The following is a 144179-nucleotide window of genomic DNA, read 5'->3' as shown; positions in this document are numbered from 1 at the left end:
ATCTGCAGTGAAAACTGAATTTAGAGATTGAAACCCACAATAATTGAGGGGCCTGAGAAACATATTGAGTTTTCCAACAGGCGTCCTCTAGCAAAGAATAAAAACAAGCCTACAGGGTGCCAGGTAATCAATCAGTAAATGAGCTGCATAACAGAAGAGACAGTAACACTTCTCAAAGGAAGATAACAGAAGTCCAGAACCTATACAATGCACCACCAACAACGTGCAGTACATAATTTTAAACATTACTAGACATGGAAAAAACAGCAAAGTGACCCATAGGTAAGGGGAAAACTCCAGTCCCAAAATTACTGAGATGATGTTTTTAGAAAATAAAGGTTTTTTAAGCAACTGCTTAAATATGTTCAAAAAATTAAGCTGATAGGGACATCACAAGTTAAAAAGTAAGGACTCCGCTGAGAAATGTAAACTATAAAGAAGAGATAATGGAAATTTTAAAACTAAATGGAAATTTTAGAACTTAAAAATTACAATGACAAAAAAAATCGCCGTAGGTCAGAAAGGAGAGGGAAACAGTCACTGATGAACTTGAACATAGGAAGGCAAATCTATAGCAATTATCCAAGCTAATGAATAAAGAGAAAATATTTTGAAGAAAAATAAGCAGATCCTTAGAGACCCGTAGGACAGCAGAAAACGGCCTAAATATGTGTAATTAGAGGCCCTGAAGAAGAAGAAGGTGAAAAATGAGGCAAAATAGACTTCCTAAAGAAATGACAAAAAGGCAAGTTACTAGTTGAGAGACGTTTCTATAGTACATATATGACAATAGGCTTATATTCAAAATACAGTTCAAAATTTTTATAACTTGATAATAATGATACAATCTAATTATCTTTGATGAGCAGAAGAACTTGAACAGGCACTTCACCAAAGATACCTGTGTGGTGATGAGCACAAGAAGAGATGTAAACATCATTAGTTATCAGGAAATTGCAAATTAAAGCTATGGTCAGATACCACTACATATCCATTGGAAAGATACTACCACACACCCTTTCAAAAGGCTGACAATACCAAGTATTGAGGAAGACTGAGAATAGTATCTTCTCGCTATTGAGAATGGAAAATGGTGCAATCACCTTGGAAAAACAGCTTGACAGTTTCTTTTAAAGTTAAACATACTTATCACATCAACCAGCTATACCACCCCTAAGTATTTACCAAAATGAAATAACCTACTTGCACCCAAAGAGTGCCCATAGCAATTTTATTCATAATAGCCCCAAACTGAGACAATTCACATACCCACTAATAGGCTAACAAACTGTGTGATGAATACAATTAAATACTACTCAGCAATAAAAAATATGCATTACTAATAAATACAACCTTGTGAATGAGTCTCAAAAACATCATGCTGAGTGAAAGGAACTCAATACAAATATGTATTGATATGTGTACTGTCTGATTCCATTTGTATGAATACTAGAGAGGTAAAACTTATCTATACTGACAAAAATGAAATCAATGGTTGCCTGGAACAATAGCTGAAAGAAGAGACTGATTGCAGAGGTTGTGTATGAGGGATCTGTGAGAAAATGAGCTATATCTCGATGATGATGATATGAGTGTATACATTTACTTAACTATACACTTAAAATATATGCATTTTATTGTATGGAAATTATACCCCACAAAGTTGACTTTTAAAATAATACTTACATAACTCTTTAAATTAGAAGGCTTGTTTTCATCATTATCCTATAATGAGTCATTCAGCAATAAATTTTGTAAGGAACAAGTTCTTTTTGAATCATTCACAAGCACCCCAAATGAATATGTAACCATTCATTTTTGTTATATATGCATGGCTGGAGTAACTTAAGCTTGTTAAACTAATAATAATAAAACTCCTGCCCATCACCTCTGATTCTAAGCTGCAAAAGAAACTGTAACTTCAGTTCTCAAATTTCTAAGCATCCTCAGTAACTATTTGTTGACCAGTTCCAAAAATGAATGTCTGGATTTATTTTATAAACAAGTTCTCCTACCATCTAATATCTTGGCTGCTGCAGAGTTTAGGAGAATGCTCCTAGAAAACACCAGTCTTGCAGAAAACATAGAGAGAGTCTGCACAGTGAACCAAGGCTACTAATGGTCAGAGAGACTATCCTAATCACCCTCCTCAAGCAGCCTCTTATAGGACCCTCTTATAGACTTTTTTGCTCAAGGACCCTCTTATAGACTATTTTGAAAACATAGGCAACAGGCAAGATGGACTTTCTTTTCCTTAAAATTTTCCTACCGGCAGTGGGAAATTGATGGACAAAAGGGCACTGCTAAGCCTGTGCAGTGACCATGTGTGTTAAAACGATGCTTCAACTTATGGGAACGCCTCCTTACTGATTTGGAGCCTTGATAAAAATAGCAGGATGCTCACTTCAGCAGTACATACACAAAAACTGGAACCATACAGAAAAGATTTTCACGGCCCTTGCACAAGGATGACACAAATTCATGTAGTGTTCTATGTATTTACATGTGGAATATAAAAAAAAAAACTCATATAAAAAGAGAACAGATATGTGGTTACCAGAAGCAAGAAGTGGGAGGTAGGAGAATTGGGTGAATGCGGTCAAAGTTACAAACTTTCAGCTAAAATATAAATAAGTAGCAAGGATATAATGTACAACATGATGGCTGTAGTTCACAGTACTGTATACTTGAAAGTTGCTAAGAGCATACATCCCAAAAGTTCTTATCTCAAGGGAAACCAAAAACTTTATAACCATATGAGGTGATGGATGATAAATAAACCTACTGTGACAGTCATTTCGCAACTTGCATATGTCTAGTCATTATTCTGTACACTTTAAACTTATATAGTTCTGTATGCCAATTATACCCCCAATAAAACTGAAACAACAAAAAAAAGGAAGAACAGCAGGAAATGTGTAAAAGTTCACTACAAGCTCACAGTTCCACAGGTCAACAGTCTGGGTGGGCTTGGCTGTATTTTCTGTAAGGAGCTTCACAAGGACAAAATAGTCAACTGGGATGAGTTCTTATCTGAAGGCTCTGAGGAAGAATCTGCTTCCAAGCTAAAGGTTGTTGGCAAAATCCATGTCCTTGGGCATGTGAACTGAGATCCCGTTTTCTTTCTGGATTTCTAGAAACTACCTGAATTTCTTAGCTTGTGGGCACCTTCCTCTGTCTTCAAAGTCAATAACTGTGGGTTGAACCCTTCTTAGACTTAGACTCTCTCTGACTCCCTCTTCGGTGACCAGCCAAAGAAAACTCTATGCTTTTAAAGTGTTCAGGTGCACCTGAACAGTCTCCCTAGTTTAAGGTTAACCTTAATTACAACTGAAAAGTTACTCTTGCCGTCTGACATAATATACTCACAGGAGTAACACCGGGGGTCGAGGTCATGGGCATCTAGAATTCTGTCTGCCGTACTGACACTCCATTTGTCCAGCATTGCTTATCTTCACTGTATCCCTAATGATAGCATTCACTCAAACATTTTCAAGATGTTTTTAAAAACAAATGCTGCTAGTCAGTGATTCAGAATCCACTTTCCAGGTTACAATTATTAAGACTGGGATAACATTAAAAATATCAGATTTAAGGTTATAGGAACTCAGTTTAAATTCCAGAGTTCAGACATGAGAGAAGTCAGTATGACCTGGGGAAAGTTTCATAAAGGAAGTGGCAGTCAAGCAGAGCTTTCAAGGATCCACAGAATTTGGGTAGGCAAGAGCATGACTACGGACAGGAATAAACAAAGCCTCTGATAAGCAGCAAGGAGACCCACCTGACAGCTTTTGGAGAATAACAGAAGATAAGGTTAAACGGTTGAGGGAAGTTAAAGTAAGATGGCTTTGTGAACCAGGACAAGAGTTTGTACTTGATTTAGTGAGCAACACTGAGCCTTTGAAAATTTTTTAAGTTTCTGTAAGAGTATGCTAAATGGTTGGAAATTTGGGGATTGGTGAGAAAAATGAGATCAGAGAAAGAGATGATTACAAAGCTATCAGGGACAAAAATTGCTGATCTATTAGAGATACACACTGACTTTCTATGACGAGTATAGTAGGCTTTAACATACTCCAGAAAAAAATAAGGGGGAAGAATGGCAAAATATTTACAATTGATGAAGCTTTATGCCAGATATGAGTGTTCAATATAATATTCTCTCTACTTTTGAGTATATTTGAATTTTTCATAGTAAAAATTTTTTTAAGTCTATTGTAGTAATCTGGGAAAACCTAAACATGGGTGGTGGCAGGAAAGATAGAAAAAAATTGACTAATTCAATGTATATTTGACCTTGATAACAGATTTGATATAATAATTGCGGGAAGAAACAAAACTGACTCATTCTATAGCTTTGGAAATAGAATAATGGCATAATAGAGAACCTGTTAACTGCCTATAAATTCCTGAGCTTTTAACAATGTACTTCACTGGCCTGTATGATTGGAGTATGTATGGAAATGAATAAACAATGTAAGTTAAATTTTTGTCTATAGATCTCTTTCTCTGTCTTCTGCACCACATGAAAAAACTGGACATATTTTCACCAAATTTAGAGGGCCTGTTTGGAAAAATCTACCTCTCTAATGTAGCCCTATTTGCTCTATAAAAAAAATCATTTTGTGAGAACCTAGATGAGTCTCATTCATTTATTTTTATTCTTAAAGTAATATAGTATACTATTTTTCAACTCTCTACAAGTTGAGTCCAGAAATTTACCTTTTTAAAAAGTTTTCCAGGAGTCTGGAAAGATTTGCATAGAACCCAAAAGGTTCAAATGCTTGCTTGTTTTCCCAAGTGATATATTTAAAATTTTCTTCAGATAGACATAAGAAGTTACACCAGACAAAATTGCTGTCCTTAAGATTAATAATTCTCACTTCCATACATGTAAGAGCCTTTTAAAAAGGATAATTTTTGGATAATTTTAAAGTAACTCTGGAAGGAACACTTCTTGGGAATAGTGGAGGAGAGACAGACTTTTTAAAAAATGAATGACAATGATATCCAACATAAAAAACATTTGGAGCCAACCCGAAAAGACGGATCTCAGTGGGCAGGCTCCCACTGAGATAATGGCCTAAACTGAAGAAACATAAGTGCAGAGAGAGGAGCAGTTGACTTTCAGGGCAGTGAGGTACCTGAGGCCTTCAGGAGAGCCAGTCAAGAGGGATTCCACACTTTCTTGCATGTACTTAAAACTAAAATCCTGCCTGAGAAGAGATACTGGCTGCACACACAGAGAGAAGGCCACGTGAATTAAGATACCATGAATTAAGAAAATAAACAGCAATTTCAAACTTAAGCCCCAAATCAATTAAGCTAAGGAATCTAGTAGTATTTCACAATCTGAAATTTGTCCCTATTGTCAAGCCCAAAGATACTAAGCTGTTCCAACAAGAAATGCATGCTGGATCTAATTACCAAGTCCATAGAACTACTGAAATCATTATTCAGATTAAGCGGCAGAATACTTTTCACTTTAAAAAAATTATATTTAGGCCTAAAAAAGTACATTTTAGTGGAACTTGGCAAAATAGGTGGACATTTATTTTCTGAAACCATGCCTTTCCTTGAGTTGAGTCTTCACTTTCAAGTCTGCAGTTTCCAATGAGTGCCTACTCTGGTATTATCATTATGAGGTCAGTTGGTCTAAAATACAGGCATTTAATTTGTGATCATGTTGCTTCTCACATGGGCAACTCTAGGTAGTGTTATCCAAGGTGGAGAGTAGCAGGTTTATTCATACATGTGCCAGAGGGTAGAATGACTGATTGTCAGAGATTTGTTGTAAGTTTCAAACAATGAAAGTTCTTTAAATCATTACAATAATTTTTAGAATTTTATCTCAATAATTATCTTATGGTTTCTATTAAAGTTTATTAATGGTTAATGAGGTTCCTGGTCAATGCCAGGCATTATAGGTAATAAATAAAATGGAGATGATGTATCATCCATTAAATCAATAATTATGTGGAAGAGATCCTCGTAGATTCTGAAGACAAACTACAGGATTGCTCAAAAAGAGGTATTCATCTTAATCACTTTGAGAGAAATAATAGTAACAGAAAAGAATATACAGCTTCTTTCAATAGGTTAAATGTAGTGCTCCACCCCCCAAAAAATATAAACATCATAAACCTCAGAACCTATGACTATGATCTCAACTGGAAAAAGTCTCAGCACATGTAATTAAAGAATCTCAAAATGAGGTCATCTTGGATTATCTATCTGGGCCTTAAATCCAATGACAAGTGTCCTTATAAGAGACACCCAGTGGAGAACACAGGGAGGGGAGAAGTCCATGTGAAGACAGAGGCAGGGATTGGAGTTATACTGACACACGCCAAGGAACATACGGGGCTGCCAGAACTGAAAGAGGTGAAGAAGGACTCTTCCTGTAGCCTTTGGAAAGAGCATGGTTCTGAGAAACCTTGATTTCAGATGCCTGGCCTCCAGAATTGTAAGAGAATCAATTTCTCTGTTCTGGTGGCTTAAGTCACCAAGTTGGTAATTTGTTACACAGTCCTAGGAAACTAATATACCTAAGAATTAAAAGCTAGATGACCTTAGAAAAGTGTTTTCTGAGAGCAAAAAAAAAAAAAACCAGTTTAGCTGACTCCCGATCTCTCCTTCAAAGCTAGTTTCTATAGCACAGGATCCAACATGTCTGGCACATAGCAAGCATTCATCAGTCTGCCACCTCATCCCCATAGGCATTTCAGCAACCCATTCTGTTACCACCATAGAGCCGCCGCCCAGTCACAGCTACTCTCCAAAATCTGCAGTTCCTAAGTAATTTAGACTAAACTGCGCACTAGAATCATCTTCACTTGTACCTGCTGGAAGCCTTAAAAGCCCTGGAGATTCTGTTCAAGGGTGTCTGGAGTGGGGCTAAGGTATTTGCATGATTAACAAGCTTCATAAAAGATGCCGATGTCTTTGGTGGCAAAGACTGAAAGCTTGACAACCTAAATGCCCATCGACAGAGAAATGGATAAAGAAAATGCAGTACATATATACAATGGAATACTGTGTGTGTACTCAGTCATGTCTGACTCTTTGCAAACCCATGGACTGTAACTTGCCAGGATTCTCTGGAATTTTCCAGGCAAGAATACTGGAGCGAGTTGCCATTTCCTTCTCCAGGGGATCTCACTGATGCAGGGATCAAACCCACGTTTCTTGCATATCCTGCATTGGCACACACAATGGATTATCACTCATCCATTAAAAAGAATGAAATAATGCCATTTGCAGCAACTTGGACGGACCTAGAGATAGTCATACTGAGTGAAGTAAGTCAGAGGAGAAATATTGTATGCATCCCTTACTTATGGAATCTAAAAAGAAATGATACAAATGAAATTACTTACAAAACAGAGACTCACAGAAAACAAACTTATGGTTGCTAGGGGGAAGGATGCGGGTACAGGATAGGGAGTTTGGGATGGACATGTAAATACTGCTATATTTTAAATGGATAACCAACAAGGACTTACTACAAAGCACAGGGAATTCTGCTCAGTGTTATGTGGCAGCCTGGATGGGAGGGGAGTTTGAGGGAGAGTGGATACATATATACATATACTGCTCAGTCCTTTTGCTGTTCCCCTGAAACTATCACAACGTTGTTTGTTAACCAGCTATACCCCAATACAAAACTAAAAGTTTAAAAACAAAAAGACTGAAACCCTGAACCTAGGGTACTGAGCAGCTGGACTAGCTGTCTGGTACGCTTATCCCCAAATCTTCTTGGGCTTATAGACAAGGAGAATAGTGTGATGGAGGGACCAGGGGACAAGGGACTGGAGGACAAAGGACACATATAAGAAAGCTAGGCACACCTTGAGAACGATCTCCGCTTAGTCCACCTGGAAATGTGTCATCCATGCGATGTTTCTGAGTCTACACAGACACCAAAAGTGGAATGAGGGGACTGAGAAGATAAAGCTAAACCAGACTTGGTGCACAGCTGAAGAAAAACATCTTTCAGAATTAAATCATAAATTCCATATGAAACAATGTCTATACACTGAGGTATAAAATATAGAGAAAATGTAAACTAAAAAGGAAGCCATGAAATTAAATTCGATTTAAGTATTAACTGAATGTGTCCGATGTGTAAGATGTTGTGCTAGGTGTGGAGCCTCTGATAAGGAGTAAGATGGTCACTCCCCTCCTGTCAAGGACAAATCCTGGGCACCAGCAGAAAAACCAAAAACCCAGGCATCTGGTTGTAACTAATGTATAAAAACCTTGTACTTGGGCCATATCTCAGGGAGACCAACAAGAACTTAGTCACTGAAGTTGGTTTCACCCTGGAGTCATGTTCAATACAGAGCTGATGTTATCAGAAAATGAGTCAGTGGTACTGAGTTCAAGAAGTTGACATTTACTAAAGGTTAGAGGAATTTGAGAAAATTCTCCACTCCTGATTAAGTAAAAATATAGAAAGGATATTAAATGTGACTGATTTGATTAACAAATAGAGCTGGAAGATTTGGCCTTTGATACTTCAGGGAACTCCTTAGTGAAACACCAAACTAGAGTATTAGAATTAATTCTTTGCACAGGACTGCCTGATTTTTTTTTTTTTAAAGAGTGCCAGCTATGTCATTTTTCATTAACTTATTGATATCATTGTTATATTATATGGCTGAGTTAAGTTGGAACTGTGATAGTCATTAACTCATTAGTATTTTATGTTAGTACTTTATGTCTGGCTTGCAACACCAGTTCCTCCCAAAACCCATGATCCCAAGCAGGATTGACATACCTTCATTCACTCATTTAACCAGTGTAAGTTCCTACTCTATGCCAGGCACTTTGCGAGGCACTGAGGTTGCAGCAATGAGCCCGTAGTCTTGGCTTCCATGGGGGTCACTCTTTAAGGAACATTCCATCAAGAACCACCCTCTACACCCATACAGCCGATATTCGATAATCAACTACAGCACCCTCTCCTGCCAAAGCCCCTAGACTGCCTGGAGATCTTTCTCAATATGCTATTCATATTACCAGTTAGAGGTAGAACACAAGATGAAACTTATTGGCCATCCAAATAGCTTGGCTAGTCAAGCCACACTGAATCACTCACTTGTGGTTCCCCTAAACATGACTGCCTTGGTTCATGTAGTTTTGTTTCATTCTCCTCCCTTTTCACTTGCATGAACATTCAAATTCAGCTCTTCTGAAAATACAGCTCAAATGTTCTACCTTGAAGTCTCCCTAGTTCTCCCCATTCAGATATAAAGTTTTTCTTTGTAATCTTTATATTCCTTCCTCTTTTTGCTAATCAAGTACACGCCATGTCTCCTACATATGTATCTTAATTAAGAAATGTCTTTGAATACCTCTTATTATCTATCAGACAGCTTTGCACGCAGATACACAATCACATGCTTGCTAAGTGCTGTTTCAGATAATCAGTGTGTATATGCACATCATATTCTCAAAGGTTACTAGATCTAGAATGTATGTGCAGTGATTGACTGATATTGACAGTCACTGATGTGTTTGTTCTCACGTATCAAAATGACATGTTGGAAAAGGGAGGGATCCCATTTACTACTGTCCCCATGTTTACATCGCTCAGAATGATCCTGGTAATCTCCAAATCGTTTTTCCTATGTTCCCACAAAATAAAGTATTAAAAACAGTCATAAAGACATATTTTTTAGCACGTAAACGTCTAAATGATCAGTAGAATCTAGTAAACATCCATGATTTTTCAGAACCTAGTAAATCTCTACTAATGAACTTAACAAAGAGCTTTTTCATGTTACAGATCCTATAACAAGGAAACACCCTCTGAAAAAAAACCCAAATTAATATATATAGGCTAATTTAAAGGTTTTAGATTCGTGATTAACAGATCTTTTCAACCTTGAGAAATATATATAAGGTCGAGGAAAAGAAACTTCACATCCTTAAGAACAGTATTATTCAATTAATGTTTATTTAAAGCAATGCATGAGTTTTTCCATTGTGAATGGACAGATTCACATAACAGCCATACTTTTAGATACCAAATAACCGTAACTAACTTTTGTCCACAAGACATACTGGGTCAAACAATGTGATCGATCCAAAGGTTATCTATTTTTAAAAGATTTAAGTACTTAACTACAAAGATGATTAGTCAGTCAATTGCTTATGACACTTCTCATTTAAAAGAAAAGAAGATAGAGGTTTTTCATAAATCAAATTTATTACAAAGAATTGATGTGCAATCAAAGTCAAATATGTTCCTCAGAGTATGCAAGAGATAAGCAAAATAATATTAATATAATTAAAGTTACTAAAAAACATGTTTTTTCTGAATGGTAATATAGAACATCTTGGTGCATTATCATTATCTGACAACAGAAAACCAGTAAAACATGTTTCAATATTGACTTTCTGTTTCTCTTATAAAGTCAAAATAAAAATTCCAACAGAGCAGGAAATCAAAATTCTAGAAAGTGCGTCTTAAAGAGGTGTCCTCTTTAATAGTATGCAATTCCCTACAAATAATATATCTGATCTGAAAGCGTATTTACAAGTCAGAGCTCTGCCAGCCACTAAGGGAACAGCTCTCCATCTGTTTCATCTACAGAGGTGGTGCTTACACAGTTCCTTTGAAGGCATATAATTTTTAACAACAGTGAAAATCCACTTGTTCTTTTCTATTTTATTGATCTATACATTTCAAATGTGGTCATGTTAATGACCATATATGTAAAAATATTTTAAAAGACAAAAATAACAATTATATACAGTTTGCAAAGATCAAACTTTAACCATGGTACCTTTCATTCAGTCCAGTTACTACAGAGACTTTCCAGCACTGCTAACTATCAGCTACTGTATGTATCAGGCCAAATGAAGCCTCAAGGCTATGTCCAGATTTATTTTTTAACTTTCAAATGCTTTCATTTTTTCTTCAAATAACAGTTAATGATTCACCTCCTTTTAAACTGGCAATAGCTACATGAGCAGTACCTGATACCACAAATCAAAGCCAAAAAGCTACTGTTAATTGAAGTCGATTTTACCACTCAGATTAAATTCAGATGTCTAGATCCCAGATACCTGGGCATGAAATATTAAAATCTGCCAAGAGGAATTAGGTATTTTTCTCCTTTTCTTTTAACATAACCCACTATATAATAGTGAACTAAATATGTTTGTTTCATAGAAACAACTTACATTTGCCAATACAAAGCAAATGGTCTATGTACAGATACAATAGGACTGCCTAACTGACAGTGAGTATTGCCGACCAGGCTCCAAACCCATGGAGCTAATACGGTGGAGCTCTCTGCTGAATGGACTTTCCCTTCAGGATACGTCGGATCTGGAAAGGAAACCAACAGGATTTGTGAGGTTTCTTTTTTACAATCAAAGTACCACCTCTTCAGAGTTTCTTTCTTCTATACGTAATTCCTGCCTACTTATAAATAAGTGTGTGAAGAAATACACAACAGTATGTGTCAAGATTTTAAGGGGACTTGAAAAAAAAAAACTACAACTTCTTTTAAGGTTTACTACAGCTCTCCTATAGTGATCTTTGAGTACAAGAAAGTAAAGCATCTCCATGAAAAAAATTATCTGAAGCTGAACATCTCCAACTGTTTAACCAAGACCTATATTCCTTTCCTAATCTTGTTATTTGTGAGAACATGTAAAACAAGGCAGTAATCATGATTATACATATCTCACCTACCTTGATGTCAGCCTCAACTAAGAACCCAGTCTTTCTTATAGATATAAGTAAATTATAATGCCCTTCGAGTCAAGATAGCTATCAAGATATCCAAGAATGAAAGCATTGTGCATGACTGTATGGATCACAGGAAAGCCCCCAGGCTCACTGAGAGCTGGGTCATTGATTTTATATCCCAGCCTGACAAATTTTATCATGTCTCTCAGCCCACAGCAGATTAGAAGCAACAAGCTAAAAGAAAGAAGATTGGAGTCAGGGATGTAATTGATAGCTACCAAAAGGAGACACAGTGACTATAGTCTGACAATAAAAGCAAAGGAAAAGATCCTCCTTCCAAACAGAGAGAAACAAAAATACAAAAGCAGAAATAAGAATAATCTGAGAACACTTATTTAGCAAAGAGTTAAGCAACTCTCTGTGCTCGATACTCCCTGAGAACCTCACTCTATGAATGCACACCACAAACAGTGAAGCAGAAGAAATGACTCTGTCATTTACTATTTAACGATGGTTCCTGTGCCTGGAACCACTCTGAATCTCAGTCTTTCCAGTTTAACCTTCATCCTGAGAAGTTTTCCTAACTATTAAGTGGTATAATATACCTCTACAAGTTATCAAGAGATTTGTTTTCAGCTATCAAGAAATCTACAAATATGAGTTACTATAACATTGTGGCCACAATGAGGGCTGTAAATCAAAGAAAAGGCTAAACTGCATTCCATATATTTTATTTTGTGATTATTACAGTATATAATGACCTATAGCCACAATCACCTCATTTCCTCCAGGGAAAAAGTTTCATCAAAAATCGTTTAAGTTCTTAAAGAGTCAGCTCTTATTATCAGGAAAAGTTTAAACGTATCAAACTGTTCAATCTCCAAATGTAATATAGAATCATATGATAAGAAAAGCATAGTTCTATTAAAAGTGTAAACTATTTCTAGGTTCAAAGTTACATAAATAACTTTCCCCGCTTTTTACTTAGGATCAGTTAGCAGACAGAAATCATTGTTAACAGCTAACGTTTACTGAGCACTCAGGTGTCTGAAAGTATTCTGAACACTCTACAGATACTGACTCATCTAATACCCACACTATTTGAAGGTTCATCACTTACTCACAAAACTAGATTCTATTTCCTTAGTGTCTACAGGAACCTTGCTTCCTCCTCTTTCATCAACTGCCAAATGTCAAACCATTCTGACTTAGTTCAAACCTAAGTCTGTTATCTTGGAAGAAAAGGAAGGACTGCCTGACTTCTAACCATTTGGGGTCCACGGATACAGCCTTAAATGTCTTACTCCTCCTTTGGAAACACAACAATTGACTCCAAAGGGCAACAACGACAACTGCTGAGACACATATGCTGACAGAGGCCATCTGAGCTGACAGAGCCCACCTGAAGAGTGCCAGCTGGCCCACCGCTCTTACGCTTCAGGACAAGGCCTAAAAGTATGTCTTTCCCTTCCGTGGCCCTCACCTGCTCTCCCACAGGCCCATCAGGAACCAAATGCACTGGCTGTTCGTTCTCCAAGTTCCGAGTACTTGGGTCTGCTCCCTTCCTCATCAACAGGCGGACTGCATCCAACTGCGTCACCCGATATTGCAGGCTGGCAGCAACATGGAGGGCGGTGTTTCCATTGTACGCCTGAAGACCAAGAGAAAATGACACCCGTGAGGATAGGAGACTTTCACAAAAGCAGCTCAAAAGCTTGAAGAAGGTATAAAGAAGGTCATTCCAACTCTCGTGCAGTTCTCGAGTATTCCTAAAAGTACCTTTGCATTCACAAAAGACAGGCAACTGGGCAGTTCCAAAAAGAGGCGAATGAGTTCCAGGTTTGCTTCTTCTGCTGCCAGATGCAGGGCTGTGCGGCCACTTTTACGATCCTTGTCAAAGGCAAGAGGGAGAAGACAGTGAACATCTGAGACCACGGCCTAGACATACGCTGCTCATCCAGCCTCGCCTATGTCTGACTCACCCGTGGAGACTCACTTGAAGTGCCCCCTTCTTCACAAACCCTTCTTTCATCCCAAGCTCCATGAAATCTCATTTCTCCTTTGAAATTCCCTTTTCATTTGCCTGCATGCCTCTTATCACATCTACCCTTATACACCAGGTGGCCATAAAATGTAGAAATAGACTACACTGTTTTATTGAGGGCTGTAATATAGTACAAGAAACCATTTATTGTGTATCCGCCTGTGTTTCCAGACTTGGTGGCCATCCTGTAGACTGACAGTTAGCTATCTCTCTCACCATTTCTACTAGACTGTAAGCTCCCCAAGGACCAAAGGGGCTTATGATTTAGGCATCTTTCCCATAGAGCCCCTAACTCAGTGCCTGGCACACAGCATATATTCAGTAAAGAAACCTCAGATTTAAAGATAACAAAATATTCTCCAGTTTAAAAAAACAGAAGATTAAGTCCAGAATCTACAACAATGAAGAAACCCTTATGAAATGCAGTGCCTTTATTATCTGTGTATGACAACTGAAACCAAAATGAAAATATCAGTTTCAAGCATATTCTTTTCCTTTCAAATAAAGACTAATTCATTTCACAGCTGAATGATCTTCGGAATAATAAGCCATAGATTAAACACAAATCAAGAAAGCAAATGAGGTGATCTTTTAAAATCTAAGTTCCTTAACTATCCATACATTGCTACTCACTCCATTAATTTTTTAAAAGGGGGGGGCGATAAAATTAAAAGAGGAGAAAGTTTTAATCTCTACTGGGGAACAAGCTCTTCTGCTATAACCACTTCTCTCCCACATTCCATGTCTAAACTCTTCTGTGAATTTACCTTAGCTTCCACTGTTGCTCCCATTTGAATCAGACACTTAATTGTATCAACTAGACTTTTATTCTTCAGTAAAAGCTCCTGAACTTCAGGTGAATGGGGCTGTTGATTTCTCTGGAGTTCGTGCACCACAGCATTGTGGGCCAAGACTGCACAGTGTAGAGGGGTCAGGCCTAGAAAAAAGTATAAGAAAGCAGAAATCAAGCCTCCCATCAACTCTTTCAGTTGTTCTATAATTACAGACCTTGGGGGTAGCATCTATGTGACCTATGTATGGGCTCCACAAGAACCACTAAGGAAATCTGAGTATTTCCTCCACTGGGTCTTAGCACTAACTTTATCTACAGAATATTTTAGCTTTAATTAACTCCCTTTCTTCTTGGTATTGAACTTAATGCCCTTGGAACTAAAGGGCCCCTCTCTCTGAATGATTTTTCACCCAGTAACATGTCCACTGCTTACCATCATAGTTAGTTGCCTCCAGGTCCACAAACTGGTTGCTCCCTGCTGCTCCCTTCTGAATTGCCTGCAGGATTTGAAAGTAGACATTTACTCAGCACAAGACAAGCTCTGCCAAATACTTATCTACAAGTGTCCCAAGAAAGGAATAAATCAACTCAGAAGAGAGTATTGCAATAGGCAACCTGCACCCAACTGCTAATTTCTAAGCCCTATCCCTGTGGCCCTGTGGTAACAGGAGCCTGGCTTGCTGCCTCTTACCTGAAGCACCTGGGAGTGGCCCTTCTCTGCACACACATGCAGGGGCGTTCTTCCCCAGCAGTCAGTGGTGTTCACCTGGGCCCCGAGGGTCACTAGATCCTGCACGATGAGGTGCTGATTGGCAGCCACGGCCACCTGGAAGGCACTCTGTGGACATGCAGAGGAAAAAATATATATATTTTGGAAACTACAAAACTATCATAACAAGGAATATGAACCTAAACTAAGACTGAAGGGGGAAAAACCCACATAGAAAAAATGAATCCTATTAATAAGTTGTAAGATACTGTAATACAAGGAAACTATAATAAGCTTAGGGTGAGGCTTTATTACACCCCATTAGTCTTTGGTCAAATGACTACAAAGTTAACGTTAATAACTTCAAGGTTGGCAGTGACAGAGTCAACATCCCAAAGTTAATATTAACCAAACTCTTTTGGTCTGGAACTCTGAAATAATCTACACACGAATATGAGACCAGCTATCGTCTTGACCACACCTTTGCCATTTCCCTATGTCAAGATCCTCACCTGGGGTAGGGGAGGAAGGCTCAAGAAGTACCGAAGCCTCCTGTAAAGACTTCAGTACATTGAAAGCCATTTTCCTCCAATTAAAAAATTAATTAAAATAAAAAATCCTCACCTGTCCATTGTGCTCTTTAATATCTAGCATGTGAAGCGCATTCATCTTTCTTGCAAGGACATAGGAAAGTGCCCTTCTCCCTTGGGCAACAGCAATATGCAGGAACCTGGGGGAAAGAAAAGGCAAAAAGGTAAATTATTTCTGATTTCACTAAGTTCATCTCTTAAAAAAAAATTCTTCCTTAGCCCTTTTCTTGATATACTGGTATACTCAAATCAAACAGCTGCCGCTATTGTTGTTCAGTTGCTAAGTTGTGTCCGACTCTTTGTGACCCCATAGACAGCAGCTTGCCAGGCTTGTCTATCCTTCACTATCTCCTGAACCCCATAAACAGTATGAAAAATGAAACAGTACAGAGCATAATTTGTCTTTTCTGCTATGCTGACAATACCCATCTGTGTTACAAGATCAAGCAGGTTACCAGAAAGAAGTACACCAAGTACCATGTTGATTGCATTAAATCTAATGTTTTTAATGTTCATAAAAACCCAATGAGGGAGATAGTACCATTTTACATGCCCAGAAACTAAAGTACAGAGAGATTAAACAATTTGCCCAGGTTCACAAAGATGTGAGGACAGATCGGTAATCAATCCACAAATCAACTCATGGTTGATCACTACCAACCAACTATGATCTAACTGATTTTGCTCTACAGACATAATCTGTGCTAATCTTTCTAAACCAATTATTCAAAGAGGCCAAATACATTTTCATTAATTTGGAACAGGAATTTGTTCACCCAGAAAAAAACAGAACTCTTCTTTGAAATATGAGCTATCATTCTGCCTCCACTAGTCATCTAGATTAGTCAATCACTTAGTCAGATCTAAGTTGGCATACCCTGTGCCCACCGTGGCCAACAACCATGGCTTACCAAATTAGGTTAATGACATAAAAGGATATACGTACGTGTCACCATCTGCATCCTTTGAAAGAAACTGGTCTTGGGAGATATTTGCCAATTTGTTTTCTTCCTGCTCTACTTGCCACTGAAAAAATGATTTCCCTAACTGTGTGGTGTTCATTGGATTTCCGCCAAGGTTCGGGAAGGGCAGCGGCGTGCTTAAAGGGGTAGAGCCTGTATCTGGCCTTGCCAGGGCCTCACAGGCATCTGGTGGCATCAGGTTGAAGTTCTGTAGATGGGTGTCAATTTGCTGCTGAACGCTGGGAGCAGTCTGAGGGGGAACAGCAATATTCTCAGATTCCCGGGGATCACTTAAAAGGGATGCAAAACTCTGGTCTGGGCAGAACTGTGGTTCTCCACCAAACAAGTGTGGCTCATAGCTGGGGGACTGGGAAGTTCTGGAATAAGGGCTGTACTCCAGGGCTGGACTGTGGGTGTAGTGCTGTGGCGGCGGCTGCACGCTCTGATTCTGTGATGAATACTGGTACATGGAAGCCTGATCCATCATGTGTGGGGAGCTGCTGACTTGGAAGGGCTGGTATTTCTGAGGTGGAGAGAAGACCTGCCCTCTGTGGAGGTCCTGACACTGCTCATGGGGGGAGCCCTGAGGGGCCTCCCCAGGGCTCATCCAGCTAACTTGGACAGTGTTCAGAGAAACCGGGCTGCATTCATTCTTAATGTTGATAATGTTCTGAAGCAGATCGGCACAGCTGTCCTGTTTGGATTCATTGTGATGGACATCTTCCATGCTCTCCGTGGGTGTGGGTGTTTGAGGCGGTGTCTGGAAAGGAAGAAAAAGGAAGTTGCACATTGTCTTCCAAAATTATTCTAAAAATAATTTCCAAAGGGTATTCAGAGGAAAATAGTGAGATACATACCAAAAACTGGGTATGTAACAAAGCTGATCTTTTGCAAGCTGGTCCATCAGACAATGAATCAGAGCCTTTCCTTTTCCCACTATATGATACTGTATTCTTCAATTCTATACCCGAGAAAGGAAAATGGAATCTGTGATCATTTTACTTCACAAAATTTTGCGCCTAATCACAGTGCACTATTTTACCCTAGAGCTCCCATAATATTATAAATAGAGGTAACCCTTACCTGTGAATTGCTCTCTGTTCACACCTTGTGTCTATAAGGAAAAAAAGTTTCCAATTTAGTGTGTGATAAATGGTTTCCTGATTAACATTTATCAATAAACAGGTATCTCTACCCTTCTTTGTAGTTTGCCATGAACATATGATATACTATTCTAACAGTATTTATATTCTATGTTAATTTCCATCCTACCTTACAACTTCCCCCATCTGCATTTTCACCTAGTTCAACTTGGGTCAAGGTAAAATTAATAAGGCAACTTGAGTTTTTCCTTTCTAATCAAAATGTTCCATTTAACTGAACCACATTAATTTCCTTGCCCCCAACTTGCCTTCGTTTACTCATTCATTAAATTTCTCTTGCACACCTGCCAAGCGCCCAGCGCTGGGCCCAGCGACAGGAATCTAGCAGACAGCAGGACAAATATGCTTTCTGTCCTTTGTTCTCTGTGGTCTATGAAAGTAATAACCCTAACAGACTAACCTCCCTGCCACCCAACCCAAAACAAATAAGTTAGGTGCCACCTTAAAATCATCGACAGCTTGTCCGGAAGCCTTCTGTTTATGACTTCGGATGTGCAGTAGGAGTTCCTTCACCGAGTTCTTCACACGAACACCTTGAAAGGGTCCTCTCTGCTGCCTTACAACCCCCATATGGGGCTCAACTGTTCAAAAACAAAAAACAAAAACATATCCCAAGTGAGTGTCTTCAAACACATGAATATTAGTAACTTCAAAAGCACAGCTGTCTAACGTGATAAAGTTCCCAACTGGCAGACCACAAAGCCTCTTCAACTCACCCCGGCCGATGACCTTGCACGTCAGTCCCCAGCCCTACTTAAGGATTCTACCTTGCCTGATACCTTTCCCCACCAGGCACCCTAAGGAATTAAAGCTCATAAAAAGTCATTTCAGGGAGCCCCAGAAACAAGGGATAAACTCAAATTAGTTCTCTCTCAGCCCTAAATACAGCATGAGAGAGGACTGCAGATTTTGACATCCTGACTCTCATAAATCTGTAATTATTCTAGATTCTTTAAAAACCTGGGAGAGCAATGGCTAAATGATGAATTTTTAGCTTTCCAAACCAAAGCGTTTCTGTCCACACAGAAACTGTAAAGTCTTATCAATTCCACTCACCGAAGAAGGCACAAAACAATGTACCAAAGCCTAATAATTAATGATGTCTTAGTTTATTATTTCCCTCAGTTGAGCTATGCCGAGAAAGCTGCTTTAAATTCACTAAGCTTAAACACATTTCCACATACACACACAGGATTTCCCCTCACCGACTGTTTACGGAATTGCTCACATAGGCCTTCTAAGTAAAAAGGAAATAATCTCATTTCATATTTAAGCTTTAAAATACACTTTAAAACGTAGTACATGAGTACAGCATTCCACTCTGACCACTACCATGTCACAACCTCTTGGGATGAGTTGAATATAGAGTAAACACACACAGTCAGGAAATGAATAATTCAGCAATTCCATTGAGAGTAGGAAAAAATAAGATAGGACAAAAACCAAGGCATAATTTAAACATATATATATATGTACGTCTAATCAAACATATGAGAGAAACAACTCAATGATAGGGCAAATTAAACAGCTAGTTTTACATTTAAGTCATTTAGAAATATCTTGCCGGAATCTAACACAGCATTTCTCTGGAATGACAGCAGTTAATAATTCAACGTCACAAGGAGAAAAATTCAGTTTCAGAAATCCCCTATGGTAAACCAAAGAACTAGTAAAATAGTTTCAGCCAGATGAAGGCCAAATGAGGAGGGGGGGAAATGGTTTAGATAAACACACACAATTTTGGCATTTACTGCACACTCAAGATACAGAAAGCGTTTATAGAGTGGAACTGTTTGAATCACTGTTTTAAGTGAAAATGACAAATCACACTTTAAAAAGCAACCAAAACAGGAATGGCTAGCAGTGGGGAACACCTGGAAGAACGTTCTTTAAAATCATGCTGATTACATTTTCCAAAATGTGAGATTATCTAGACGTTCTTTGGTTTACCCACAGTGGCATCCTGTTTTCCCCCAAATTATGCAACTCCGTTCATTAAGAAAAGAAACTAACAATTCACAGCGGAAGACCGGAAACATTACGCCTTTCTCTGCCACATACAGCCCAACCACTCTAAAGCACAGAAAACAAAAACAAGACCGCAGAAATTCGGGGCAGACTTCGGAAAATCAAACTCAAGGTATACGTTGGTTTTCAGTCCAGCTTCATCTCACATCTTGATAATATCCGTTTCTTTTCTTTATAAAGTCCTTCTACGTAAAAATTTTCACAAATACGTACTTAGGAAGAAATAAATTATGACCTTCAACCTTGTACTCAAACCCTTATCGCCCGCTGCAGCCTTTCACTAAAACAGCCACGAGAAAAAGGTACACCTACATCGGCTCCAAAACCTCGCCATAGTGTGTGGATTATAGCTTAATAAAGGCGTTTTTTAAAAGAAGAAAACGAAGAGAAAGGCCAACGTGGTCCACTTATCCCCGCCCGCCCCCCCCCCCCCCCCCTCAATCAGAGCCGTGTGTTTCCAGCTAACAGGCCAGCCGATGGCACCCGGATTTCACAGACGGTCAAAGGGCATGGAGTGATACTAAACGCCCAGCACAGGGCAAGGCATCCAGTCGTGGCCTAATATGACGACCGGTGTGATTATGTACCGCCGCTAAGGCAGGCGCAGAATCCCCCTAAAATCTGGCCGAGGTACTTCACATCTGGGCAGCCCAGACCACCCCCCTCCCCGAGCGTGGGCCCACGGGAGTCCGGGGGCCCCGGGGTCGCCCCGCTGGGGCCGCTGGGTACCTTGCAGCCGCTCAGCACGGGCGCCGCCTCTCGGCCGGGACTCGACCGCCCCGCAGGAGGACACGGACGAGGCGGAGGAGAAGTCGGAGGAGTCAGAGCCGGGCGAGCCTGGCGCCGAGGGCCCAGACGCCGAGCAGCCCCCGTCGCAGGCGCCGGGGGCGGCGGCAGGCGGCGACGCGCCATAGAAGTAGGCCAGGTTGAGCGGGCTGGTCATGAGGCCGCAGTCGCCGGCCGCGTCCAGCAGCCCCTCTCCGCCGCGGCTATCGTCCAGCAGCTTGTCCACGATCATGCTCCCGGGCTCGGCGCTCGGGGACTCCAGACAGCTGTGCCCCCGGCTCGCTGCGCGCGGCTGCCTCCCGGTTGTGGCTATGGCACTAGCTCTGATGGGCTCAGGGTATCGGCGGGAGGACGGCGCGGGCACGGGCGCGGACCCGGAGTGCCCGACTATTTAACCGGAGTTCGAGACCAGGGGCGGAGAGAAGGGGCCACCGCCTCGCCGGCCTCCCCCGCGCCCTGCTGGGCCATTGGCGGCGTCGGGACCGCCTCCCGGCCCCTCCTCCGGATGCGCCCAGTTTCCAGTAAAATGTACAGGATGAAGCAATGTGTGCCCTCCGCCCTCGCCCCGCCCGCCCCGCCCCGCCCCGCCGGTTGTTTTCCTGCCTTTCACCTAGAAACCCAGTCGGAGGGCGGCCTCCCGGCTTTCGGCCCTCGTCCCTTGCCCTGGGACCCCCGCCCCGGCCGCCCGCCGAAAGATGCCCGAACCGGGTCTGCTTCGGCGCACCCCCAGCCCGGCCTCGGCGCCGGGGAAGAGGGCGCGCTGCGTGGGCATGACCCGCAAAGTGGGGCCAAGAGGCAGCAGGCGGCGGTGGGAACTGGTCGGCCCGGTTCCGCGGAGTAGGAAGTGCTGGAAGATCCGCGCCACGCAGCCCTCCCGCCGCCCAGCGCCCCACTCCTCGCCAACTCCAACCCCGGCGTCTCCGGGAGGTCCATACGGGCCAGTCTCTGCTCAAGTTAGTAAGCGTTTGCCAACATGCCTTTTGGCCGGGTCTCAAATCCCAAACTGAAAGAGATGTTGAAGCCATTTTTCGGTCCTCAAATTATAATCTGGGCAACATTTTTGGTGCCGACTGGGAATAAAAAGCATTGGCCTACACCCCTGAATCCTTCAATATTGAGACAAAGACGTCTTAGCAGAGTGATAAATATACATGCATGTATGTGTTTGTACGTTTATGTCTGTATTTAGGTTTATGCTGCGTAAGTGTTCCCTGTGTCGGATAAATACAGGAACTTTGCTCTTTGCTGGAGCAATGGAGCAAATGGAGTTAACACAGCTTTTTGTGTGCTGTGCGTAGTCACTCAGTCGTGGCTGACTCTTTGGGACTCTATGGACTGCAGCCCACCATGCTCCTCTGTCCTTGGGGATTCCCCAGGCAAGAATGCTGGAGTGGGTAGCCGTTCCCTTCTCTAGTGGCTCTTCCCAACCCAGCGATTGAACCCAAGTCTCCCGCATCACAGGTGGATTCTTTACCAACGGAGCCACCCAGGAAGCCCAAGAATACTGGAGTGGAGTGGGCAACCTATTCCTCCTCCAGGGGAATCTACCCAACCCAGGAACTGAACCCAGGTCTCCCGCATTGCAGGCAGATTCTGTACCGAATGAGCCACCAGGGAAGCCCAATTTATTTTTTAATTGAAGTCCCAATTACTTGCTAAAACCGTGGCTAGGCCTTAGTGGGAACAAAAGATGAATGATTGTGTCTGTCCTTTCAAGTACATTATAATCCTGAAAGAATGATAAGGTAAGTACACACTATATTAGAAGAAACCGATTATAATTAAATATCATGAGGGATACAAAGTTCAGTTCAGTGAGTATCCTAAAAAGCAAGACAATATCTAGTGAAGGGAAAAGTGAGGTCATCAGGAAAATCTTTGCAAAGAAGGTGACATCTGAGATAGACCCCAAGAAATGAGAGGTTTCAACTCACAGCATTTCTTGGAAGAGGAAACAACATGAGCAAAGAATTAAGAAAATAAATCAGATGAAAAAAAGAGTCCCTTCTAGGATAGTCAAGGGAAGATCATAACATTAAATGTAAAGGTAACTTGGTGCCTTTGGGTGGTGCCCCTCCAGTGACAGACTGGCACACCTGGTCTTTATTTAATAAACATTGAGTGAACGTGAAAGAATTTGGGGAGGGCAAAATTAATCCAGAAGCAGGTCAGAGGAGGTGAGACTCAGGGGCCCAGAGGCTATTAGAAACCACTGTAATGGCCCAAGAGAGAACCAGCCTTACCCAGGCGCAGAAGCAGTGAGAAAGAAGAAAAGTAGATGGAAAGAAAACAGAGCAAGGCAGCATTACTAGGGCAGAAGGCACAGGTTGGACCTGTTTGGAGATGGGCAGCAATGACGGGGTCCCCAGTCAGGCTATGGTTTGGGGCGAGAAGGGATGCCAGCTTCAGATCACAGGGAAAGTAGGATGTTAGGGTCCCAGGAGGAAGAAGTGAGTGAGGCAGGGGAAGAGGGAGACATTGAGCTTAAATTGTTGTTGAACTCAATTGTTGAATTGCTGTAAGACCTGGTGGGGGCTCCAAAGTAAACATTTCCTTGTTTCTCTCGGATGTTGCATTGTTCCAGGAACTTTTTTTCTTTAAATAATTAATTAGTATGCTTATTTTTAAGAACAAATAGACAATATGGACATTTTTTTAAATAATAATTCACAATTAAAACAATCATACAGTGTTGGAGTATGATGGTATTTAAATTAAACTCTGTAGCCAAATTGGTAAACTGTTCAGCCCAGGGTTATATTCTCAGTTTGCACAACTAGAATGAAACCAGTTTTGTCTATTCTCTTACTCATCTTTCATCAGTCACTGCTAATGAAGATGGCAGCCATCATTTAAATACACATCATTAGGTAAAGAACATAAATGTCAGTAAAACATTTTCTATTAAGTAGCAGGCTGATGGCACCATAAAAATGAAAATTTTTCAAGTTGTAAAATATAGTCAAAGTCATAATGGAGTACATTAATATTGTTTGGCATTCTCTCAGTATTCCTTTTTTTAATATAAATTTATTTATTTTAATTGGAGGCTAATTACAATATTGTATTGGTTTTGCCATACATCAACATGAATCCACCACGGGTGCACACGTGTTCCCCCTCCTGAACCCCTCTCCCTCCTCCCTCCCCGTACCATCCCTCTGGGTCATCCCAGTGCACCAGCCCCGAGAATCCTGTATCCTGCATCGAACCTAGACTGGCGATTCATTTCACATATGATAATATACATGTTTCAATGCTATTCTCCCAAATCATCCCACCTTTGCCTTCTCCCACAGAGTCCAAAAGACTGTTCTATACATCTGTGTCTCTTTTGCTGTCTCGCATACAGGGTCATCGTTACCATCTTTCTAAATTCCATATATATGCGTTAGTATACTGTGTTGGTGTTTTTCTTTCTGGCTTACTTCACTCAATATAATAGGCTCCAGTTTCATCCACCTCATTAGAACAGATTCAAATGTATTCTTTTTAATGGCTGAGAGGAACTTCTTGCTGCCTTTCTCTCCTGCCAATTTTGGGGTTTTGGTAAATTTTTTTTAAAAATCAAAAGGAAACAACTCCCTTGATGTAGCTGCAGAAAATACAAGGCTCCAGTAACTGCAGTTCCTCAAAGACCAAAATCACTTAAAAGATGTTCCAAATGAGATATTAGACTTTCTCAATAAAATGCTTCAGTTTTTTTTTCCTTCCAACTAAAATTTTATGCATGACAAAGGCCATAAATGCCATCCAAATAAATTCATGGCAATTTTTTTACAGAATTGTTTCTCCCCTTGAAATTATTTCCCATTTCACTTGGTATATAAAAATTCAAGCTTCAAAATCATGGCCTCTGGGGAAAAATAGATAAATATGGTCAGTAGACTAATGTTTCAAAATAAATGTTCAAAGTTTTCTATGAAATATCAAAGCAATCATACTGCTTAAAGAGACCACCATCCAGGTTCAATGCCTGGTTCAGGAGGATTCCACACGCTTCCATGCAACTAAGCCCCTGCACCACAACTGCTGAGGCCATGTGCTGCAACTACTGAAGCCCGCGCACCCTAGAGCCTGTGTTCCACAACAAGAGAAGCCCACGCAGGGCAACAAAGAGTAGCCCCCACTCACCACAACTAGAGAGAGCACAGACACAGCAACAAAGACCCAGTGCAGCCAAATCAATATTAATAATAAATAATAATTTTTTAAAAAGACCACAACCTCCAACACACAATCAAGAATGGTTATTTGTTAACATCACTACAAAAATTAACTTTAAATGCTTATTTAATGTTGAAATATAAACTCAAGTTTAGTCTATCAGGTTGAGTTATATGACACTGCCACTGTTCTGATCAAAGACAGTGGAGCATGCACTCTGAAGACGGCCATCCATGATACATACTAGGACTTTCTGGGAAAGTCCACTGAGGCCAAGAGCCAGCGCGCTAACTTGCTAGCTATGTGAGTAGGCCATTCTACAAGCAGATCCCCCAGCTCCATGTCTGGCCTTCAGATGACCACAGCACTGACCAACATCTTGAAGGCAGTCATATGAGTAACCTCAAGTCAGAAACCCCTCTTTCAAAGCCACTCCCAGATTCCTGACCACAGAAACAATATTTGAAAAATGAGCCCTTGAGAATTTGCCTAGTTTATACCACTCATCGTAGGTGGAGAAGAGATCAAAATCTTTATCTGTCTGAGTCTGGAGCCCAATCTTTTGCTTTAGAAAGGGAGATCAGAGGACATTTCCTCAAGGCTCAGGTGCACTGTCTACATCTGAAGATATAGAAAAAGATGAAAATGACAGATCAGAGAGTTCCCTTTCTCACACAAGGAGAAATCTATTCCAAAGCAATTGGAAGGACCTGTAAGTTAAAAACGATGGTGCTGTCTTTTCTTTGACTTTATAGATGTTAAGAATTTACCTTATTGTGTCTTATACGATAGAGCATTCTGCATAGTAATGTGGTGCCAGTTAAGTTGTACTACATTTTTAGACCAGACATTCAGGGTTTTAAAAAGAGGCACTGACTTTTTAAATGTGGATGTAATAAACTTTTGAAAAGCCAAAAATTATTTGGTGCAGCTCTTCAAACCTGAAGAGAAAAAACCAGTGAAGTATCTTACAGAGTAAGTAATTGTAACTGCACTGGCTGAATAAGTGAGAGAACAAGAAAGCCTGGTGGAGTTTAGCTTGCTGAGTGCCTTCTAGATGAGAAGTCAGCAAAAGAAACGATGGCACAGCCACTTTCCAATGTTATAGTAACATCAAATTAAAGATCTGCCTGTAGACTGATCCTTTTCTGCAGAACTGCATTTTTGTCTTAGAAATGGACAGATCTGCCAGCTGTCTGGACTTGCTATCTTGAATGTATTCATGGGGAATCAGCACCAGTTAATCATCAAAGATCTTTCATATGAACATGTGATGACAACAAACATGAGGTGCTGAGTCATTTGAAGTATATGATAATTCTTTAATTTCATCATTTATCCTGGAACATTTGTGTTGACATTTGGACTGATGGTACAAAAGCAATGGTGGGTAAAATTCATGGTGCCTTACAACAAAATGAACTAGTCATCATTGTATTCTTCACCACTACCCATTTGCAGAGAAAAAGAAAAAAAGGGGCAGCGGGGAGAAGCCAGTTTCACTTAAGGAGTCATAGATGAAACAGTAATAAATACTAACTTTATTAAACCTTGGGCGAGAAGAGGGAAAGTGTGTGCTCTGCTTCATTTCCCATTGTTTCTCCCATAAATGTATTTTGTACATCCAGCAGTTACTACTTTTTTAAAATTTTACTTTTAAACTTATCCTCTATTTTTCCTACCTTTAAATAATTCCCTTCCAAGTAAGTTTACATGTAATTATTTGAAATTTCACGTAGGAAAAACATTCAAATAGTGTTATAACTGTTTTATATGCTGGGAAAAGATAAAACTAGTCAAATTAGTTTGTTTTTGTTTTTGTTTTCAGAAGACTCCTTTCATATCAATGTTTATTCATGTAGCTCCACCAGCAAGCTATGATTATGTTGTAGCCCAGTCAGTTTAGAACAAATGCCCTGGGCTACACTGCACACTTGGCCTTGATCACATCTGTAGCAGCTGGTGCAGTAGGTTATAAATATCTTTTATGGCAACACAGAGTAGTAGTAGGTTCGATATACATGACAAACAGTATTACAGCTCAATATTTTATGCATTTTTAGCATTTAAAAATATTTTTGCTTTAGTGTGAGGAAGGTTAGGATGGGCAAGACAGTGATAAAAATAGCTATTGTTATGACATTAAGAAAGAAAAAAAAAAAAGACTAGGGCAGTATCCCTAAAAAAAGATAAGCCTCTTAAAGTGCTTAGCAGAAACAGTGTAGTGTTAAAATAGGACAATGATACTAAGGAGAAAATGAAAGAATGTATCAGGAGTAAACTGATAATGCATAGGGTAATTGGATTTTTATGAATTTTATGCTAGTCATTTACATCATGAATTGTATGTTAAATTTTAAAAGACCATGAAAAAAAAAAAAACTTGACCCTTGAAATACACGTATCCTTAATACTGTATGACAGTTGTCTGGAAAGGCATTTGGTCTGTTAGGTTGAATGAAACGATATGACATTGCCATTGATTCTAATCAAATACTGTTTGAGTTGAGAGCTAATTAGTCACTGTTTTACATGGAACACCAATTTTTCTTGACTGACAAACAGGTTATTGAGATTTGAGTATTTGTTAGATTTTTTCTTTATGAACAAAGCAAGACTGTCAAGAAACAACTGACAGTATTTTTTCCCAGTGATAAAATTCAAGCCTTCAAATGAAAATTAGAACTTGGGAAACTTCTAACAACCTGAGCTTGAGAACGTCCCAATATTTGAAGACATTTTTGATGAGGTCAATAGTGATATGTTATTAACAAATAAAATTTTTTCTGTATTACATAATGAAAGGTGGCAATGTTACAAAATTTGTGTAACTCAATACACTAATATTTACAAATGAACAATGGAAGTTGTCATTACAAAATCACACATGGGTAAAAGATCGATTCAAGGTGAAAGACCAATGGATATTAATTGTATCAGAGTACAAAAGGTTCATGATATGGTTTCAGATTCCACATTGCATTTATCCTTTAAGGAGTTACCACTTATTTTGGTATAATATTAAAAAAGAATATATACAATTACCTGAAATGACTATTAAAACATTTCTTCCTTTTCCAACTACATAGCTGTATGAGGACAAATTTCCTTTCTATAACTGCAGAAAGCAATGAAACTGTCTTCTGTAAAGTCAGACCTTAAGAGATTTACAAAAATGGAAAACAATACTGCTCTTCTGGGAATTCCCTGGTGGTCCAGTAGTTAAGAATCCACCTGCCAATTCGGGAGACATGGGTTCGATCCCTGGTCCAGGAAGATCCCACATGCCATGGGGCAACTAAGCCCCTGTGCCACCACTTGTGAGCTGGTGCTCTGGAGCCCACCAGCTACAGCCACTGAGCCCACGCACACTGCAGCCCATGCTCTGCAATGAGAAGCCACCATAATGAGAAGCCCGTGTACTGCAGTGAAGACCCAGTACAACCAAAAGTCAAATAAATAAATACTTTCTTAAAATACTATTTTTTCTAGTATAGAAATTATAGTTTTTAACATAAATTAGTAAGTAAAGGTTTTTGTTAGGATGTAGGCAATATATCATTCAAACTAATAGTTCCATATTGAACAAATAATTGTTGAATACCTGACTCTGGAACATTCCTCTCTTCTTCATCTCTATTTAAACTCGCCAAGACAGGACTTTGTCTCTCACCTGAGCCAAATGAGCCTTGTCCACCTAAAATCCATCCTCCAGACTGCCATCAGCATGCCATATAACACCCAAATCTAAAAACTTCTTTATTCCACTTAAGGATGCTTCAGATGGCTCCCAGTCATCTTTAGCATTGAGTTGAGTCTTCTTAGGATGGCAGCTGTCCAAGCCCTGCCTTGCTCACAAGTCTCCTCTTCCTCTTTACTTGCAGCATTGCCAAACTGAATATTTGTTGTTGTTGTTGTTGTTTAGTTGCAAAGTTGTGTCCAACTCTTGTGACCCCCATGGACTGTAACCCACCAGACTCCTCTGTCTGGGATTTCCTCATGGGATTTCCCAGGTAAGAATACTGGAGTGGGTTGCCATTTCCTACCCCAGGGGATCTTCTCAACCCAGGGATTGAACCTGCGTCTCCTGCATTGGCCACTCCAGTATACTTGCCTGGAGAATCCCATGGACAGAGGAGCTTGGCGGGCTACAGTCCATGGAGTCACAAAGCGTCAGACACAACTGAGTGTCTAATGCTCTTGCATTGGCAGGCAGATTCTTGACCACTGAGCCAACCTGGGAAGCCCCAAACTGAATACAGTCGCTCACAGATCTGGGACTTTGCTTCCTCTGTCCCTTCTGCACAAATGCTCTACTCTTCCTCACCTGGCCAACTCATACTCACCTTTGCCAACACTGAGATCAATATCCAACACCCCTGGAGCCTTCCTTGACCTTCCGTCCTTACCACCCTCACTCTCACTCCCACTCCCAGACTGGCATAAAGACCCCTATTCTGCATCCCCACACAGAGCTACATCACAGCTCTTAAGCTGTGCTGAAATCATCCATTTGGGTGAGTCTGTCCCTTCTGTTCCACTATAAATTCCTAGGACGTGTATCCCTTGTAAGCAGCCAACAGCCTGTTACATAGTACATTAATTGATTGGTAGAAACAAATGTAAGTGCTTCCAAAAATATCACAGACATCAAAATAGATGCTTTGGCCCCTTCATTCTCAGCACCTGGATTACTATAAAACTATTTCATGTATCTTCCAAATTTAAAAAACTCAGCTGTCTTAGCCCAGGATTCTTTGGTTCATATCAACTTTGTAAAGAATATAAAATATTTTTAGGAGTTTTCAAAACTGATATCATATTATCTAATATGGTGATTTTTTAATGATTTCTCTGAAAAATAGCAATGTATTATCTCTGTATCAATGTAAAACACTTGAACATCTCAAGAAACATCTAAATTTCTGGGTATTCAATAGATTAATGCAGAGGAATAAATTAGACCATATATTTTATATTTTCATTTATTCTTCAATATGATACTGCCTTCTAAGTGGGAGGTACTTTTCTAGGCACTGGGTGCGTCAAACAAAAAGTCCTGTCTTGATGGAGCTTATATCCAGAAACATGAACATTCTATCTGGTAATATCGTATACCCAGATACTATTACTGAGATACATATACTCAGTTCTACTGAGACTCATAATACTTCCCAATAGATCACTCATAGCATCTGACCTATCAGGCTATGGCCCAGAAAGCTAGAGTTATGGAGAGCTACAAGCTGCTTCCTCACAAATGATGTAACACTATTTTGTGTCTTTTGGCCTGGGAAGATGAAAAAATTGGCTCTGAAGATAATTTCCTGGATCCTGTTTGCAGCAAATTATTAACATCTGATAGCAAAGCATAGTACACCTTTATATTTCCTTTGAGGAAACTTCTCAAAGCAGGCAAATCTACCTGCCTAGTAACCTAATTATCATGAGGATGAATTAGTGAAACATTTGCACATCTTGGAACACTCCTCAGTGCTGACGGAATGAATCTGGAACACCTCTAAGTACCGTATGTGCAGTACACACAATTTTGCATATTATACTGATTGTGTCAAGGAAAAATTAATGCTGGAGTGTCCCTGGAGACATCTCTCTGGGGCTTTCTCTTACATAAAGTATATATAAAAGGTGCCGTGTTCCACTTTGTCTCATAAATATTTTCTGAGCACTTACGATGTCCATGATATAAAGTAACTCTACTGCTTTCCAGTGAGTACCCAAGGCCTGGTCTCTGATAGATGGGCAGAAGAGGCTACTTGTGCAAAGCCAGGCCACACAGCTAAACATCTCAGCCAATTTAGACACCTGTATCAGAGGCTGAATCACAGCAGTGCTACAATATCCTGAAATGCCTTCCAGTCCAGCAACACAGTGAAATTCCAGTATGTAAACTGGAAGATGAAACAAGTTTGTCTTCCCCTTTAACACTTCATTTCCAAAGAAATGAAATGTTTTCCACTGAATTTGAAGAGATATTCACATGCTATAAATGTGTGTATGATTCGTGCAAAATTATCTGCTGTGTACGATGGAGTAACACTCAGTATTGGTCTGAAGGGCTCACCTGATATACTATAATATCTAATAAGTAATTATCTAGACTCACATAATACAAGTGCACTCTCCTAAAATTCACCTGTAGAGTAAATTGTTCTCAGTTTATGAGGGTACTTCCTGGTTTCTGTTTATAGTAATGAAATTTATCCAAAATAGACACAGAGAATAGAACTTATCCAAAATAGAAATATAAGGTATGCCTTGTCTAAAAGGACAGAGAATTACCAGTTCTATGGTTGCTTCTGCTTTCTCTGCCTTGTTGACAACTCAGATATTTCATTTCCACATATATGAAAGAAACCACCATCATTTACAGTGGATGTAGGACTATTGTCCATTCTCGCCTGCTTTAAAGTTACTAAAATCTGAACAGCCTGAAACAGAATGATGAAGAAAGAAGTCTTCACCAAACTCCCCTTTTTCCTCTCCATTTTCCTTTTTGCTACTCTTTTCCTGCACAAATCTATAGATTCCAGACAGTAACACATAGTCCAGAATTATCCTTCCCTATACATCCTCCTACTATTAAAAACAAAAAACAAACAAACAAAAAAACACCTTCCATCCTCTGGGAAGTTAGCTCAGCTTATAAGAACAAAACACTGGACTTCCCTGGTGGCTCAGTAGAGAAGAATCTGCCTGCCAGTGTAGGATGCGTGGTTTCCATCCCTGGTCCGGGAGGATCCCACAAGCCCAGGAGTAAGTGAGCCCTTGCACAACTACTGCTGAGCCTGTGCTCCGGAGGCTGCAGCTGCTGAGCCCACATGCCTCAGCTACAGAGGCTCACAGGCCCTAAAGCCCGTGCTGCACAACAGGGGAGGCCACCACAGTGAGAAGCCCACTGCAGCTACAGAGTGGCCCTCCACTTTCTGCAGCCAGAGAGAAGCCCACGAGGCAATAAGGACTCATGACAGCCAAAAGTAAAATAAATATTTTTTAAAAAGAAAATGCTGATAACTGAATCACTTTGCTGTACACCTGAAACTAACACAACATTGTTCATCAACGATGAATTAAAGTGAAATTCGCTCAGTCATGTCTGATTCTTTGCGACCCCATGAAGCCTACCAAGCTCCTCTGTCCATGGAATTCTCCAAGCAATAATACTGGAGTGGGTAGCCATTCCCTTCTTCAGGGCATCTTCCCAACACAGGGATTGAACCCAGGTCTCCCTCATTCCAAGCCAATTCTTTACCATCTGAGCCACCAATGGTACTTCAGTATAAAGTAAAAATTGTTTAAAATATATCCTGATAAACTGATTCACATTGTAATACAAATATATAACTTTGTTTCCTTTTGTGGGAATAATTACTTTTTCAAGAGGAAAAAAGTTCTGAAGGTAATTCAGCCCAAAGAACTGAATGTTTCGTAGTTGAATTTTGGAATCTGAAGTCATTAAGCAAAGAAGACTTTTGAGAGAAAAACCCTTCATTCTTCCTTTGTATAAGGTATTGGCCCATGTGAATCTGCAAAGATGTGAAGCCAAAAAACTCCCTAACATTATTCCACTTTTTTTTAGGTAACGATTTAAACCTTCTCTTTTCCTAGAAGACAAGTTTAAATTTTAAAGGTGAGTTAATTTGAGCTTAATAATGCCTTGTTAATAGAGAAATAGGATACCATACTTCTAAGTGCTCAGTACACAGCTGTTTAATAAACATGTTGACTGGATTGATTTATATGTTGACTTCTCTTTTTAAAATTTTCATGGCATAATCTTCTCTTCCCTTTTAAACACAGGAGACACATATCTGTCAAATTAGATTAGGGTCTTCTATGAGGAAGAATTTTATCAAGAAGAATTTTACTTTTAGAACTCTTGATTCAGAATTTAAAACTTAAAGTTTGGGGGCTTTGGGGAGGGAAAAGAGTTAGGGGCTTGGTTTTTTTTCACATACGTTTATAGGGATTTATTTTGAATTTCTATAACAAGGACAATAGCATGTACCAGATAGAAAGACTAATTATAAAAATGTTTAAGTACTGAGAAGGAGACTTTAACCTAGATTGTGCCAGGGAAAGACATCATTACCCTTCAAAATAAAAAATAATCATAGACCCAATATAGTAATACTTTTAAATACTGATAAGATTAAGAGTAACTACTATTATTGAATGTTTTCACCCTCAGAATCTTTGATTCTCTACCCCTTCCTTTCCCAGCACACCTGAGAGGTAGGATATACTCCCACCAGTAACGTGTTCTCTGAAAACTAGTCTTCAAAATGGGGTTATATGGCCCTTGAATCACACCTCCCTAGTGATTTTGATAGACCATTAAGGAAGAATTCCTGACTTGTTGGAGAACTGTCACTCTAAATGACTTTACCCAATAATTCTAGTGCCATTTATGCCACTCAGACTCCCTGAAAAAGAGGAACTAGACTTTATAAGGCTTCCCTGGTAGATCAGACGGTAAAGCGTCTCTCAGCAATGCGGGAGACCTGGGTTCAATCCCCGGGTCGGGAAGATCCCCTGGAGAAGGAAGTGGCACCCCACTCCAGTACTCTTGCCTGGAAAACCCCATGGATGGAGGAGCCTGGTAGGCTACAGTTCATGGGGTCACAAAGGGTCGGACATGACTGAGCGACTTCACATCTGTATAAAATACAAGAACATTCAGGTACCTTTGATTTATGATTTCTTAGAAAAGAGAAGTAGGCTGAGCTTGGTTTAAATGCCTAGCTGACCTATATTTTATGAGACACAATACTGTAAAACAGCAGCCCTTCTGGAGAAAATTGTAGAGAAAGGCAATAGACTTAAGTTTGAACAGACTGTTGGCCACCTACATAGGTACACTGAAAGGTGACTCTTTACATACAGGTGTGATGAGTAAAAGGAAAAGAGATGATGACAGAAGCCAAAGACTCCACAAGTAACCTTCTATGAAAATTACCGCAGAGAGAGAGTAGATGCAAACAGATAATCTGAGAAGAGTAACCAGATTGCTGAAACCCTTGGATTTTTTTAAAAAAAGTCACACCTACTTTCTCATAAAGGGATGCCACTGCAGAGAAGGGACTACGTGATCATGATTTGGGGAAAGTAGAATTTAAAGATAAACACAAACAGAAACAAAACTAAAATTGTAAACTGTATATTTCAAGATTCTCAAATGTATGTACCAGTGTGTTCATTTATCTAAAAATACTTGTTAAGGAAAAATATTTTGAGAAAAGATAAAAAGACAATATTTAGCAATCTGTCATCAATTTAAATTACATTAGACATGAAAAGTAACTTAGTTATAGCTTCTTTCAGCAAATATTTATTGGGCACCTACAATGTTCTGAACCCTCTTCCAGGTACTAAGAATTCAGTCCTGGACAAAAATAGCCTATGGTCTCATGGAGCTTACATTCTACTGGAAAAGACAGACAATAATAAAACAGCTATATAAATATAAAGGGGAATTCCCTGGCTGTCCAGTGGTTAGGACTCCAAGCTTCCATTGCTGGGGGCCAGGGTTATATCCTGGTCAGGGAACTAAGGTCCCACAAGCCATGTGGCACAACCAAAAGAGAAAAAATTGAAAAATAAGCCAGACTGTGATAATGTGCTATGAAGAAAAACATAGCAAGGCAAAGGGAGAGAGCTAGAGATGCTATTTTAGCCAAAGAAGTCCTGGAAAACTTCTGTATTATCCTCCAAATCTATGTGACAGCAAAGCAGTTTGAGATCTGAGAGTTCTTGTCTCCTGTCTGTCTTGAACTCTGAGCAAGATTCCCCACTCCACAGGTCAACACTGACCTGTATTAAAAACTCTGGGTTCCTAACTCCAGCTCCAACTTCTCTGAGTTCTAAATCCATGATGCCAATAGTAAAATCAACAAAACTAAAACCAACCTAGCTCCCCACTTGGCTCCTTTAGCCCTCACCAAGACTCTCATCAGTTTTCTGGAAACATCTAGAGGACTTAATATTTCAACTCTTTCTGCTCCTTCATTCCACTGTAAAAAAAAAAAAAAAAGTACCAATAGTTCATTCTCCAAATATTCCCCACATATCCTATAGTCCTCGTCCTCACAAGTATCACATTGAAGAGCAGCTGGAAATTTGTCTGGGAAAGCCCTGCTCAACCACAATTGGACCCCATGACCTCCCACATCAAAACCAGATCCCTAGGCCTGGTTTTCATCCCCTTCACAATCCAGCTGCATCAGATCTGTTATGGGCTGAATTATGTACTTCCCAAATTCTTATGCTGAAGCCCCCACCCCAGGACCTCAGAGTGTGATTATATTTGGAGATAAGGGCCTTTAAAGGGATAATTGAGTTAAAATGAAGCCATTAGGATGTGCCTTAATCCAAATTTGACCGAAGTCCTTGTTAAAAGAGAAAGAGACACCAGGGACATGTGTGCAGAGGAAAGGCCATACACACACACATGAGAAGGCAGCCATCTGCCAGCCAAGGAGAGAGGCTTCAGGAGAAACCCGCTGGCACACTGATCTTGGACTTCTAGCCTCCAGAACTGTGAGCAAATAAATTTCTGTTATTTAAGCTGTCCAGGATGTAGTATTGTTACGGCAGCCCAAGCAGACTAATGCGCACTATCTGTTCATACATCTATCTACTACTCAACATGCAGTCCTTACAAATGATGCTGGAAAACAGCACACTAATTCATCCCAGACTTTTATCCAAGCTAGAAATCTTGCCTGTGATATTTTTCACCCCTTGCTTAAAAGCACAAGTCAAACAAACCTGGGTTCAAATCCCAGCTTCATTTACCTAATAGCCACAAAGCTTTAATTAACTTCTGACTCTGTTTTCTCATCCATAAAATGGGTACATCATTGAATTCAGTCAGCATGTAGGTTAAATGAGGTAGTATACATGACATGCCTAGCACAACTCTTGGCACATAGCATACGTTCAATTGTGATAGTTGTAGTTGATACCCATTTTTCAAAGCTCCAAAGCTCCATTGATTGGTTATCATTCAATCAATGATAGGCTGGTGGCCTGTTTGTACCACCAGCACAACTTGAAGAGAATATGGAGGAGGAGACTCATGGAGTCAAACTTGGAGCCCTATCCTAGAGGACAGGATGCCACCTGAGAACATCGGAGTGAATGTTCTCCTGCCGCTGCATCTCACCCCAAATCTGCAATCTGATCAGGGCAGTCTCGGGGCCCTCCTCTTCCAGTAAAATTTCAAAAAGGGATTTCAAAATTAATCTACACTAAGATATAAACAGTAACCTTTCTTAAAAAGGTTATCTTCATTTTAAGAAAGCTCTCCCACAAGGTGAATGACATGAAACCCAGATAATTGACAAACATGTAAGTGAGGAACGGGATGAAGACCGCATATTCTTTAGCAAATATTGTCATCACACATTCTACCTCCTTCTGCTACAAACATTTTCACTGTAATCTGGGGCCATCCCTAGATTTTGACATTAGGTACATCAGCATCTGCCATCCTTCAGATAGTTCTAGTTCCTCTGTCCTGCCACTAGAGATGCCAAGGGTAAATTCAGCAGCCTTGCCTAGGGCTCATTTTCCATATCTCCAACCCTTGTCTTCCACCCCTAATTAAACCCACCTCCTTTACCCTGGACAGAGGTATAAAATAGCAAGTTCTTACAGCCTTCAAAATAGTTTTTCACAGGTTAGAAAACAAATAATTACTTCATTTTTCTTTCCATTCTGGTTTATTTGTTCAACCAAAATTCATGGAGTGACTGCACACATATGCTGCAGAGGTAAGAGAAGGAGATGCAAGAAAGGAAAGGAGAATGAAAACCCAAATTCCTGTAATTCCTGCTCTCAGTTGGGTTAGTCTCCATTCACATCTGTAGATTGCCTTTGTAGCTCTGATCCTTTTAAATCTCCCACAAGCCTTCCGAGGTTTCTTTTAAACATAGGAATTCCACTTAAGTGGTCTACATTTACAAAAAGATCTGATCCATGTGTATTAAATCCCCAGCCATGCACTTGTTTGTAAGCACACACACTGTAATATGTGAACATGCAAGGGTGAGTGTGTTGGAGAGGTTGATGTAATTTGTCATGATGCCAAATTATTCTGAAGATTATTTACTCTGAACTTCATATCCCTTTCTGTCATATTCACTGCACTTGGCCAAACATTGCACAACGTGAGTTAAAAAGCATCCTGGTACTGCTGCTATAGAAAATGGTCATATTAAACAGAATTAGCGTATGATCCAGTAATTCCACTTCTGGGTATGCACCCCAAATAATTGAAAGCAGAGACTAAAAACAGATTATTTATATGCCTATGTTCACTGCAGCATTATTCACAGTAACCAAAACGTGGAAGTAACCCAAGTGTCCATCAGGGAAGAATGGATACACAAAATAGCCTATGTACATAAAATGGAACATCATTCAGCCTTAAAAGGATATGGGGTGGGTGGTGAGGGGGGGTTCATGTTTGGGAACTCATGTACACCCGTGGCGGATTCATGTCAATGTATGGCAAAATCAATACAGTGTTGTAAAGTAAAATAAAGTAAAAATAAAAATTTAAATTTAAAAAAAGGCATTTCTGGCTTCAATTTGGATGAACCTTAAGGATATTAGGAAGTGAAATTAGCAAGTCACAAAAGGACAAATATTGTATGATCCCACTTATATTAAGTATCTAAAGTTGTTAATTTCATAGAGACAGAAAGTAGAATAGAGGTTGCCAAGGGCTGGGGGACGGACGGCAAATGGGGAGTCATTGTTCGATGCATATGAAGTTTCAGTTTGAGAAGATGAAAAATTTCTAAAGATGAACAGCAGAGATGATTGTATAACAATGTAAGTGTACTTAATGCCAATGAATTGCACACTTAAAAATGGATAAGATTATAAACTTTGTTACGTATAGTTTATCATGATTTCTTAAAATATTAAAAACATTTAATGATATAATAAAAGAAAATGCTCTTGAAATAAATAAATATGAAAAAAAAGGAATCATCTCTTTTCTGGAAGCTGGTGCCTTAAAACTCCGTGGCACTGATGCAGACACACAGAGACAACAGGGCAGGGGGAAAATCTTTGTTTACCTCAATTGAATAAGTATGTGTAAGAGCATTAACAGCTCTGTGTCTCAAACTTTCTTTCCTTATCACACCCACTATGGAAACTTGTAGATATTTTTGCCCTAATTATCTCTTGATGAAAGTTTAAAACCACAAGTATACTCTCTATCTGTTTATGAACAATGGTCACAAACCATTTTGATACCTGAAATATTCCCCACAAAAATCTATTTTACCCTCTTGTATATAACATCACCCTCTTTGAAGAGGCATAATTGCAGTGTTAGCCACTCTAAAAAATGGGTGGCATAACAAACAGCAAATTTGACTGAAATAGTCAGAGGGCTGGGAATGCAACATACGAGTGCTACTAAACATCTAAGCAAAAAGTGAGAAATTCATTTTCAATGTCTCCGAATATCTGGAAATTGCCATTGTATAGATGATATAACATCTAACTGATTAACAGGATTTTGGGAAGTTTAATTCAGATATTTCGTATCATGCACAGAGAATGTAGCATTACCATTGTTGTTTAGCATAACCATGAAATAATTTATTTTTATACATGGTAAAATGACATATGTAGATTTTATAGAAAAACTCCATAATTTTTCTATTACCCGTAATTTAAGGAGTCTTATAATTTTGCAACTCAGAGTGTGGAGCCTGCAACCTCAGCATCACATGGAAGTTTATTAAAATGCAGAATTAGGCACATACATGGAGAACAAACATATGGATACCAAGGGGGAAGGGGGTGCGGATTGGGAGATTGGGATTAATTTATATACACTACTATGTCTACAATAGATAACTAATGAGAACCTACTGCATAGCACAGGGAACTCTACTCAGTTCTCTGTGATGACCTAAATGGGAAGGAAATAAAGGAAGAGGCGATACATATGTACATGTGACTGATTCACTGTTTTGTACAATAGAAACTAACACACATTGTAAAACAACTGTACTACACATTTTTTAAAAATGCAGAATTACAAGCTCCACCCCAGACCTCCTGAAACAGAATCTATAGTTCAGTGAGACGGCAAGGTAATTCTTACACACCATTAAAGTTTGAGAAACACTGCCTTAAAAGACAGGTATTGAAATTCTTCCTCCATTAATCACAGCATTTTATTTTTTAACCACCCAAGTAGATTTATTTTTTACTCCACTCATCCTATACTTATAGCTTCCCAGGTAGCACTAGTGGTAAAGAACCTGCCCGCCAATGCAGGAGACATAAGAGATGCAGGTTTGACCCCTGGTTCAGGAAGATCCCTTGGAGGAGGGCATGGCAACCCACAACAGTATTCTTGCCTGGGGAATCTCATGGACAGTGGAGCCTGGTGGGCTACAGTCCAAAGGGTTGCAAAGAATAGGACACAACTGAAGCAACTTAGCATGCAACCAAATATCCTATACTATGGAGCCTATAGAAAAGGCAAACTAGAAAAGAATCATGCAAAAAAATTAAAAAAGAAAAAACAGATACAAAGCATGGAATTTTCCATCCTGGGGGCTACCCCCACATACAAAGAAGTCAGTTCAGGTAGTTAACTCACTCTGTGATAGCAGGGATGGTAGAGAGCAGGTGAATGGATCTGCCGGGTACCTGCAGCTTCTGTCTTCAGAAGCAGCAGCAGCAGAAGGCCCTTCACCAGAGATATGACTAGGAATGCTCCTCCAAGCCTTAGCTTTCCAAGCAGGGCACGGAACATCCTGAGAGGAGGAACGTGAACAAGCAGCTGGATTCCACTTCCCTTACAGTTCCAGCTGCTGTGTCCAAAAACGGCTCAATAAGCAAGATGCTGCCTCTCTCCAAACTGTAGTCCAACCACTTCCACCAGTTCCACCCTATTGCTTTGCTCTTTGAGGTCTGAAAGATTTTCCTGTGGTCTTCTTAAAACATAAAGGGCCATGGCGGTTATCAACTACCATAACTAATGAGCAGTTAGATCTGAACAGGGAGTGGACGGCAACCAGGTATGAATGAAGGAAAAGGAAGGACCCTTGGAAGTCAGGACTCTGAAAAGAGGTTGATGTCTTTCCATTGCTCCTCCACTAATATCTCAGTGGCCTGGTGCCTTGGCTGTGGGACAAGGCCCCTCAGATTTAGCTCAAGCTCTGCCATTTAGGATCTGGGTGACCCTGAACCCATGGGCCATCCCTCTGAGCCTCACTTTCCTCATCTATAAAATAAGGGTACTGATGCTACCTCAGATGCCATTGTGACAGCTGAATGAGACCTTGTTGGTCATCTCCCTAAATGAGTGTTTAATAAATGTTAATTCCCTATCCATGAACCGCCCGCAAGAAGCGGTAAAATACTTTCATTCACTTAGTTTGGAAGGAAAGTGTTTTACCTCACAGTCCGTCCCAAATTAAAGGAACAGGAAATGCTTTAATCAGAAACCACGTATGCTAGCTCTAATGACGGGCTTCACCAAAACTGTATGGAGCATGGTACTCTCTGAGTCTGTGAGATTACATAACCCCGAAACTGCCAGTCATCAGAGAGCTGAATTCCCCTCTGAGATATATGCATGCGTCCTCCTCTCATGGAAAACAGTGGAAATTCAAATTGGTTAAAAAGATGCTGAACCACAAAAAAAAAAAAAAAAAAAAATCTTAGTTCACAAGAAATCACAGTAAAACGCCTAAAAAGTTCATAATAACTTTGAGGCAAGTTCAAAAATCCAAGAATCACAGAAACTTTAGAAAACATCCCACTGCCCACTTTGACTACATCAGTCAAGACCCAGGTAGCATCTGGAATGAGGAATATCTACCTTTCTCACCATCAGGAGTTCAGCATCAGGCCAAGAAAGCCAAAAGGTGAAGCCAGCTTCCTGATCCTCCTGTTAACCTGGGGAGAAAATCAAGAGGCCACCAGATCAGTGTCAGCTTAGAGCCAAAGGGAAATGGCTTTCTCAGGAGCAGTTCACCCTGGATCCCAGAATCATTCGAAAATCTTCCCTCTCAGCAGGGCTCTCCACAGGTCTTTAACATCTGAGAAGACTTTTTTTTTGTTTCTGAACTCCTTTCAGGACAAAACAGAATGATAGAGGTTTGCCTCAATGAGGAAAGGTCGGAAGTTGGACCACTAACTTGTGCCGAGCACGGTCATCACCTCCCTGCCAGGACAGATTAGTGCGGATTGCTGACCATGATGTTTTGCTGTGTGCCCACTTCTTTTTTTTCCCCTTTTTCCACTGTGTTGTGCACCTTAAGGGATCTCAGTTCCTCCACCAGGAATCAAATTGAGGCTCCCCCCCAACCCCCTGGCATTAAAAGCCTGGAATCCTAACCACTAGGCCACCAGGGAACCCCTGTGGGCCACTTCTTGTGCTAACTCTTCCCAGACTGTCTCTTCCACAGCATCTGTACCCTAACCAACTGTGTCTTTAGCCGAAGCAAAATGATACTATAATGGGGTGGGGGGAGTGGACCAGACACTGTGCTCCGAAGCCAAATAAAAAGACTTTAGGGTTATCTGAACGTTTAGATGATCTGTGTGGCTGATCTCCTCTATCAAGGATTGTGGAGGGTGGTAAATAAGCCTCGGAAATTTTTCTCTCCTTTTACTGTCTAAACAACTTACTGACAAGAGAGGCAAAAAAAAAACCACCCAAAACAAAAATTTATCCAGCCTGATCAATAATGTATTTTTTTAGATGCCAGATTTAAAGTAAGGGAATATATATTACCAAGTGCTTAAAATTTATGTAATAAATGTCATCCTCTGAGACATCCCCACCCCATGATGGCCAGCCAGTTCACTAATCCTCATGGAGAGACTCTCAATCCATCCTACCTAGAAATTCATTTTTTTCATACAAAATCTCAGAGTGTAATAGATCTGAAGGAACTGCCAAGTTATCAAATTTCAAGGTTTCCTTCATTCATAAAATGGGTAATGCATGTCTTTTATTTTACAAAGGTAACTTAAGAATTACACACTATACAACATTTTGACCTATTCAGAAAAATTTTTCCATAAAGATATAGCTCTATGCCTACCCTTGGTGAGAAATACACCACTAAACCCACACTCAAACCTCCTGGGAGACTGCTACCCAGGAGTATCACAGTATCATAGTTGTACTTCACTGGCTGTTTGTACGTTAGTTTTATGATACTTTCATCACCCATTCTATCCACCTCCTCCATCAGCATCTTAGTCTTTCCTGGCTTCAGGAAGAACAGACACAATTCATAGTCATCACCAAACTAAAAAGACATCCCAGATTGTCCTTCCCCAAAATACCTGCCCCCTAATATTTTGCCCCCAAAAAGTATCAGCAAGTGACTCCAAAGTAAAGAATCTGGATATGAGAAAAAGAAAAAAAAAAATTATCATTTAAGAGACTTTTTCATACTAAATATCAAATAATAAAAATATACCTTTGTGTTTGAAGAGTCAAGTCATACAAATACGTAAAGGCAAATCAACTGTTTCCAGCTGTAATCAGCGATAATAACCCAAGTACGTGAGGGCATGAGAAAGATGATCAGTTTCCTTTTGAGGTTACATGATAAGCAGCAGCAGCAGCAGTTAAACAGCCTTTTTCTCTAAGAACTCGGTGTCTGACCTCTTGGCTGGAGGAAGCCAGCCCCTCTACCGGCCCCCTTTATAGCGTTGGCTTGCTACTCACTGCTCTAGAAAGGCATGGGGGCGGGGGAAGCTAAGGAGCAGTTTTCTAAAATACAGAACACGGTCAAACTCTCACTCGAAAGGGGCTGCGTGGGCACAGAGGAGGGGCAGAGGAGGCAGGAAGGGAGCAGCAAGGACTCAGTTCGTGGACTTTTTTCTCTGCACCCTGGAAATTCCCAGGCCAGAAAGGTACTGACCCAAGTCACGGACATTCCCCTCAAGGGCAGGCTCCAAGACCTGGACTGGAACTACGCAGAGGAATCAGAAACAGATTTATGAATAAAACGTTTTTCTTGGGGATGCCTTTTGAAAACATCTCAGTGAAGTTACAGCCAGACATTAGAGTTACCTCCTTAAATCCACCTTCTCTTTTTCTTTGGCTTTTTCTGAACAGCCCCCTAAATGGGCCAGGGGTGGGGGGAACGGGGGTGCTTTCTACAACCGAGCTCTTCAAACCCGGCAATCAGGAAGCAGTGTCATTGTGTGCCTTCACTGACAAACTAAAGGACAAGGAATCTGAGATGTAAGTAAAACAGAGTTCCTCTAACACGAAAACTTTCATGTGCAATGAATTTAAACAGAGAATGAACTATTAGGCAACTCTGAAAGGATTTCTTCTAGGACGTTTGGTTTCACTGTGGCTTTTTTCCTTTAGGGATACTTTCTACTGTCATCTCTGTATTGCCACCCCCACCCCCACCCCCCGCCTCTGCAGTGTTACAATCCAGCGTTAGAATCAGACAGGAAATGTCTGGTTCTCCAACAGGAATGGGCATCTAGACCTAAACTCCAGAAGGTCCTCAAAATTTTAAGACAGCAGAGCTTGAAAGAAGCCTGACTTCCTCTCATCTCAGGAAGAATGTGTGAGTGTGTGTGTGTGTGTGGACACGAGCGCACTCAGTTGCTCAGCTGTGTCAGACTCTTTTGTGACCCCATGGACTTCAGCTCTCCAGGCTCCTCTGTCCATGGGATTTCCCAGGCAAGAATACCAGTGTGGGTTGCCATTTCCTCCTCCAGGCGATCTTTCCCACTCAAGGATCAAACTGTCTCCTGCATCAGCAGGGGGATTCTTTACCACTGGGAAGAAAAAGCAAAATATAACACACTTAAGTTCACACTTTAAAAAGTTAAACGGTAAGTGCACTTTGGAGACAAAGTGAAATTGAAGTGTATTTTGTTCCCTGTACCTGCTGATCCCTCAAACTGCTGCCCTGGACCACCCTCTTGTTTTCTACCACCCCCTACCTCCCCCAGGGTTCCTACGCACCCCTTGCACTCTGGGACTGTAGTTTCACTTTCAAAGAAGAAAAAAAGCACCTTCCATATCTTATTTATTTATTTATTGCACACTAAGCAGTCAGACAAATGCACTCCACTGTAGGCATAAACCCTGGAGAGAATACTGCTTAACACAAGAGAAAGAATACACTTAAAAGTAGATTTATGGCATGAGCAACAAGCTAGATCTACGAAGATAATGCTAATGCTGAACAGCTTTTTGGGGGGCAGGGAGGACCTCAGGCTCAGAAGGGGCAGGTCTTATTTCTGTTGTTTCCCTTGGGTATTTATTTCCAAATACTTTCTGGGTAACTGCTATTTCCTTTAATATAGCCAGGAAACAGACTCACCTCTGGCATGTAACACACAGATAGAAAGGCTTACCTTCTACGTGCTTGTCAAGCACCCTGATGTATCACTTAATACCTGAAGCTGGGAAGTATCAGTCAATTGGTATTTAATAAAATGATGGTTGTTCAGAATGGTAAAAAAAATGGATCATATTGGAACATCAAACATATTTGCTTGGTGAAAAGTTACTCTTAACTTCCATAGGATATAATTTGCATGTTGCTGCTGCTGCTGCTAAGTCGATTCAGTCATGTCTGACTCTGTGTGACCCCATAGACAGCAGCCCACCATACTCCCCCGTCCCTGGGATTCTCCAGGCAAGAACACTGGAGTGGGTTGCCATTTTCTTCTCCAATGCATGAAAGTAAAAAGTGAAAGTGAAGTCGCTCAGACATGTCCAACCCTCAGCAACCCCATGGACTGCAGTCTTCCAGGCTCCTCCGTCCAAGGGATTTTCCAGGCAAGAGTACTGGAGTAGGGTGCCATTGTCTTCTCCGATAATTTGCATAGAAAGGCTTTATTATGGAGCCTCCCTTTCACAACTAGCATGGAGTCAATCATTTGAGTTCTAGAATATAAGAACACCCACTAAATGAACACTGTTGTTCCAAAATAAAAATCAGTATTTTAACCCACTGTGTATATATAAGCCCCGTATATATATATAAGCCACATATATTATCTGGAGGAGGGCATGGCAACCCACTCCAGTATTCCTGCCCGTAGAATCCTCATGGACAGAGAAGCCTGGTGGGCTAGTGTCCTTGGGGTCGCAAAGAGTCAGACACAACTGAGCAACTAAGCACATACATATACATAAACTATATATAAACCACTGTTTTAATATTTTATTATAAACCTGAATGGCCAAGCTATGTATATGATGATATCACTCAGCTAAACTGTTAGATACACTTTTATAATTAAGTCATGAAAACATGGAAAATATTTATATGTTAAATTTAAAAACATTTACAAATCACATGTTCTCTGTGATTACAGCTATGTGATTTTAAAAAACTAAAAGAAATCAAACCAAATTGCTAATGCTCATTGCATTCAGATGATAGAATTATGGACCCTATCCATATGTTTTCTTCTTCTAGATTTCATAATTTTTTATATTGGGTTAGCTAAAATGTTTGTTCAGGTTTTTCCATGGCCAACTCAATATTTAACATCCTTTACACTTACAATGGAAAATATATATTTAAAATAAACTATATTTTTTGATTGGCATGCTAACAGTCACAACTCTGTGGTATTGGCTTAAGTTAAAGTTTTTAGAAGAAATTAAAATACTGTATCTAGAAATGGCTTAGGTAATATTCCAAACTCCCCATTTAGGCATTTTTTTAAAATTTCCACTTGAGTATAGAAAGACAAATTAGAAGAAGGACAGAATGAATGAGCATACTTTAAGAAACTGTGTCATCAAATCTTTAGTACATAATGTCACTAAATCAAAAAATAACTAGATGAGGTCACATGAAATCATTTATACAAACAAGTAGCATCACTCCAAAGCTCCAGAGGGGCAGTGGAAATTGAAATTCTCCTAGGAAGACATGACTCAGCCTTCCCCAGTGACACTTGAGAAAATGCTCCAAAGTTCTTTCATGAAAAATAAAACTTTACAAAGTCCAAAAAGTTCCTGTTGAAAAGGGCTATGGACTCTCATGCACTTTAGTTCAAATCCAAACTCAAGTTCATCTATAAAATGGAGCTAATATTGCCTGCAGTATTAGATCCTGATCAGAATTAAATGTTATGGGAAAAGCCCCTAAAATAAGACAAAAAAATATTATTTCCTTAGTTCTATCTTCCCTCTTCCCTTAGTGTTTCTCAAAATGTAGAATACCACCATTGCATCAGAATCCTCGGATGTCTGCCACTAAGGCTGACTCCACAATTTTCTGCATTTTGATCAAATAAATGATCATTAAACACTCTAAAGCTTAAAGACCATTAAAATTCAACTATATTAATATATTTAACTACCTGGTCTACTTCAGACTCACAAAATAATTTAGAATTATCTTTACTTATTTTATAAACTTGAAGCTGGCCCTCAAGGCTAGGAAAGGAAGATCTCCGTATCTCTGTTTTAAGTTAAAAACTCAGATTTTTTGACCCATTCTTCTGAGTGTATTTTTTCATGCATTAGGCATTTTTCTTCATTTCTGAAGCCTCCCCAGTTTCTTCACAGGTTCCTTTGTTGTTGTTGTTGTTGTTGTTGTTCAGTCGCCAAGTCGTGTTTAACTCTTCACAACCCCATGGACTGCAGCACACCAGACTTCCCTGTCCCTCACTATCTCCTGGAGTTTACCCAAAGTCATGTCCATCACATGTTTCTTTAGGGATAAATAAAACTAGACTCCATGTGGCTCAAAAAGAAAAGAGGACTAAGTGGTCACAAATTAACTTAAACTTATTTAAAATTAATAAGATAAAGACAGTCAGGTAAAATTGATAATTCAATTATTTTAAGGTAGCCAGTAAGAATAGCACCTTTTACTTCCAAGCATAAGCATTACCCTATGCCCAAATCAACCCTTCACAGGTTTCAATATCTAAATTTAATTTTTAATTAGATTTTAATTTCTAATTTGGGTATGCAATTCAAAATAACAACCAAAAAAGAAACACTCAGTATTGCTGGAAGTAATTTGCACAACTTTATAACAAACAATAGCAATCTTTACATAAAAGTCAATTCTTAAAACCCTCAAACTTCAGAACACAAAAATAAAGCTGCCTTTATATATTTTCCCTTTCAGTTCCAAAAATGGTTATTTTAGAATAAGTATTCATCTTTAGCTGAATCAAATAAGTAACAATCACCCAATGCAAATATCAATTTTATATATACTGCTTTCATCTTTCCCTTTTGCTTCTTTTCCAGATTAAAGTAGGACACTATAAATATTCTCATTAGAAAGTTCTGACCAAGGATACTGGCCTTTTCAAGTAATTCAGAAAAAAACTGGATCATCAAAAGAAACTCTTGAGACACAGCTGTCTTCAGTGTGTTACAGGAGCCAATGACTGCAAGCCTTGGGTTAAATTCACCTCCACTGAAGATGGACCAATTATGCTATTCATGCAAACATGCTCCTTTACCAGATAAACTACAAACACTCCATTGCCAACCAAACTTGCCCCTTCCACTTAGGTCAGAACATTTTTCACACTTTAGAGCACAGTAATATCCCCTGCCAAGAAAAGCTAGTTCAGACGCACTCATTAGTATCTTTGGTTACAAGGGCAGTATAATGTGTATATGCTGTTAATAATGGTTCACCCGTGGCTAAGTCAAGATAGGAAAAAAATCCTATAGGTAGATATAAGTGTAATCGGCATTTTCCAAGCTCCTTACAATGATTATATAAAGTCCAGCTCCTTTCTAAATTTTAAATACATATAGAAGCCATCTCTGCATAGGGCCACCTATGTAAAAAAAGTTTATCTTTTTGTAGTGCAGGTGAAAGAGAAGGTCACTGAAAAGTGATTCCTCCAGTTCCCTCTGGCAGGCTAGGTCTCCAAGGGGCACACAAAGGACAAGAACATGTCCACTTGGTTCTTCACAATAACTTCATCTGGATGTAACTTATGGGGTAGATAATGGGCCAGGGTCATCTCCCAGGCATCAACAAGATATACTCCAACCCCTGAGAACATCTTCCGAAGGATGGTGTCCAGCTGAAAGTTATACCAGTCGCTGTTGAAAAGGCTAATCTCAGGTCCCAGCTCCTGGACATTGGCTGTCCGGATGACTACCACAGTCTTAGGGCTGCGGTCCAGGAGCTGGACCACAGCCCGACGGATGTTCCTGAGCCGCCGGATATACACTTCCAAGGGGAAGGTGCTGAAATGAGACCACACGGCTATGGCAACCACTGTGTTCTTCCCTCCCACGATGCCATTCAGCTCATTGGCCACATAACGGAGGTCACTGCTAAAGACGGTTGTGAAGCGGATGGGTGGACCATGGCAGCGGTATTTGAGAAGGATGTTGTGCTTCTGGTCCACTGCCAGGAATGGACCCACATTCTTGGGGCTACCCAAGTTAAACTCCACTAAATCTGAAACAAGAAAAAGTCAGACTCATAAGAATGGTTAAACAAAGCCATATACCTATATTATTCTTTAGTTAGTGGCTTCAAAGAACAATTTTTTTTAATAAAAGTAAAACAACAATGGGGAGAGAGATGGGAGGGGACATCTGTATACCTATGGCTCATTCATGTTGATGTTTGGCAGAAACCAACAGAATTTTATAAAGCAACTATCCTTCAACTAAAAAAGAAATTTTTAAAAAAGTAAATAACAAAAAGGTACAAATGTAAACACTTATTTCACTTCACCTTGGCACCCTACCCCCCACCCTCAGCTTCAATGGACCTTTATTCTAACATATTTATTAAGCCACTCCATAAGCATGAAATTACAAGTAATATCATCAGCAATAGATTCTAGACCTCAGAAGCAAAATAACTAGTTTGCCTCTAACTGTTAGGCCAAGAAATCTTCCTGTTTGCATTGACTGATTGTTGAATATCTAAACATCAATTTGACATTTACATATTATTGTTCTAACAGATAAGTATTTCTTCCAGGTCAAAAACTATAACTTCGGCTTTTTAACAAACACATAACAGTAACCAAATACCTCTTTTTATAATAAGCAAAAAAAAAGAAGCAACCTTGCTTCTTCTGACTTTCAGTTTCACCTTATGCATGGAAAACTCTATTAATGTCTTAGAAAACTTCTCTCTGTGTTGTAACAAAAACAGCAGCACAAATTAGAATTCCCTTCACTCCCTCCCCTTTATCTAAGTTGGGTTTCCAAGTCCAGCTCCTCTGTTGATTCCAGGAATCAGTGATGATCCTCCCTTATTACCCCTAAAAAAAGCTGTATAATTCACAGCTGAACATTGACCCCATGAGGAAAGAGGATTTGTCTCATATCCCTAAAGAGTCCTACAAGTGCCTTACACAGACCAGATTAAATAGCCATTGGCAACCCAACTGAATTAACATTGCCTAAGCATCTATTCTGTGCCAGCACTGATGTGTTATAAGCCAGCGAGGCAGGACTTCCCTGGCGGTCCAGTGGTTAAGATTCCACCCTTCCACCAAAGGAGACAGGAGTTCTATCCCTGGTGGCGGAACTAAGATCCCACATGTTACATGACATGGCCAAAAAGAAAAAAAAGTAAATAATAAATTAGTTTCCTAGCTTAAAAAAAGTCAGCAATGCTCAGATGCGTAAGTCACAGTCCTTGCCCTCAAGGAGTTTATAGTCATTTTTGAAGAATTAACATCAATCTATAATTGTTCCATATTATTTACTTTTAAGAGTTAAAGTTAAGGTTTCACTTTTTTTCCATGAAGTCCCACCCAGGCTTTTCTAGATTCTCATACCTAATTCTGATTCTCATTACTACTTAGCATTTGGCCCCAATTAAATTGCATAAAAGTTCAATTTACCATTCTTTCTTCAGATTAAGATCAAGCACTGACACAAGGCTTTATCAGGCAAAAATCTGTCTGCAAAGGCTACGGTGGAAAATGAACAAGACACTCAATGTGATCACTGCTATTAGAGGAAATACCGAGCTCATTAGAACTTAAGAACCAAGCAAATACCGACTGCTGGAAGGCCCTGCCTGGTCAGCACCAAACTTTGCCTAGCATCATGCCATACAAATGGTTTCCCTTCTCCTGCTTAACTTGTCTTTTATCAGCTAGAACTCTGCTATGTCTGTTTCCATTTTTTTTTTAAGCAAATCAAAATCATAATTAATTTTCTACTTTTGGGGGTCATATCTACTTCCTGATTTCCTTCAAATGAAACTTGAAACTAAGTTGATATAATAAACAGAAGAGAAAAATGAAAAACACCACACACAACCACTCACAACTGTGGAATTTTGTTTTGTGAAAAGTCCTGTCCATAAACAGCCATCAAAATTAGTTCTCACAAAATGGTAGAGATGAACTTATTTGCAAAGTAGAAATAGAAACACAGATGTTAGAGAACAAACATACAGATATTAAGGAGGGATGGGGGAATGGAATGAACTGGGAAACTGGGATTAACATATATACACTACCTCTGTAAAATAGATAATTAGTAATAATAGATAATAAAATAGTAAATGTAATAGATAATAAAATAGATAACTATTTTATTATAACAGGGAACTCTACTCAGTACTCTGTGGTGACCTAAATGGGAGGGAAATCTTAAAAAAGAGGGGATATGTGTACATGTATAGCTGATTCACTTTGTTGTACAGTAGAAATTAACACAACATTGTAAATCAACTATATTGTAATAAAAATTAATTTAAAATAAAAAAAAAAACAAAACCAGTTCCCACAAAGCTGTTGGTCAGCTCTGTAAACTCTAAGCAGGGTTTTCAGTCCTGCTGCCCTGGATCCGCCCCTCCTCGCTCTATCCACACCCTTTCTGGGAAGAGGAAAAGGCCTCCTGAGAATAAGGGACGGCCCTCCAATGAGCAGGGTTTTATTCCAAGTCTGAAGAGCTGCCCAGAGCCCAGCAGTGAGACCAGGAAGCTAAGAAGGCTGGACTGGCCAGACTCCCTTGGTGACAGGCAGCTCATCTCAGAGTCACACAGCGGACCGCCCAGTGGGCAACACAGGGACACTCTGTTGCCTGGATGCAGTAAATTGGACTACAGTTTGTCTGTCTCCTTCCACTTAAATCTATTATAAACTTGGAGTAGGACCAAACAGAACTAGAAGAGAAACAACGGGAAATGTTCACTTCCATTTCACAGCCTAGAATGTCAGAAGGGAAGACACCTATGAGGTGAGTGTCCAGCGCCTCATCACACACTTGGAGAAAGGAAGCCCCGAGAAGCAGATGATTTGTCCAGAGTCACACGTCTTGTCAGTGGTGTGAACTGCAACAGGCAGCCAGAGCTTTCGTTGACGCATGACAGCCCCACCACTGGTCAGAAACTATCACTCATCTCTCCAGCATGAGGACCCGCCTTTAGTCCTTTGGAGAAGTCAGTTTTCCCTCACCTGGTGCCTTTCTGCAGGTACTGGACTGGGTCTGCTTATTTCAGAGCTGGATCTTGTATGTATGGGAGTTATGAAACAAAAAGCAAAGTACCAACCTGGAACAAATGTAGTGAGGTATTCAAACCACTGCCTGATTGTTGAGTCACCAAAGAAATACACCACTTTTCTCTGTAAGCATTCTGTAATGTTGTCAGGGTCATTAAACTGGCGCATCTTAAACCTCCTGGGCCTCCACTGATCTTTGTAATAATAACCAGAAGGAAAAGTTCCTAAGCCTTGAGATAGTTCTAGGCTGTTGGTTTCTGAAAGAAAAAAAAAAAAAAGATATTCTGAAATTCTCTTCCAACAAGTCATACATAAAAAATGTTTCAAGTTAAAACACAATTATGCTCCTATGTTTGTTAGCCTGCTGGTTTTGGGTGACATTTCTGGCTGTCACATCTCAAAGAAATCCCAGACTTTCCCTCTCCTACAAAAAGTTCTCCTTTGCACAAAAATAAGATCTAAAATGGGTGTGAGGATGTTTGTGGACAGAAGGGGAAAGGGGACATTGAGCATTCCCTCTGATGAAGCATGTTTTTCTCAAAATAAAAGCAGGCAAAAACCAAGGAAATGTGTAATCTAAGCGCTGCCTGGGGTTATGGCTCACGCAAATGCCTGTGAGGCAAATAACAACTTAAATTAATATTTTACATATGCATGGCAGTATTAGTCCTTACTGTTTCTCAGCTCATTCAAAAGTTTCAATCAATGGGTCCCACAATCATATATCAACTCAGAAAACCGTCACTGAACACAGAAAACAAACCAATGACACAACATCTAAAGACTTACTCTCCACCACACAAAAGGTTGAAAAGTCCTTATACACAACGAATAATATTAAAACTGCATCAGGGACTTCTCTGGGGGTCCAGTGGCTAAGACTCCGTGCTCCCAACGCAGGGGGCTGGGGTTCCATCCCTGGTCAGGGAACTAGATCTAGATCTCACATGCCTCAACTAAGATCCAGTGTGGCCAAATTAAAAAAAAAAATTGCATCAGCAGTGTGTACTCATGCTTGTAGTGTAGTTACACATGATCACACAAGCATCAGGACACCTTTCACAGTGACAGTCAACACCCTTCTTACCAAACACCTCCCTCAGAAAATGCCACTGGAATTTTTCAGTGGAAACAGAGCATTTTACTTGCTTCAACAGGGAGGCCTAATATTTCCTGCAAGTTTACTCTGCACCAGACACTCTTCTGAGCAATTAAATGTATTATCTCATCGGACGCTCACAATAACCCTTCAAGATAGGTCCTACCTTTCAAAACAGTTAAGTAATTTGACCTCAGTTCCAGAGCCAGGATCTAATCTAAGCAGGTGAGCCCCCACGCCCATGCTCTTAACCACTGCGGTACATCACTTCCCAAAACAAGATGTCTGTGGATACCGGCCATTTTCTTTTAGGCTTTTTTCTGGAAAGTGTACATTTATTAATTTCTAACACTTATTATTCAAGTTTATAATCTTCCAAAAACCACCTATCATTTTGTATCACTCCCTTACACACCCCAAAGTTCAAATCTTGATCATAATCCATCAATACTATAGTCTCACCTGTTTAACCACAATTCAAAATCCAAGAGCTCATATGACTTAGGAATTGAAATTTAAGCAAGTCTCCTACTCATGACTATTTTCAGCTTCTTTGATTTCTTTATTAAAAAAAAAAAAATTCTACCTCCTTCCAATGCCTATCTGCTTGCTCCAGTTCATATTTTCTTTTCTTTATTTATTTATGGCAGTGCTGGGCCTTCGCTGCCGCAGGGGCCTTTCTCTAGTTGTGGCTCCTGGACTCTAGAGCACAGGCTCCATAGTTCTGTGCACACAGGCTCAGCTGCCCCTGTGGCATGTGGGATCTTCCCACAACAGGGACTGAACCCATGTCTCCTGCACTGGCAGGCGGGCTCTTTCATAGCAAGCCACCAGGGAGGCCCCTTCTTTGACTTCTTGATATTATCTATATTACTCAAAGTTATTTTGGTTTTATTCCCTTCAAAGAAGATGCCCTATTTGATAGGGGGTGCATATTTGATCCTTTTTCTTAGGCATCTGCAAATTCTTTGCAGGTTCAAGGTCTCTCTCAACTGAAAAGCAAACAGCATTGTAAATGCTTTTGTGGCAAATGTGATTATCAAAGAAAACTGGGGGGTAGGGTAAACATTTGTTTGACTTATTCAAAAGCAATTTCTCAACATGCTACTAAATGAGGCATAACCATGTCATCTCATCTTGCCCAAAGTTCCTTATTATATCAACACATCAAGGTTGCACAGGCCAGAGCACACACCTGGGGCCCAGAGAAAATATCTACTGGAATAGGAATCAAAAGTGATTTTAAAGTCACAATTTTTGCTAGGTTAAGTTAGTACACTCAGCTATTCTGTGTCAAGTAAGTGTTACAAAGAAACATGTATATCACACCGGAAACAATTACCATTTCCATTCAAATGTTAATTATATTCACTATCAGAGTTAAGTCAAGCAAAGCAAATCAATTACTGAACCTCACATTAATTCTTTAAACATGCAGCACTAGATAACAAAAGGTATTTTTAAAGAGAAATATGTATACCTACATTGCCCTCTTATGGTCAACTGGGACAAAAACATTTCCTGACTAACAATTTCAAGCAGTCTGAACTGTTTAAAAAGCCAGCGTTTCTTGGAGCTCAGAAAGAATTTTGATGTAAGTTGTACTGTATAAGTGGAATAAAAATAATTTAAAAACATAACCAAGTCATTACTCAACTTTATGTTTATCTTGAACATTGATGGTGAAGGAAATTTATACGGCAGTGGTTGTAAGAGCAGACATAAAGATCTTTATGCAAAATCAGAAAGGATAGTTTTGATTATTTGCAAGTAAGGTCCATAGGGGCCTTCTCTAAAATGTCTTGCTGCTGCTGCTGCTGCTAAGTCGCATCAGTCGTGTCCGACTCTGTGCGACCCCATAGACGGTAGCCCACAAGGCTCCCCCGTCCCTGGGATTCTCCTGGCAAGAACGCTGGAGTGGGTTGCCATTTCCTTCTCCAATGCATGAAAGTGAAAAGTGAAAGGGAAATTGCTCAGTTGTGTCCGACCCTCAGCGACCCTATGGACTGCAGCCTACCAGGCTCCTCCATCCATGGGATTCTCCAGGCAAGAGTACTGGAGCGGGCTGCCATTGCCTTCTCTGCTAAAATGTCTTGGCTTCTCTTTAAAAGCCCATAACTTAAATTTTCCTCCAAAGAGCATCATTCCATATCATTCATTAGCCATAATAAGGGCTATTTGGGCCACGAATGGGACTAAATGAGAAAAATGGGCAGAGATAAATTTCCCTAAACCATTTAGAAAGAGTGGTATGAGAGTGACACTGTGTGAAATAAGGGTAGGGATGTGTATGTACCAACACAGGTCCTTTTATTTTTCTGGCAGGGAATTAGAATTCAGGAGGGGAAAGAAGGACAAGACCAAGAAGAAATGGAGGCAATCAATTCCCTATCTAGGAACTCGAGCACAGGAGCGCCACCTCCGGGAGGTAAGGAATGAGGACAGTGTGCCGAGCTGTCCGGTCACACCCGGTCCGGTGCTGGGAACGCGAGGAGTCTAGCTCCTTAGGGATCACAGTGATTTGAGTTTTTACTGAACCTTGAATTCCCCCTACAAAACTTTGATAATTTTTTTTCTTTCTTTCTTTTCCATAAAAGCTAAGCATGTTACACAGGAAGGCTAAAAATGCTATCTGAGGTAGAAATAGCTGTAGATTCAGAGAATGTTGACAGGGACCTCAGAGAATGCTAGTCCAAATATCTCTTAAAGGTAAAGAAAGCAAGTCAGTGACTTGCCAAGGTTTCTTAGGGAGTTGAGGAGATGGGAGATGGCAGAGGTGGAACCATTTATAGAGACTTACATTTTGTTACTGAAACGGTGGTAGGAGTGGGCTTCCTTTCCCCAAATGATCCCATGGGCAGAGGAGCCTGGTGGGATAGAGGCCATGGGGTTGCTAAATAGACACAACGTTGAGACTGAACAACAACATGTAGCATACCAATCCTTTGATTTCCTAAATTAACTGGACCTGGACCTTGGTTTCAGTTCAGTCATGTCCGACTCTTTGTGACCCCACGGACTGCAGCACACCAGGTTTCCCTGTCCTTCACCAACTCCTAGAGCTTGCTCAAACTCACATCTATCAAGTGGGTGATGCCATCCAACCATCTTATCCTCTGTCGCCCTCTTCTGTTCCTGCCTTTAATCTTTCCCAGCATCAGGGTCTTTTCAAATGAGTCAGTTCTTCACATCAGGTGGCCAAAGTATTGGAGCTTCAGCTTCAGCATCAGTCCTTCCAATGAATATTCAGGACTGATTTCCTTTAGGATGGACTGGTTGGATCTTCTTGCAGTCCAAGGGACTCTCAAGAGTTCTCCAACACCACAGGAAAAGTATCAATTCTTCATTGCTCAACTTTCTTTATGGTCCAACTCTCACATCCATACATGACTACTGGAAAAACCACAGCCTTGACTAGACAGACCTTTGTCGGCAAAGTAGTGTCTCTGCTTTTTAATATGCTGTCTAGGATGGCCATAGCTTTTCTCCCGAGGAGCAAGTGGAGCATCTTTTAATTTCATGGCTGCAGTCACCATCGGCAGTGAATTTGAGCCCAAGAAAATAAAGTCTGTCACTGTTCCCATTGTTTCCCCATCTATTTGCCATGAAGTGATGGGACCAGATGCCATGAACTTCATTTTTTGAATGTTGAGGTTTAAGCCAGCTTTTTCACTCTCTTCTTTCACTTTCCAAGAGGCTCTTTGGTTCCTCTTCACTTCTCTGCCATAAGGGTGGGGTCATCTGAGGACCTTGGTTTACTGGGTTGTTGTGAAAATTCAATATTATGATGTGCGAAAGTACATTTTTCACTGTAAGGGGCTATACTAGAGTGCTAGAAATATGCTGGACATTCTATAAACACTCTATATCTTGATCTGGGGAGTAACTGATTAATTCATTTCCTATTGCTATGTAAGAAATCAACACAAACTTATTGGCTTAAAAACAAGAGGCAGACTTCCCTGGTGGTACAGTGGGTGAGAATCCTGCCAGTGAAGGGGACACAGGTTCTATCAGGAAGATTCCACGTGCCATGGAGCAACTAAGCCGATGTGTCACAAGTACTGAGCCTGCACGCCTACAGGCAGTGCTCTGCAACCAGAGAAGCTGCCAAAGTGAGACGCCCGGGCACTGCAGCAAAGAGAAGCCCCTGCTCTCAACTAGAGAAAGCCCATGCACAGCAACAAAGACCCAGCACAGCCAAAAAATAAATAAATAAAAATTCGATAATTACATTTTACAACAAGGATTATTTGTTTTCCCACAGTTCTGCATGTCAGGAATCTGGGCTGCGGTATGGCGGGGTTCTCTGCTCAGGATCTCACAGATGGAAATCAGGATGTCAGCAGGGCTGTGTTCCTTTCTGAAGGCTCTGGAGAAGAATCTGCTACCAAGTTCATTCAAATTGTTAGCTAAATTCAGTTCCTTTCAGTTGTCAGACTGAGTTTTTCATTTCCTTGCTGGTTGTCAATCAGGGAATGACCTTCAGCTCCTAGAAGCTGCCTACAGTTCTGGCCCAGTAGCCTCCTTCATCTTTAAAACCAGCAATGAAGAATCTCCATCACCTGAAATCCTTCTCACACTTTCAATCTTTCTTCTAGAAGTACCAGGTCACTGTTAAGGACCTATATGGTTAGGTCAGATCAACCCAGGATCATCTCTCTCTCTTTCTTTTTTTTAAGTCAACTTTGTCATACAATCGCAGGGCATGGATCACTGGGGAGTCACCCTACAAAGATATGTACAGACGTAAAACTCCATTGTACTATATGCCTCATATCTGTGTGCTTTACTGCCTATAAGACAAATTTCAATAGAGAAAAACAGTAGAAAGCTATAAAGATGTTGATATTTATTCTATTGTTATTAGATCTAGTTATATACTAAACTTTCATTAAGCTCCCCCCAACACATGAGCTCTAGTTTAGTTGTTGATGAGATTAGAAACCATCAAAGTGCCTGAGACATTAGGCTAGTGGTCTGAGGACCACGTTGGTGCTTATAAAAACCCAGCAATAATTCTGATCCTGGGAAAGCCTGTCAGAAATCAGATGCTTAGCTTTAATAAGGTAGTCTAGTCTAACTGAAAGTTATGTTTCTGTGCTGGAATCATGTCCATGCAATCTAGAGCAAATCCACGAGACTGCTTGAGAAGGAAAATCAATTAACTAAGGAATTGTTAATTCCATACATAGTTAAAGAAATTCCCTGGCAGTCCAGTGGTTAGGATGCTTTCACTCTGTGACCAGGGTTTGACCTCTGGTGCAGGAACTAAGACTCTGCACGCAGTGCAGTGAGACCAAAAGAGGAAAAAAAGAGAAAAGATCCCACAAGCCTTGTAGCGCAGTCAAAATAATAATAAATAAATAAATATCAACAGGTCAAAGGGAAAATAAAATCTTCAAAGTATAGGATTCATAGGTGGAAATAATAAAAGTGGAAAGACTATGAGCCCTTCCATGGCCTTGGCAAAGAAAATACACAATGGGCCTGAAATATCTTGTGGTACCTTCAGAAAGTAAGGAAGAGTTCAAAAAAGAGTGAAATAATTAATTAAAAGAACGAAAGCATTGTCAAAAAGGCACAGAGCCAAGTGAAAGAAGTTCCCGATTACCAAAACTGGAACAATCTGAACAACCGAATTGGATTATAATAGTCAAAATAGTCATTAGCCTATACTGATGAAATTAACAAATGATAAAGAATGGACAACTCTTCCTTACAAAAAAAAATCCACTTAATAGATGTCTTAAGAATGAGAGAAAAAGCAGGTCATCATTAGAACACCACAGAAGTAACTGCTACAGGAAGATCGGGTGATGAATGCTGAAGCTAGTAGATGAAAGTTTAAACAAAAACAGAATGTTTTATATAGTTTCTGTATTATTAATTTCCTGTGGCTGCTGTTAACAAGTCACCACAAATTCAGTGGCTGAGAACAATACAGATTTATTCTCTTACAGATCTGATGGCCAGAACTCCAAATTCAGCATCACCGGGCCAAAACTAAGCTGTGGGCAGAGCCACACTCTCTCTGGAAGCTCTAGGGAAGAATCTGTTTCCTTGCCTTTTCTAGAGCTGCATTCAGTGGCTCACGGTCCCCTTCTCCATTACTAAAGCCAAGGTCATGACATCTTCAAATCTCTCTCTGCTTCCATCTTCACATGGCCTTCTGTAGGAAGCCTCCCTCTGCCTCCCTCTTAAAATGACACTTGCGACAGCATTTAGGGCCCACTCAGATATTCCAGCGGAGAAGGCAATGGCACCCCACTCCAGTACTCTTGCCTGGAAAATCCCATGGACAGAGGAGCCTGGTGGGCTGCAGTCCATGGGGTCGCTGAGAGTTGGACATGACTCAGTGATCTCACTTTCACTTTTCACTTTCATGCATTGGAGAAGGAAATGGCAACCCACTCCAGTGTTCTTGCCTGGAGAATCCCAGGGACAGCAGAGCCTGGTGGGCTGCCGTCTATGGGGTCGCACAGAGTCGGACACGACTGAAGCAACTTAGCAGCAGCAGCAGATGTTCCAGATACTCTCTCCCCAGCTCAAAAACCTTCACTTAATCATATTGGCAAAGTTTCTTTAGCCATATAACATATAACATCCACAAATTTGAGGGATTAAGATCTGGATATTTTGAGAGTCCCTTGGGCTAGCTGCAAGGAGATCAAACCAGTCAACCTAAAAGAAATCAACCTTGAATATTCATTGGAAGGACTGATGCTGAAGGTGAAGCTCCAATAGTCTGGCCACCTAATGTAAAGAGTCGACTCACTGGAAAAGATCCTGATGCTGGGAAAGACTGAGAGCAGAGAAGGGGATGACTGAGGAGATGAGAGGGTTGGATGGCACCACTGATTCAATGGACATGGGGTCGCAAAGAGTCAGACATGACTGAGCAACTGAACAACAACATCTTTAGGGGCCATTATTTAGCCTACCACAGCCTCAAAGTATCTCCCCCGAATATCATGTAGATACAAAGATGAAAACAATTAGTTTACAATGGAATACCTGGCAGACACCACTTAAACCACGTGATCAAGGTTTTGTCAGCAATACATCTGGACATCATGTACCTCCGCAAAAGGATACAGCATCATTCTTGTCCTAGTCTTTCCAAAAATGCATAACCTCATTCCACTCATAAGAAAACATCAAACAAACTCAAGTTCAGAGAGATTCTAAGAAATATCTGACCAGTGCTCCTCTGAAGTGTCAAGGTCATGGAAGACAAGAGTCTGAAGATCTGTCACAGTGGAAAGACGAAGGAAATGTACAATTAAATGCAATGTGGGGTCTGCACCGCATTTTGGAAGCAAAAAATGGACATCTGTCGGAAAACTGATGAAATCCAAATAAAACCTAATAGTTTAGTTAATAATGTTACACGGATGTTCCATTCTTATTTTTGTTAAGTGTTGTGTGATTTCTTGGGCTTCCCTGGTAGCTCAGCTGGTAAACAATCTGCCTGCAATGCAGGAGGCCCAAGTTCGATTCCTGGGTCGGGAAGATCCCTTGGAGAAGGAATAGGATACCCACTCCAGAATTCTTGGGCTTCCCTGGTGGCTCAGATGCTAAAGAATCCGCCTGCAATGCGGGAGATCTGGGTTCGATCCCTGGGTCAGGAAGATCCCCTGGGAAAGGAAATGGCAACTCACTCTAGTATTCTTGCCTGGAGAATCCTCATGGACGAGAAACCCGAAGGGCTACAGTCCATGGGATCACAGAGTCAGACATGACTAAGCAACTAAGCACAGCTGTGATTTCTTAAGAAGTTAGTCTAAGGGGAAACTGGGTGATTGTACTATTTCCACAACCCTTATTTAAATCTCAAATAAACAGAAAACAAGACATTTTAAAAAGAGGACAAAGGGAATGATGGAATTAGGGAGGAAGGCAAGGAGGGAGGGAAAAGGAATGAAACTAGTAAGAATGGGAGCTGTTCATTTAGTATCTTTGAGTGCCCTCTGCTGGTCACTAAGCTGAACATCGATGACATTCCCCCATGCTGGACTTCTTTGTTATTATACAAAGAAATTGTCCTTCTTTTTTCTTTCCAATTGTTTACCTGCTCTGAAAGTTTTCTCAAACCCATGGTACCCTGCTCTTACTGACTTATGGTTTCTTTCTTCCTCTAAAAACCCATCAAAGCCTCACTAGTTACTGAATCTTTCTTTTCTCTGAACAAAATTTTAGTTGTCCAGTGGCTCAGTCATGTCACTCTTTGCAACCCTACAGACTGCAGCATGCCAGCCTTCCTTGTCCTTCACTATCTCCAAGAGTTGGCTCAAATTCATCTTCATTGAGTCAGTGATGCCATCCAATCATCTCATCCTCTGTCATCCCCCTCTCCTCCTGCCTTCAATATTTCCCAGTGTCAGGGTCCTTTCCAATGAGCTGGCTCTTCACATCAGGTGGCCAAAGGATTGGACCTTCAGTTTCAGCATCAGTCCTTCCAATGAATATTCAGGGTTGATTTCCTTTTGGGCTGACTGGTTTGATCTCCTTGCTGCCCAAGTGATTCTTGAGTCTTCTCCAGAACCATAATTCGAAGGTATCAATTCTTCAACCTTCTTTATGGTCCAAGTTCATATCTATACATGACTACTGGAAAAACCATAGCTTTGACTATATGTATCTTTGTTGGCAAAGTGATGTCTCTACTTTTTAATATGAAATTAAAAGTGTCTTAATTTCATGGCTGTAGTCACCATCCACACTGATTTCAGAGCACAAGGAAAGAAAATCTGTCACTGCTGCCACTTTTTCCCCTTCTATTCGCCATGAAGTGATGGGACCAGATGCCATGATGTTAGTTTTTTGAATGTTGAGTTTTAAGCCAGCTTGTTCACTCTCCTTTTTCACCTTCATGAAGACGCTCTTTAGTTTCTCTTTACTTTCTGTCATTAGGGCATCTGCTTCAGCAATACGTGAACTGTGAACTTCCAGATGTTCAAGCTGGTTTCAGAAAGGCAGGGAAACCAGAGATCAAATTGCCAACATCTGCTGGATCATGGAAAAAGCAAGAGAGTTCCAGAAAAACATCTACTTCTGCTTTATTGACTATGCCAAAGCCTTTGACTGTGTGGATCACAACAAACTGTGGAAAATTCTTCAAGAGATGGGAATACCAGACCACCTAACCTGCCTCTTGAGAAACCTATATGCAGGTCAGGAAACAACAGTGAGAACTGGACATGGAACAACAGACCGCTTCCAAATAGGAAAAGGAGTACATCAAGGCTGTATATTGTCACCCTGCTTATTTAACTTATATGCAGAGTACATCATGAGAAACACTGAGCTGGATGAAGCACAAGCTGGAATCAAGATTTCCAGGAGAAATATCAATAACCTCAGATATGCAGATGACACAACCCTTATGGCAGAAAGTGAAGAGGAACTAAATAGCCTCTTGATGAAAGTGAAAGAGGAGAGTGAAAAAGTTGGCTTAAAGATCAACATTCAGAAAATGAAGATCATGGCATCTGGTTCCATCACTTCATGGCACATAGATGGGGAAACAGTGGAAACGGTGTCAGACTTTATTTTGGGGGGCTCCAAAATCACTGCAGATGGTGACTGCAGCCATGAAATTAAAAGACGCTTACTCCTTGGAAGGAAAGTTGTGACCAACCTAGATAGCATATTGAAAAGCGGAGACATTACTTTGCTGACTAAGGTCTGTCTAGACAAGGCTATGGTTTTTCCAGTGGTCAGGTATGGATGTGAGAGTTGGACTGTGAAGTGCTGGGAGCCAGCACAGAAGATCCCACCCATGACAAGGTCATGCAAAGGAGACCTGACAAGCAAGGCTTCAGGACTCAAGGGACTCCCTAGGCCAATCCCACCCATGGCAAAGGTCATGAGGAAGAGACCTGAGGGGCAAGGCAAATGAGGACTCGAGGGACCCCATGGACCTGCTCGAGCATCTACCCCAAAACCAGAGTCTGTCTGTCTTACTATTTTATGCCTTTTACTAACTCCTCTGATACCAGCAGGGGGCTATCCCCAAGCACCTTTCTCTAAAGAAAATCAACTTAGAGCTCTAGTTTATAAATCTCCTGGGCATAATAGTGTTCCAATCCAAACCCCTCTGATGGCTCTCTAACTTGCCTGACAGGTTTATCTGGACTTTTACAACTACGCTTGTGATTGTTTACAGCCTCCCAACCAGAAGGGGCACGAGAAGCTTAAATAAAGCCTTTCGAGGAGTCGAAATTATTAGAGTGGTACTGGTGAAGGGTCTCACTGTTGAGCCAATGTTTGCTGCCAAGTTTTCATATTGTGTGCATTAACATAGTTAATATATAGAAATATAAGTAGCGGCCTTGATATTAACAACATTAAACTTTGAGTTAATAAATTCTTTCCTTGTTATAGCCCACTACACCTTTGCCCTATAGGAATGTAACTTTATTTAGTGCTTTCTGAGAGTGGCATCAGATTTTGGAAAAAAACAACACTTTTAGGGAAAATAAGTTTTCTGGTTGACGGACCCTTATCAGAAAAGGGTGATAAAACGCTAATAGGCCTCCTGGCCAGAAGATGATGTAAATCACCTAAGACCTGTGTACACAGATTAGGTATGCAGAAAGAAAGCCTGGTCTCGATAAGGGTCAGGACTGCTGACTCTGCATCTTCCATTATTCTCTATGTACAACTTAGGGTATAAAAGCTCCTTTTGAAAATAAAGTTGTGGGCCTTGCTCACCAAAGCTTGGTCACCCCGTGTCGTTCTTTCCTTCCTCCTCTTCCCTTTCAGGCTGACTCCCTGGAGCACAGGGGGCCTCTGAGTTCACTTTTTCCCCCAGGCTTCTAAGACTCACGTGAGAAGGTGCTCAAGGTGGGGCATCTTCCGCGATTCGAGAGGGCGCCTGTGGCCTACATGAACAGAGCAAGTCCCATGCTGGGGCTTTATTGGCTTTCTGTGTAAACCAAGGAATATCAGCCTCTTTCTCTCCTCTATTTTCTTAACTGCAATATTCTTTCTTTATCTCTCTCTATATCTCTAAATAAATCTCAGTCACCGACGCCGTCACACTTCGGATACCCTGGGTCCAACTGGGGCTGGACCCTGGTAGTGAAGAAAGCTGAGCACCGAAGAATTGATGCTTTTGAACTGTGGTGTTGGAGAAGACTCTTGAGAGTCCCTTGGACTGCAAGGAGATCCAACCAGTCCATTCTAAAGGAGATCAGTCCTGGATGTTCTTTGGAAGGAATGATGCTAAAACTGAAACTCCAGTACTTTGACCACCTTGTGCAAAGAGTTGACTCATTGGAAAAGACTCTGATTCTGGGAGGGACTGGGGGCAGAAGGAGAAGGGGACGACAGAGGATGAGATGGCTGGATGGACTGACTCGATGGACATGAGTCTGAGTGAACTCCGGGAGTTGGTGATGGACAGGGAGGCCTGGTGTGCTGCGATTCACAGGGTCGCAAAGAGTCAGACAAGACTGAGCGACTGAACTGAACTGAACAATACAAAGCCTTCTCTTATTCCTTTCTCAACTTTGAACCAGTCCATTGTTCCAGGTCCAGTTCTGTTGCTTCTTGACCTACGTAACAGGTTTCTCAGGAAACAGAGAAGATGGTCTGGTATTCCCATCTCTAAGAATTTTCCAATTTGTTGTGATCCACACAGTCAAAGGCTTTAGCATAGTCAATGAAGCAGAAGTAATGTTTTTCTGGAATTCCCTTGCTTTCTCTATGATCCAAGAAGTGTGGGCAATTTGATCTCTGGTTCTTCTGCCTATTCTATATCAAGATGCACATATGGAAGTCCTTAGTTCATGTACTGTTAGAAGCCTAGCTTGAAGGATTTTGAGCATAACCTTACTAGCAAGCAGACTGAGGCAATTGTATGGTATTTTGATCATTGTTTGGCATTGGCTTTCTTTGGGACTGGAATGAAAACTGAACTTTTCCGGTCCTATGGCCTCTGCTGAGTTTTCCAAATTTGTTGAGTGCAGCACTTTAACAGCATCATCTTTTAGGATTTGAACTAGCTCAGCTGGAATTCCATCACCTCCACTAGCTCTGTCTGTAGTAATACTTCCAAAAGCCCACTTGACTTCACACTCACTTCACTAGGTGAGTGACCACACCATTGCAGTTATCCAGGTCATTAAGATCTTTTTTGTATAGTTCTTTTGTGTATTCTTGCCATCTCTTCTTAATCTCTTCTGCTTCTGTTAGGTACTTACCATTTCTGTCCTTATTTTGCCCATTCTTAACATGGAATATTCCCATGATCTCTCCAATTTTCTTGAAGAGATCTCTAGTTTTTCCCATTCTACTGTTTTCCTCTGCTTCTTTGCACTGTTCCTTTAAGAAGACCTTCCTATTGTTCCTTGTGCAAAGCCACAACCACTTCCTGGCTGAACTCTAAGACCTGTCAGGTGCAAGCAAACCATCTAAAGCTCCTCCCACTGGCCATCCCACTGGACAACTGGGGACATCACAGGATCACAGGGTACCCATCCAAGCCAGGGTACCCTGCTCCTACTGATTCATGGTTTCTTTCATTCTAAAAACCCATCAAAAGCCTCACTAGTGACTGAATCTAGTGAGCTAGACAACCAGGGCTGTGGAACAGAGGGTCAGAAGTGTTGGTGATCAGAGCCTCCAGAAGTGACAGATGTGAGTGTGTAAGGGATACAGTATACTGGGGGTACCATGTTTACTGACATCTCGACTGTGGGATTGAGGGCCTGGCCGATAAAAGGCAAGCAATTTCCATTCATAATGTTTCACATTTGCATCATCTAAAATTAGGAACTCACTGGGTTGAAGTAAATCGAATACAGTTCTTCATTAGGAAAAGATGGGGATTGCTTGTGGCAACTGACAGTGAACACCAGGAATACAGACTGGCAGGGTTCTGCCTGCATCTAGACCACAAGTTTTATTTAGTCCACGCAATTTTTTTTTTAAAGTTTTTAACAGGATGCCAATGTTTTGAAATCTGGAGATGCACATTCAAAAATTAAGACTTCAGGTTTTTGATGGAAAAAAAAAATCTTTTGACCTGGCTGTGTTGGGTCCACATTGTTGCCTATCAACCATGTGTAGGGACTGAGGGGCTGCCGCCTTTCGCCGGTCCCTGCTCTGCAGTTTCTTTCCACCACTTACACAAGGTGCGTGTATGGCCGATACTCACACTGCTAGGTTTAGGTGTATTCTACACCTCATCCCTGTGGCATTAGTGTTTGCACTCTCTGCTTTGTGGGATACTACATACATGCTTTCAACAGCTAAAAGGACCTCATCTTCCCTCTGCACTTGATCTTAGCCAAAAGGCCAAGAAGTGACCACCTTCCAATATATAAGCTCCTTAATAATATTCATCCTTGGGACTTCCCTGGCTAGTCCAGTGGCTAAGACTCTGCGCTCCCAATGCAAGGGTCCCAGGATCAATCCCTGGTCAGAGAACTAGATCCCACATGCCACAACTAAGAGTTCACATGCCTCAACTAAGACCTGACAAAGCCAAATAAATTTTTAAAAAATAATAATGTTTATCCTTCTTTTATACAAGTGACTATAGCTCATTATAACTATTCTGCAAAAAACAAAACACATATATTTCATCTTCTAAATTTCATTCTTTTACTTTTAATACTATCCTGTACCAATGGATCAGAATCACCTGGAAGGTTTGTTAAAACACAAACTACGCCCAGTAATAACCAGGGCAAATTAAAGGGGGGCTTTATATCTTCAGTGAAACTACAGAGACTCAACACACTGAGCAGGAAAAACAACAAATCATCACATTCGCTCCTTTTACCTTTTATATTCCTGGGAATCACAGTCACCCAATCAGGTCCACTGGAGTTGATTGGCATTTTGATATTGACACCACTTGAAAGAGGAATAAAAAGAGTACAAGTTCAAATTTTTTTTAATTTAAGGAATGAATTTATTCATTTAAATTTAGGAACATTTATTTTTCGACATGTATCTTTATTTGCAAATTTTTAAATAGATGGGATTTCAAAGAGCTTCCTAATGAGGTATCCTTATAAATATAATTTCATACAATTGATAATTAATAAATTAGGTATCTTATAATAAGCAGGTTATATGGACACATAAACTGAATAAGAATTAAACTGGTTCTTAATTCTTCACTGCTTCACCTTTAGCTTGCAAACTCCAAAATGACAAATTCTGTTTGAATCACTTAATCCCTTGGACTCAAGAGAATGGCTCACACTGATGACAATGTCTACTTTGTCACTACTTGGTTTTCAGGCTGCAAGACTATGGAGCATGAAGTCAGATTCCTTAAGCCTTGCCTAGAGCGGAATCCTAACTGGGGACTCATCCATCCCTCAAATGATCAATGTCAATCTTTCTCTTTTCCTTTTTAGTTAGCCTAATGCAAAATTTCAGATTTTTAACAGAGTAAAAATCCAAAAATTAAAATCTATATCAGGATTTTGTCAAATGTTTTGTTTTCAAAAACCTATGCCACCTCACACACTTTCCCAGCAAACTTACAAGTAAGTAGAATTTTTTAAATGATTCTACTACAGATCTGGCAGGTTCTACTACATCAGCCAGCCTCATCCAAGATATGCAAGTAAAGGCAAGGACAGACACTATTTTATCCTTCTGGATTCACAGGTGTTTTCTGGTTTTAATAGTAGGATTTGGTGTTAGGAACATTTAAAATTTTTACACTAACTTAGTTCTCTGACCTTTTCCCCTCTTTTTTCCCACATGGCATTTCAGTAAATTACAAGCTATGCTTCTTCCACTCTGCTAAACCCCTAGGTAGACTGACAACACACTCCTCAAAGTGGGTAACTGAACACTCTTCACATAGAGGCAAAAAGTACACAGAAATAAAATAATCTGTTCATGATGTGTGTAAATGCTAAGTCTGACTCTGTGCGATTCTATAAACTGTAGCCCACCAGGCTCCTCTGTCCATGGGATTCTCCAGGCAAGAATACTAGTGTGGGTTGCCAAGCCCTCCTTCAGGAGATGTTCCCAACCCAGGGATCAAACCTACATCTCTTATGTCTCCTGCATTGGTAGGTGGGTTCTTTATCACTAGTGCCACCTGGGAAGTCCTATTGATAAATAATGTGCCTAATTAAAGAGTAAAACTGAAAACCTTTTGTATTGAGCCGCACACACACACACACAAAAACCCCTAGGAAGACTAGTACAGTAAATATACTGGGAGCAGTGCGCCCTCTGCTGGGGTTTTGAAAGCATGGCATGATTCTAGCAAACAATGTATTTAAACTTCTGTCACCAAAAGCTGACTATGGGAAAAACAAAAAACCAGAGCTTTATTTCAGAAGCTGCTGCAGACTACATGGACTTCCTAGGTGGCTCAGTGGTAAAGAATCTGCCTGCCAACGCAGGAGATAACAGGAGATGTGGGTTTGATTTCTGGTCGGGAAGATCTCCTGGAGGGCATGGCAATCAACTCCAGTATTCTTGCCCAGAGTCCCATGGACAGAGGAGCCTGGCAGGCTACAGTTCATGGGGTCACAAAATAGTTGGATACGACTTAGCAGCTAAAACAACAACAACCATCTCTACAAGGGAATATTTTTAAAGTATATATATGATTTAAAAATAAAAAGCATTTTACATTCTTTCAAATAATTATACTTTCTGACTATGTAATTTTTCTATCTTTTTTATTTCTTAAGAATGTTGTTTTATTTTAGGCACTAGTGATAAAGAACCAGTCTGTCAATGCAGGAGATGTAAGAGACTCGAGTTTGATCCCTGGGTCAGGAAGATCTCCTGGAAGAGGGCATGGCAACCCACTGCAGTATTCTTGCCTGGAGAATCCCACGGACAGAGGAGCCTGGGGGCTACAGTCCTGTCTATAGGGTCACAAAAAGTCAGACACGACTGAAGCAACAGAGCATGCACACATGCACGCATATAATGCTGAAGAAAATGGAGATTTTACCTCATACTGGTTCTATATACTTCCTTCTGCATATTATGCCATATATTGATCATTATACTGAAAAAGTTTCATACCTATGTTCAAAAATAGGAATATATGCTCAATAATGCAAAAATTTCAATAGCTATTAACTTGAAAAATACAATTCGTTGTGGTATTCCTGGTTTCCCATCAGTTCAGTTCAGTTCAGTAGTTCAGTCGTGTCCAACTCTTTTTGACTCCATGGACTGCAGCACACCAGGCTTCCCTGCTCACTGCCAACTCCTGGAACTTGCTCAAACTCATGTCCATTGAGTCGGTGATACCATCCAAACATCTCATCCTCGGTCATGCCTTTCTCCTCCTGCCTTCAATCTTCATGCTTATCATTAAATCAATCTAGCAATGTTACCATATTCCTACCTTTTCCTATCAATAAATGTTTATATGATTTTAACAACTAATAATGTGACACTTAAGATTTTTTCAGTTTCTGAGACATGAAGCTAAAGCGTTAGCTTGACTGCAAGACCTCTAGTATCCCTGTTCTTAGATAATTTTTTTATCTGTTCTGTGAATAAGTGATCTTGCTTATACAGCTACAGACATGCTATGTAGTTCTGAAGTAAAAGATGTTAAGGTAAAAGAACAAAAAGTTAAGGCATTTAATTTGAACTGAAATAAGCATGTGTGTGTGTGTGTGTGTGTGTGTGTGTGTGTGCGTATTAGTCGCCCAGTCATGTCCTACTTTTTGCAATCCCATGGACTGTAGCCCACCAGGCCCCTCTGTCCATGTGATTCTCCAGGCAAGAATACTGGAGTGGGTAGCCATTCTCTTCTCCAGGGGATCTTCCCAACCCAGGGATTGAACCCATGTCTCCTGCATTGCAGGCAGGTTTCTTACCATCTGAGCCACCAAGGAAATCCCTGAAATAAACATACTAATCACAAAATATAAATCTTTGTTTATTTTCTTACCACCTCTCCTGAATTGGCAAGTTTGGAGAGATGTAAGAAGCACATAACCAGAATAAAGTCTCCTAAGTGGGACAAAGACAACGGAGAGGGACTCTTCTATCCCCACCTAGGACAAGGAGCACATACCTCTGGAAGAAAGCGTTCTCTGTAGCAGTTAGGAGGCCCTTCAGGTATCCACCTTTGAAATGGTTAATTCTGCTACTGCAAGGAAGCTTCTTTGGTTTGAAGCAGAACCAGGGTTCTCCAGTGTAGAGGTCTGTGAAGTTGCACAGGGGAAGACTCCCTGGAAGACACACGTTACACTCTGTAGTTTCAGAAATCCTCCCTGACCGGAAGAGGCTCTTGAAATAGACCCTATCTGGTTTCTTTTCCTGCAGGTACTGAAGAACTCGGATCCCTTCACTGGGGTGGACCAGAGATATGGACACTTTAACTTGACCTGGCCAGAGCAGAGTAAAAAAGACCTTGTAAAATCCATTCTGGTAGTCCACCACTCTGCCCACGGCCCCCGCCTGCAGCTTAGGGGAGTGGATTCTGGCCTGCAGGTAGTCTCCGCCATATTTCTTGGGCTTTCTCTGAAAGTCCTGCACATGAACCAGCACCTCTAGCTGGCTTCCCACCCTGAAGAAGGCTGCAGAGTTCAAGATGACAAAATAGCTGGAAGAAGGATCGGTGCTCTTCAAAAAGGGGACTGGGCCCACGTCAGGCTCCTGCCACTGCAGGGCAGCCAACAAGGAGTCCTCCTCCAGGCGCTCCCGGCTGGACAGAATCTGGCGCTCATAGCCGCAGTAAGGATTCCGGCTGATTCTTATCACCTGGGAAGAAACAAACTGTCCACCACTGTCTATGAATGTGGCTGAAGCGGTCTCATGGTCCAAGTACTGAAGAGAAAGACACAAACAACAGGAATCATAGCTATGACAAATCTTCTTACGTGAACCAAATAAATCCCTGCTTCAGTTTAAGTTTTAATAAAACTTACCTGGAAAAAGTAAAAAAAGCTTTATTGGGATGACATTGTTTCAAAAAACCACAGCTCACCAATTTTATAAGGGTCTCACAGCAAATATCAGAGAAAAATCCCTTTGGTGCTTCCAGAAGGAGAAGGGGGAAAGGAATCATTCTGAAGTACAGTAGTTTTCTATCCTCAGGGGATATGTCCAAGACCCCCAGTGGATGCCTGAAACTGTGGGTAACACCAAACTCTGTATATACTGCTTTTTCCTATACATATATACCTATGATAAAGTTTAATTTATAAATTAGGCACAGTAAGAATGGGTAGCTATTCCCTTCTCCAGTAGATCTTCCCAACCCAGGGACTGAACCTGGGTCTCCCACGTTGCAGGCACGTTCTTTACCATCTGAGTCCCTAGGGAAGATCTAAACAACAATAACTAATAATAATAAAAAAACTAAATTATAAAACTAATAATTATAATAATTTGCTGTAATAACAATTATATGAATGTGGTCTCTCTCTCTCTCTCTCTCAAAATATCTGATCATGGTGTCCTTGTCTGTCTTCTCAAGATGAGGTAAAAGGTTACAATGCCTACGTGATGAGATGAGGTGAGGCGAAGGACAAAAGCACTGTGACGCAGCGTCAGGCTACTACTGACCTTCTGACGATAATGTCAGAAGGAGGACCATCTGCTTCAGGTGACCCTGTATTGAGCCACGATGATGTCAGTGGTTGAGGATCCTGAGTGGGAGAGAGAAGGATGGCACAACAGCTGATCATGCAACTCAGGACAACGCACAATTTCATATGGGTAAGTTTGTTTATTTCTGGAATTTTTGCATTTAATATTTTCAGATTACAGTTAACCAGGGGCAACTGAAACCACAGAAAGTGACACTGTGGATGGGGGACTACTGGGTGTCAGAGTATTCTATTCTTTTTTTTAAACAAGGCCTGCCCTCAAGAGAAACTATTTTACCACAGCCTAACCTGCTGGGGTTTTACCAGAGCCCAACCAAACTGAGGTAAAGGACATACCCAACACCAGTCCATTCTAAACATTCCATCCAATTTAAGAGTTGCAGGGGTGAGACTAAGAAGCAGCTCTGAGGTTCACAGACTCATTAAACGGCTGAGGATCACAGGATTATAACATGCTTCACCTCCCCCACATTTCACCTCAACATCATGAAAAGTCTACTTACTAGAGTTCCTTTTAGGTAGTACCTCATGTCCGGCTTTCAGCAAAAAATTACAAGACATAATAAAAGGAAAAAAACCCACAGTTTGAAAACACAGATCAAGCATCAGAACAAGACTGAGAAATGGCAAGAATGTTGGAATAATCAGACAATGAATTTGAAACAACTATGATTAATATGTTAAGGGGCTCTAATAGAAAAAGAAACAATGTGCAAGAAATAATGGACATTGTAAAGAAAGAGGTGAAAATTCCAAGAAGGAATCAAAAAAAAAAAAAAAGCCAGACAGAGCAGTGAGGATTTTTAAGTAAGGAAACATACTCTAGCTGAAATTATAATGATTGGAAGACATTCTTATACATTTGTCCAAACTGATAGAACGTATAACACAGAGTGAATCCAAAAGATATTAAGAAGAGGTGGCAAGAATACACAGAAGAACTGTACAAAAAAGATCTTCATGACCCAGATAATCATGATGGTGTGATCACTCACCTAGAGCCAGACATCCTAGAATGCAAAGTCAAGTGGGCCTTAGGAAGCATCACTATGAACAAAGCTAGTGGAGGTGATGGAATTCCAATTGAGCTATTTCAAATCCTAAAAGATGATGCTGTGAAAGTGCTGCACTCAATATGTCAGCAAATTTGGAAAACTCAGCAGAGGCCACAGGACTGGAAAAGGTCAGTTTTCATTCCAATCCCAAAGAAAGGAAATGCCAAAGAATGTTCAAACTACCACACAATTGCACTCATCTCACACACCAGTAAAGTAATGCTCAAAATTCTCCAAGCCAGGCTTCAACAGTACAGGAACTGTGAACTTCCAGATGTTCAAGCTGGATTTAGAAAAGGCAGAGGAACCAGAGATCAAATTGCCAACATCTGCTGGATCATTGACAAAGCAAAAGAGTTCCAGAAAAACATATACTTCTGCTTTATTGACTACACCAAGGCCTTTGACTGTGTGGATGACAACAAACTGTGGAAAATTCTTCAAGAGATGGAAATACCAGACCACCTGACCTGCCTCCTGAGAAATCTGTATGCAGGTCAGGAAGCAACAGTTAGAACTGGACATGGAACAGACTGGTTCCAAATTGGGAAAGGAGTATGTTAAGGCTGTATATTGTCACCCTGCTTATTTAATTTATATGCAGAGTACATCATGAGAAATGCTGGGCTGGATGAAACACAAGCTGGAATCAAGATTGCCGGGAGAAGTATCAATAACCTCAGATATGCAGATGACACCACCCTTATGGCAGAAAGTGAAGAGGAGCTAAAAAGCCTCTTGACGAAAGTGAAAGAGGAGAGTGAAAAAGTTGGCTTAAAACTCAACCTTCAGAAAACTAAGATCATGGCATCTGGCCCCATCACTTCATGGCAAATAGATGGGGAAGCAATGGAAACAGTGTCCGACTATATTTTTTGGGGTTCAAAATCACTGAAGATGGTGACTGCAGCCATGAAACTCAAAGAGGCTTGCTCCTTAGAAGAAAAGTTATGACCAACCTAGACAGCATATTAAAAAGCAGAGATATTACTTTACCAACAAAGGTCCACCTAGTCAAAACGATGGTTTTTCCAGTGGTCATGTATGGATGTGAGAGTTGGACTATAAACAAAACTGAGCACCAAAGAATTAGTGCTTTTGAAGTGTGGTGTTGGAGAAGACTCTTGAGAGTCCCTTAGACTGCAAGGAGATCCAACCAGTCCATTCTAAAGGAGATCAGTCCTGGGTGTTCATCGGAGGGACTGATGTTGAAGCTGAAACTCCAATACTTTGGACACCTGATACGAAGAACTGACTCATTTGAAAAGACTCTGATGCTGGGAAAGATTGAAGGCAGGAGGATAAGGGGATGACAGAGGATGAGATGGTTGGATGGTATCACCGACTCAGTGGACCTGAGTTTGAGTAAGCTCCAGGAGTTGGTGATGGACAGGGAGGCCTGGCGTGCTGCAGTCCATGGGGTCACAGAGTCAGACATGGCTGAGCGACTGAACTGAACTTAACAGTGAATCCTAAAATAAACTATGGACCTTGGGTGATTATGATGTGTCAGTGTAGGTTCACCCTTGGTTAAAATTTAAAAAGAAGTGCCATTCCAGTGAGAGATGATAATAATAGGGGAGGCCATGCATACCCAAAGACAGGGTGTATGGCAAGTACCTGTAATCTTTCTGCAGTGTAAGCCCCAAGAGTTGTATTTTTTTTTTTTTTGTAATGGAAGTGTCTGACTTCAATTTTGATTGTCAAGACATTCACATGATGAGATATAAAGAGCCACGGTCTTCCCGTGCCCCCACAGCTTGTTTTAGGGATCCTGGTTGACTGAGACAAATGGCCCTTTGGGCCACTTGTTTTTCTCTTCCCATGCTTTAAATTCCTATTCATGAAAATAAAAAAAAATTCCTATTCATGTTTTAAGTTCACCAATAAAGAATAAACCCATGAAACTCCAGGCGCCCACCCTTGAGCCCAGTAAAAACAACCTCAGGCCCATGCTCTCTCTCTTTTTCTCTACCATGACCTAGGTGTGTGGCCCCAGGCATACCATGTATCCTCCAGGACCTAAGAGTAATACACCTTCCTCCTTTTTCCCCACAGTTTCCTGATGGTTAATGCTGAAGGCATCCTTTAATCATAAGAGCCACAAGGGCCAGTTCAGTCACAACACTGGTTATTGATAGGCTGATCCAGATATAAAACACTCCCTCTCAACATTGTTGTAAATATAAAACTTTTCTTTGAAAAACAGAAATTAAAAGAAATTCAAGGGAATTACCTGGATGTCCAATGGTCATGACTCCACACTTTCACTGCTGAAGGCCCTGGTTCAATCCTAGTTGGGGAACTAAGATTCAAGAAGACACACAGCAAGGCCCTCCCCTCAATAAAAAAAAAAAAAAAAAAGAAAAGAAAAGAAAGAAAGAAAGAAAAGGACATACTGAAAAAAAAAGAAAAGAAATAAATCAAGATAGTAAAACCACTGTAACAGAAATGAAGGATGTCTTTGAAAGGCTCAGTAGTAGAATGGACACAGCTAAGGAGAGAATCTCTGAATCTGAGGACATGTCAATAGGAACTTCCAAAGCTAAAAAGCAAAGAGAAAAAAAAATAATTTAAAATGAAAACAGAATATTCAAAAGCTGTGGAATATACCAAATAAGAATATCAAAAGGATCAGAAAAACATAACAGAAGAAATATTTGCAATAATAATGACTGAAAATTTCCCCAAATTAAAGTCAGACACCTTTTTGGATCCACTATCTGCCTTGGAACCACCACCAAGATGCAGATTTTCATGAAGACCCTGACAGTGAAGACCATCACTCTTGAGGTCAAGCCCTCGGATACAATAGTAAATGTAAAGGCCAAGATCCAGGATAAGGAAGGAATTCTTCCTGACCATCAAAGACTGATCTTTGCTGGCAAGCAACTGGAAGATGGATGTACTTTGTCTGACTACAACATTCAAAAGGAGCCCACTCTTCCTCTTGTGTTGAGACTTTGTGGTAGCGCTAAGAAACTGAGGAAGTCTTAAACCACTCACAAGAAGAACAAGAGTAAGAGAAAGAAGGTGAAGCTGGCTGTTCTGAAATACTATAACGTGGATGAGAATGGCAAAATCAGTCACCTTCACCGGGAGTGTCCCTCAGATGAATGTGGTGCTGCAGTTCTTATGGCCGGTCATTTTGACAGACATTATTGTGGCAAATGTTGTCTGACATACTGAAGACAAGTGATGGTATACTGGTTAATAAAGACATGAGCCAACATTAAAAAAAAAAAAAGAAAAAGTGAGCTACCAAACCAATGATCCAGAAAGCTCAGAGAACATAAAGCAGGATAAATACAAAATATAACTATATCCAGGCATTCTGCATTCAAACTGTAGAAAATCAAAGATAAAATATCTTGAAAGAAACCAAAAGGGGAAAAAAAAAATCTTACTTTTAGCAAAGCAAATATAAGAGTTACATGTAACTTCTCAGAAACCATGCAAGCAAGAAGAGGGTAGAGCGAAATACTTCACACATTGAAAGAAAAAAGTCATCAACGTAGAATTTTGTACCCAGAAAAATTATCCTCCAAAAGTGAAAGAGAAAGTCTTTCTCAGACAAACAAAAATTAAGAGAATCTGTTGCCAGTAGACTTGTCTAGCAAGAAATGTTAAAAGAAGGGCTTCAGAGATAAGGAAATTATATAGGTCAGAAACTCAGATCTACACAAAGAGGGGAAGAGCATCAGAGAAGGAATAACTGAAGGTAAAATAAACAACTTCTATTTTCTTATTTTTAACTCTAACAGATAACAATTTTGTTCAAAATAATAACAGCAACAGTGTATTTGACCATGTACACTTATATGTGTGTGTGTCTGTGTGTGCTTATTTACAAGTGAAATGAATGACAGCAATTATACAAGGGACAGGAGGGAGGAATTAATAATATTTTATTATTAATCCAAAATCACTGCCAATGGTGACTACAGCCATGAAATTAAAAGATGCTTACTCCTTGGAAGAAAAGTTATGACCAATCTAGATAGCATATTCAAAAGCAGAGATATTACTTTGCCAACAAAGGTCCATCTAGTCAAGGCTATGGTTTTTCCAGTGGTCATGTATGGATGTGAGAGTTGGACTGTGAAGAAGGCTGAGCACCAAAGAATTGATGCTTTTGCACTGTGGTGTTGGAGAAGACTCTTGAGAGTCCCTTGGACTGCAAGGAGATCCAACCAGTCCATTCTAAAGGAGATCAGCCCTGGGATTTCTTTGGAAGGAATGATGCTAAAGCTGAAACTCCAGTACTTTGGCCACCTCACCCGAAGAGTTGACTCATTGGAAAAGACTCTGATGCTGGGAGGGATTGGGGGCAGGAGGAAAAGGGGATGACAGAGGATGAGAAAGCTGGATGGCATCACCGACTCGATGGACGTGAGTCTGAGTGAACTCTGGGAGTTGGTGATGGACAGGGAGGCCTGGCATGCTGTGATTCATGGGGTTGCAAAGAGTCGGACATGACTGAGTGACTGAACTGAACTGAACTACCCATGAAGCAGTACAGTATTATTTGATAGTGGACTTGGACTAGTTATAAGTGCATATTGCAAACTAATGCAACCACTTAAAGTAAAATGAGAAGCGTTATTGACACACTAAGAAAGGAGACAGCATGGAATCTATACAATGCTAAATTAAAACCACAAAAGTCAGAAAAAGAGCTGAAGATAAAAATAGGAACAAATAACAAGGACAATGAAGAGAAAACAGTAATAAATATGACAGCTATTAATCCAACTATATCAATAATCACCTTAAACATCAATGATCTAAATACATCAACTAGGAGACAGAGATTGTCAGACTTAACTATATGTTGCTCTACAAGAAATCTACTTTAAATATAAAGACATATATAGATTAAAAGAAAGTTGATGGGTAAGGATATACCATGCTAGCACTAATCGAAAGAGATCAGAATAATTATATTAACCTCAGAGTAGAGTTCAGAACAAGGAAAGTCAGAGATAAACAAGGGTATTACAGAGTCTTCCTTGGTGATACAGTGGGTAAGAATCTGCCTGCTAATGCAGCGAGCGGATCAATCCCTGATCCAGGAAGATTCCACATGCCACAGAATAACTAAAGCCTGTGCACCACTACTACTTGAAAGTCATATGCCTAGAGCCTGTGCTCCACAAAAGAAGCTACCAGTGAGAAGCCTGCACACAGAAATGAAGAGTAGGTCCTGCTCACCACAACTAGAGAAAGCTCACACACAGCAACAAAGACCCAGTGCAACCAAAAAATAAATTAAAAAAAAAAAGAAGGGTATTTTACATAATAATAGAAAGGTCAATTCTCCAAGAAGACATAACAATCTTTAACATGTTGTACCTAACAAGAGAAAGTCAAAATATGTAGGGTAAACACTAATAGAACTGAAAGAAAAAATTGGTGGATTCAGAGTTGTAATTAAAGATTTCAATACCCCACTATCAGAAATGTATAGATCAGGGACTTCCCTGGTGGTTCAGTGGTTAAGACTCTGCACTTCCACTGCAGGGAACGTGGGTTCCATCCCCTGGTTGGAGAACTAAGAACCCACATGCCACAGAGCATGACCAAAAACACAAACAAAAAATAGAAATGGATAGAGACAATAAGCGGAAAGTCAGTAAAGACTTAGTTGAACTCAACAGCATCACCATCAACCAGATATGATGGACATCTATAAACTACTTATCCAACAACAGAAGACACATTCTTTTCAAGCTCACATGAAACATTCACCAAAATAGATCATATTCTGGGCCTATAAAATATACTATTAAAAAACTGAGAAGAATAGAAATCATACAATGTCTGCCTTCAGACTACAATGGGATTAAACAAGAAAGATGGAATTGATAACAGAAAGATAGCTGGAAAATTCCAAAATACCCGGAGATTAAACAACACATTTCTAAATAACACAAGGATCAAAGAAGAAATATCAATAAAAAGTTAAAACCTTTTTAACTAAAATAAAATGAAAAAACAACTTTTCAATATTTGTGGATGCAGTGAAAGAAGGCGTTAGAGGGAAGTTTACAGCACTGAATACACATTATTATAAATGAAGATCTAAAATCAAACACTTAAACATCCACCTTAGGAAGCTAGAAAAGCAAATCAACTCCAAAGTAAGCAGGAGAAAAGAAATTACGAATGAGGGTAGAAATCAATGAAACTGAAAACAGGTAATCAATAGAGAAAAGACAATGAGACCAAAAGCCAGTTTCTTGAAAAGATCAATAAAATTGATAAGCCTGAAGTGAGGCTAAGGAAAAAAGACAGGACACAAATCATTATTATCAGACATGAAAGAAGAGACATTACTAAAGATCCCATACACATTAGAAGGATAATCAAGTAATACTATAAACAACTCTATACTCACAAATTTGATAACTGAGATGAAATGGACTAGTTCCTTGAAAGACACAATCTGCTAAAATTCATGCAAGAAGAAACAGATCATAGGAACACGCTTATAATCTCTAAAAAAGAAACTGGATCAATAATTAATGACCTTTCAAAAGAGACACCGCCAGACCCAGGTGGGGTTCACTGATAAATTCCATCAAATATTTAAGAAAGAAACTGTAGCCATTCTCTACAGTCCCAGTCAGAATACAGAAGCAGAGGGAGTACTTCCTAACTCTTTTCAGCGTTACCCTAACACAAAAACTAGACAAAGACGCTATAAGAAAACTACAAACAAATTTCCTCATAAACATAGATGCAAAAGCATCAACAAAATATTAACAAGTAAAATCCAACAATATGTACAATGAATTATATACCATGACCAAGTAGGATTTATCCCAAGTATACATGAAAGTACTTTAATAGAACTCCAGTGCTTCCTAAAGACCACTCTCTTAGAAATGGTTCTTAATCTTCACTTTGGCCTTCCTGCTTAGAAGACAAGACCTTAAAAGCACTTCAGTCTTTTCTAGCTTGGACATTAATTGTTATTTATATTGTGACATTTTGCTCTACATACTGTACAATACAATGGCTTTCTAATATTTTGTATCTCAAAATTTTATACTCTGTCTCTAAACTTCAGATGTTTAAACTGTTTTCTTATTAGTGAACAGATCTGCCTATACAGTTTTATACCCAAAAAAGACCTCGTTAGAGCTTTGTAAAATTTCAGAGGTAAAGAAAAAAATTCTTGTCTTCCAGAAAGAATAACATTACCAATAAAAAATACTTTTAAATTAAAAAAAAAATTAGATTGGCATTAGCCTTGTCTTTTACCCCACAGGATACTAGAACACAGTGGAGCAAAGTTCTAAGGTTCTAAGGGAAAAGGATTTTGAATACAGCATTCTAAACCCAAATATAAATCAAAAAAGAAGGTAAAATAAAGGCCATTTCAGACATGTAAGCTTAGTTCCCATGCGCCCTTTCAGAAAAACATTATTTGAAGATTTAATCCAGTAAATTGGAAAGAAAAATCCAAGGAAGTGAAAGACATGAGCCAGGAATTTAATGGAAAGCAAACTCAGAACAACAGCTGGGCAACAGGTCAAGACAATAATCAGTGAACATTGAAACAGAAAGATAGAGGGCTCAGAGGGGGAAAAGAAAATGCCTTAAAGAAGCAAATGGATTCAACAAATTATATGAAGGAAGATCCTCATGATATGCTATAGAGGTGGTATCTTCTCTTATCAGGAAAAAAAAAAAAGGCAATTAGCACTCCAGAAAAAGCAAGAAGAGGTATAAGAAAGTCATGGTTAAAATATGAAGCAAATTAAAATGCATGATTAAGCAGTTGATGTACTGTGTAAAAAGGATCCATTTGACTTTGATGCTTGGGACATTCTCCATCAAGAGATAAAGGTTTGGTTTCAAAGGATCATGTTCTATACTGAGTAACATTTACATGATCATAATAATGCTGTATTTGTTTTAAGAATATGAATCAATCCATAAAGAGTGTATGATAGCTGCTGCTACTGCTGCTAAGTCGCTTCAGTCGTGTTCGACTCTGTGCGACCCCATAGGCGGCAGCCCACTAGGCTCCTCTGTCCTTGGGATTTTCCAGGCAAGAATACTGGAGTGGGTTGCCATTTCCTTCTCCAATGCATGAAAGTGAAAAGTGAAAGGGAAGTCGCTCAGTCGTGCCCGACTCTTAGTGACCCCATGGACTACAGCCTACCTACCAGGCTCCTCCATCCATGGGATTTTCCAGGCAAAAGTACAGGAGTGGGGTGCCATTGCCTTCTCTGAATAAGATAGCTAACAGAAGTCAAATGTAACATAATGTAGAAGTGCTCTTCTTCACTTAAAGGAGGGAATTAAGATGTACTATCTAACACTATTTGGGAAAGAAAAGGCCTAAGTACATTATATAATACACAGAAAAAATATATATTTTACAAATTTTAGAAAGAGAGTGACAGAAAGTGTGAGTCAGCAGAAGACCTCATCTTTCATTATCTTTAACAGGGACAGCAACATCAACCAACAGCTACTAAGCACCTAAGTGCCAGGTACTCTTTTCTAAAGACTTATCTTTTAATACAATGTTTAAATTATCCCATGAGGTAAGTCTTATTATTAGGCCATCTGATAGACAAGGAAACTGAAGCAAAGAATGGCTTGATAATTTGCCCAAGGTCACACAGGTTATAAACAGCAAACCTGGACTAGAACCCAAGCAATCTGACTGCAGTCTGTGTTTTTATTTAACCACCCATGCTGCACTGCCTGATGTGGAAAGGCCAGCAGGTAGTGTAAAGCTGACAAATCAAGATATAACTATGCAGTGTGTAATCAGTGCTAACCACCCACACAATTACAAGTAGTTACATCCAAGAAATTACACTGACTCTGAAGACTAGGGAGGAATTTCAATTATGTACTTAAGTACCTACGTACTCCCTATTCTTTCGAGTGTTTTATACTTTTCATTAATTATTTTCCTAATAAATAGAAGGTGGTTGAACAAATGGACAGGGAAAATAATTACGTACCTCCAATATTGTGATTTATAAGGAATATACATTTGGTCTTCATCTACAGTTCCTGGCTCACAGCCCCCAAAATCCTTAGAATTTAAATGATAAGAGAAATGGGAACATTTTTTGCTATAATATTTGGTTTTGTGTCCTGAGTTCCTAAAAACACTTTAGAGTCATAAAAAGGAAATGTGTGTCCTGTTACTCCTAACGAGTTCCTTTCCATCACAACTGGGCTCATGTTACTGAGGTGGCTTTTGGAAAATACCTCAGAATGGGAACTGGTTGTCAGAACTGACCGTGATAAGAGGGTTGGAACTTTCAGTTCCACCCTGGACCTCCAGTAGAGGGAGTGTGGCTGGAGGATGAATCAGTCACAAATGAATCAAACATGCCTATGGAAGGAAGCTTCACAAAAACCCAAAAGGATGGGGTCTGGACAGCTTCCAGGTTAGTGAACACTTGGAGATTCAAGGAGAATGGCACATTCAGACCAAGATGGCACCTTTATGCCCTTCCCATACACCTTGCCCTGTATATCTCTTCCTCTGGCTGTTTCTGAATTACAGTTTTTTTATAACAGACCAGAAATCTTTTTCTGTTCTATTTTTAAGTTTAATTGAGGTATAATTCACATACCATACAATTCACCTATTTAAGTGAACAATTCATGAAATTTTGTATATTCATAACTTGGACAGTCATCACCACAGTTATAGTATTTTCATACCCCCAAAAGAAACTCTGTTCACATTAGTGGTCAATCCACATTTTCACAAACCTATTCTCCCAACCTAGTCCTAGGTAACTACTCATCTACTTTAGTAGACCAGTAATCCTGTAAGTAAAATGAGTAAAATGTTTCTCAGAAACTAGTCAACCACATGTAAAAGAATGAAACTAGAACACTTTCTAGCACCATACACAAAAATAAACTCAAAATGGATTAAAGACCTAAATGTAAGACCAGAAACAATAAACTCTTAGAGGAAAATATAGGCAGAACACTCTCTGACATAAATCACAGCAAGATCCTCTATGAGCCACCTCCCAGAGTAATGGAAATAAAAACAAAAATAAATGGGACCTTATTAAACTTAAAAGTTTTTGCACAATGAAGGAAACTATAAGCAAGGTGAAAACGCAGCCTTCAGAATAGGAAAAAATAACAGGAAACAAAACAACTAGCAAAGAATTAATTTTCAAAATATACAAGCAGCTCATGCAGCTCAGTACTAGAAAAACGAACAACCCAATCAAAAAGTGGGCCAAAGAACTAAACAGACATTTCTCCAAAGAAGATATACAGATGGCTAATAAACACATGAAAAGATGCTCAACATCACTGATTATTAGAGAAATGCAAATCAAAACCACAAAGTATCATCTCACGCCAGTCAGAATGGCTACCATCAAAAAGTCTACAAACAATAAATGCTGAAGGGGATGTGGAGAAAAGGGAACCCTCTTACACTTCTGGTGGAAATGCAAACTGGTACAGACATTATAGACAACAGTGTGGAGATTCCTTAAAAAACTGGAAACAGAACTGCCATTTGACCCAGCAATCCCACTGCTGGGCATACACACTGAGGAAATCAAAATTGAAAGAGATGCATGCATCCCAATGTTCAGTGCAGCACAGTTTACAATAGCCAGGACATGGAAGCAACCTAAATGTTCATTGGCAAATGAATGGATAAGCATGTTTTGGTACATATACCCAATGGAATATTACTCAGCTATTAAAAAAAGAATGGATTTGAGTCAGTTCTAATGAGGTGGATGAAACTGGAGCCTATTATACAGAGTGAAGTAAGTCAGAAAGAGAAACACCAATACAGTATATTAATGCATATATAAGGAATGTAAAAAGATGGTAACAATGATTCTATATGCGAGACAACAAAAGAGACACAGATGTAAAGAACAGACTTTTGGACTATGTGGGAGAAGGGGATGGTGGGATGATTTGAGAGAATAGCATTGAAACATGTATATTACCATATGTAAAATAGATGACCAGTGTAATGAAGCGATGCATGAAGCAGGGCACTCAAAGCTGGTGCTCTAGGACAACCCAGAGGGGTGAGGTGGGGAGGAAGGTGGGAGGGGGGTTCAGGATGGGGAAACATGTGTGCACCTGTGGGTGATTCATGTCGATGTGTGGCAAAACCACCACAATACTGTAATGAAATTATCCTCCAATTAAAATAAATTAATTAATTTAAAAAAATGTTTCTCAGATTTCTGTGACCTGCTCTAGCAAAATTAACTGAAGCCAAGGCAGGAGTCATTGGAATTTCTAATCTACAGCTAGTCATTTAGAAGCACAGGCGACCACCTAGACTGGTGACTGGCATCTTGAGTAAGGGGTGGAGGGGGAGTCTTGTAGGACTAAGACCTTAACATGTGGGATTTGATGCTATCTTCAGATAGTGCTGATACCAAACCAAACGCGGGCCCGCTCGCCTGCTCACAGTAAAGCCAATCTACTGCCATGAGATTGTGGAGAAGGAAAATGCAGTGTTTATTGTAAGGCGCCAGACTAGGAGTCCAGGGAAGCTAATACTCAAAGACACCCCAACTCCCAGATGGATTTCAGGGAAGAATTTTTAAAGGCAAAGTGGGGGAAGGGAGTCACAGGGTATGTTATCATACAAAATTCTCTGCTTGGTTGATGGTGTGATAGCAGGGTGGTGTCACAGAGGCTAACATTATCAATCTTCAGGCTCCAGTAAGTCATCAAATAGTTAACTTCTTCCATTTGGTGGGGGTTTTAAGCAGTCTGTAAAACAACTCAGGAATGCCTATCAGATTGTTATACATGTTATCCATGTATTTCAGGGAGGAACTAAAAATTCTTTGACTGCCATGTGGCTGATTTACTGTTTAAACCATTATCAGTTCTCCTGGCCCAACAGTTACTTCTATCACCATGTGTTCACATCCTTTCAATCATTAATTCTTAGGTCAGACTTTTGCGACTCATGGAAGGCCTGGAAGACTACAACTTTTCTGCAAACACGAAGTAGGCAGAGGACATGAGGTGGAGGGGTCTGTCCAGGAAGGGCCCACGGGGTCCTGCTAAGTTATAGTGTCAGAACTGATTAGAACTATAGGTCATGCTGCTGGTGTCCAAGAGTTGCCTCGTGTACCCTACACACATTGGAAACTGGGTGCAGAACCTTTTTAGTCCCTAATCCAGGAAACTGCTTCTTACGTTCTGCAATAAGTTAAATTGCAAGAGAAAACAGGAAAACAAAATCAAAAATTACTCTCAACCTATTACCCATTACAAAGCACTCAAGCCCTCAGGCTCCCCATTTGTGCCAAACCACTTCAAAATGCTATGCAAGGTCAACATAATCTCAAACAAGGTAAAAATAATCCCAAAATATAGAAGGGTTTTTCAGATGTTCTTGGATTCTGTACTTTTTCTCTTTCATTCTACATGTACATGCAGACACTCAATTGGAAGAATTTCATTAGGCTTCTTCATTTTAAAAGAATACACAGTATAATTTGTTTATTAAAAAGGATAATAATGACTTTGAAAATGTTTCCCCCCCAAAAAAACAAGAAAATGTTTCCCTCGCAGAGTTGATATCAGCATCATGACATGGCATAAGACATTCCTCCATTTTTGTCCCCCTTTTTAACAACAAATGTGGCACCCACCCAAAAACAAAATTGCCTCTGTGGGAATTGTGGGATCCAGCACCACATGTGCAGGGCCCTAGGTGCAGTCTCGCCCATGTGCATATCTAGTAACAGGCAGATAAACCTCGGTGCTGTCAGCACAGCCAGTGAACTTGTCCCAGTCCCTCTTGGCCACAGTCAGGGAGAACCTGGAGAGTGGTGACCCAGGAAAATACCAATGGATGAGAAAGAATCTGTAGAAACTCAGCCTTCCCAAGGAGAAATTCCAGAAAGAAAGAAAAAATACAAGTTTGGATGAAACTGAGAGGGTAAGAGGAACTTTGCCAGCACTGCCCCTCCCCCAACATAACAAGCCCAAGGCTATAGCACCCAGTAGCATCCTCATTCAAGAGGGATGAGGAGAGTGACCAGTTAGTGCCCACTGACCCCCGCTGTGAGAGAAACCCATTTAATTCAGCAGCTCCCCGAGTACTAAAGGGGGACATCCATGACCCCAGGGAGGGAGGGGTTTAGGAAAGAGGCAGGTAAGAACATTAAAGGTCACTGAAGGGACACAGTTCCTGCTAAGTGTGCTCAGGACTTTGGCAGGAAGTCCGCCCACAAGCCTAATACCTCACCCAACAATCTTGCAACAGAGCCCACAGGCACCCCCAATGCCCTGTGTGCTAAACCCACACCTCCGCACACTTTGGAGCCAGCAGCTCCTTGTGTATGCTGCCAAATGAGGCAGCAAGTGAGACTCTGCTAAACAGAACACTATCAGAAAAACAGACCAGTTTCTCTGAGCAAGAGAGAAATACAAATTTAAGCTATCCTGCATCTTTCTGGAAAACAAAAGGTTAACAGTGGCTAGCCTGGTGGGTCTTAAGAAAAGCTTAAGAATTGTGTCACAAGAAGCAAGATGTGGAAAGCAAGTGTACCCATGTAAGGGCAAGCAAAATACAGAGCTAAAACAGGACTGATGAACATTTTACCCCATCTGAAGGGAACCAGCAGCAGATGTCTGCTACTTCAAGCGTGAAAGCAGCAATGCAAATGTACAAGGAACGTAAGGAATCAAGGAAACACGTCATCACAAAAAGGTAACAATCATCCTCCAATAACCATGCTCAAAGGCACAGAATTTAGCCTTTGATAAAGAATTCAAAATAGCTGGGCTTCCCTGGTGGCTCAGTGGAGTCTGCCTGCCAATGCAGGAGATGCAGGTTTGATCCCTGATCCGGAAGATCCCACATGCCGCAGGGCAACTAAGCCCGTGCACTACAACTTCTGAGCCTGCGCTCTATAGAGCCCAGGAGCTTCAACTACTGAAATCTGCATGCCAAGAGCAGGTGCTCCGCAACAAGGGAAGTCCCTGCAATGAGAAGCTCATGCACAACTAAAGAGTGGCCCTACTCTCCCCAACTAGAGAAAAGCTCTCACAGCAACAAAGACCAGCACAGCCAAGAATAAATAAATAAAATAAAATAAAATAAAGAATTCAAAATGGCTGTTCAGGGAAACTCAATGGGCTATATTACAACAAAGACAAAAAAATACATGAATAAAGTCAGAAATTTACAGAGAAAGAAATCATAAAGAAGCAGCAAATGGAAATTCTGGAGCTGAAAAATTCAATGAATAAAATGAAAAATGCAATAAAGAGCATCTATAACAGAAGAGATCAAATGGAAGACTGAATAAGGGAACAGGAACTCTGAAATAGCCCAATCAGAAGAGAACACAAGAGAAAAAAGAATGAAAAAGAGCATAGAAAGCCTACATGTTCTATGGGATGCCACCATGTGTACAAATATTAGAATAATCATGGTTTGAGAGAGGGAAAAGGGGGTCAGAGATTATTTAAAGAAACAATAGTTGAGAACTTCCCAAACCTAGGGATATACTTGGACAACCAAACTCAAAAATCTAATAGATCACCCTATTATCTCTATGCAAAAATATCTTCTCCAAGACACATTATAGTGAAACTGTCAAAAAACAAGTATAAAAAGAAAATCCTAAAAAAGCAGCCAAAGGAAAAAATATTGTAATCTATAAAAGAATGCCTATTTGGCTCTCAGTGAATTTCTAAACAGAAACCTGGGTTTGATTCCTGCTTGGGGAACTAAGATCCCGTAAGGCAGTGTGGCGGGGGTGGGGGCTGTGAATGGAATCAAGGGTTTTCAATAAAAACTGAACTCATAACAACATAGAATAGAATGGTGACTACCAGAAGCTAGGGAATGGGGAAATTGGGTAGATATTGTTTAAGGGCACAAACTTGCAACAGGTATATAAATAAATCGTGGACATGGAAGGCACAGCATAGCGACTATAGTCAACAAAACTGTATTACTGTATCACTATAATTAAGTTTATGTAATAAACTTCAAAGCTGCTAAGAGACAAGATCTTAACTATCCTCAACCTAAAAGAAATGGTAATTAAGTGACATGAAAGAAGTGCTAGCTAACACTGTAGTGATAATCATATTGCGATATACAAATGTATCAAATCAACACATTGCACACCTTAAACTTATACATTATATGTAAATTATATTTCAATTTTTAAAATTGCAGGTCTTTTATTCTTTTTTAATTTATTATTTATTTTAATTGGAGGCTAATTACTTTACAATATTGTAGTGGTTTTTGCCATACATTGACATGGATCAGCTACAGGTGTGGCTGTCCCAACTCTCCCCTCCACCTTCTACTTCCCTCCCCATCCCATCCCTCTGGGTTGTCCCAGTGCACCAGTTTTGAGTGCCCTGTTTCATGCATTGAACCTGGATGCAATCTATTTCACATATGATAATAAACATGTTTCAGTGCTATTCTCTCAAACCATCCCACCCTTGCCTTCTTCCACAGAGTCCAAAAGTCTGTTCTTTATATCTGTGTCTCTTTTGCTGTCTCTCATATAGGGTCATCATTACCATCTTTCTAAATTACAGATATATGCTTTAATATACTGTATTGGGGTTTTTCCTTCTGACTTACTTCACTCTGTATAACAGGCTCCAGTTTCATCCATCGCATTAGAATGGATTCAAATGCATTCTTTTTAATAGTTGAGTAATATTCCATTGAGTATATGTACCACAGCTTTCTTATCCATTCGTCTGCCAATTATATCTCAACTTTTTAAAAACAGGGAAAGTTCCCTTACCTTTTGACTATCTTTTAGGAAATACTCCAGCCTCCCTCTCCTTCTTAGTCCTTGGGAGGCTATGACAAAACACTAAGGACCAAACCAAGTGCTGTGTGCTCACAACACACCCCCTTCTCCTCCGTTCTTCCTCTTTCCCTCTCCCGCAGTCACTCTTGTTGCCTGGGTAGCCACAGGCTACCAATTCAAGACCAGAAAAATGACCCATGCAGCCCAATCCAAGAATCAGCATACACTTGGTGTTACTCACCTGAAATGTGAGTCTTAGTCACTCAGTCATGCACAACTCTTGTGACCTCATGGACTGTAGCCTGCCAGGTTCCTCTGTCCATAGGATTCTCGAGGCAAGAATACTGGAGTGGGTTGCCATTTCCTTCTCCCTTGACCCAGGGATCACTCCTGGGTCTCCTGCACTGCAGGCAGACTCCTTACTGTCTGAGCCACCAAGGAAGCCCAAGTCACCTGGATTTTACTTACAAACCACTAGGGACTTCTCTAGTGGTCCAGGGGCTAAGACTCCAAGCTCCCAATGCAGGGGCGGGCAGATTCAATCCCTCGTTGGGGAACTAGATCCCACAGACTACAACTAAAGATACCACATGCCACAGTGAAGACTGAAGATCCCTCAAGCCTCAACTACGACCCAGTGCAGCCAAAACGGATGAATACAAAAGAATGCAAAAAGGTCAATTTGCTTAACCTTCCAGTGATAACTCTATTTTAGGTCAGTGACAAGGACAACTTCAAGGTCTACCATATTTTAAAATTCACAGCCCAGAGGAAACACCAGCAGTCATTCCTGGAGCCACTGTAAGGTGTGGACTGGAGTGAACCCTATGCTTGCCCATCCCACATTCGTTTCACTACTATTTACTGACTTGTCAGTTCAGGGCCTGACTGTTCAAAGGATAATCCCAAGTGACTGATTCAGGAATGGGCCTGTGACCCAGTTGTATTCTATGAAAAGCTGCTGGAGGATTCTGAGGGATGCATGCACCCAAATCACCAGTACTCTGGGAACAGCTCTCTGATTTTACTTGCCAATGAAAAAAATTGTATCTCAAGCTGGACATGTGTAAGAAAGCAACTACCTGCTGCTGTGTAGCAACGTAAAATCCAACCATGAAAGTGGATGCCAAAGATAATGCATGAAGGAGGGCATAGCTGAGAGACCTACAGAGAAATGGAGCCTAAACTATGCCCAACCTACCTCCTGACTTCTATAATATTATTCCTTAATATCAAAACCAGATTGAATCAGCTTTCTTTACTTGCAGCCAAAAGCCCTAAAACACTGGCATTGTTTTCATAATCAGAAAACATATATATTTAAAATATCAATAAATAAGGAAAAAACAAATAAATATAGGCAATGCTCAATATGAGTTTATCAGAAAAATAACAAGGAATTCTCCCTACAACCGTCTACTAGATATCAAAACATACACTTCTTTCTCATATATGATATGAGAGGATGGTTTCTACCTACATCACTCTAATATCCACTCTGCTGCTGCTGCTGCTAAGTCACTTCAGTCATGTCCGACCCTGTGTGACCCCACAGACAGCAGCCCACCAGGCTCCCCCATCCCTGGGATTCTCCAGGCAAGCACACTGGAGTGGGTTGCCATTTCCTTCTCCAATGCATGAAAGTGAAGTCGCTCAGTTGTATCCGACCCTCAGCGACCCCAGGGCCTGCAGCCTTCCAGGCTCCTCTGTCCATGGGATTTTCCAGGCAAGAATACTGGGGTGGGGTGCCATTGCCTTCTCCAAATATCCACTCTAATATCTAATATTCAGGTAGATTATTATATCTACCTATCATATCATATCTACCTTTCTGCCAGGAGAGCATGGTTTCTACCTACATCACTCTAATATCTAATATCCAGGTAGATTATCATATCTACCTATCATACCATATCTACCTTTCTGCCACTCTCTTATAAAGATCCACATGATTATATCGGGCCCACCCAAATAATCCTGAATAATATCCCTACCTCAAGATCCTTAACTTCAACTTGTCTGAAAAGTTCCTTTTATTAGACAACATATTCATAGGTTCTGGAAATTCAAACACTGACATCTTTGGGGGCCTTATTCAGCCTACCATTTATACCAATGTGACATTCAGAGACTTTCAGAAATTCAGAAATCCGTGAATTTACTATAGTAGTTGTTCTATTCAAAATCATCTAACTAGAGGGGTTTTTCTTGTTTGTGGATTTCATTTGTTCCTTTACTTATATAACTGAATTTGACAATATCTTAGGAAATGTGGGGATTGTGTTGTGATACGCCTGAGATGGAGCAGACAAGAAGTCTTAGGATTTGCATTTTTCAAAAGCCCCATGAATTATTTTTAATATATTTAACTTTCATTCAATAAATATTTATCAATGTTTCAGAAGTTAAGAGTTTAAAGTATCTAATCACATTCTATGTTGGAAAAATAAGTAAAAGTGTAATAGTTGTGACAAAGGAAATACTTCTTTCTTAAATTGCAAAACACTCCACATATACAATATAAAGGAGACTAACTTGAGAGTGAGATGCAAAAACAAAAACATGAAGGAGACCTGTTACCAATGGAAAGATTATTTGCTGCAGTCAGTGTTTCATTTATCTTAACCAGCTCTGAATGTGGCACATGTGAAAATGCTTTTTCTCCCTTCATCACTGTAATGGCTAATTTTCTTACGTGATATTTCTGATTAAAACTGAGTCTGTACTTTTTAGAAAATGGTCAGATACTCTAATTGCAAGCAAAATACAGTCACAATCGGAAGCCTAGGATGGACCAGGGATTAAGGGATGGCAGACAGCCAAGGTCCAAGCCTTTCCCACTCCCCACCCCGCACCCCAGGCTTCTTTAACTATTAATGTCACAGTAATAAACTGAATGGTTTAAAAGTCATGACAATATTCTCAGCCTGGACTAGATGACATCTTTAGACAAGGCAAAGTGTTTCACCACACTCCACAAAAAGATCTGTTTATATAATTTTTAATATCAAAACTGTCCTGCATCATTTCTTACTTGCCACCTCCCTTCATTATTGTTTGGTTTGTGTTTATGCAGACAGTTGGAGCTGTTAGTGGACATTCTCCAAAAGTTTCTAAGAAACACAGCAGGACTATTAAGAGGGTTTCTAACGATAATTCCTAATATTCCTTCCTGACTGCAGTAACATTAATGATGTGGACTATGGCTTACCCATGGAGTAGGAAATAGCAACCCATTCCAGTATTCTTGCCTGGAAAATTCCATGGACAGAGAAGCCTGGCGGGTTGCAGCTCATGGGGTCGCAGAGAGTCGGACAGGCCTGAGCACCCACGAATGAATGGCTTACCCTCTCAAGTCTCTCCTTCTCCCTTTTCCTACCTCCCAGCCATCCTAGACCTCCTAGACATACACAACCATCTTCTCTATTCTTACACCCAGACTGTTGAATGTAGTAAAATACATACCCTCACAAACCAATGCAGATAAGCACCACACACACGTGATCTGGAAAGTCACTGTCCCTCTATCATCCTGCAGGATAAAGCTCCATCCCCCACTCTCATTCTTTCAACCCCATCTGTACCAGTCTTCCGGGCACGACCTTCCTCCCACCTTCCACCTCCCGTCTAGACAAGAACTCCCCCAATGTCTCACCTTCCAGCAGTAGATGTATCCATGTTACCACCCATTATGACAATTTTCCCTCTTACGTCAGAAGAAGGAGCACACCTCCCCCTACATAACTAATAATAAGGTGATAACAAGACGCACGTATGAAACGTGTCCCTCATCCTACATCATTATGTGCTCCATCTGTGCTCTAGGTCCCATCCTCTCCAGCTCTCCTTTGTCCATTAAACCTTCTCTCCAACTTCTCTATTAAGTCTTTCCCTTCAGTTTCAAGTCTCCCAGACTTCTGCTTGCAACCAAGACGGAGAAATGGTGAGATTTACTCTTCCATCTGAAAGAGTGGTTCTCCAGACACAGCACATTAGACAACAAAAGAGATGATGCCTGAAAGATGGGAAATAAAGGAAATGATTCCTATGATTGATTGCCCTTTGCTGACAACCTGAAAGATGGCAAATACAGAAAAGGATTCCTGTGAGTGTTTGCCCTCTGCTGACAGCCTTGAGAGCATCTCCAGGCTGCAGCAGAAGGACAGAACCCAGCAGGAGCCTGGGGAACCCCCTAAATTGAGGAGATGGAGCTGAGAGTCTTAAAGCCGATTAGAATCCATAGGACAGTAACAGAAGAGACTACACACAAAGAGAATTCAGGAGATCTGCAGAGAGTCCTAAATAAGTATTCAGCAGAGTAATAAGAGCATATGTGTGTAAGCAAACTCCTAGAGGCTGGGGAAAGAAACACCTGAAAGGATAAAAGAGAACAGTATAACCTGAACTCCCACAGGGCCAGGATGTTGGACAGTCAGTCCACAGCAAAATCCAAAGAGCAAAGAGATACCAGAATTAACTTGGACCTGTCACCTGCAAAGTACCACAAGCCAACAAAATTAAAAGAACAGCATCATTTTAGATAGGAAATATTCCATAAATTTCAGTGATATGTGAGTTCATGAAGGGAATTTTTAGCAGAGAAGGGGAAAGGGGACTATTACTAAATACCTTCTTGGCACTAGGCACTGTAAGGGTTCCATAATATGTGGTCCCCGCCTTGAGAGCCACACACAGTCTTTATAACATTCACCATGAACTCCTTCCCCTGAAAATCTCCTTCAGTTTTTTGCCAGGAGTCAGATGAAAGGTCCCCTCCTTGAAAGGCTTTCTTTCATCGTTCTAAAGCTACTGAACTGTAATGTTGGAGAAGGCTACTGAGAGTCCCTTGGACTGCAAGGAGTTTAACCCAGTCAATCCTAAAGGAAACCAATCCTGAATATTCATTGCAAGGACTGATGCTGAAGCTGAAGCTCCAATACTTTGGCCACCTGATGTGAAGAGCCGACTCATTAGAAAAGACCTTGATGCTGGGAAAGATTGAAGGCAGGAGGAGGAGGGGATGACAGAGGATGAGATGGTTGGATGACATCAATGACTCAATGGACATGAGTCTAAGCAAGCTCTGGGAGATGCTGCAGGACAGAGAAGCCTGGCATGCTGCAGTCCACGGGGTCACAAAGAGTGGGCCACGACTGAGCAACTGAACAACAACACAGTAACCCACTTTCTTTTCTCTACAATACTTCTCACAATTTCTAATTATCATTTATTATTATATTTTATGCTTACTTATAACTCATATTTTCTCCCATGCACATTTAGAACATGAACTCCATAGTGAAGAAATCACTGCACCCTTGGTGACTAGCACAGTATATAACCACTGAAGGCACTCAAATACTTACCAGATAAATGAAAACAAGAACTGTGACCAGGATTAGTTTCCCAATGATCAATATTTTCCAGACTCATTAGCCCCAAATCCCCTGATGTGGTTCCCTTAGTTATGAAGAAGCATGCTGAGTACTCACCTCTACCTGAGTAACATTGATGACCAGCACCACCACCATCAACACTGCAAGCAGACAGCAGAACAGCCGTAGTTTGAAGAAGTTGATCCACATTGTCTGGCTGTGTCTTGATCACCCATGGCCGACCCATGGCTTCTTTCACTCCTCAAAACTCCATGTCTTTACAGATGGCTAACAAACACATGAAAAGATGCTCAACATCACTCATTATTAGAGAAATGCCAATCAAAACTACAAGGAGATATCACCTCACACCAGTCAGAATGGCCCTCATCAAAAAGTCTACAAACAATAAATGCTGGAGAGGGTGTGGAGAAAAGGGGACAGTCTTGCACGGACAGTGGGAATGTAAATTGATACAGCCCCTATGGAAGACGGTATGGAGATTCCTTAAAAAACTAGGAGTAGAACCACCATATGACCCAGCAACCCCGCTCCTAGGCTTATACCCTGAGGAAACCAAAATTGAAAAAGACACATGTATCCCATTGTTCACTGCAGCACTATTTACAATAGCTAGAACATGGAAGCAACCTAGATGTCCACTGACAGATGAATGAAGTAGTCGTGGTACATATACACAATGGAATATGACTCAGCCATAAAAAGGAACAGCTTTGAGTCAGTTCTAATGAGGTGGATGAACCTAGAACCTATCATACAGAGTGAAGTCAATCAGAAAGAGAAAGATAAATAACGTATTGTAATGCATATATACAGAATCTAGAAAAATGGTATTGAACAATTTCTTTACAGGGCAACAATGGAGAAACAGACATGGAGAATAGACTTATGGACATGGGAGAGGGGAGGGTGAGATGTGTGGAAAGAGTAACATGGAAACTTACATTATCATATGTAAATTAGATAGCCAACAGGAATTTGCTGTATGGCTCAGGAAACTCAAACAGGGCCTCTGCATCAACCTAGAGGGGTGGGATGGGGAGAGAGACGGGAGGGAGGTTCAAAAGGGAGGGGATATATGTGTACCTATGGCTGATTCATGTTGAGGTTTGCAGGAAAACAACAACATTCTGTAAAGCAATTATCCTTCAATAAAAATTTTTTTAAAAATCCATGTCTTTGCTTTTCTGAGCTGCAAATGAGCTTTCAGTTTGATCTGCTTCTTTTCTGTTTAGTTTCATTAAGAGTTCTTTGTATAGAAGAGCAACCAGGATGGATTTAAAAAGCACATTTTTCTCCGAAGGATTCCTTCAAAGAGGAGAGATGAGCAAACAGATCACCAATTACAACAGCTTAGGGTGGAGTATAAGGAAAGACACTGTATTTCCTCCTTCTTAACCTTATCCAAGGCCCAGAGTCATACGAGAGAGCAAAGAGCCGGAGCACAGCAGGAGCTACTCCACATTTGGGCCGTTTACCCAAAGCCAGCTCCAGGCTTCCATGTAAACAGAGATATTTCTCCTGCTTCCCATTTATGTTTTAACTTTTAAGAGAGCAAAGAAGAACATCTTCAGATTCTTAGAAATTACAAAATTCACGTGTTAATTTTCTAAAGAGGTCTAAATAAATAACTTCCCTCCCTTTACAGTTTAAATTGTATTACATTCAGTCAGTTCAGTCGCTCAGTCGTGTCTGACTCTTTGCGAGCCCATGAACCACAGCATGCCACGCCTCCCTGTCCATCACCAACTCCTGGAGTCCACCCAAACCCATGTCCATTGAGTTGGTGATGCCATCCAATCATCTCATCCTCTGTCATCCCCTTCTCCTCCTGCCCGCAACCTTTCCCAGCATCAAGGTCTTTTCCAATGAGTCAGCTCTTCACTTCAGGTGGCCAAAGTATTGGAGTTTCAGCTTCAACATCAGTCCTACCAATGAACACCCAGGACTGACCTTCTTTAGGATGGACTGGTTGGATCTCTTTGCAGTCCAAGGGACTCTCAAGATTACTAGATAATTACTAGGGTAATTATGGGCTTCCTTCATGGCTCAGTGGTAAAGGATATGCCTGCTAATGGAGGAGACCTGGGTTCAATCCCTGGTTTGGGAAGATCCCCTGGAGAAGGAAATGGCAACCCACTCCAGTGTTCTTCGTCTGGGAAATCCCATAGACAGAGGAGCCTGGCAGGTTCATGAGGTTGCAAAGAGTTGGACGTGACTTAATGACTCAACAACAACAAGATGAAATCTGTAATTTTATAAGGAGTTCTGGGATTAGGTGCATACCATTCTGATAACCTCTGGAAAACAGGAATGCCATCCCTCTGTATGGCAAGAGACAGCAAACACCTTTGGGTTTCTGGCTCCCCTACCCCACAGGCAGCCCTGATGCCCCCTCAGTTGAGTAACAAGGCACAAGAGGAAAGACACCCGCCCTAAAGATGCAGGAGATGAAAGCTAAGCGTGAGGAGTACAGGTCACCCTAATCCTTCATCACACCTGCTGAAGGCAGAGGACTTGAGAGTAGGCTGCTCCTTACTATTCTTCCATGTAATCATTTTTAAAATACTCTCCTCCATTGTTATTATGATATAGGTAAGCAGTGAAGATGCTAGTATTTTGTTCCCAGCAACGATTTCCATGGAAAGCAGGGTAGAGATGTCAAGGTGAAGAAGGTGCGTAATTCCAGTGCAGAGGGCCTCAGGATACCTCAGCTGCACCAACACTCCCCCATTTTGTGTTGGACCTGGCAAGCCCCCTCTTCCCTCACTCCCCTACTCCTCTGATCTAATCTGTTCCCATTCCCACACCACAAGGACAGACAACAACCCTTCCTCACCCCAGCATCATAAAGGAAATGAAGCTAAGCTATTCCAATATGCTTTCCATCCTGAGAATTCCCACAGCACTTACTTTTTCCACTTCTCAGCTGATCTCTATATTTGTATGTATTTCAGAGAAGGTGATGGCACCCTACTCCAGTACTCTTGCCTGGAAAATCCCATGGATGGAGGAGCCTGGTTGGCTGCAGTCCATGGGGTCGCGAAGAGTCGAATACGACTGAGTGACTTCACTTTGACTTTTCACTTTCATGCATTGGAGAAGGAAATGGCAACCCACTCCAGTGTTCTTGCCCAGAGAATCCCAGGGACGGGGGAGCCTGGTGGGCTGCTGTCTATGGGGTCACACAGAGTCAGACATGACTGAAGTGACTTAGTAGCAGCAGCTAGTCTCCCCAACTATACCAATAAAGATTATATTAAAAAAAAAAACTATATATCAAAAAAAAGCAACTTAAGGTACCATAACAATGTACCATACTTTTGGATTCCTTCCCAGTACTCAGCTCTTTGCATGATATATGTTGATTCAACAATCCACACAATGAATAATTACGGAGGCCTGGGGCTTCCCTGGTAGCTCAGTGGTAAAGAATCCACCTGCCAATGCAGGAGTCGCTGGTTTGATCCATGGGTCAGGAAGATCCCCTAGAGAAGGAAATGGCAACCCACTCCAGTTTTCTTGCCTGGGAAATCCCATGGACAGAGGAACCTGGTGGCTACAGGTCATGAGGTCACAAAGAGTCGGACACAACTGAGCAACTAAACAACAACTCTGTATTGCACACTGTACTAAGTCCCAAAATCCTCCTGGCAAAGCTTACACTCATATTAGGTAAAAGGTATTTCCCTCCTAAATTAAAGAGAAAGAAATCTCCCACTCCTGGCCACCTCCACAGAGACGCCAGGTAATGTGAAAGACTGCACTTAACCATTTCATGGCCCCAAAACACCAGCCCCTCTCCAAGATCCAGCTACCTACCCACCCTGAAATGCCCGCAAATTCTAGGAAGCAAATGACTGTGAGATAAAGGAAATAACTCTGTCATCAGGGCCCCAACTGCTCCTCTGCAGAAACCCTTCTCAAGGAGTTGGCCATAAGAACCATAGGTTTCCCTGATGGCCAGAGGGAGAAGACCAAAGATGATACTGCACAGAAGCTCAGCTGTACCACTGCAGCCGTGGTCGACGTACTGCACGAAGGCCAGGAGTCCAGAGGATGTCTGTATGGCTCAAGCTGGTCAGAAGCAGCACAGCAATGGTGCAGAAGGATGGTGAGGCCTGGAGACCTCAGAGCTAAAGGAACAAACGGCCTTATAGGCAGCAATGCAAATATGCAAGAAGCCCCTCATAGACAGGGACTTCTGATGAAAATCCTCATGGAGGGTCATGCCTGGAAAAGACCTACTTCCTGCTACAAGTAGGCGGAATGCTGAGACTGAAAGATCCATCTGTACACCTAAGTAGATACAGCCTGAGGTGTACTAGCCAGACCTCTCTTTAAAAAGATATATACTAAAATGTTGACAGTTGTCATCTTTGGGCAGGTTTTGTTTTTCTCCTTCATCTCCACCAGGAAATATAAATCACAAATATAAAGAATCAAGCTGGTTTCTAAAAGTAATAATTAAAAAGGAGCCATAAGGAGAAATAAGGCATTAAATCAGATACAAGAAAACAAATTTAAAATGAAAGATTCCAAAGTGAAAAAAGAAATCTCTAACAGATTTTTGGGGTTTTCCTACAAATATAAAACCTAGGCATTATAACAAGAAATCTATTTGCAAAGAGAACAGGAAAATATTATTTGGTATCTCAAATTGCCTTAGAATTGAGTAAGAACAATAGTGCTAGATAGGAATGACTCTAAAAAGTTTCCAAGATCAAATCCAAAATAAAAATATATAATTGAGTTTAATTTACCTTTTTTTTTTTTGGAAATTTCCAGTTCCCAAGAAGAGCTACTTATTGAAACTAAGAAATTAGGGTTTACTTTCTTTCAGTGTAAAGTCTGAACTCAAACAATCATGATAGCCTTTATTCTTTTCTTGTCACATTCGAAGCACACATTGATGTTTTTCATTTTTATACCATTCTTTCTGCTGCAACAGAGATAAGTACATGTAACACAGGTTAAAGATACTGAAAATGAAGTAAAGGAAAATATATTTGAAATCAAGAATACAATTTTAAAGCAAGAGATGTACAAAGATTTCAGGACAAAGTAGTGGGTAGAGTAAGGATAGGAACATTTCCTTGCCTAGCACACACACAAAAGAAGACCTGGCTATTTATATTCACAAACTTACACAGAGCAAATTACTCTCAGATCTGAGCTGAAGGTCAAAACCTTATAAATAGCAATATAATTGGAAAATATATAAATCACAGATAAAACCTTCATATGTTTTTGTGTTTTTTTTTAAATTTTATTGAAGTATTAGTGTATCTACCATGTTATATTAGTTATGGGTATACAGCAAAGTGAATCAGTTATACATATACATACCCCCACCCCTTTTAAGATTCTTTTCCCATAAAGGCTTTACACTACATATAGGCTTTACATTCTCATATAGGCTTTACTCATTACAGAGTACTGAGTTCCCTGTGCTATACAGCAGGTCCTTATTTTCTTAAAGATTAGAATAATCATGCACTTCAATGCTCCATCCTACCACTAGCGAAAACAAGAGGTACTGGACACATCTAAAAGTTGTGATCACTCCATGAGGACTCTCAACTTCAGCACTTTTGTTTTCAAATCTCTCTGAAGTGTTAGAACACACTTACTCATGCTTCATATTTCTGTTCAAAGAACAAGTAAAAAGTAAAATCCATGATCTGCTGGGTCTGTTTTGTCAAATTTTGATTAAGACTGTTTACATGACAAACTAAATTCCTTATGACCTGTGGCAAACCTATACTGACTGCCATTAGTCCAAGGTATTGGACTTCCTTCCACTTCCGCTTTAGGAAGTCAGATACCTAATAAGTGAAAGTGAAAGTCGTTCAGTCGTGTCTGACCGTTTGCAACCCCATGGACTGTCCATGGAATTCTCAAGGCCAGAATACTGGAGTGGGTAGCCTTTCCCTTCTCCAGGGGATCTTCCCAACCCAGAGATCAAACCCAGGTCTCCCACATTGCAGGCGGATTCTTTACCAGCTGAGCCACAAGAGAAGCCCAACCTAATGAAAAGCCGGCTTAAAACTCAATATTGAAAAAACCAAGGTCAAGGGATCTGGCCCTATCACTTCATGGCAAATAAAAGGAGAAAAGGCGGAAGCAGTAACAGATTTCCTCTCCTTGGGCTCTAAAATTTTTGCAGATGGTGACTACAGCCAAGAATTTAGAAGATGATTGCTTCTTGCAAGGAAAGCTATGACAAACCTAGACCATGTATTAAAAATCAGAGACATTACTTTACCAACAAAGGTCCATACAGTAATGAATATGGTCTTTCCGGGAGAAGGAAATGGCAACCTACTCCAGTATTCTTGCCTAGAGAATCCCGTGGACAGAGGAGCCTGGTGGGCTGCTGTCTACGGGGTCGCACAGAGTCGGACGCAACTGAAGTGACTTAGCAGCAGCAGCAGCAACATGGTCTTTCCAGTAGTCATGTATGTACGTGAGAGTTAGACCATAAAGAAGGCAGAGCACCAAAGAAATGATGCTTTCAAACTGTGGTGCTGGAAAAGATTCTTGAGAGTCCCTTGGACTGCAAGGAGATCAAACCAGTTTTGATCAGGTTTGAAGGAAATCAACCCTGAATAGTCATTGGAAGGACTGATGCTGAAGCTGAAGCTCCAGTAATCTGGCCACCTGATGGGAAAAGCTGATTCATTGGAAAAGACCTTGATGCTGGGAAAGACTGAAGGCAGGACAAGAAGGGGATGACAGAGGATGAGATGGTTGGATGGCGTCACCGACTCAAAGGACATGAGTCTGAGCAAGCTTCAAGAGATGGTGAAGGACAGGGAAGCCTGGCGTGCTGCAGTCCATGGGTCCCAGAGTCAGACATGACTTGGCAACTGAACAACAATGACATCTGACTTCCTACTCCCATCTCACTTGGAATTACAATCATCAGTCACACAAATAAAATACTTGAGTTTGGTACTAAAAAGAAAATGAGGCAGCAACTCCACACTCTAGAGGGCAAATGTTCTTAGACAACCATTTCACAAAAACAGTATATTATTGAAAAACCACACATCTAGTTTCTGGGACAGTCCTCATCCTAAATGTACTTATCAGAGCAAGTATCTGGAATTAGAATTTGGAATACAAGGACACCCATATAAAAGACAATTTATACAGAATATACCTATATTTGAATTCTCCTAGCTCAAACTCTCCAAAGAGCAGCTGTATTTCATAGGGTACTGAGTAAGACTTTGAAAGAGAAAAAAGAGAAAAAACTGAGACTCATCCAAGACCATGAAAATAATGGGTCAACCAAATGAGATCATCCGTGAACAAAAATGAAGCAGGGACAGAAGTCTGCACAAGGACAGACATCTGCAGGACTTGCTTCCTGATTTCATTCCACAGACCCCTTCTCTTTCACGTACCCCCACCTCACATGCCCAAAATGCTGATTCACCTAGGCCTTCTGTTCTCCTTTTAAAGCAACACTAATTCCTTCATAATTCCTCCCGGGGGGAGTGGAGGGGGGCGGGGAATGTGGAGGGGTGGTGGTGATGGGAGTAACCACAGGACAGAGAAGTACACAAATCAAATAAGTCACAAAGCTATATATGCTGTAAGAAGAAAATAGGGCATGTTTTTAGTGCCCTATTAAAACATGGTAGTCCTTAATCTCGCATGCCCATTAATATCATCTGGAAGCTTATACAAATACCAACGCCTGCACAATACTCCATCAACTGGATTAGAATCCATGGGAGCAGGGCCAGAGAAACAGCTTTTTATTTAGGGTCTGCAGATAATTATAATACACAGCCAGGTAGGGGAACCACTGGTACAGAGTGGCCAGAGGGTGTCATTTGTACAAATTGGTCAGGGATGGCCTTTCTCAAATGATGTTTCCATTGTAACTTACATCGTCCCTCCAGGACAATTCGATTCTGGGGCAATGGGGAGAGCCAACCCCACTTCAGTGATATGTCCCTTCGTTTCCTTTCTCAGAAACAAATAATAGCACTGTATCAGGCCCAGAGAGACTGTGAGGATAACAGGCACAAAGAAGGTATTAAACAGTCAAAGGAAAGCGGAGCCCAAAAGCTACGGAGGAACATCGTGCTGTTTTACTCTGTGGATTGAGACAATTGATCATCACGGTCTGGGAGTGCCGCCAGCTTCAAACACATGCTGATGTTCCAACAGATAATTAACCACAGTAAGGAGCGGCACCCATCAGAGAAGTGTGCTCCTTTATTTTTAGAAAATGCGGCAACAATCCTCCTCTAGGGTAAAAAATGAAAACAAGGGAAATTTTACAATTACAAATTTTGTATAAATCCTGCCTGAGAATCCCTCTTACCACCACCCTGGTGGTCTTTGATCGAGTAGAGACGAGCGACAGGCCAGGCTGAGTCTCCACATCACACCTTGTAAAAGTCACACTCTACCCAAGCGACCTAAATCTGATGTCCCCAAACGATAGTAAAAACAGAACAATCCAACGCCTGAGAGGACACCCAGCCAAAAGGCAGCTGGGGCTCAAAGCAGCGATGAGACTGGAGTTAGAGGCTGAGGAGAGAGCCGTCTCCAAGTGTTCGGTACTCGCTCAGAAAAAGTGTCAGGGGGAAGGGTCTTCAGCTGCCCCCAACTCTGGGCTCCGCCGCGCTGCGGCTGCTCCCGCGGGTATTGCGGCAAGTCTAGAAAGCCGAGGATGGAGATGCTCGCGCCCTGCCCCGCCCCGGGACCGGCTGCTGCTCGAGCTACTCCGGACCAGCTCCAAGTCTGCCGTGCCTTGGCCCGGAGGCTCGCGTTCCAGACTCAGGTACCCCAACTATGACCCCAGGGGCGGCAGCTCGTCTGCATCGGGCCGGGAGCTCTGGAGCCAAAGCACGGAGAAAAGGGTCTTAGCAGCCGAGAGGCGTCCGTGAGGAGCCAGGCAGTGGTTCGCTCGGGCGGCAGGGGCCCATCCCGGCGCTGGAGCACAAGCCGCAGGCCCGCACTCACCTCCATCCAGGTCTGGCCTCCCGTCGTGCGCTCTCCAGCTGCCGAGGACCGGGACAACCGGCTCAAGTGCCGCAGCACCAGGCCGCCTGGCCCTGGCTTCCTGGCCCCGCTGCGTTGCCTCACCCCCGACCCCCGGCTGCGATTGGTCCAGCTCTGGGAGGGGCGGGGCCGAGGGTGCTGACTGACAGCCGCGGCCTTGGATCGCGGAGCGTTGCCCAGAGCCGAGACGCAGAGTTGACCCCTTGCAACTTTTCTCCCTCGCGAGGGCGTCCTGCTGCTGTCGCCTTTGATCTGAGCTCTGCCCACTATCGGGAACCGGCTCCTGTCGCCTTCGGACATCAGAGTCCCAGGGAGCAACTGGAGATGCCCCTACTTGGGCCGTCTTTCCTCTCAGTGGCGCAATGTTTTGTTCCCTTCACGGATCTGCCAAGCTCGAGCACAGAACAGGCTGGTCCTTGAATCTTTCCTTACTTGAAATTAGTCGACGTGTTTTCTTATCCTTGAAAACAACCCCGTTGCTTTTATTCTCCCTGTACGTGACCTAGCAAAAAGGCCACCAGCACCACCCCCACCGAAAAACCACTTAATCCTATTTTGGACTTTCTTCTAAGCCTTAAAGGACTTCCCTGGTGGCTCAAATGGTAAAGCGTCTGCCTACAGTGTGAGAAACCTGGGTTCGATCCCTGGGTCAGGAAGATCCCCTGGAGAAGAAAATAGCAACCCACTCCAGTACTTTTGCCTGGAAAATCTCATGGAGGAGGAGCGTAGTATGCTACAGTCCATGGGGTCGCAAAGAGTCGGACACGACTGAGCAACTTCACTTCACTTCACTTCACTTCACTTCTAAGCCTTAAAACGTCCACAGCAACTGTGTGAAATTCAGGAACTGAAAGGAGTACTTCGAAGACAGAAGCAATTGCTCAGGAAACCTGAAGGGATGGCGGGGCTGCGCTGTATTCCTCAGGACTAGAAGCACAGGGCTGCGGTGTTAACCAAGTTCATCCCAGTAAAAGGCAGGCTCCAAAAGCAGACTGCCCAGACTGTTGTCTCAAGGTCAAAATATTTGACATTTACTGACCACAATGGACTCTATGTGCTCATTCAGAAGTTTTCAAGGGAGGCCTGTATGCATGAGTGACCCCTATGACTGAAATAAAAGGTTCTACACGAGGCAACCTCTCCTGGAGTAACCATTTCATTCTTCTTTCTCGAAGTTCAGCCTTTCCTACTCATAAAAGGTGATTTCTGTTTCCTTTGTGCCTAAGGATCCGCAGCCCAATGTGATAGACTTCTGCTCTGATTAAGTCCTGTGTTCCATACATGGACTCCCTGACATCTGTGTTTCCCAGTCTGGCTGTCTGGCAAGTGGCAAATATTAATACTTAAACAGGACATACTGACTTCTAGATGGCTTTGGACCACCTTAGTGATCTTTATTAACCCTCAATCACACAGGCACTCATAACCCCAAGGCATTTGAGTTATCTTATATTTTATAGTCTGAGAACCAGATATGGAAAAATGGACTGTGTCAAAATTGGGAAAGGAGTACCTATTGTCACCCTGCTTATTTAACTTAAATGCAGAGTACATCATGCAAAATACCAGGCTGTATGAATCACAAGCTGGAGTCAAGATTGTAGGGAGAAATGCTAACAACCTCAGCTATGCAGATGACACCACCCTAATGGCAGAAAGTGAAGAGGAACTAAAGAGCTTCCTGATGAAGGGGTAAGAGGAGAGTGAAAAAGATGACTTAAAACTCAACAGTCAGAAAACTAAGTTCATGGCATCCGGTCCCATCATTTCATGGCCAATAGACGGGGAAAAAGTGGAAACAGTGACAGATTTTATTTTCTTGGGCCCCAAAATCACTGTGGACAGTGACTACAGCCATGAAATTAAAAAAACGCTTGCTCCTTGGAAGAAAAACTATGACAAACCTAGACAGCATATTAAAAAGCAGAAACATCACTTTGCCAACAAAGGTCTGTATAGTCAAAGTTCTGGTTTTTCCACTAGTCATGTACCGATGTGAGAGTTGAATCATAAAGAAGGCCGAACACCACAGAATTGATGCTTTCGAACTGTGGTACTGGAGAAGACTCTTGAGAGTCCCTTGGACAGCAAGGAGATAAAACCAGTAAATCCTAAAGGAAATCAACCCTGAATATTCATTGGAAGGACTGTGTACTGAAACTGAAGCTCCAATACTTTGGCCACCTGACACAAGAGCCAACTCGTTGAAAAAGAAGACCCTGATGCTGGGAATGATTGAGGGCAGGAAGAGAAGGGATGAGACGGTTGGACGGCATCACCAACTCAATGGATACGAGTTTGAGCAATTCCAGGAGATAATGAAGGACAGGGAAGCCTGGAGTGCTGCTGTCCATGAGGTCATAAAGAGACATGACTGAGCAACTAAAAACAACAGTATTTTACAGTTATTACAGACACGAAAAAGAGTGGGAAGGACCAGAGATGCCTGTCCATCACTACTAGATTCTTAAAAGATCTCTGATGGCAAAGTCACCATACTCCCAATGCAGAATTGTTGAACTGTTGTTCAGTTGCCCTGCTGTACTCCTTTCTCAATCCTGAATCAATCAGTTGTTCCATACAGGATTCTAACTGTGGCTTCTTGGCCAGCACACAGGATTTTCAGGAGACAGGTAAGATGGTCTGGTGTTCCCATCTCTTTTAAGAGCTTTCCACAATTTGTTATGATCCACACCGTCAAAGGCTTTAGCATAGTCGATGAAATATAGGTAGATGTTTTTATGGAATTCCCTTGCTCTCTCTATGATCCAGCAAATGTTGGCAATTTGATCTATGGTTCCTCTGCCTTGTCTAAACCCAGCTTGGATATCTGGAAGTTCTTGGTTTGCATAATGTTGAAGCCTAGCATGCACGATTTTAAGCATGACCTTACTAGCATGGGAGATGAGTGCAACTGTCCGATGGCTTGAACATTCTTTAGTGCTTCCCTTCTTGGGAACTGGGATGAAAACTGATGTTTTCCAGTATTATGGCTACTGCTGGGTCTTCCAGAATTTCTGACATATTGAATGCAGCACTCTGATAGCATCATCTTTTAGGGTTTTGAAAAGCTCTATTGGAATTCCATCACATCCACTAGCTTTATTGACAGCAATGCTTCCTAAGGTCCACTTGACTTCACACTCCCGAATGTCTGGCTCTGGATGACTATATCGCCGTGGTTATCCAGTTCATTAAGATCTTTTCTGTACAGTTCTTCCATGTTTTCTTTCCATCTCTTTTTGATCTCTTCTGCTTCTACAAGTTCTCTACCATCTCTGTCTTTCATTATGCCCATCTTTGGGCAAAAGTTTCCCTTGATATTTCCAATTTTCTGAAGAGATCTCTAGTCATTCCCCTTCTGTTGTTTTCCTCTATTTTTATACACTGTTCATTGAAGAAGGCCTTCTTGTCTCTCCTTGCTCTTCTTTGGAACTCTGCGTTTAGTTGGGTGTAAGGCAGAATCCCACTGTACAAAAAAACACGCACTTTGGATCCTAGCCTGAATAAGTCTAATTCACAGCTTTGTCTCTTACTAGCATTGCCAGGCCAGACAAATTACTTAACTTCTCTGAGTTTGTTTCCTCAACTGTAAATTAAGTGCAACACTATCTGCTCTTAGAAAAAAGTGAGAAAACAAATGAAAAGTACCTAGAAGAGTATCCCAAATCTCTTTCTGTTGAATTCCCTAATCTCAGATTATGACCTAGCATAAGGAATTTCAAAATGTTGAATTTATGATAATCAAACTTTGAGCTGTGAAAAAAATAAGAATATAGGTTTGTGTTTTTGATACGAAACCAAAGGACCTAGTCATTTCTGACCGACCTGCAGAAATAGTTTAGATGCTAGTTACTAAACTTTATTTCTCTAAGTAAAACAAAGAGTGGAGCCTAAATTTAGGTAGACAAAAGCAAATTAAGCCTGTTTCTGATGCAGCTAACTTGAGGGATATTCACCAGCAAATCTGGGGCTTCCTAGATGGTGTTAGTGGTAAAGAACTCGCCTGCCAGTGCAGGTAGATGTAAGAGATGCAGGTTCGATCCCTGGGTAGGGGAGAGCCCCTGGAGGAGGGCATGCCAACCCACTCCAGTGTTCCTGCCTGGAAAATCCCATGGAAAGAGGATCCTGGTGGGCTACAGCCCACGGGGTCACAAAGAGTCAGAAACGCAATGTCAGCAACTTGCAGCATAAGCCCTTCTGAGCCCATGTCAGCTCCTGATTCAGTTCCTGTGCTTCCTCCTTTTGAGCAAGTGCATGAAATTTGGGCATCAAGAGCCACCAAGCCATTGTTCAAAATAAGTGACTGCTGTCACATTGGATACCATCCACCCTATTCCAAAACACCATGGACAGTGAGAGGATGCTGCCAAAGGCAGGAGACTAGAAGAGGTATTTGGTACCTGTATTAATCTGCTAAGGCTGCCATAGTAAAATACCATGGGTTGAGTGGCCTAAAAAACAGAAATGTATTTTCTCACAGTTCTGGAGTCTAGAAGCCCCAGTTCAAGATGCAGCTGATTGAGTTCCTGGTGAGAGTTCCCTTCCTGGCTTATAGATAAACACGATAAACACCTTCTGTGTCCTTACATGGCGGAGAGAATGAGAACTCTTTGGTGTCTCCTCCTCTTATAAAGACACCATTCTCTTCAGGTTAGGGCCCCACCCTTATGACTTCATTTAACCTTAATTACTTCTTGTTGGGAAGGGCAGCCTTTCACACATGAAGCTTTGGCTTGGAACACTTCCTTTCCAAGAAATAAAAGCTTCGGCTGAATTTGTTGCCTTGTTTGGGAATATTTTTTCCCTTTTTCAGACTCCACATCTATTCCTTTATTCCACTCTTTCCAAAGAGTTCCTTTACCCCTTCCACCATGTGATGATACAGTGAGAAAATAGCCATCTGTGAAACAGGAAGCTAGCCCCCAACAGATACTGAATGCCTTTGGATTTCCAGCCCGCAAAACTGTGAAAAATAAATTTCTGTTGTTAATAAGCCCCCCAGTCTATGGTATTCTGTTAATAGCAGCCCAAACAGACTAAGATATTTACACTACACAAAATAATTTTCCGAAGTTACTTACATCATTTCCCTTTTTCCTCTTTCTCTCTCAGGGAGTTTATGTCATTAGTCTATAATACAGTTAGATTTATACATCCTAGTCCTCACTCCATCCTGAGACACCCCCCTCCCTGATATCCTAGTTGAGATTTGGGGAGTAAAATATGCATATAGTGAAACTTCAGTCTTTGTGTACTACCATAGAAGTCTTGACAAATATCTAGAATCATGTATCCACATCCACAGTACTGTACAGAATACTTTCATCATCTAAAAATTTCCACGTGCAGCCTCACCCTCCCTCAACTCTTGGCTATCACAAATCCTTTTTTCTTTCCCTGCCGGGAGCCAGCACAGGAGATCCCACCCATGACAAGGTCATGCGGAGAGACCTGACGGGCAAGGCAAGTCAGGTCTCAAGGGGTCCTCTGCCTGAACATCTACCCCCAAAAACCAGAGTCTGCCTGCCTTATTGTACTGTGCTTTCCACATACCACCACCTTTCTCTGGAAAAAGTTAACTTAGAGCTCCAACTGATCTCCTGCATATGAAAGGAATGTCTCAGCTTAAATCCCTCTGATGGCTCTCTAACTTGCCTGACAGCTGGAGACTTTTACAACTTGTAATTGTTTACAGCCCCCCAACCGCGAGAGACATGAAGCTTAAAACATCTTAAAGATATAGAGCCTTTTTAGAGCTAAGAATTAGTTTGGTGAAGGGATTCATTGGTTGAGTTAATGTTTGCCGACAGGCCTTCATATCCTTTATCTTTTAGGCATCTGGGAGGATATTAATCAATGTAATTGGGATGCAGAAATAGGAATATAGTAGTTTTGATGTTAGCAACACTAGACTTTTGAATTAATGAATTTTGTTATAAATCACTGTACTTCTCTTTGTTATAAATTGTTGTGTCCTTGCTATGTAAGAATGTAACTTTATTTAGTGCTTTCTGAGAGTGGCACCAGACTTTGGGAAGAACAACACTATTACCCTTATCAGAAAAGGGCTATAACATGCTAATTGGCCTTCTGGCCAGAAGATGAAGTAAATCACCTAAGACTTGTGTATACAACTAGGTATGCAGAGAGAAAGCCTGGTCTCAATAAGAGTCAGGGCTGCTGACACTGCATAATTTTGTATTATCCATTGATCTCTATGTACAATCAAAAGTATAAAAGGCATTTCTGGACAATAGAGGATGGGCAAGTCACTGGAAAGACTGGTTTCCCCCGTGTCAAATCTCTCTCTCTCTCTCTCTCTCTCTCCCTCTCCTTTTCAGGCTGAATTCCCATCTGGGGCGTGGAGGCTCTCCAAGTCTACTTACTTGCCCTGCCTTCTAAGACCCACACGAGAGGGAGACCAAGGCGGGGCACCCTCCGCTATTCAAGTGGGTGCCGGTGGCCTAACGTAGACGGTGCAAGTTCCTTGTCTGGAACTTTATTGGTTTTCCACGTAAACCAAGTTATTCAGCCTCTTTTCTCCACTAATTTTCTTACTATACTATTTCTTCTCAATCTCTTTTTATATTTCTAAATAAGTAAGTTTTTCCTCGCCTACTCCATCTCCCCTTCGAATTACCCTGGATCCACTGGGGCAGGACCCCGGCATTTCCCTATAATGCTGCCTCTTCCAGAATGTCATATATGTAGGATCATGCAATATGAGCCCCCCCCCCCAATATTTTGATTATCAGAAAGTTTGGAAACCGCTGCAGTCCACGGGGTCACAGTCAGATATGACTTAGCCACTGAACAACAACACTCATTGATTCAGATATGTCTAAAACAATTACTGATATCCACCTAATCACCAAATTGAGAGTCAGTTTCAATTTACTACATTTTGAAAGGATATCCTCTCAGCCCTATGTTAGTTAATCTAAATCTGGAAGAATCTTATTCTGCTGGTTTGCTTTCAGTCCTCTCTCCAGAGCATGGGCTTCCATTCTCACAACTTCAATTCTGTTTCTCAACCAGTTTATGACACTTAAAATGTTGTTATAATGATATGATATAGTTGTCTATTATATGAACCTTTGAAATCAAGTGTAAAAAGAAAATATCTTTGGAAAACAAATAGTTGAGTGCTTTAGAAAGACTCAAAATTGAATTACTTAAAAGAGTAAAACAAAAACCTGCTATTGAGTTAGGTATGGATAAGAAAATTATCAAAGATTAGAGGGAGAAATTATTCAGAGGTATTCTGTATTTGAATGGTCTTATAAGAGCTTTTTAGGGTCTCCATTTTAGAGAAATAAAAATTGCAATGGTGCATTATAGGTTTGGGTTTCTTTATTTATAGCTGCTCTGGGTTTTCACTGCTGTGAAGGCTTTCTCTACTTGTGGTGAGCGGAGGCTACTCTCTAGTTGCTATGGGCAGGCTTCTCATTGTGGTGGCTTCTCTTGTGGAGCATGAGCTCCAGGACATGCGGGCATCAGTAGGTGTGATTTTGGGGCCCTACAGCTCAGGTTCAGTAGTTGTGGCGCATGGGCCTAGTTGCCCTGAACCCTTTTCCCCTGCATTGGCAGGCAGATTCTTAACCAGTGAACCACCAGAAAAGTTCCATGGAATAATTTAATTTTGAAATGTCAATTCTTACAATATGCCAGAAACTAAATGCTTTGTAACAAAAATATAAAGACCATAACTATGAAAATTTCTCATTGGATATACAATATTAAAAATGTATCCCCAGGATTTCCCTGGTGGTCCAGTGGTTAAGACTCCATGCTGTCAATGCTGGTGACCTGGGTTTGATCTCTGGTTGGGGAACTAGCTCTCACATGCTGCAACTAAGAGTTCACACGCCACAACTAAAGATGCCGAATGCCACAACAAAGATTGAAAATGCTGCATGCTGCTACTAAGACCTGGCAGAGCTGAACAAATAAACAGAAATAAATATTAAAAATAATGAATTACCCAACGCCATCTAGATTGCAATCCCTAATGAGATTCCAATGGTGTTATTTTACAAAAATAGGGAAAAAAAATCCAAAAGTCACATGGACTGACAAAAGAACCCCAAAAGCCAAAACTGAGAAAAAGGACCAAAGTAGGAGGCATCGTGCTTCCTGATTACAAAGCAATAGTAGTCAAAACAGCATGTCACTGGCATCAAAAGACATATAGAACAATGGAAAAGAATTGAGAGGCCAGAAATAAACCTATGTATATACAGTCAACTAATATTTGATGAGAACCAAGAATACTCAATAGGGAAATGTCAGTCTCTTCTATAAATGATGTTGGGAAACTGGATATCCACATGCCAAAGAATGAAATCAAAGCCCTCTCTTATACCACTCACAAAAATTAACTCAAAATGAGACTCAAATATTAAAACATGATACCATAAAACACTTTGAAACTTGCTAACAGATCTTATTTACTTATGGCTACACTAGGCTTCCCATGTGGCTCACCTGGTGAAAAAAAAAAAAAACCACCTGCTATGTGGGAGACCTGGGTTCAATCCCTGGGTTGGGAAGATTCCCCTGGAGAAGGGAAAGGCTACCCACTCTAGAATTCTGGCCTGGAGAATTCTGTGGATCGTGTAGTCCACGGGGCCGCAAAGAGTCGGACACGACTGAGCGATTTCCACTTTCATGGGGTGCTAGGACTTCATTGCTGCGTGCGGGCTTTCTCTACTTTCAGCAAGCAGGGGCTACCCTCCAGTTGGGCTTCCCACTGTGGTGGCTTATTTTGTTGCAGAGTATAGGCTCCAGGGTGCGTGGGCTCAGTAGTTGTGGCACACCGGTTTAGTTGCCCTGCAGCATGTGCAATCTTCCTGGACCAAGGATCACACCCAGGTCCCCTGCATTGGCAGGCAGATTCTTAAGCAATGCACCACCAGGAAAGTCCAAGAAAACAGATCTCAAAAGTTCTCAACACAGATACACACACACACAATTATAACTGTGAAGTTATGGACATGTTAACTAACCTTATTGTGAAAATGTTGTACACCTTAAACTCACACAATGTTCTGTCAACTATTTCTCAATAAAGCTGGAGGAAAACTTTTAAGGTTGGAAGAACTCAAAAACAAATCATAGCAAATACATACAATGGAATACAACTCAGCAATAAGAAGGAATGAACTATCAGGTGAATCTCTAAATAATTATGCTGAGTAAAAGAAACTAAAGCAGAAGGATGAGTTATGAAGGATATGAGGAACTTTTCAGGGGTGATGAGTATGTTCATTTTCTTGACTGTTGTGATGGTTTTATGGGTATGTGTCAAAATGCATCAAATTGTTTCTTTAAATATATGCAGTTCATTTTATATCAATTATATTTCAATAAAGAACTTTTTTAATGTTAAGGAATATATATCATCTTTTACTATTTCTTGGTCAAATCAATTCTTAATTAACCAACTATATTATTGTGCTTAAGATGCCATAAGAAAATTCCACTGATGTTTGAGTGACTTAAACAAAATTCCATTGGTTGAATGACTTAAATTGGTTTTCTCATATTTCTGGAGGCTAGAAGTCCAAGATCAGGATGCCAGCAGGTTTGGTGTTTGATGAGACCTCTCTTTCTGGCTTGCAGATGGCTGCCATTTTGCTGCGTCTTCAAATGGCCTTTCTTCTGGACATGCCCAAAAGAAAAAAATCTCGAGTCTTCCTCTTCTTACAACCACACAACTAATCATTATAACAAACAAACCACTCAAACACATATACAAATTTTTATTTAGAATTAGAGACTCAAATACAAATTAAGTACAATATAAATTAAACCTTCATTAATCCACAACCACTTTAAATCATTTACTATTTCTATAATAAAAGAGAAATCTAAAAATAGTGAAAAGTCAAATTATTTTTAAACTTGTATTGTTAGCAGTAAAATGATTACAAAACACTCAAAGAAACGTAATCAGAAAATGAACAAAGCCTCTACAGAGCGATTCCTGTGATCCACTAAAATCAGTTAAGAAATTAAACAATAGTATGATTTCTACTCATTCACAAATAAAAAGCACCTCATTTTTAAAAGACAACTAAGTATCTGTTTCTTTCAGGGCAATGAGGACTACTCTGTTTACTTGACTTTTAAATTTAATATGGCACAATAGGTTTGATCAATGAAAACAATATCACTAAAAATGCTTAGAATGTCCCCTACAGACCATTTTTGTTTTATTTCATAAATAAGGAAGTCATATATTTAAAAGTTAAAATATTACAACAAATAATGTGGCAAAATAAATAATCAAGTCTTTCACTTTTCACTCACAAGTGGGAAACTGACCAGACTCATTTTATATTTTCCTTTTTTATTATGTCTTAATTCTCCAGAAAAAAAAATTTTTATAGTTTATATTATTGTTATAAATCCAAGTCTAAGAATTGGTGCCAAAAAAACTATCTAACTAACTAAAGGGAGACAGTATATCTTAAGTCCATGTTGTTTCTGAAAATACTTATTAAAAGTGGAGCTGGACCTATCTTAAGTAGATTAACAGGAAAATAAAATGTTATGTTGTTTATATATTTAAAATAATCCAAAACAAAGGACAAATCCACTCTCAAGAATGGCACCCACATATTCAAGAATAAAGTATTCCCCATATATACTAACAACTGTGTGGCTAAATATTTTCCTAAAAACATGCATATTATAAGGCCTTTTATAATTGAATTTATAAAACCAAACTATATTATTTATGTATCAACTGTCATGATTGAAGCTTTCTGCATATCAGGAGAGTTAAACTTTAACATCTGTTGTTCTGAGAAACTGAAGATGAAATATAATCAAACTAGCTTTTCACTAGAAAATTTTATATATCTCAGCAATCTGTTATACTTCTTGTCATCAATGAAATAGACTCCAAGATGTAATTATTCTTTCCAAATGTTAGTTTCTACTGCATTACTCTTTAAAAACGATTTTAATCAAATCACATTTCTTGGAGAAAATTCACTCAGGTTCTGAGTGAAAAAAATCAGTTGTTTTCTACAAGTAACTGCCTTGAGTGGTAGAGCTCTAGCTCTCTTAGAAGTAGTTTTTCGCTTTCAAAGAAAATGAAAAATATGTACAGACTTTCTACGGACTTACTAAAAATAAAAAAATAATAGAATGTGTAAAATAAAATTCTGGAATACAGTAACGTTTAAGTTTCCACAGTTTCTTTTCCTATAAACTAGCTATAACGTCAGAAAAGTCATCTAAGTTCTCTGTGCTTTAGTTTTATCTTTAAAACAAAGAGATTAGAATAGACAATCTCTAAGGTCCTTAAAATTCTCACATGGTATAATTCTGTGCTTCTGAAGAAATATTTAATTGATATACTCAAGTGGCCATAAATCAAGAGTTGAATTAAAATAGCACAGCCGAACTAAATGTCTATTAGAAAAACACAAATACTGTGGTAAAGCTCAACTTCCCAAACCATACGAGGCCCATTCCCTCTTCAGCCAGACCAATGAAGAGCCCAGAGTTAAAACCAAATATCTTGGTTAAATAATTTTAAATTACACTGTAAACCTATTAAAATATATTATCTATGCCACGGTTTTCCTGCATTCTAATATACATTATTTTCATCCTATTTACATTCAAGGTAATCTGTACAGTCAAGGTTGGGGGCTACTTAATATTCTTGCACTTCAAAACACTAGTAAAGTTAAATAGAATGAAGAGTAGGATATTAGTCATTATCATATTCTGCCAATTTCAAATTAAAAGTATGCTGAATACCATTTATGGGCTAGAAAAACAAGGCAAAGGTAAAAAAAGGAAATGTTGCTTGTAAATGCTAATACTCAAATGAATTCAGTTGTGTTTTGCCATTTCTCAAAAAAAAAAAAAAAAAAGAAGAAGAGGGAGGAGACCTCAGCAGAAACCCACTAGGTAATACTGAACCGCAACATTTCAGGAGCTTTTATAAGAAATTAACAAGCAATTAATGCACCATGAAGCAGCACTTTGGTACTAGTGCAGTGCAAGTTGGTTTTCCTTTGTCTAACTACAGGCAGCAAATGAGGCACTTAACTATAAAATAGAAAAATAGGGTAGATTTAAGAAGAAATTCAAAATCATTCAGGAAAGATAATCAGCATTATTCAAAAAGTTAAAAATTCTATTTTTATTTAACACACATCAATGTTTCACATGCTTCACTAGAGAAAATCTTTTGAATGTAAGACTGCTGTTTGTTTGTAAGAGACAGAAAATCTTTCCTTTGCAAGAGATTCTGGATTTCTTCTCAACCTCAGGATTTCTTCTCAACCTGAGTGCTACATATTTAAAAACTGAGAAAAGAACATTTTACCCACAGTGAGGAAATGTTTCTAACTCTCAACATAAAATGTGATCCCTGACTTTATTCTTGGAAGGATCAGCTTTTATTTTATGTAACTTCAAAGAAGGGGACCTGGTGACTGTAACTGAATAATGAATACATATTTAGCACCTAAATTTAAAGAACACTTAATTATTGCCATAGTTTTAAATCATTGTACACACAGACTGGGGGGAAGTCAGATATGTGTGTTCAATGATATTAGAACATTCTCAAAGATTAGAATCTCAAGCTTCCAAAAATTATCCTTGATTTGCAAATGCATTTATTAACATTCAAATACAATATTATCATTTCTTCCTGGAGTTACAGATATATACTCTTTTTAATGAATAAAGAAATAAATGAGGTTTATTTTTTCTTTACCACCATCAAGTTGTCTTCCAAATGTGGCACTTTTTCAGATTTAGATGGAAAAAAGTCCTTATTAAAAATGTCATTCCTATTCTACCACTGGTATTATTTTAAATGTTCTTTTCTATGAGGTCAAGAATGAAGTAAACAACCATGGGCCTCTGCTGAAATATATAAGCAAATATAAAGCAGGAACAAAGAAAGTGTACATTAATTTCTGGCAATATATTGGCACATAAAGTCTTATCTGTGCATGTGCTTAGTCACTCACTCGTGTCTGACTCTGTGACCCCATGGACTGTGGCCTGCCAGGTTCCTCTGTCCATGGGGATTCTCCAGGCAAGAACACTGGAGTGGGTTGCCATGCCCTCCTCCAGGGGATCATCCTGACCCAGGGATCGAACCCAGGTCTCCCACATTGCAGGTGGATTCTTTACCAACTGAGCCACCAGGGAATGCTTATCTATGGGGTGAAAAATCACTAAATGAAAAGATAATAAATGTTTGCTGGGATATTATCCCAAGTGAATGGAGCCTATACCTAACAGAAATATTCTTGTGTTGCCCTTTAAATAAGCTTCACTTTAATTCTGGACAGACAACTTTGCTTCATATGTTAAAACTGATACATAACGTTCAAGTTTTCCATGAAACAACTTAATTATTCCCACTGAAAAATCCTATCATCTTACCTTTTTTCCTGTTTGCTTACAAGAAGTCTTTCATGGATTAATAGAGAGGAAAAAGCTTAAAAACATATGTTCTTACTCCAAAGAGGCTGGCAAATTTCAATAGTTCACAATCCTATATGTCATTTATATTTACTGTAGCAAATTACATTCCTTACTACATAATTAACTTTCTCACATACAGAAGAATTAAAAATTCTCTTATTTGTACCTTTAAGGTAAAATTTCTATCTCCTTTAAGGTATTCTAGTTTATTTCTGAAAGGAAATGAATACATCAAAACATAGGAACACTGTTGATGAAATTTAGTTAATAAAGTGCATGTGGCTTTCAATATAAATATTGTTTGATACATTATAGCTAAATAAAAAGCTAACAAAACAAAAAGGAAGATTTACCTCAGTACCTAGGTTGCAGGGGAAAAAAAATAGTAACAAAATTGGGAGAAATATTCTTCCCCCCAAAAAAAGCCATGAAAATATTCTTAAACTAAATAGACTTCTGCTTTTCAAGCAACCAGACATGCTACACAATAATACCAACATGCAATACCTGAAATGTAGAATCACATTCTGACTGCTGCCCTTGTATGTCTGCATTTAATTCACAATTCTCTGGTGTCTGGCTGACTTCATATGGCAAAGCGGGAGATACACCTTGAGCGACATCTACAGAAGCACTATCAGATAAGACATCTAACTTTTCAGGGGAACGAGGTAGGTGAAGCTTACTATCTCCCGTCCCTTCATCAAAGTGTCTCCTCTCATCAGCATCATCTAGCTGCTGAACTGAAGTTAGATACTGTTCAAGCAGACTATTATCCTGCTCATTGTTTGAGCCTTCCTTACTCCATTCACCATGTTCTTCACTAACATCCCCTATGTCTGACTCTTTGCCATACTTGACAGTGTCAATGGAATTCCCCATTATGGAACTTTCACTACCTTCTGTGGAACTTTTTTCAAAATCCAAAGAATCCTGTAAACAGTGAACTTGTTCAGTTAAGGAGGAATGAAAACCAGAGTCTGGAAATTCTGGTAAGGATTTCTCTTGAGGAGCTTCATCAGGAGCAATGAACCAATCAGAATTTTGATCAGAAGATGGCTCCTGACTTTGGGTAAATAAAGGAGGTTTAGATGGCACCAGAGTACTTGATATAGGGGGAACATCAATATGGCAGGAACTTAGATGCTGGTCCACAGTCTGTTGCCAAGCTTGTAGAGACCTTACCTGCAAACCAAAGGATACAGTTTCACTACAAAATATAAATCATGCCTATTTTACAACTGTCCTTTGAGGTTTCTTTCCCCCCTACACTCAGGAAGTTGGTAAACGGCAGATGGCAAAACTGGAGTTAGAAATGTCCTGACTCCCCTGATCCTTTCCACAGCACCCCCAGCTTAGACCTGGTTGGCAAAAGTGGTTCACGTTGTTGGAAAGCAGGAAAGCAGGGATGGGCCAAAGCAATTCACTTGCTCCTACTAGAAAGATAATCAGAAGCACAATAACGCACATACAGCTCACTAAGGGGTCAATGAGGTTCTCAATACACTGAAGTCTATTTAACAAGACACAGTAGAACCTATTAATATGAGTAGATTCTCTAAAATGGGAGTCTCATGCTAGATACCCATTTGAGATAAGAGTTTTTAAAAACTAATAATGCAGGATTTCCCCTGGTGGTACAGTGGATAAGAATCCCCCCAGCCCATGCAGGCAACACAGGTTCAATCCTTGGTCTGGGAAGATTCTACAGAGGCCATGTGCCACAACTACTGAAATTGGTGTGCCTAGAGCCTGTGCTCTGCTACAAGAGAAGCCACCTCAATCGAAGCCTGAGCACCACAATGAAGAGTAGCCCCCATTTCCTGTAACCACAGAAAGCCCTCTTGCAGCAATGAAGACCCAGCACAGCCAAAAATTAATTATTTTAAAAAGAGAGGGAAAAAACCTAACAATGAAGTATACGCAACTCTAAAATACCTAAAAATTCCTGGAGTTCTTAATAATACGATCTTTACTTCTTTTTCTTTCTTTTGGCCACGCTACACAGCTGGTGGGATCTTAGTTCTCTGACTAGGGATCAAACACACACGCCCTGCAGTGGAAGTGTGCAGTTCTAACCACTGGACTGCCAGGGGATTCCCGGACCTTTACATTTTTAAAGTATACTTAGAACCTCAGAATTTTACTGTAACATATGCAACAAGAAAGCAATATAGAGATTTTTTTAGTTTCCCTTAGACCATCTTTCAAGGTAATCCTTGATAGTAGTTTGATATGTATCATTCCAGACCTATTACTATGTATTTTCAAAAATAACAGTATAGATAAAATCCTATTATAACAAATTCTTTTCTAAAAATACTTCCAAGGAATAATCACTGAGAACTATTTGTGGGATACAGTAGTAGTAAAACCAATGTCTGAACTGTCCCCATAGCGTGCTATTTCAGGATTCAAACTCTCTACGTGGAAGTCATGTGGACTTTTTAGGACATGCATATTGTAGCCATCACACACTGTTTCAATCATCTTTCATTCAAATAGTCTTAAAAGATAAGACAGCTACCTGAAACTTAAACTGGGCCTTTTATATCTATTGGACAGTTGTCTAATATCCTTCAATTTAGCACTTTCCGTCAGTGTTATAGTTCTTTATCTTTCTGGTCAAAATTATGAAAATATTTTTGCTCAGATTAAATAAAATGTAACAAAATGCACTGTCCTAGTTCAGAGTTAGTGGCAGTGAACACAAACCACAGCCTTAACGTTGAGAAAGGGTGCTACCTCACCTGTAACTATTCTATGATTACCTCAGCAAATCTAGAGTTTTTCTTCATTTACACAGTAGGTAAGTCAGCAGGAAGGGGCTTACCTGGTTCCAAAGGAATCTGACAGCCTCTTCTTGAACAAATTTTTGAATCCGTTCTTCATCTCTTTCTTTTCTTAATCTACAATAGTTCAAAGTCCATTACTGACACAAGAAAGGGTGCTTTGAATTGTACTTCTTATTATGACAAATAAACATATACATTGTAAAGAGATTAATAAAATATAAGTGCTTTCCACTTTTAGAATATCTAAGTGAAACTTTAGTTTTAAACTATGACTCAACATAGAAACCAAATTAGATGTGACTGAAATTCAGATTATACTGATTCTACAAAGTATTGCTAGTACTGAAAAATAAAATATTAAATGGCTTTTTTTTAATCTGGCCTCAATTTTGCAGCCAAACACACAGAAGGAGCAAGAGCAGCAGAAAGGATCAGAATCACAGCTTCAAAGAGAAGAGAATGGTCTCCTCTTTGAAGAGACCAGCAGGATTAATCCCATCAAATTTCACATCCCTGTTTGCTCCAGGTCCTGACATACTCCTTGCTATCATCAACAGACTTCCCTGTGCATAACTTCCCCTCATTCATTAAAGTTTCACTGTGGGCTCACTGTCCCCCTTCCATACTTAAAACTTATCACAGACCTACGGTTCCCTTAGCTGTCCAGTATCTCTTAAACTGTCACCCCGTTTTGTTCTGAAACTCTGACCTACTTTCTCTAGCCCCTCAAGCCTTCTTACTGCACCATGTAGGACTTCTGAATTATAATCAGCAAACTCCCATATATACACTCAGATTCTTCTCTGAACTTTTCCTTGACCAAATCAGACGCACTTCCAAGGGCCCTGTAGCCCTCTCAAGTAGCAGCTATTTTTTTCACTTATACATCAGGGTCAGAACACTGATTCCGCTGCTGTTTACAAATGATTCTTAACCTTCCTCCTGCAAGAACTCCAGCCATCCTGCTAAATTTCCCCAAACTCTTTTTCAAGTACTGAGCTCTCACTATCGACCCCATTCACTGAAGCCTCAGCACTAGTATTCTTCTCTGCCCTGTGGCCCTGGTCATCTCTGGAGCCCTTGACATTCACATGGATGCTCTATCTAACAATCATCTTCAGTCCCACTCTGGCAGTAGTGGCGGTGTAATTACTAAGTCATGTCAGTCTCCACTCTAGACTCAAGTATTTTGACTACACCATTTAAAAAAAACGATTTCAAGCACCAACACAAACCTCTCAGTTCACTTGTTCTTGCCACAATCTGCAACAACCTGGATAACTACCATTCAAATGATGTCTTTCTCCTGTCTTTCCTTTTACCTCATTTAAGTTCCAAGATCTATCACTATAATCATCTCCCTTCAAAAAGTCTTCAGCTCCCTTGATCTTCCCTCTCTCTCCTACCATATTCACCTGGGAAAAAAACCCACTCCTGTCTGAACTGGGTCCAAAATCAGAATAGAACAGCTGAGAGCTGCTGATAAAAATCACAGTTTCACTTATTGTTTCACACGTTTAAGTTTTTCCTCATACTATCCAGCAATTCTCCATTCCCTTTGTAAGTTCACTTTTAAGATATTCACTCCATACTTCACACCTCTCTTCTTCAGCCTCTCATCTCACATCCTCACCCACTCCTTCCCAAGTGCTGACCACATCTTGTATATTACTGAAAAAAGAGAAGCACCCATCAGACAGGACTTCCGCATCCCCCACCATCAACACCTACCACCTTACCCGCCCCTGCTCCTACCTCACTCCCTCCGCTTGTGCACCGAACCTCTTCTCTCACCTTCTCAACAACTTCCGCCCTGCACTTCTTTCATTGCTCTGCGCCATCAGTTTTTCCTTCCTTATTGAATCATTTCCACCAACACATAAACCTCCTCCGTATCTCCCATCTTCTTAATTTCAGATTCTCCTCTGGCAACCACCTGCTCCCTTCTCCTCCTCACAGCAACACTCATCCAAAGCTGGTTGTGCTCACTCTTCACCTCTCTTTCACTATTCAGTCCTTTCCAAACAGACTTCATCCCACTACCCCCTGAAGCTACTCTTAGGAAGCTCACTGGGCAGGAAAGGGTTAACTTGGCAGGACTGAAATGTTCAAATTCGAACATCCTAAAGACAGGACTGGCCTTGACCAGCTTCTGAGAGATAACCTCTAAACCTTTGGAATATCCCGCCTGATTAGAGCACCTTTGTACCTCTGAGACCTTGGTTTATGCTAACAATGTGCTTTATGGTGAATACCAGTTTGGTTCACCTGAGACCCTGGGCTACAATGTTATTGGTTTGACCTTGGGTGGGGGCTGAGGTCTGAGTAGTTAAGGTCAGTCATATGGACTGACCTAGGTGACTGTCCGCCAATAAAAACCCCAGATGCCAAGGCTTGAGGAAGCTCCGTGGTTGGCAATACTTCACGTGTTTTCACTCATTGTTGCTTCAAGAATTGAGCCCCACCTATAAAACTGCACTGGAAGAAGACAACTAGAAGCTGGAACCTGGTCTCTCCAGAAATTTGCCCTGTGTGTCTTCTTCCTTTGCTGACTGTAATCTATATCCTTTCACTCTAATAAACCATAATAAACATGATCATAAAGAATAGCTTTTTTGAGTCAAGAGTCCTTTTTACAAATCAAACCTGGGGATAGTTTTGGGGACCTTCAACACACAGTCACTGCCAGTTGCTGAATCTGGTATACAGTTCTCGGTCCTGTTACAGCACCTCTCTTCTCTCTTGAAACATGGCCCTGCTGGAGCTGGGACACACTCTCTCCCAGTTCTCCTCCCTCTCTGGCTGTCCCTTCTCAGTCTCTTTTACTCTTCCTCCTCTCCCACTTGCTAATCTCAGTAAATACTGCCAGGTACAGTACTGATACTCAGAATAAATCTATGAAATCCTAATTTCCCTGGCTGACAGTCATGAAAACATGTAAGCCAGAGAATGAACACATAACTTCCACCATAGCCACCAAATTTTAACCCCTTCTAAGTCCCTACTATTTTCCTTAATTCTTATGCCATCTACTGGGTTCTATGTAGACTTCCTCATCGTCTCACTTTTATACTCATTCAGTTTTTCTACATCTTCTGTATCTTCTGTGTTTAGGTACATAGACGTCCATAAGGCATGCATTTCATCCAACATTTACTGCTATGCTGCATCTATATTCCAATCTCAGCACTAGATACGGAGGCACATATTGCAGTCCTTGCTCTCAAGCTGCCTTCAGTACACTGTCAGAGACAAACCTAGAGTGGCAACATGGTATGGAAAGTGTCCCAGACACAAGAGTTTGATTCAGTGTTCTGAATCAAAGCTAAGAATCTGACACCCCCAAACCAACAAAACAGCATCTTCACAGTAAAGGCCTTAAAACGGACTTCTCACCCACCTCCTTATTTCACCAGTTAGGCAGACAATGTGTTCTTGCATCCTGCGAAGACGGATTTCATAGCGCACATCTCTAGCTTGTGGGTTGTAGTTCCTGGCATAAAAGCCCCGCCAACAGGCCTGAAGCTTGGTGGCTGCTTCATTCAGTTTCTGGAGGGCAACTTTATCTTGTCCCAAAGGAACAGATTTCTGGGTTAACAGCCTGCAGGGAAGCTTCTCTGAAGCTATTTGAGACCTGGCTTCTTCACTGTCTGGCTGCGTATGGAAGACATTGTGTCCAACTGACTCAGGAAAAGACGTAAGACTGTGGGTGTGATCCTTCAAGCCAGCACTGGTGACTGTTGGCTCAGGACAAGCTAACAGTCCATCTTTCTCATTTACCTCTGTACCAACTGCACTTTTTGTCATCTGAACAGAATTCTCATTTGCAGCCCCCAAAGCCTTTTCCTCTTCCTTGCTTGATAAGTTCTGGTTTTCTGGCCCTTTCACAGATTCATCTGCAGCAGCATCATCTTCTAGGCTCAAGTTAATGCCTTGCAGCCTCAGCTCCACTGTAGGTGATACTGGAGAGAGTCCTGATGCAACTGGCATAAAAGTAGACTCTGAAGAGAGGAGACTGCAATTTAACTTGTCCTCATCGGTCTGGATGTCTTCCAGGTGCAGGTCATTTCGAGAATATCTTGCAGTGTGTACAGAGGTTGGAAAGTTATTCTTAACAGCATGTGATTGGTCATCATGACTGCTTATCCCAACCCAAGAATTGACTTGGATGACAGGTTCTAAAAGAATCAACAGAATGTCACTGGAAACATTAAATATTTACGGAGGGATTTTTTTTCAGTTGTATCCCTTTAATGAAATTTAATCCCTCAAATATAGTAAAAGGCAATGAAATCATTTCAGTAATTTCCTCCAAAACGCCTTAAAATATCAAACCAAATATTTTTAAGAAACTAAATTCTTGCAATAATCATAAAAATAATCGAAGTACTAGGTCAAGTCAAAAGGTGGCAGTCCTCTGAATGTTTTAAAAAATTAAGACATTTAATAGTTACAGATGTCTGCGTATATTGTTGTTTAGCCACTAAGTCATGTTTGACTCTTTTGCGACATGACCCCATGGATTGTACAGCATGCCAAGCTCCTCTGTCCATGAAATTTTCCAGGCAAGAATACTGGAGTGGGTTGCCATTTCCTTCTTTAGGGGATCTTCCTGACCCAGGGGTTGAACCCACATCTCCTGCATTGGCAGGTGGATTCTTTATCACTGAGACAAAAGGGAAGCTGCCATTTGTGTAATTTACATATGTAATAAAATAAAAGATCCAAATGTTCACTTGAGCTAACCAGTAAAACATTCTGAAAATATGTACTGTTTCCTGTTTTATGATACCAAATAGATCAAACAAAAAAGGACCGGAGATCAGTTAACTTCTTACCGCTTTCTGGGACTACCTGGCCATCTTGAATGGGGCTGGAATGCTCTGGCACAAATGATGCCCTTGATTCAACAGGAGACGACTCTTCATTGTGGCTCTGGTTCATTAACTGCCTCTGGTGAAATCTAAAATCAGAATACCTCATGTGATTTCACACAAATCAAAAAAAGAAAGCTTCTCTGCTTCCTTCAACAATTCGACAGGTAACAATGTCAAGAAGGGAGAAGTTTACAAGTTTTCAAAGTACATACCTTTAATGACCTCAAAATTACAAAGTCTCATGGATAGAAAATGTTAAGAAATTTATTTTTAAATCACAGTCAGACACCATCATAAATATACACACACGAACCTTCAAAGACAGGATCTCTGATGAAAGACGTGACTACTAAAAATGCTTCTAGCTATACAGCGTTAGTATTTTTCTTTTACGTTTTTTTCTAAAAGCTTTATTTATTATTTAGTTTTGCCTGCGTTGGGTCTTTGTTGCTGTGCATGGGCTTTCTCTAGCTGTGGTGAGCGGGAGCTACTCTTTGTTCTGGCATACAGGCTTCTCACTGCAAGTGGCCTCTCCGTTGCAAAGCTTGGGCTCTTGAGCTCAGGCTCAGTAGCTGTGGTGCACAGGCTTAGCTGCTCCACAGCATGTGCCATCTTCTGGGACCAGGAATCAAACCTATGACTCCTGCATTGCCAGGCGGATATTTAACCACTGGACCACCAGGGAAGTCTCTATAACATTAGTATTTTAAAGCCCATGTAAAACACCCACATTAAAAGAACAAATGAAGTTATTTTAAATCCCAGGCTGCCAGGCTGCTAGGCTCTCCCCACTCAGGAAATGACTAGCAGCTACTGGGGAGGAAACTAGATTGCACTGCATGGTTTGGCTCCTCTGAAAGCCCGCTGTGGTGACCAGGGCCCCAGGGGGTCCAGAAATGTGGCTGCAGCACTCTCTCCAATCCTGCTAACTCTGCAGGAAAGTCTCATCAGCTGCTACAGATAAATGCGCTCACCTCTGCTTGCTCAGAATCTTCTCTAGCTTGGCATCCTCTGCCGTTTGAAGGCCCAGCGTAGAAGTGAGAGGACAGACCGTAGCCAGATACTGGACAAGCTGGATGTGCTGGCCAGGCCGATACGCTCTCCCCTTGCCTTGACTATACAGCCATTCAGCTTTTAAACTGGAATTGGGGGACAGAAAGAAGGGCTGGCACTGGGGTAGACAAGATACATTTTCAAGCAATAATGATCTTCCTTCTTAATATGCCTTTCCAGCATCACTAGATGTTTTTCAGGAATAACATTTCCGTTAAAAAGAAAAATTATCCTCTGCTTTACTCTCCTTACTCTTGTTATGGTTTAAACATTTTTTCTTGCTTAGGGGCACTTCCAATGATTTGTACTAAATGGTTCCAAATATTTTAAAATTATCTTCAAAGAAGCAATAAGTATTCCCTCCATTCACTGTCAAACTGAAGTACCTAAATACATAAACTGTGTTTAAATTCATTAGTTCATAATTATAGTTTTTTTAAAGCCAACTGGTCACAGTTGAAGGATGCTAGTGAGCTACCATCTCATCATCTTTAAAAACTGATAAAGGGGGAGAATTAAATATTATTAATTCCATCTTTCCTATACAAACTATACCAATGAGTAACCGAATAGTTACTTCACAGAAGTATTCCAGCTTATTTAAAAATGAATTACAGAATTAAAATTTCACCATTTTGCAACTCTCAATGAATTAATGGATTTAGGCACTGACGGTTAATAGCTTCTCATAACATAACAGACAACCAGATACCATGTGCCTCTCAACAGGACCCAAAAAGCTGTTCTTGACCCCACAAAAATCTGATCAAACCTCCACCTTCAACTACCCATTTACAGAAAACACAAAAGGGGAGAGTATGTCAAAGCACATGGGGACGCAGCAATTGGCAAAATAAGCACAGTAGGAAACTCTGTAGGACAAAGAATCTGATTTCTTCAATAACCAAAAAGAGAAAAGAAAGCAAAGCAGAGAGACAGGGGGCCCACAGAGAGATCTGAAAGTATCATCTTGGACCTCTAGCCAAGCTGACCTTTCAAATGACTCCAGCCCTGACTGTGATCACACCACAAGACCCCAAGTGAAAACGACCAAATCAGCACAGCCAACCCATGCAGCATGCAATAAACAGTAAACTTTCAAGATACTGAAAAAGAGAGCAAGAAAGATATATTTTAAATACATCAAGCAATTACATTGTATGGCCTTATTTGGAACCAGTTTCCAAAATTCTATTTAAAAACTGCATTTATGAGGACTAAACATAAGCACTTAATATTTTGTGTTATTAAGGAATTATTGTTAAATTTTTTGAGATGTGATAACAGTATTGTATTTATTTCTTTACAGACTGACATTTCTCAAACGTCCCACATAGCTCCAAGTTGGAGTGATTACAAATAAGGCTGGAGTGATTATGTTTGGAGTGATTATGCATAAGGTTGCTATGAACATGCTTATGCATTTTTTCCGGCATACATAAGTTCCTATTTCTCTAGGGTATATAGCAGAGTCAAACTGTTAAGTCATAGGGTATTTATATGTTTAAATTCAGTAAATATTGTCAGTTTTTCAAAGTGGCGCACGATTTATACTCCTAGAACAGTTAATGAGAGTGCCAATTGCTCTACATAGCCATCAAAATTAAACATATTGCTCATACTTCTAATTTTAGCTACTATGGTGGGAGCTCCATAGCAACAAGGAAAAAAAATAATCTTTCTAAATTATCAAAAAGTCACTATAGTGGGGAGGGGAGTTATGATGAGTGGGACAAAGAAGACCTCTGCAGTGCTGGTTACATTTAGTCTTCTTTTCAATGGTGATTATATAGATATTCTAAAGTATTACATTTAAACTATTTCTAAATTATATGCTATCACAACAAACTGGAAAATTCTTAAAGAGATGGTAATATCAGACCACCTGACATGCCTCCTGAGAAATCTGTATGCAGGTTAGGAGGTAACAGTTAGAACTGGACATGGAACAACGGACTGGTTCCAAATAGGGAAAGGAATACGTCAAGGCTGTATATTGTCACCCTGCTTATTTAACTTATATGCAGAGTACATCATGAGAAATGCTGGGCTGGATGAAGCACAAGCTGGAATCAAGATTTCCGGGAGAAGTATCAATAACTTCAGATAGGCAGATGACACCACCCTTATGGCAGAAAGTGAAGAACTAAAGAGCCTCTTGATGAAAGTGAAAGAGGAGAGTGAAAAAGTTGTCTTAAAACTCAACATTCAGAAAACTAAGATCATGGCACCTGGTCCCATCACTTCATGGGAAATAGATAGGGAAGCAATGGAAACAGTGACAGACTTTATTTTTGGGGGCTCCAAAATCACTGCAGATGGTGACTGCAGCCATGAAATTAAAACACACTTACTTCTTGGAAGGAAAGTTATGACCAACCTAGATAGCATATTCAAAAGCAGAGACAGAGACATTACTTTGCCAACAAAGGTCCATCTAGTCAAGGCTATGGTTTTTCCTGTGGTCATGTATGGATGTGAGAGTTGGACTGTGAAGAAAGCTGAGCGCTGAAGAATTGATGCTTTTGAGCTGTGGTGTTGGAGAAGACTCTTGAGAGTCCCTTGGACTGCAAGGAGATCCAACCAGTCCATCCTAAAGGAGATCAGTCCTGGGTGTTCATTGGAAGGACTGATGCTGAAGCTGAAACTCCAATACTTTGGCCACCTCATGAGAAGAGTTGACTCATTGGAAAAGACTTTGATGCTGGGAGGGATTGGGGGCAGGAGGAGAAGGGGACGACAGAGGATGAGATGGCAGGATGGCATCACTGACTTGATGGACATGAGTTTGGGTAAACTCCGGGAGTTGGTGATGGACAGGGAGCCTTGGTGTGCTACAATTCATGGGGTCGCAAAGAGTAGGACACAACTGAGAGACTGAACTGAACTGAATGACTAATTTCTATATTCATATTTCAAGCAATATTCAGCTTCTTAATTTGTAGTAAGCTAGAAATGAGCTTGTCAGTTAATTCCCATGATAAATGTGACATTGGAGGGGTCACGTTCACCTTTCCTTCTGAGAAATCACATATCCATCCAGGACTCGGAGGCTTAGGCACCAGCTGACGATGTATGGCCGATAATCGAACCCTGGGATGGAAGGTGTTGCCATCACACATGGATTATTCATGATTGACAACTGTTCCAGTTCAGTTAAGGATGCCAGAAAAGAGACCTGGAACAAAGAACATCTTTGTTGCATGAAATGGACTACTCAGTGGCAAGCACAGGGCTTCTGCTGATTACACATCTCTGGCAGTTTGAGAATGCAACAATTTCCCTCTTGTTTTGAAAAGTGACAAGTAATACTCTTATATTATCCACTGACTCCAAAAATTCCAACAATATGGCCATCTGTTCTTGCTGCACAAAGTCCCTTAGAAAGCACTGCTTCCTAGCAAAGAGAACCCTAGTTTGAAAACATAATAGAAGCCAGAAAAAGGTACAGAGTATGCCTTATTAACCCCTTTAATGTAGATGTCCCTCCACCAACAATCACTTCCCAGTGGAGTGAAGAGTGCAGCATTACAAATGAAATTAAGCCTTAATAACCTACTGACATTAAATAAAAGTGGAAAGAAAAAGAATGGTCTTCTGGAGCCACGTGTTTCACCCTGATAGCAGTTTCTTCCAAGATGCTCATCTAAAGCAAGCTCACCACCTTTTCCTGCATCTCTCCTGAGTTTCCAGCTCCCGGGATCCCATAAGATACCCTCAAATTTTACCTCATTTAAGTCCCGGATTTCATTTTCCGCCAAAGAAAGTATAGCAAGACATCTGGGTAGATAAGCAGGTGCCATTCTAAGAGAGGTGATGATATTTCCATGTAAAAGCAGGGTCTTGAAAGTAAAAATGCAATGAATTACAAATGGAAATAGACCAACTGGTCTATTTTGATAAAACCAAAATAATGTATACAAAAGGAAAGTGATCTATTTTATTATAACTTCTCATCACACATAAATCAAAGACTGTTAATGCTATAAGGGTCTTAGGTGGCCATTTGGTCCAACTCTCTTTTCACATCCATATTCTAAGCTCAAGAAAGTTTAAAGAGTTGCCAAAGAACATATGCTTAGTTTAGCAAAAGGCATGTTGCAAGTTATTTAAACTTGACCAACTTTCAACATACTTGTTCATTTCCTTTTAAAACACCAAAATAGAGGGTGAAAAAAGTGAAAGAAAACATTCATTGAAACAAAAAGCTACAGGGAATTCCCTGAGGGTATGGGTTCCATCCCTGGTTAGGGAAATAAGATATCCTGCTGCTGCTGCTGTTAAGTCGCTTCAGTCGTGTCTGACTCTGTGCGACCCCATAGATGGCAGCCCACCAGGCTCCCCCGTCCCTGGGATTCTCCAAGCAAGAACACTGGAGTGGGTTGCCATTTCCTTCTCCAATGCATGAAAGTGAAAAATGAAAGTGAAGTCGCTTAGTCGTGTCTGACTCTTAGCGACCCCATGGACTGCAGCCCACCAGGCTCCTCCATCCATGGGATTCTCCAGGCAAGAGTACTGGAGTGGGGTGTCATCCTGCGTGCAGCCAAAACAACAACAACAAAAAAGAGAAACAATCAGGTAGAAAGCAAATTTTCCAGGAAAGAGATATAACCCACAAACTATGATTTGCAACTATATTCTCTTGGTAACTTAAAACTTGAGGAAGACAGAATGTACTTGATAAACCTGACTCAAATTCAAATTAAGACAGCAACAATGAAAAATAAACTGAAGACTCTCAATACCAAGATTCTGATAAAGTAATCATGCCTCCATTCCAGAAAAAAAAAACTTTCAATCATCTTTAGTTCATTTGAATTCTTTCAGTATCTGACTACATCAAATTTTTTTAGAGTAATTGTTATGATTTCTGCTAAAAAAAAGGCAAAAGTTGAGCTAATAATACTATTTCTGGGGCTTAATGAATTCATCTCACGCTAATGATATCCAAGGGAGTTAAAATATGGAAAAAGCCTACTCACGTTTTATGAAGCTGTTGATTCCAACTGTTACATATTTATTTTATTGCATTTCCCTCCATAAAAAGTGCTATAGGCAACAGACTTTCTAAAGTGAGGTTAATTTTGATAATTTAATAATATCTACCACTAAAAGGAAATAGCAGTCTTCAGTGTCAAACAGGAATGATTACTCTTAACCCCACCAACATGTTACGCACTACTGATGCTATACAACTAAAGCTACTAATGTTGACGGACTAGGCATGAAGGGAATTTCATCATGTTTGTTGAACAGTAAATAAGCATTAATTTTAACTACAATGACCAGTTTTAGTTAAAGTAAATCAGTAATAGAAATTAACAACAAAAAGTTTCACACTTAATTTCTGGTACACTAAGGAAATTCAACCAGTCCATTCTAAAGGAGATCAGTCCTGGGATTTCTTTGGAAGGAATGATGCTAAAGCTGAAACTCCAGTACTTTGGCCACCTCATGCGAAGAGTTGACTCATTGGAAAAGACTCTGATGCTGGGAGGGATTGGGGGCAGGAGGAGAAGGGGACGACAGAGGATGAGATGGCTGGACAGCATCACCGACTCGATGGACCTGAGTTCGAGTGAACTCTGGGAGTTGGTGATGGACAGGGAGGCCTGGCGTGCTGCGATTCATGGGGTCGTAAAGAGTAGGACATGACTGAGCGACTGAACTGAACTGAATTGAATAGAATTTTTATCATAATGAACACAATTTATTCTTGCAGATCTATATACAGATCAATTAGGTCACTTTCTCTTGGTATTTTAGTATAAAATTTCAGAAGCGACATAGAAAACACACTTACCTTCAGTGATACCAATTTAGATAGATCACCTATCTGGGGTATGTTATTGTCTGATAAATCGAGATGTTGTAGAGAGGTGCAGGTGTTAATTTGTTCCATGGCCTATTACAAGAAAAGGAAATGTATTTCATGCACACAAAATCAAAAAATGAAAGTCTTCCTTGTAGCTGACCCTCTTCCCTCTTTCTTACTGTCAGAAGCAGAGGAGCAGTGCTTAGCAAGAGAAAGACAAGGCAGTGGCAACAGAATTTGGCATATTGTTATAAAGCAAGTTTCTACCTTCATTATCCCTCTAGAGCAGAGGATCATATCATGCCAGATACTTACAGCTTGAAGGAACAGTGATGACACATGACAGTTGATATAGCATAGACTTTACAAGTTAACATTGGAGCTAAACTGCTTGGATTCAAATCCTGGCTCAGCAACTTCTTGACTGTGAGCTTAGACAAGTTACTTAACTTCTCTGTACTTCAGTTTCTTCATCTATATGATACACATGAAGACTGTACCTACTTTATAGGCTGTCATGAGACTGAATGACTTAAAACAGTTAAGGTAGTTAGAAGAGCAAACCTTACATGCTTGATAAGTCAGTTTTCTTCATTTAAGACCGTTCCCTTGTCTACAATATCAAAAAATAAGACACAGAAAACAAAATATACAAACAAACAAACAAAAAAGACACAGAAATACTGATTAACTTACCCAAAACGATCATTACTAAGTGGTGGGAGCAGGACCAGAATTGAGAGCTCCTGACTTTTAAAACATTCTATTCTTCACTGTACCATTAAACATGCACACAGAGCTTAATTCTGCATGAATTTTCAAAATGAGATTTTTTTTTTTTTTAGTTTATGGTAACCAAAATTATCTCTGGGGAATGGGAGTGGATACTTTCATTTTTTATTCTACTTAATTCTCTACTGCTTAAATTCCTTGTTCATAGCAAATACTTTTGTGAAGTTAAAAAAAAAAAAAACTACCAAAAAAAAAAAGAAAGAAAGAATTCACCTTGAGATTATTTCCCGCCAAATTCAGCCATTCCAAATGAACCAGTTCCTTTAGGCCTTCCACATAGCCAATGCTATTATGAGGCAAATTTAACACCCTGAGTTGGGTCAGTTTGGCTACACCCATCATCCGCACCAGCCTATTATTAGCCACTGACAACTGAGGAAAGAAAACATATCATTATTCTTACTTTCACATTAGGGTGGCGAAAAAGATTTGTTTATATGGTCAAACATTCCCAAATATAGAAACTCAGTTTGTACTTTTCACATATATTGTCTAAATATTCTGCAGTGTGACTATTTATTATTGCTGTCACTCCTAAGCAATAGAAAACAGAGATAAAGTTGAAGAATCCCACACCTCCTCCAAGTACTAAAAGAAAATATCTTCAACACAGCAACTACTTGAGAATGTAAACTCCACAATAATGGAGTCCTTACATTGTCTCCATCAAAATCTAGAACAATGTCAGACACATAAGAAGGGTCCAATAAATGTTGAATGAATCAATGAATCAACTTTTTACCTCCACCATGAGGTAACACAAAATGTTATGTTATTTAGCCAACATAAAATGTTTTCTTTTTTAACAAATGCTCTTTGTATAGTCTACATTAAAGGTGACAAAAAAGTGTTAATCTTCAGGAGAAATTTTAAAATTATCATTTAATGGTCATCATGAAAAAATTAATTTTTAAAATTTTTACTAAATTATTTTATTTTTAAATTTATTTTAGCTATTAATTCTTTATAATTTAAGGCAATACTTACTACTTTCTAGGTTTACAGAGTTACATTTGTTACCTTACTGCTTTATTTTGTATAATAATAAACTGGTCTTATATAACTATTTCCCCCACACAGCAATACCTACCTGTACTAATCGTTTGCATTTCTCAAGATTTTCCAATTTAATAATCTGATTTTTATCCAGAATCAAAGTATGAATATCAGTTTCACAGGGTAAGTTTGGGCTTAATTTCTGTAGCCCTTGCCCTGACCAATTGACCACTGATCCTTGAAAAGAGAAGGGAAATTGTTAGAAAACACAAATACAAAACTAAGCATAGGGATAAAATTATACTTACAAAATCTTATACATTTAGAGTTAGAAAACACTAGAGTAAAATAAATATCAAGATTTTAAAACTAAAGCAATCAACTTTTCAGTGACTACAGAATGAAATTATTCACTTTCCTTTAGAAGTATCAGATTATAACTAGATTTGCAATATTCATGTATGGATGTGAGAGTTGGACCATAAAGAAGGCTGAGCGCCAAAGAATTGATGCTTTTGATCTGTGGTGTTGGAGAAGACTCTTGAGAGTATCTTGGACTGCAAAGAGATCAAACCAGTCAATCCTAAAGGAAATCAGTCCTGAATATTCATTGGAAGGACTGATGCTGAAGCTGAAACTCCAATGCTTTGGCCACCTGACGGGAAGAACTGACTCTTGGAAAAGACCCTGATGCTGGGAAAGTCTGAAGGCAGAAGGGGAGGACAGAGGAGGAGATGGTTGGATGCTATCATCGACTCAATGGACATGAGTTTGAGCAACCTCTGGGAGATGGTGAAGGACAGGGAGGCCTGGCATGCTGCAGTCCATGGGGTCACAAAGAGAGGGACATGACTCAGTGACTGAAGAACAACAACAACTCAAGTTTCTACGATATTAAATACTCTGGAATTCTTCACACTTAAATGTGAACTATTATTCCATATTTTATGCCTAAGTAATGACTGTATTTTTTTAGATGTAACTAATCTTTTGATAGAGATCAACCTGCTTACAACCTAACTACCAGTATACCATAAAGTGCCCAAGCTATTTTGAAAATCAAAGTATAGTTATGTTGACTTAGCTACAAGATGAGAATAATCTACCTACTTCATTACATTGATATGGAGATGAAAATCAAAACCCTATGAACAGCACTCAATCCCATTCCTGGCACATAGCATTCATAATAATCATAATAACATGATTTGGTATACTTAACAGACGTTCAAATTCTGGCTCCACTAAACACGGTGGTTTATTGGGCAAGTTATTGATCTCTTTGGGGCTCACTTGAAATGGCAACCCACTCCAGTATTCTTGCCTGGAGAATCCCATGGAAGGAGGAGCCTGGTGGGCTACAGTCCACCGGGTCGCAAAGAGTCGGACACGACTGAGCGATTTCACTTTCACTTTTCTACTCTCTAAGATAGGAATGATAATAATACCTGCCTTATAATGTTACAGAGAAAATGAGATTTAAAAAAAAAAAGACAGAACATAATCTGGCTCATATAAAAAGTGCTCTATAAATGTTAACTGCTATACTATCAGTATATTCATTGCCGCGGTGGACTGGGGAGGTGGAGTTTAAGAGTAGCAGCTATCTGAGGGAGGAGGGGCTAGAGAAACTGCCAATTTCAAATTTCTACCCAGATTAAGATTACTGCGGGAAATAATTATGCAAGATAGCTCTCCTGAAAGATATCAACGTTTTTCCATTGTCTAATGGCTTCTAGCATTTGGGAGGACAGGTGGTAACTGGATTTGAGAGTTTGATGAAAGCTATGTACCGACCCAGGAAAATGCAGAGCCTCTGCACACAATTCAAAGGGATCGAAACACCTCTTCGACCCTCTCTCTCTCACATAATGAGCCAGATCTAAGCGGTGGAAAGGGGCATCGACCCTCCGTCCTGCCTGTGACCCAGAGCTTCCGAGCTGTAACCAAAACAAAGGAGCTCCACTCACACAGTACCCACGGAAGCACCCACACCCCGCGCTTGGGCAGCGACCAAACTAGATCCCAGAATACCGTCTGCATAACAAGGGGTGGTGAACTGTGGGCTCTGAATAATCCTCAGATTTTATCTTGGCCATTGGGACACTTCCAAGAAAGGGTCCAACGTCAATCTAGCGAACTGTGTTAGACAGAGAGTTTCTTGAACGTTCTAGGAACTGAGAGAAAGGGGGAGATTTTACAGTTTTCACCTGGGTACCCAGAACTCAACGTAAACATCCAAGAACGGTCACCGCTGCCAGAAACCCGCAGACCAGGTATCCTCAGGAGCGCGGGACCCGCGGCGCCCGGTAGCGCTAAGGTCTCTGGGGGTTTGTAGTCCCTTGCTTGGACCTCGCCGCGACGCTGCAGAACGAGGCAGCGCCTAAGGGACTACAATTCCCAGAGGGCAGCGCGCCTCCGCGAAGCCCACAACTCTGCATCAAAAGAACTGGTCCAGAACTGCACCCATTAAACCTAGTCTTCTTCTCTCCACCTGGCAACTGTTTAATTCAGTTCCATGGAGTAAACCTCGGCACCCAAGGGTGGGGATCGCCTTACCTTCTCCAGGAGGCAAAGCCGCGGCGGCACACGCCGCCGCCATACTTCCCGCTTGCTGTTAATACCAGGCAACCGTCCTCCCGGCTGCTCGGTGGAGCTAGTGGTCGGGAGGAGCGAGCTTGAAACTACAGCTCCCAGGATGCACGGCACCCAAACGGCCCAATTGGCTGCCTGCAACTAATAATGCGAAACCAGGTTAGAATCTGAGCCGCAGTGAGTTTGTGAAACCTGGTCAACTCCCTAATTTGGCAGAGAAGCGAACTATTATTAAATGATCATTTCACTGTTTTTTCCAGATGTTTTCGAAATTTGACACTTTTGTCATCGAAATGATTATAAGGTCTCTACTCTGCAGACTGAATTTGAGGACTTATTGCTAGAAGTCTAGCAATGGCGGGGGCGGGGAGGGAGGGGGGTAGGGGAGGTGCTGCCCCCTTTATTGACATTTCTGAATGAGCTCCAAGTGTTCAACTCTGCTACAGGCGATTTTGTTTAGATAGTCAAAATCGATACAACTTATTTGAAAGTTTAGTTAAAGCAAGTTGGGATAAAAGCTTTTACACAGAATCAAATATTTAAGTAGTTGTTCTTGAATAGTTAACAGAACTTTAGACCTAGATGTATTTAATAAGTATTGAGTGAGTGAGTGTGAAGTCACTCAGTCGCGTCCGACTCTTTGTGACCCCATGGACTGTAGCCCACCAGGCTCCTCTGTCCATGGAATTTTTTAGGCAAGAGTACTGGAGTGGGTTGCCATTTCCTTCTCCAGGGGATCTTCCTGACCCAGGGATTGAACCTGGGTCTCCTGGATTGTAGGCAGATGCTTTACCATCTGAGCCACCATGGAAGCCCGTTTTAATAAGTATAAAACCCAGAATTTTTCCAAGCAGTATACAAAAGTTTACAGTACAATCTCCAAACTGAAAAATTACACTGCCTTACTGTAGGGGAGTAGGCTTACACTTTTGATATTACTATTAACATGCTAACTAGTGTGATTGTAACTATGAACTCAATAAGCTTTCAGGGAATGGAGAAAGAAATAGAAACTATAATATTCAGAGAACACTTGAAGGAGGAAGTGAAATGGAGCTAAGGCTTAAAAGATGGGTGGACTCTAAACAGTTCAGAAGTAGAAGATGAAAAGACAGCACAGACTACAGGTGGGAGGCAGGTGGTAATGAAACTAATCTGATAGCACCAGACAATGTGGAGCTTCCAGTTTCCACTACCCACTCCTTCACTCCCTCTTGCAATCTTTATTCTGAATTTCCATCTTTCTGAGACAGCCATGTCCAACATCTCTGATAATTTGTTTGAAAAAAATCCCTGTAACTCATGCTTCTAGGTTTCCAAGCAATTGATTCTGTGAGCATTCCCTCCTTCCTGGATCCTCCTTATGTCTCTCTCTGACTACAGCTGCTTTAACTTAAAATAAACAAATAAACAAACCCTGTTTCCCACTGTGTTAGTCTGAAGACAAGTTTCCTAGCTCTCAAGAGGGAATTAAGACTAGGAATTTTTTCCCTTCTAACCAAGAACCCCCTTATGTAGAAAGCACAGTCTTACTATACAGGTATAAGAAAAATGTAAGCCTGAATTCTTTCTCCTACTAACCTTTGTTCCCTGGAACAGTTCGTGAAGTCTGAGGCGAGTTTCTAGCTCATGGAACAAGAAAGGGTTTACAGTTCTCTCCAACTTTGCAGGGTAATGACTTGGGAGGGGGTTCCTCGAAGCCCAGAAGGTACTTGAGGAGCGTAGGTTTCTGCTAGTTTGCAGCAATAGCAGAACCAGAGTTTTGTTTGGTTTGTCTGACCTGGTTTCTTGAGAAAAGGGCCAAAGAACTCACTTTATGGGGTTAACTGAGTATAGTCATAGCTCTTAAAGAGAGCGGCCATAGTCCCTGGGCATAGTCTCACATGCCCAAGTGAACCAGCAACACTTTATAATACCACAGACACTTTTGTACTTCAGCCTTTGCATCCAAAATCAAATTGCTACACTTTAAATAAATTGCTTCATTTTGTGTATTCCTTAAACCCTGCACTGCACTCTCCAGGCAGTTTGGAGAATTCTACTGAACAATGCCATGAACTTCTCAACAAGGCAGCATTTTTTGGCCAGCCCAGACCCCACAAGACTTTCCCTTCTATCAGTGCAGTATACTTGATTTCTGCAACAGCTGATCGCCTTGACTCATCTTCCTATCTCTAATTCATCTGCCCATTGCTACTGCTACTACTGCTGCTAAGTCACTTCAGTCGTGTCCGACTCTGTGGGACCCTATAGATGGCAGCCCACCAGGCTCCCCCATCCCTGGGATTCTCCAGGCAAGAACACTGGAGTGGGTTGCCATTTCCTTCTCTAGTGCATGAAAGTGAAAAGTGAAAGGGAAGTTGCTCAGTCGTGTCCGACTCTTAGCAACCCCATGAACTAGCATGATCTAAGTAAAACAACACCTTTTATCATATTAATTCCCTCCTCAAAACCTTCCCTCTCGGAATTTAACTTTCTAGGGCAGCCATAACCTGGCTTCACCCTACTTCCCACTATTCATTCCACTAGTTTTCACTTGGTGCTATTGATTGGGGGACTGACAAAATGAAACGTGTTTCAGAAAGGTTAAATTGCTCATATGACAAGAATGAATTGAAAGGTAGAATAGTTGTAGGAAGGAGACTGTTGGAATAGTAGATGGTAACCTTTTACAGAGTAGTTTCAGGAGAGTACTATGTACAAGTTTAAATAACATGAAGTTAAGAGACTAGGTAGACAGAAAACTGGAACAACATTTTGGATAGTGCCATTTCTCTTGACAAACAGAAGAGATTTTCTAATTAGGGTGAGAATTTATATTTGAAAGAAGTAAGTATAATAACTTCAAAGTTTTAAAACTAAGATGTTATTAATCTAAAGAATTTTGACACTAAAAATTTTGCAAATGTGCCTTTTACAATAAAAAGCTTTTTATCTGATTTATGTTTTTTTATGGGACTTTTAGTGTTTATGTGAAGGTTTGTTGTTCAGTTGCTCGGTTGTGTGTGACTCTTAGTGACCCCACGGACTGCAGCATGCCACGTCTCCCTGTCATTTACCATCTCCTGGAGCTCGCTCAATCTCATGTCCACTGAGTCAGTGATGCCATCCAACCATCTTATCCTCTGTCATCCCCTCTCTTCCTGCCTTCAATCTTTCCCAGCATCAGGGTCTTTTCCAAGAGTTGGCTCTTTGCATCAGGTGGCCAAAGTATTGGAGCTTCAGCTTCAGCATCAGTCCTCCCAAAGAGTATTCAGTGTTGATTTCCTTTAGGATTGACTGGTTTAGTCTCCTGGCAGCTCAAGGGACTCTCAAGAGTCTTCTCCAACACCACAGTTCAAAAGCATCAATTCTTTACTGCTCAGCGTTTTTTATGGTCAAACTCTCACATCCATACATGACCACTGGAAAAACCATAGCTTTGACTATACAGACCTTTGTCAGCAAAGTAATGCCTCTGCTTTTTAATACACTATCAGGTTTGTCATAGTTTTTCTTTCAAGGAACAAGTGCCTTTTAATTTCATGGCTGCAGTCACCATCTGCAGTGATTTTGGAGCCCAGGAAAATAAAGTTTTACTTATCACTTTGTCTCTCACTGAATTCTTTATGCAATGAGACATCAAGAACCCGAGGTTCATTATGTCCTGACACCAGGTGTGATCTTAGTTAAAAGACCATGGATTCAAGTCCCAATCTGATTTACACGGTTTCAGAGCCAGTGAATGATTGCCAGCCCACCATTCTCCAAAGCAGTGAGATTATACGAAGGCTATCAGAGCAGTCTTAAAGCATCAGTCCTAAATAGCATGAAATATCAGGGCCAAAATAATGTAGAAGAGTTCGCCATCTGAAGATGAGATACAAAACACTTTTGTTCCTCCCATATATCAGCTAAAATCTGAGAAAAAGAAGGGGTGAAAGTATAACTACATTTCAAAAATAAAGTCACCGTGATATACTTTTCAGATGCCTTTATCAAACTGGGAAGAAACTGACTTTTCGTTAAAAGTATAATAAGCTTTTTAAAAAAAATTTTTTTTAAATAATAAAGGAAGCCTTGACAGTTTTATTTAATCATCTCTTTTGGAGTGCTTCTAAAAGTCAGTGAAACCTATGTAAGTGATTTATCATATTTCTAGTTGAAAATTAAGCAAATGTTTAAATAAAATGTAATTTTAATTTATACTTGGAAGATTAAGGTCTTAAAAGCTCAAAAAGTTCATTTCTATAAGAGTGGTAGTTTTACTTTTTATCCCTCCCTCCCAACTTAATTCATTTTTTTTTTTAAGTGGTGTAATTGTTAATTTTATGTGTCAACTTGGCTGGGCCATAGTGCCCAGATATATGATCAAATGTTATTTTGGATGCCTTCTGTGAGTGTTTTGGGATAAGATTTACATTTAAACTAGCAGACTTTAAGTAAAGGAGATTGTCCTGCATAATGTGGGTCAGCCTCATCCAATCAGCTGCAGATCTAAATATTTAGAACAAAAGACTGACCTCCAGGAACAGCATGGAATTCTCAGGCAGACAGGCTCTGGACTTGAACTGCAACAGTGGCTCCTTGCACGGTCTTCAACCTGCCCGCAAACCCTGCCAATTGTGTAAACCCTAGGCTTCATAATCATGTGAGCCAGGTCCTTAAAAGAAACCTCTTCCTATATTTGTGCACATGGAGAACCCTGACTAATAAAGGGGGGAGAGAAATATTCAACTTCCAGCTAGATATTAAATACTGAAGTCTTCATTCAGTAATTATATATGATTGTCCACCTCATTTGGGGTTCCATTGACATCAGCCAGAGATAGGACAAATTTGGCCAATTCAGAAAAAAATTTATCTGAAGAGAAAGAAAATTCAGAGTAACAGTAAATTATGTGTCTCTCATATAGGGCATATGCCAGTGTTGCTGATATAAGTGATCTAACTATAGTAATTATGGGAATAGCTTTCTTACATAGTTGTTTGAGCTCACAATGTTACAAACGTTTTCAAGAGTGCAAAAAATAACCTCCAAAGGAGTCTAAATATATCTTTAGTTGTTCTCTTTCTCCTTCAGGATATATTTTCTACTTTAAAACAATGTAGCATGTATCAGCTTTAAAGAAAAAAAAGTTACTGTAAAAATCTTAGTAAAATGCAGGCAAGCAAAAAGTAAATATAAAAATCTTCCATAATTCCCCTACCCAGAGATAGTCACTGGTAACATGTTAGTGTGTTTCCTTTTAAACTATTTTTATCCATTGGACTCCCTGCCTCATTTTTTTAAACAAAAATGGATATATAATGTACATGGATTTGAGACTGGTATTTTCATGTTTTATAAATTTCCCTGTGACTTCAGTTCAGTTAAGTCGCTCAGTTGTGACTGACTCCTTGCGACCCTATGGACTCCTTGCGACCCTATGGACTGGAGCACTCCAGGCCTTCCCTGTCCATCACCAACTCCCGGAGTTTATTCAAACACATGTCCACTGAGTCGGTGATGCCATCCAACCATCTCATCCTCTGTCATCCCCTTCTCCTCCTGCCTTCAATCTTTCCAAACATCGGGGTCTTTTCCAATAAGTCAGTTCTTCGCATGAGGTGGCCAAAGTATTGGAGTTTCAGCTCCAGCATCAGTCCTTCCAATGAATATTCAGGACTGATTTCCTTTGGGATGGACTGCTTAGAACTCCTTGCAGTTCAAGGGACTCTCAAGTGTCTTCTCCAACACCACAATTCAAAAGCACAATTGGCCCTCAGCTTTCTTTATAGTCAACTCTCACATCCATCCATGACTACTGGAAAAACCATAGCTTTGACTAGACGGACCTTTGTTGGCAAAGTAATGTCTCTGCTTTTTAATATGCTGTCTAGGTTGGTCATAACTTTTCTTCCAAGAGCAAGCGTCTTTTAATTTCATGGCTGCAGTCACCATCTGCAGTGATTTTGGAGCCCCTCAAAGTCTGTCACTGTTTCCATTGTTTCCCCATCTATTTGCCATGAGGTGATGGGACCAGATACCATGATCTTTGTTTTCTGAATGTTGAGTTTTAAACCAACTATTTCACTCTCCTCTTTCACTTTCATCAACAGGCTCTTTAGTTTCTCTTTGCTTTCTGCCATAAGGGTGGTGTCATCTGCATATCTGAGGTTATTGATATTTCTCCCGGTAATCTTGATTCCAGCTTGGGCTTCATCCAGCCCAGCATTTCTTATGATGTACTCTGCATATAAGTTAAATAAGCAGGGTGACAATATACAGCCTTGACATATTCCTTTCCCGATTTGGAACCAGTCTGTTGTTCCATGTCTGGTTATAACTATTGCTTCTTGACCTGCATACAGATTTCTCAGGAGGCATGTCAGGTGGTCTGGTATTCCCATCTCTTGAAGAATTTTCCACAGTGTGTTGTGATCCACACAGTCAAAGCCTTTGGCATAGTAAATAAAACATATTCTTCTGGAACTCTCTTGTTTTTTCGATGATCCAGTGGATGTTGGCAATTTGATCTCTGGTTCCTCTGCCTTTTCTAAATCCAGCTTGTACATCTGGAAGTTCACAGTTCACATACTGTTGAAGCCCGGCTTGGAGAAGTTTGGGCGTTACTTTGCTACCGTGGGAGATGAGTAAAATTGTGTGGTAGTTTGAACATTCTTTGGCATTACCTTTCTTTGGTATTGGAATGGAAACTGACCTTTTTGAGTCCTGTGGCCACTGCTGAGTTTTCCAGATTTGCTGACATATTGAGTATAGTACTTTAACAACATCATCTTTTAGGATGCTGCACTCAAGTTCTGCTGCTGCTGCTGCTAAGTTGCTTCAGTCGTGTCCGACTCAGTGCGACCCCATAGACGGCAGCCCACCAGGCTCCCTGTCCCAGGGATTCTCCAGGCTAGAACACTGCAGTGGGTTGCCATTTCCTTCACCAATGCATGAAAGTAAAAAGTGAAAGTGAAGTTGCTCAGTTGTGTCCGATTCTTAGTGACTCCATGGACTGCAGCCTACCAGGCTCCCTGTTCATGGGATTTTCCAGGCAAGAGTACTGGAGTGGGTGCCATTGCCTTCTCCGCACTCAAGTTCTACCCTCAGTCTATTTAGAAAAATTCATCTAAGTATACCAGGTATTCTCAACAGCTGGTCAGAACTGGTCAGGCTGTCATAGTCCTTCTATTTCTTTTAGTTCTTTAATTCTATTCAGATCTGTTAATTCATTCCTGAGAAAGTTTCCAACAGATGTGCCACTTTCTTAATATTAGTCAGCAACCTTGCTGGACTTTCCATATCTCTTCTACCACATTTTTAGGGTGAGTTGCTTATACAAAGTGTCCAGGAGAGGCAAATTTCCTACTTTACCCATCCTGACTTCTTGTGGCTGAACTAATAATAAAATTAACACACAACAGATAAATAGGAGAAAAACAAATTTAATTCATGTGCACAGAGGTCTCACATAGAGTTAAGTCCTAAGTAAGAAGTGGCCAAAACAGACAGCTTTTATATTTTTTAGACAAAGGAGCAATAAAAATTCGTAAGGAATTTAACCAAAGCTTGGGCTTTGAGTAGTAAATTAGTAAAGAAATATCAAAGTCTGCTCACAAAATTCTCTGCCATGAATTCCCTGTCTCTGGTAATAATGATGTCTTCCTACCTTTGCTACTGTACAGCAAGGAAGTATGACAGTTTTATTTCCTGCTTTCAGGGGGACAGACAGGAAGCTCAAAGTAACCTTCTTGCACCTGCCAGTTTTCAAGTAAACTGAATTCAAACTAACCCATATGTTATTGAGGCATAATTTGGAGCAACCTGCCCTGAGCTCCAACTAGCAGCATAAATCAGTCATTGTATTTGTTTTCTAGTCAAGTATCGTCTCCTACACAATTCATGGATTGACTTTTGCCACTCTCCATCAAATGCTGGACTATAGCCTTGGAGTACAAAATGAAGCAGGGCAAAGGCTGACAGAGTTCTGTCAAGAGAATGCACTGGTCGTATTAAACAACCTCTTCCAACAACACAAGAGAAGACTCTACACATGGACGTCACCGGATGGTCAATACTGAAATCAGATTGGTTATATTCTTTGCAGCCAAAGATGGAGAAGCTCTATACACTCAGCAAAAGCAAGACTGTGAGCTGACTGTGGATCAGATCATGAACTCCTTATTGCCAAATTCAGACTTAAATTGAAGAAAAGGGAAAACCACTAGGCCATTCAAGTATGACCTAAATTATACAGTGGAAGTGACAAAGAGATTCAAAGGATTAGATATGATAGTCAGAGTGCCTGAAGAACTATGGGTGGAGGTTCATAACATTGTACAGGAGGCACTGATGAAAACCATCCATAAGAAAAAGAAATGCAAAAAGGCAAAACAGTTGTCTGAGGAGGCCCTACAAATAGCTGAGAAAAGAAGAGAAGCAAAAGACAAAGGAAAAAAGGAACGATATACCCATCTGAATGCAGAGTTCCAAAGAATAGCAAGGAGAGATAAGAAAGCCTTCCTAAGAAACAATGCAAAGACATAGAGGAAAATAACAGAATGGGAAAGACTAGAGATCTCAGGAAAATTAGAGATACCAAGGGAACGATTTCATGCAAAGATGGGCACAATAAAGGACAGAAATAGTATGGATCGAACAGAAGCAGAAGATATTACAAAGAGGTGGCAAGAATACACAGAAGAACTGTACAAAAAGATTTAATGACCCAGATAACCATGATGGTGTGATCACTCACCTAGAGTTCGACATCTTGGAGTGTGACATCACGTGGGCCTTTGGAAGCATCACTACCAACAAAACTAGTGGAGGTGATAGAATTCCAGCTGATCTGTTTCAAATCCTAAAAGATGGCACTGTTACAGTGCTGCACTTAATGTGTCAGCAAATTTGGAAAAATGAGCAGTGGCCACAGGACTGCAAAAGGTCAGTTTTCATTCCAGTCCCAAAGAAAGGCAATGCGAAAGAATGTTCAAACCACCACACAACTGCCCTCATTTCACAGCTGCGCTCATTTCACTGCTTATTTAACTTACATGCAGAGTACATCATAGGAAGTAACGGACTGGATGAAGCACAAGCTGGAATCAAGATTGCAGGGAGAAATACTAACAACCTCAGGTATGCAGATGACACCACCCTTATGGCAAGAACAGAAGAGGAACTAAAGAGCCTCTTGTTGAAGGTGAAAGGAGAGTAAAAAAGCTGGCTTAAAACTCAACATTCAAAAAACTAAGATTATGGCTGCTGCTGCTAAGTTGCTTCAGTTGTGTCCGACTCTGTGCAACCCCATAGAGGGCAGCCCACCAGGCTCCCCGTCCCTGGGATTCTCTAGGTAACACTGGAGTGGGTCGCCATTTCTTTCTCCAATGCATGTAAATGAAAAGTG

General features: G+C 40.5%; 3 protein-coding genes, 1 non-coding gene and 1 pseudogene across 7 annotated transcripts; 2 read left to right on the top strand and 3 right to left on the bottom strand.

The window, feature by feature from the left end:
* Positions 1-2396: 2396 nt before the first annotated feature.
* Positions 2397-2501, top strand: LOC138093608 (U6 spliceosomal RNA). Its single transcript, XR_011146121.1, has one exon. It is a non-coding gene; the product is annotated as a U6 spliceosomal RNA (small nuclear RNA).
* A 7496-nt stretch (positions 2502-9997) lies between these two features.
* On the bottom strand, positions 9998-21017 carry NFKBIZ (NFKB inhibitor zeta). The gene is made up of 12 exons (XM_068987136.1): positions 20729-21017; positions 18413-18552; positions 17892-17922; positions 17666-17769; positions 16793-17568; positions 15881-15986; positions 15239-15385; positions 14981-15044; positions 14522-14691; positions 13490-13600; positions 13194-13361; positions 9998-11344 (listed from the first exon to the last, which is right to left on the bottom strand). The coding sequence occupies exons 1-12, from the start codon at positions 21015-21017 to the stop codon at positions 11291-11293; spliced, it is 2160 nt and encodes a 719-aa protein (XP_068843237.1). The 3' UTR covers positions 9998-11290.
* A 26732-nt stretch (positions 21018-47749) lies between these two features.
* NXPE3 (neurexophilin and PC-esterase domain family member 3) lies at positions 47750-93562 on the bottom strand. Of its 2 annotated transcripts, XM_068983349.1 has the most exons (5): positions 93470-93562; positions 69577-70331; positions 66337-66410; positions 51490-51696; positions 47750-48420 (listed from the first exon to the last, which is right to left on the bottom strand). In XM_068983349.1, exons 1-5 carry the CDS (start codon positions 93560-93562, stop codon positions 47870-47872), a joined length of 1680 nt encoding a protein of 559 aa, XP_068839450.1. In that variant the 3' UTR covers positions 47750-47869. The 2 variants fall into 2 exon arrangements, with proteins under 2 accessions (XP_068839450.1, XP_068839460.1); XM_068983359.1 differs by lacking the exon at positions 51490-51696.
* LOC138085601 (ubiquitin-ribosomal protein eS31 fusion protein-like) lies at positions 74917-75360 on the top strand (annotated as a pseudogene).
* A 21543-nt stretch (positions 93563-115105) lies between the features above and the next one.
* CEP97 (centrosomal protein 97) lies at positions 115106-134809 on the bottom strand. Of its 3 annotated transcripts, XM_068975524.1 has the most exons (11): positions 134767-134809; positions 132302-132444; positions 131425-131583; positions 130408-130509; positions 128333-128446; positions 127616-127782; positions 124526-124690; positions 123513-123637; positions 122075-122675; positions 118713-118788; positions 115106-117064 (listed from the first exon to the last, which is right to left on the bottom strand). In XM_068975524.1, exons 1-11 carry the CDS (start codon positions 134807-134809, stop codon positions 116360-116362), a joined length of 2400 nt encoding a protein of 799 aa, XP_068831625.1. In that variant the 3' UTR covers positions 115106-116359. The 3 variants fall into 3 exon arrangements, with proteins under 3 accessions (XP_068831625.1, XP_068831623.1, XP_068831629.1); XM_068975522.1 differs by lacking the exon at positions 130408-130509 and having other exon boundaries at positions 122075-122852; XM_068975528.1 differs by lacking the exon at positions 130408-130509.
* Between the last annotated feature and the right edge of the window lie 9370 nt (positions 134810-144179).

Source organism: Capricornis sumatraensis, chromosome 1, assembly GCF_032405125.1.
Source record: "Capricornis sumatraensis isolate serow.1 chromosome 1, serow.2, whole genome shotgun sequence".
In the NCBI taxonomy this organism is placed as follows: domain Eukaryota; kingdom Metazoa; phylum Chordata; class Mammalia; order Artiodactyla; family Bovidae; genus Capricornis; species Capricornis sumatraensis.
The sequence above is the reverse complement of the archived record's forward strand: the minus strand, read 5'-3'. Positions and strand labels throughout refer to the sequence as shown.

Bases quoted from the DNA above. Each gene is read 5' to 3' on its own strand.
- NXPE3 (XM_068983349.1), bottom strand. From the start codon at position 93,562: ATGTGGATCAACTTCTTCAAACTACGGCTGTTCTGCTGTCTGCTTGCA. The intron at 66,411-69,576 runs GTATGTGCTCCT...TCCTCTTTCAAG, and splicing joins GAGAACGCTTTCTTCCAGAG to TGGTGTCAATATCAAAATGC. The intron at 48,421-51,489 runs GTTGGTACTTTG...TTCTTGTTTCAG, and splicing joins CCTCACTACATTTGTTCCAG to ATTTAGTGGAGTTTAACTTG.
- CEP97 (XM_068975522.1), bottom strand. From the start codon at position 134,809: ATGGCGGCGGCGTGTGCCGCCGCGGCTTTGCCTCCTGGAGAAG. The intron at 132,445-134,766 runs GTAAGGCGATCC...TCTCTTTTCAAG, and splicing joins GGCTTTGCCTCCTGGAGAAG to GATCAGTGGTCAATTGGTCA. The intron at 122,853-123,512 runs GTAAGAAGTTAA...TGATTCTTTTAG, and splicing joins CCAGGTAGTCCCAGAAAGCG to AACCTGTCATCCAAGTCAAT.
- NFKBIZ (XM_068987136.1), bottom strand. From the start codon at position 21,017: ATGATCGTGGACAAGCTGCTGGACGATAGCCGCGGCGGAGAGGGGCTG. The intron at 17,770-17,891 runs GTAAGGGTTACC...TCTCGGGTATAG, and splicing joins GAACAGAGAGCAATTCACAG to AATTGAAGAATACAGTATCA. The intron at 15,987-16,792 runs GTACGTATATCC...TCTTTCCCCCAG, and splicing joins AAGGATGCAGATGGTGACAC to GTTCCTGCATATTGCTGTTG.